At 41.7% G+C, this 107,873-nt stretch overlaps 10 protein-coding genes, 3 long non-coding RNA genes, 1 other non-coding gene and 1 pseudogene across 19 annotated transcripts; 10 read left to right on the top strand and 5 right to left on the bottom strand.

Annotated features, from left to right (window-relative positions):
- Nucleotides 1–5,563: 5,563 nt before the first annotated feature.
- On the top strand, nt 5,564–8,395 carry LOC137866101 (uncharacterized). The gene is made up of 4 exons (XR_011102094.1): nt 5,564–5,613; nt 6,675–6,831; nt 7,175–7,263; nt 7,525–8,395. It is a non-coding gene; the product is annotated as an uncharacterized lncRNA (long non-coding RNA).
- A 31,506-nt stretch (nt 8,396–39,901) lies between these two features.
- LOC137866189 (uncharacterized protein CXorf38 homolog) lies at nt 39,902–44,895 on the top strand. The gene is made up of 6 exons (XM_068701925.1): nt 39,902–40,156; nt 40,414–40,548; nt 41,606–41,728; nt 43,112–43,261; nt 43,385–43,579; nt 43,685–44,895. Exons 1-6 carry the CDS (start codon nt 39,950–39,952, stop codon nt 43,793–43,795), a joined length of 921 nt encoding a protein of 306 aa, XP_068558026.1. The 5' UTR covers nt 39,902–39,949; the 3' UTR covers nt 43,796–44,895.
- Nucleotides 44,896–45,505: 610 nt separating this feature from the next.
- Nucleotides 45,506–50,166, top strand: LOC137865951 (uncharacterized). Of its 2 annotated transcripts, none has more exons than XM_068701554.1 (4): nt 45,506–45,954; nt 48,350–48,502; nt 49,018–49,113; nt 49,656–50,166. In XM_068701554.1, exons 1-4 carry the CDS (start codon nt 45,751–45,753, stop codon nt 49,809–49,811), a joined length of 609 nt encoding a protein of 202 aa, XP_068557655.1. In that variant the 5' UTR covers nt 45,506–45,750; the 3' UTR covers nt 49,812–50,166. The 2 variants fall into 2 exon arrangements, 1 of the variants encoding a protein (XP_068557655.1); XR_011102088.1 differs by lacking the exon at nt 45,506–45,954 and adding an exon at nt 47,538–47,617.
- Nucleotides 50,167–56,169: 6,003 nt separating this feature from the next.
- LOC137866156 (uncharacterized) lies at nt 56,170–57,049 on the top strand. The gene is made up of 3 exons (XR_011102098.1): nt 56,170–56,232; nt 56,365–56,509; nt 56,676–57,049. It is a non-coding gene; the product is annotated as an uncharacterized lncRNA (long non-coding RNA).
- Nucleotides 57,050–58,314: 1,265 nt separating this feature from the next.
- LOC137866155 (uncharacterized) lies at nt 58,315–58,911 on the bottom strand. The gene is made up of 2 exons (XR_011102097.1): nt 58,827–58,911; nt 58,315–58,707 (listed from the first exon to the last, which is right to left on the bottom strand). It is a non-coding gene; the product is annotated as an uncharacterized lncRNA (long non-coding RNA).
- A 195-nt stretch (nt 58,912–59,106) lies between these two features.
- On the top strand, nt 59,107–64,647 carry LOC137866154 (caspase-8-like; annotated as a pseudogene).
- Nucleotides 64,648–65,234: 587 nt separating this feature from the next.
- LOC137892552 (caspase-8-like) lies at nt 65,235–68,199 on the bottom strand. Of its 3 annotated transcripts, XM_068737798.1 has the most exons (7): nt 68,133–68,149; nt 67,891–68,019; nt 67,183–67,529; nt 67,005–67,039; nt 66,613–66,721; nt 65,726–66,263; nt 65,235–65,566 (listed from the first exon to the last, which is right to left on the bottom strand). In XM_068737798.1, the coding sequence occupies exons 3-7, from the start codon at nt 67,520–67,522 to the stop codon at nt 65,395–65,397; spliced, it is 1,194 nt and encodes a 397-aa protein (XP_068593899.1). In that variant the 5' UTR covers nt 67,523–67,529; nt 67,891–68,019; nt 68,133–68,149; the 3' UTR covers nt 65,235–65,394. The 3 variants fall into 3 exon arrangements, with proteins under 3 accessions (XP_068593899.1, XP_068593897.1, XP_068593898.1); XM_068737796.1 differs by lacking the exon at nt 67,891–68,019 and having other exon boundaries at nt 68,133–68,199; XM_068737797.1 differs by having other exon boundaries at nt 67,891–68,193.
- Nucleotides 68,200–68,369: 170 nt separating this feature from the next.
- On the top strand, nt 68,370–68,441 carry trnae-cuc (transfer RNA glutamic acid (anticodon CUC)). The gene has a single exon. It is a non-coding gene; the product is annotated as a tRNA-Glu (tRNA).
- Nucleotides 68,442–69,153: 712 nt separating this feature from the next.
- On the top strand, nt 69,154–73,913 carry LOC137892553 (interleukin-13 receptor subunit alpha-1-like). Its single transcript, XM_068737799.1, has 10 exons — nt 69,154–69,219; nt 69,712–69,785; nt 70,102–70,154; nt 70,246–70,400; nt 70,550–70,725; nt 72,079–72,203; nt 72,353–72,497; nt 72,635–72,740; nt 73,304–73,385; nt 73,505–73,913. The coding sequence occupies exons 2-10, from the start codon at nt 69,719–69,721 to the stop codon at nt 73,589–73,591; spliced, it is 996 nt and encodes a 331-aa protein (XP_068593900.1). The 5' UTR covers nt 69,154–69,219; nt 69,712–69,718; the 3' UTR covers nt 73,592–73,913.
- A 1,540-nt stretch (nt 73,914–75,453) lies between these two features.
- On the bottom strand, nt 75,454–77,822 carry LOC137892554 (SH2 domain-containing protein 1A-like). Of its 2 annotated transcripts, none has more exons than XM_068737800.1 (4): nt 77,482–77,822; nt 75,969–76,029; nt 75,706–75,853; nt 75,454–75,539 (listed from the first exon to the last, which is right to left on the bottom strand). In XM_068737800.1, exons 1-4 carry the CDS (start codon nt 77,739–77,741, stop codon nt 75,517–75,519), a joined length of 492 nt encoding a protein of 163 aa, XP_068593901.1. In that variant the 5' UTR covers nt 77,742–77,822; the 3' UTR covers nt 75,454–75,516. The 2 variants fall into 2 exon arrangements, with proteins under 2 accessions (XP_068593901.1, XP_068593902.1); XM_068737801.1 differs by having other exon boundaries at nt 75,706–75,850; nt 77,482–77,817.
- Nucleotides 77,823–78,240: 418 nt separating this feature from the next.
- Nucleotides 78,241–81,219, top strand: catip (ciliogenesis associated TTC17 interacting protein). Of its 2 annotated transcripts, XM_068738218.1 has the most exons (9): nt 78,241–78,538; nt 78,787–78,972; nt 79,085–79,140; nt 79,292–79,378; nt 79,664–79,831; nt 79,922–80,046; nt 80,377–80,453; nt 80,585–80,652; nt 80,809–81,219. In XM_068738218.1, the coding sequence occupies exons 1-9, from the start codon at nt 78,421–78,423 to the stop codon at nt 80,995–80,997; spliced, it is 1,074 nt and encodes a 357-aa protein (XP_068594319.1). In that variant the 5' UTR covers nt 78,241–78,420; the 3' UTR covers nt 80,998–81,219. The 2 variants fall into 2 exon arrangements, with proteins under 2 accessions (XP_068594319.1, XP_068594320.1); XM_068738219.1 differs by lacking the exon at nt 79,292–79,378.
- Nucleotides 81,220–81,567: 348 nt separating this feature from the next.
- LOC137866036 (caspase-8-like) lies at nt 81,568–88,040 on the top strand. Its single transcript, XM_068701673.1, has 12 exons — nt 81,568–81,719; nt 82,487–82,643; nt 83,869–84,044; nt 84,164–84,269; nt 84,644–84,773; nt 84,859–84,911; nt 84,996–85,047; nt 85,235–85,299; nt 85,392–85,503; nt 85,690–85,817; nt 86,648–87,036; nt 87,564–88,040. The coding sequence occupies exons 2-12, from the start codon at nt 82,536–82,538 to the stop codon at nt 87,697–87,699; spliced, it is 1,455 nt and encodes a 484-aa protein (XP_068557774.1). The 5' UTR covers nt 81,568–81,719; nt 82,487–82,535; the 3' UTR covers nt 87,700–88,040.
- Nucleotides 88,041–88,429: 389 nt separating this feature from the next.
- On the top strand, nt 88,430–97,303 carry LOC137892630 (protein lifeguard 3-like). The gene is made up of 12 exons (XM_068737911.1): nt 88,430–88,670; nt 92,780–93,100; nt 93,436–93,503; nt 93,594–93,658; nt 93,744–93,797; nt 93,911–93,961; nt 94,048–94,087; nt 94,589–94,626; nt 94,719–94,806; nt 94,921–95,016; nt 95,104–95,157; nt 95,277–97,303. Exons 2-12 carry the CDS (start codon nt 92,785–92,787, stop codon nt 95,424–95,426), a joined length of 1,020 nt encoding a protein of 339 aa, XP_068594012.1. The 5' UTR covers nt 88,430–88,670; nt 92,780–92,784; the 3' UTR covers nt 95,427–97,303.
- Nucleotides 97,304–98,795: 1,492 nt separating this feature from the next.
- si:ch73-71c20.5 (DUF4748 domain-containing protein) lies at nt 98,796–101,317 on the bottom strand. The gene is made up of 3 exons (XM_068737912.1): nt 101,265–101,317; nt 100,758–101,028; nt 98,796–99,369 (listed from the first exon to the last, which is right to left on the bottom strand). The coding sequence occupies exons 1-3, from the start codon at nt 101,305–101,307 to the stop codon at nt 99,198–99,200; spliced, it is 486 nt and encodes a 161-aa protein (XP_068594013.1). The 5' UTR covers nt 101,308–101,317; the 3' UTR covers nt 98,796–99,197.
- A 116-nt stretch (nt 101,318–101,433) lies between these two features.
- mcm6 (minichromosome maintenance complex component 6) lies at nt 101,434–107,587 on the bottom strand. The gene is made up of 18 exons (XM_068701841.1): nt 107,395–107,587; nt 107,094–107,240; nt 106,791–106,901; nt 106,584–106,671; nt 105,999–106,160; nt 105,729–105,894; nt 105,447–105,595; nt 104,925–105,075; nt 104,671–104,812; nt 104,276–104,417; nt 104,069–104,176; nt 103,676–103,831; nt 103,318–103,446; nt 103,046–103,210; nt 102,618–102,753; nt 102,295–102,483; nt 102,051–102,190; nt 101,434–101,955 (listed from the first exon to the last, which is right to left on the bottom strand). The coding sequence occupies exons 1-18, from the start codon at nt 107,490–107,492 to the stop codon at nt 101,848–101,850; spliced, it is 2,487 nt and encodes an 828-aa protein (XP_068557942.1). The 5' UTR covers nt 107,493–107,587; the 3' UTR covers nt 101,434–101,847.
- Between the last annotated feature and the right edge of the window lie 286 nt (nt 107,588–107,873).

Genomic DNA, 107,873 nt, shown 5'->3' with positions numbered 1-107,873 from the left:
GAGGCAACACTTGCCTTGCAGTAGAAGCTAATATCAGTTGGCATGTTCTATAAAGAACCCATCTGCCACAGAAAGTCAAATAGGAGACACCTGAATGGACAACATCTAGTCAAGCAGCTTGCATAGTTAGACACAGTCAGGCCTGTCCTACACGATAAGGAGACATCATTCTGTGATTAATTAAGGACATCACAAAACTGTCAGCTCTTATTTATAAAAGAGTTTTATACTATTGGGTTATTAATAATTCTTTACCAGAGTGTTATAGATTAGTTGTGATCCATTGGAGTTGGGGAGGGTCTTTTTTTCTTTTGTCCCACAAAAACAAAATACGTTTTTTACTAACAACCTGACTGCTAATGTTGCATTTTGCCACATGCAGAAGACAGCAGACCTCTGGGGTTCATTCGTGTGTACTTTGGTGTTGCTCATTAGAAATTCTAATAAGACCTAAAGGTTTAAATTGAGGGACGCGATTAAAACAAGTCTTTGACATGTGGGAAGGTGCTGCAGTTTCTCATGTAACTCAAGAGGAGAGTTCAAAGAAAATATGAATAACTGGAGGGCAAATCTTTCTTTTATTTTTTTTACAAAGTGGAAGAAAACTTTCAGCCCCCCTCACCACGCCAATAATGTATGTATAGCTATATATGGTTGATACATCAGTTGTCCAGATCTGGACAAACATGAAATAATTAACAACTTATTGATGCATTATCAACCTTGCATTATTACCAACTATTGGATAAACACTAGCCAAAGGCTATTTTCACATCCTGGAAACCCTGCATGTGTTGCTATTAATGGTTTGGACTGATATATAAAGGATTAGTAAATAATTAATAAGCATCATTGATTATATGAAGATATAGGGTAACTGATGGATTTGTGTCAGCAGCACCGTGAGTCTGATCCCAAAGATCCCTCTTTCCATCTAAAGCGTTGTGAAGACAGAGAGCTTCTACTGAACCACAGTAATATAATGTGCACACTGCGGGGCTGTTTTTATTCCGCCGTGTGAGAACCGTGATGGTGTTTATTCTCATTTCAATGTGTTTAGAGTACACAGGACCCCTAATACCGCTCAGCATTCTCTCACACACACAGAAAGACAGAGCAATCAAAAGCAAATTACACTATACGTATGTTGAGTCTCGCCTCGTGGATTAACCCCCCCGCACGTGCATGTGCGCGTGCATCAGACAGACAGACTTTTTCTTTTTCTCTCCATACAATGTTTGACGGGCCTTTGCATCCTCACCGCCCCTCACAGTCATTTGTGAAGGACACACACACACACACACACACACACACACACACACACACACACACACACACACACACACACACACACACCTAAAAAAAAAAATCTTTCACGTGACCACCTTGTCGATCTCGCCCGTCTGCACGCGAGTTCAACAATAGCGGCATTAGAGAGAGTCTCCAAAATCCCCTCTATTCTTCACGGGACATATTAGCATTTTCTTTAACGTATATAAATATGTCTTTAGAGGATCCCCCACTCCCCGCCCTCCCTCTCCTCCTTTCTTTCTTTTCTTCTGCATTGTGGTCCCATTTGCTCTAGTGATCGCCGGGTATTCGGGGTCTGAAGCCGGTCGCCCGATCCCTGCCTCTCGGTGGGGCTTAACTCATTGAGATGGAAATAGGCGATTTGGTGTCTTTTGTCCATCAGATAAGCGGTGGAAGTAGAAAGTGGGGAGAGAGGGAGAGAGAGACTGAGGGTGAGAAAGGAGTATGTGTTCTTACGTGTGGTGTGGGGGGGTTAAGATAATCGATCAGGGCACTGACCCCCCCCCCTCCTCTCAGATAACCTTTGCTTAACTCGCGTGCCATCACAAGCACAAAGTCCTAATTGGTTCCCCGCACTAATTATCCAATTATCGGCTCTCCACCGGAGGACCGCACTCCAGGGCTCGTCTGTAATGACCTCATCCTCTGCACTATTGATGAAAATGATTAGGAATGAATGCGTCCATCAGCTCGAGAGTGCGACACTTGAGAAACTTGTGTCACGGCCCCAGCGTATAACGGTCTTCGGGCACTTCACTCATAGAGGGATTCGCAGCGCCCATTCAACCTGTATTATTGCTAAACTCTTATCGAAAATTGAACGCATGAAAGTGGCGTGCAGGTTAATTAGGCCACTTTGTGTGGCCCTTAAGTGCAAATTGAAGGTTGGAGGCTGTAGACCACGAGCCTGGCACTCGTGTTAAAGAATGGCCGACAATATGAATTGATTTTCAAAATAATGGATCAACTGATTAATTGTTAACCCTGTGGGGGGTGGGGGGGGGCTTTTTTTTTCCAAAGTGGAACAAAGCTTCCCTGAACATCTACATAGCTTTCATAAAGCCTTTTAAAGGAAACTTAACTTTTCTATTCTCACATCTGGGTTAAAATAAATATACAATTTACTTTCAGCAAAAAGGCCAGACATTTTCATGTGGTTTCTCCAGCGTGATAATTTGATGCTTTTACTCAACCTATTATGTCATAGTTAACTATATATCTTTGGGTTTTGCACTGTTGTTCCGAGATATTTGACGATATCCCCTTGCATGAGCATTTTTTCGCTATTGTATGACGAGACAAGTTGATAAATCATAATATAATGAAACAATAACACTGTTAAGTTGAATACAAAAAAACCTTCAGCCAAAAGAAAAGTAACAAAACGCACCAAACTGCTGTGTAAATATGCTCACTTTAAGGAAAACAACATAATTGATAACGCTATAATATGTGGACATGTCTAACTACTTTGCATTCTGATTGCGCCAACAGGGGACTGATAGTGAACATGTAATGGTGCAACAGGCGGTGAACTGCGGTGAGCCGGACCTGAATGGAGCAGCAGGCATGGACTGGCACCAGAACGCCAGCAGATTGATAACGTCCAGTTACATTAAACATGTATTCTCTTTTCTCCATCTCTTTTTCCTTTAGTTAACTTCTGCTCCGATCCATCACCTTCCAGCCCATCTGTCGCTGATTGCTGCAACACTTTGAATAAATTCCTGCCGACAAACAAAGCGGTTAACATCTCATGAATGCCGCTTTTTACACCCCGCACACAGATTGTGGGGAAACTTTAGGGCCAGCGGAGTAACCAGTGCAAAGAAATCTGTCCTGGGACACTCCCTCTTAGCTTCCACTTCATTACCGGTATTGTGCTCGGGAGCGCGCAATCTGTGCGGCCGTCTCCGCCCGGCCCCACCAGCTTTCTAATGAGTTTCCAATGATGATTTAGAAGCTCGCGGGCCCGTTTCCCTCCAAACTCCTCCCACCTCCCCTCTCATTCTTTCTTTCACTGCTTTTGAGTGTCATCCGCTTTTGTCTGTAGCTGTTTCCGTCACTGGCATTCTGGAGCGTGATTCAGGAGAGGTCAGAGGGAGCGCACATAAAGATTCACACATCAGGCCTGAATAAAGGAACGTTATATTGGGGAGTTATTCGTTACCAAGTTTGGCCCCATGCCTCAGTCTAGTGGGGGGGGGGGGGGAGTATGCCTTATTTCCTAATTTTGAAGACAAACAGGAGCTAAAAGTTAGTGCGTGAGGCAATGAAAGGCTGGGAGGGGGCTGCGCACACCTGATGGTTGCAGTGTGCCAGATTGTGCCATGCTTTGGATGAACAGATGGGGCTGGATGAGTTAAGAGAGGCATGGAGGGAGGGAATGGCAGACGTCTGCATATCACTCATGTGAAGTTATGTCTCCCCTTCTTCTCTCCCCTTGCGTGGTCCACGTGCATTAAAAAAGAGGAGGAAGAAAAGAATAGCTATGCAGCACGCAGATGAACTGCATTTGATGTGAGAGGTTGATGTAGCCGAAAGCAGGTTGGCAGCCATAATTGCCTGTGATTATACCTCAATCAATGGCCCATTGTCTGAGGCTCATATAGAGATCTATAGGGACACTTTTTACTGGCCAAATGGATCACTTAACAACCTTGTGATGAGAAATTAGTACCCTTGTAGACACAGCATGGCATAACACTCTGCGTCACTGCATGAGGGTGAATATTCAGCTGAATTGTGAGCATTGGATCGGTGGTTATAACTTCTCAACCGCTGCCCCAGACACAGATCAGCTATATTGGTTATTTGGAAAAAAAAGTGTGAGACACTGAAAGGTCAACTCAAAAAGTTGTGTTAATACTTCTTTTTTTTGTATCGTGCAGCATGGCTCCATGATAGATTGCCATGGAGTTTTGTAGAGTACAGAAATGTGTGGTCCCCATGAAGCCTGCCGATTTTAAGGTGCAATCTAACCAGAATTTTAGTTTAATCAAAAACATTTTCAAGAGAATGTGAAGAGGTTACAGTGTTGATGTAATGTAAAAGGCGTACATGTATTGTGTTACAAAGATTTCCAAAATTAGCTTGCTAAGCGACTAGCTTGTACTTTCTTGTAGCACCGCTTTAAGAGGCTATCGTGAGTCCCTGTAGCGCCAGTCTGCCCTCAGTCCAGAGAACGAAGAAGTAGAGCTGCACCGATGTGCGTTCTTGTTGTGCGTGAAAACAACTCGCACCCAGGCAGCAACCTCCAATCCTAAAGAGTGAAGCCAATGCGGAAGCATCCTAAAACTTGCATTCTTTCTACTGACAGGGGGCGACTCCTCTGGTTCCAAAAACAAGTCTGATTGTATAGAGGTCTATGAGAAAATACTTCGTACTTGATTTATTACCTCAGTAAACACATGAGTTTATAGTCTCAATCTCTACTTTCAAGTCTTGTTTAATACAGCATGATGTTCATTTACTAAATTATAGTCCCATTTAGAGTCAAATAGACCGTAAAGTGGAGTATGCTTTAGGACGGGCCTACTGTGAGTGACAGGTTGCTGCCTCTACCAGAGACGTATACCGTGTCTCTACGTCCATTTTCCGCATTCCAAATATGGTAACTTCCGTTCACTGGTTGCAAAAAGCCAAGATGGTGACAGCCAATTCGCCAAACTCAAGGCTTCAAAGCGGCAGTCTACAAACCAATGGGTGACGTCACGGTGACCACACCCACTTCTTATGTCATGTTCTCACCTTTGCCTTGTCCTCCCTGCCATTGTGAGGCTGCTTCGCAGAAAATAGAGCATTCAGCAGCTTCAGGATATGTACCCAGTTAGCTCGAATTCAGCCAGTGCAAACTTGTCCTGCTGTTAGTTGGCTTTTTTAAAATTTAAATAACTGATATATAGATAGTGTACGGACCCAGCAGTAGAGGTGAAATGTTGACCCCTATTTCTTTGGAGCAGTTGGCTACATATTACACACACTGAAAAAAATGATTCAGCCCCCTGTAAATGTTACATGTCTTAATCTAGTTTATTTCATCGATTTTAATGTGTAATTGAATCCTACGTATCTTTTTAAATTAATCTCAACATGTACTGCGCTCGTTTAAAATGAGTTAATTCCATTCAGTTAAAAGCAATGAGAAAAAAATATGTACGATTTAATTTCCGCACGCTTTCCTGTCTGCGCATGGGCAGACGTGCTAGAAATTCAAATTCTGAAGGCGGGGATTTATTTCGCTCTGGGGGATTTCCGTTAGAAGTTCCTGCACTGCCGTCTGTCCACAGGTCCACGTTTTCGGTAAGTAAGCAATTTATAACCATATGTGTGTTATATTTGTTCTAAAACAGAGTGTTATTTACACTTTAAAACAGTGTTTGATAAAAAAAAAATCATTTAGTTAACATTATCGATTGTGTGTTTGCTACTTTAGCTAACGTTACAACAGCTAACGTTAGCTTAGTTACTACTTTAGCTAACGTTACAACAGCTAGCTTAGTTATGTAGTAACATAATCTGAAGTGATAAGTATGTTAACATTAAGCTAACATAATATTGCTCTCAAGTGGGATTCTAGGTGAATTCGATTTTAGTAGCTTTTAGGCTGTTTTAGTAGCTTGTGGACTTCACTAACATGTAAATGTAATGGACTATTTAATGAGTTGTAGACTGGCCATGCTGATTGCCAACTGTATATTCCTGACTGGTTGCAAGTATGTTTTCAAATCTTTTCAGTATGGCAGAATTAGACAAAGCTAAATGTGAAATCAAGTTAGTAAATGGTGTTGAAGATGCTCTCAGAGTCAGACAGCAAGGGGTTATTGTTACCGTCGCTCATAATGTAACGTTAAACTGAACGGCAGCCCTGACATGGTAACGTTAACGTTATATTGCAGCAGCAAGCTGTCATTCAGTCAACACAATAACCGTGTTCAAATTGTGGGTGTCTATAATTAATGTTAAAGTTAAGGCTGAACCATTTACTGTTTCTGTTAGTATCTTTTCAATTTATGGTAGCAGCTAATTAGTTACTCTGCTTAATATGAGATACACTGTCCTACATTATAAGTTACATTAAAATAAACGATTTTGTTAGCTTTACTGTGGCTTTATGTAATCAGAGATCAGCATGTTCCTGAGGCCAACCGGTCACTAACCATGTTTAAATAACCACACAGCCTCCAGATCTAGTTCTGATTTTGCGCATTTACCTTAGATTAATAGGAATATGTTCGACTTGAACACACTGTACACCAATATCCATGCTATCAAAGACTGTCTTGGTTAATCAGGAGGTCAATTTGTGAATGTGTCTTTACACAGTGCTCTTTGTCTTCCGTTTTTTTTTTTGTGTAAAACAGATAAATGCCGAATTCCAGCGCATCACAATCCTAACTTACTTGAAACCACCTTCATGGTGCAGTTGGGCAGCCATTTACCCCATCGGACATCCGTTTTCCAGAAGAAGGGGGTGTTTCTGTCCAGAAACTAGCTAAACATCTGGCAGTCTTGCAAGAGGTAAATATGTGTACACAATGTTGTATACAAATATTCATATTCTCTGGAGCAACTTTATGAAATGTACATAGTAGAATAGAGTCTCAGTTTGAAGACCTCAAGAACAGCCTGGATTATTTAGATTTCGAATATAATTTAAAATAGTGCTATCTCTCTACACATGCAGACCTCTTTCATTTCAAGGCACAATTTAGTAACGTTCTTTAGTTAAAGAGAGCAGTCCATTAAGAGAATGTATAATGAAGTCAGTGTATTTTTTAAGGTCCGATAATTATTCTAGACATTTTTTGTAATTATTGATGTTTTGAGGGATATTTCAACAACTGTAATTCTTTTTATACAGGTGACAAGTGCTTTCAACCCTTAAAGGGCTGCCATCCTCTAGGCATCCCACTTGAGGAAGCTGAAGGGCATCTCATTCTGAAGTATATGGTAAGTCAATGTAACTGCATATGCCAGCCACATGTACTGTTTTGTATTAAAGAAAATGTTTTAAGATCCTAATATCACTAATAGTTACAACAAGTCATTGCGACAGCACAGAGAACTCAGTTCACATCTGTTGAATAGGTATAGAAAATGTCTGTGATTTTGAGTAACAAAACAATGCTGATTTAACCTCATACTCCACTGTGTCTGTATGTAATTAAATAACATAAACACATTTTTCTTTTTTCTCATATTCTCTTTCAGTGTACAGGACATCAAGGAGACAACATCCTAAAAGAGCTGAAGATATCCACCATGTGCATACATGTCATCAACAACGAGGGTGGAGAAGCTGGACGTTATGATGACATTGACATTAATGCTGGAGGAGTAATCATTCTGGACAACATTGGATCTGTAGCCCGAGCTCCTTACAATGAGGCCAGGAGTCACCTACGCACTGAACACATGAAGTCATTCAGAAAGTGCTCTTGCTTTCCCTCAAAGTACTTTGACCAAAGACCAAAATCAGTGCTGGACTGGTGGATTTCTTCAGCCGTTCATGTGAACCCTGTTTGCATTATTTCTGGTTTGGAGGTGAAGGAGAACATTTTCTATAATGTGAAATGCAGCTTAAGAAGATGTTGCAAGCTGAAAAACGTGTGTTGGACTGTTTTTATTAACACTAGTGTGAACCCTGGACATAGGGGCTTGTTTTTGTGAGACATTGGGTATTATATTCACTCAATGCATCCTTTTGATGTATGTGTTTGCTGTCATGCAGCTATGGTACTGGTGCATTGTTTTATTTTGTTAGCAATGGCACTGTTAAGTAAATGTCCTGCATTCAAAGTCTTACTTACTGTAAGTAAAAGTGTTGTCAGCAAGTATTCTCATCAAAATTTACTTCACAATCAAAAGTATTGTGCAGTAAATGCACAATAGAGCTTTAGTTTCTTTTCATCTGAAAAGAAACTAAAGCTTTCAGACAAATGTAGTTTAAAGTACAATATTTACCTCTGAGATGTATGGGAGGAGAAGTGGAAAGTAGCAGAACATAGAAATACTCATGCAAAGTTCTAGTACGTTGTATTTTTACACAAGTACAATACTTGAGTAAATGTACTGATTTACATTGCTGGTAATGAAGATAATAAAGTTGTAAAAAGTGAGTATTTTGTTTGCTTCGTTTGTGTAAACATGGAATTTATTGAAAGTTAAGATACTAGTAATAGCTAAAAATGTTTAATTAGATCAAACTTAATTTTAGTTTGTAGAAATTAAACCATTAAATTGATCTGAATCTACAAAAACAAAATAGGTAAATAGTAATTGAGGTTACATAATACATTTTAGTATACTGAACATGAACATAGTGAGTAAACTTTACTCAAAATAGTTGAGGTAAAATTATGAATATAAATTAAGTAAAGTCAACTTAAAATATATATCTGGATTTAGATACATTTATTTCGTGCAACCACTTACCTAAAAAAAATTAAGTAAATCCAACACAACATTTTTTTCAGTGCACTGCACCTTTAAGTGGTCCTCTGACTCTTGTTCTAGGGCCAACATGAGGTTAACGTTTCTGTTTTGTAGTGAAGTATCTCAACAAGTATTGGATGGATTGCCATGAAATTTGGTACTCACATTCATCTTGCCAAAATGATGAATCCTAATGAATTCGGTCATAACTGGATTTTTCAGGTTTCAGGTTGATATTTGTGGTTAAGATGGAAATGTCTCAACAAGTAACGGATTGATTGCAGTACAATTTGGGGAGGACATGCATGTCCCCCTCAGGATGAATTGTGATACATTTGGTGATCCCTTAACTTTTCATCCAGCACCATCGTCAAGTCAAAATTTGTATTTGACATTCATGACCAAAAAGCCAATGACGTCTCCAGCAGCTTCGACTATACTATGTAAAGTGGTAGCACATGGTAGCATGCTTATGTAAGCACTTGTCTCAAAGCACTGCTGTGTCTAAGTGCAGCTTCACAGAGCTGCTAGCGTGGCTGTAGACTCTTCGTATTGTTGGGTGATTACTGCAGATGTGTTTGGGAATTTGATTAAAGGTCCACTTACTAGATTTTTGGACTTTCTAGCACGTCTCCATCCAGCAAATTGAACTGTCTCAGGTGTCACATGGGAACCAAGTGTGGTCTAACATTAGTTGCATGTGAACAGCATGTTTTATGCTCACTCCCCTGAACAGCTTTAGTGACAGATCCTCCATTTTAAAAGGCTGTGACTGTTAGCTACAAGGCGCCGCTCTGCTCAAATGCCTTCTTCATACGGATCAGAGACATAAAAACGCTCACGATGAGATCAAAGATTTTCCTCTGCAGTCTAACAAAGGCATAAGTCGTGTTTGTGTTTACTGTGTGGGCTTATAGCATTTTATGTTTAATGACACATCTCATCACCGTAGACAAACTTTGCGAATGACTCCCACCACGAAGAAAACCCCTTTTTGAGGCTTATTAGCCGCTTTAACTTTAAGCAATAACCCACTAACCTACTTTATTAGACTCTGTGAGTCACACAAGACAATCACGGAGTGCATGAGCAGCCAAGGTGGAAATGCTTCTTAAACTTGCCTATGTGATGGGCTACAGAACTCCCACTCTCACTTACTTTGTAATTCCTCTCTTGTTATCTCCTCTCCCACTCCTCTTCCTCTCTTCCTCCACAACTTTTCATATTTCTCTCTTTATTTCTCCATGTTTTTTTTCGTGCTGTTTCATGACCCCGCGGTGCTATTTGGAGCATTAGCACGCGGGGCTGTATTAATGTGGCTAAAGAGGGATTGTACAGGTAACACAAGGCCAGCTGGCGCTGCGCTTCCCCTCTCACAGAGCATTAAAGCTTTCCCTGTTTATGAAGTCACCCTCCATAAACAGCACTATATAATTCTCTTTGAACCTTACAGCACACGCCTCATATATAAAGCAAAGCAAAATATGAGGGGACACCACGCTGCACCCACACACACAAACACACACACACATTTACAGGCTACACGCGCACACACACAGAAGGCAGGCTGCAGCGCACAGGGTTCACAACCGCTGCATTATGCGATCAGTGTGTCCCCTCTGCATGTGCCAGCGAGACTTTGAAGGGAAGGCATTGTTTTCCCCCTCGGGAGTAAACAGCCTCCGAAGAGAAATAGCTATATTTAACAAATAGTCTATATGCACCACAACGCCCCACGCCAATATATATATATATATATATATATATATATATATATATATATATATATATATATATATATATATATATATATGTGCACTATAGAGCTAATCAATATTTCAACAACCCAGCCTGGATTGTTCATGCAGGCCATGAGAGGGCTAATGAGGCGATGCTGCAAAGACAATGTGCTCACCTCTAAAAGACAAAATGATCTTTCAGATCTCCTGGATCATACCGGGATGAGATGAGACTGAAGTGAACCACTCGAGACCTCCCGCTGCATGACAGCTTATGAGTAGGCATATCTACCACAGATGTGGTTTCTTCTGATCCGGCGGTGTCAAAGTCCTCACGCCTCGTATGCCGTTTGTTGTCAGGGCGCTTTGAATTGCACTTTATGCGGGAAACGTGGCATGCGAATGAATGGCACCTGATGGGTTGACACCAAATTGAGAGTTTGGAGTCATGAGGCTTTTAAAAAATAATAGTTCAGTCAACCACAAACAGATGTTGAATGCATTATACTCGGGTATAGTGTGTTTGAGTTTGAATAGTTAGGCCTATGAAGACCAAACTCTCACATCGGTTTCGCCAAGAGACTGTACAAAAATGATTAGGGGTTCAGAAAAGGGGCGAGTGTCTTTTTTTGTTTTTCTAGTTCAAAATGTATGTTTCATTTCAGCCTTTGTTTGTAATCTATTCAACAATTACATAAGACAATCCTTTATTAGTCCTGCAGTGGGGACATTTACAGGATTCCAGCATAGTGGATAGTGCAAACAAGAGACATAGTAAAAACAAGTATTATAAATAAGTAAATAAGTAAACAAGTAAAAAAAAAGCTCAGTGGTGAGCAGGAGCTGCTGTAAAAGGCTGCCATGGTTACATCTAAAAGGCAACTTTTACTTGTATGTTGGACAACATTTTGTCACAGCGTCAGGGTTTTTCTTATTGTGATCAGACGTTCCATTAAAAAAGTGCTCCGCCAATTCAGCACTGCACTCCAAAACATTGTCAAACTCACGAGGAACGGAAGCAAAATCGATGTAGCAAAACTAGATATTGACTTATTCCACACATTCTCCTTCCTTGTAAAAAAAACATTGTCTTGACTGTTCTTTTGGAGATTTGGCTGTCGTCAAGCGGAGATGAGGATCGAGGTACAGAGGCCCGGTAGGCTCATTTCATTTCTTTCCACACCTCCACATTTTTTTATTTATTTAATTTTCAAACTTCTAGTCTTCAGCCCCAACCGACGCTGGCTTGAGGCAGTGTCAGTTGAAAACATTTATTTATCAGTTTTTACCCAGCTCCCTCTGGAGCCACAAAATACCTCATGCCAGGTTTTTCACTTGCTGTAGCACTCCCCATGACCTGCAAACAGTTGCCTCTTAAGATATTCATATTTCAATTGGAGTACAGGAATTAAAAAGTTCAAATTTAACACAGATATATTATTTTGACATTTCATGTTTCATGTTGGTTTTATGTCAAGAGGAGGGTTCCAAGCAAACATCAATAACCCTGGGGAGGGCCTTGCTTTTTACAAGGTTCAGCCCCCCCTCAACACTAAAATAATTTTTCTACATCCCCTAAATGTGATGTTGAATCTTTGATCCCAGATCTGCACTTCGCCCAGAAAGAACCCTTTGACTGTATTATGAAATGCTGAAATAAAAAAAGTGTTATGGTTACAGGACTATAAATTCATGTGATAAAGTTATGAAACGCTGTTATCATGCCACATTTTGGCTCTCCTTTGCCATCAAAGAGAAAACCACGCGCTGTGTAAACACAGAGATCCTTGCAGGCACACTAACACACGCACAGCAGGCAACACCCAATTATCTTTGCTCACAATAAATGAGGAATAGTCAAATTAGTATTGGGTCTGGGAAGTATCCTCGTAGATTAGAAAAATAAGAAGTGGAGGAAAACATCTTCACTCACAATTCCTCACAGACCCTCGACACAAAGCCAAATGTAGGCTATTTCATAAAACTACAACCCCGTGTCATCAAAGCTATCCCCGCGGAGGCGTTATTCTTGATCGCTCCTCCCGTCTAAGCGCCCTATTTCTCCACATCTTTGTTTGCAACACTTGTCTCACGTCACCGAAAGGAAAAAGCCCGTGTTCGATTCATCTTAACAGTTTGTGTGTCGCTGGGGAGAGAGGAAAAAAAAAAATGGGTGAAACTTTAAAAAATGCAGGCTTTGTTGCCAGAGAACAGAAGGCAGACAAAGTTTTATAGAGGCAGCCATGAAGTTCTGCCTCATTAGATAGAATAGCTGTTCTATATTCAGGGTCTCTGTGGGGCTAACAAACCCAATGAGTGGGCCAAACTCGGTTCGTTCCGCCAGAGCAAGGGCCCTTTTGTTTGTGTTTGGTGGGTGGGGCTGGCTGGGGTACAGGGGGCCAGGCGGGTCCTTCAAAACCTGGATCTCACCACAGCTGAGCACACCAGAGCATATGTAATGGACTACATAAGAAAGCCCAGTAGGATTTGAAGTTGGACAGCTTGTCCTTAAATGATCTAATCCAGTTAGTTACATCACTGCAGAGACCCAGATTGATATCTACCATGAAGTGAGGAGTACAGCAGGTGTATTAGTTGCCCACCAAGGAACTGCGACACTTCAGCTGGAGTTGGGGTTCAAAAACAATGACTGAATGACATCTTTGTCGGGTGTTGAGATTTCAAACAACTCACTACCAGCACAGTATTTCTCTCCATGATGATAATTCAAAAGATCCTTCTAGTTAATTTCAATTTGGGTCTTATTTCTGATGCCTTGGCTGTTTCTCTTTTGAATGAGTTCTTGCCTCTTAACGTTCAGTTGACTTGGTCAGCGCACTGTTCTCAAACTTGTGATCTTAAAGCTGCTACTTTTATATTAACAACGGATCACATGACTGTGTGTTGAGAGAGATGTCGCTAGAGACGAACCAACAGGGAATGATGCCCTGACTGAAGTTCCTCTCCTCTTTACTGATTATTTAAGCATCTTTCAGCTTATTGTTTCGGTTTTACGGCCTGCAGCTTTACTGTTTTGATTCCGTCTTACATCTCTCATTGGCTACTGTTGTAGCTTCTACCTGGATGTCTGTGGTTTAGAGTTTAGTTTCTCTCCTGTGTTTGTGTTTGCACTTACAAAAATGTACTGATCGCTTGAGCTGTGTTCAGGAACTACACATGCAAACCAAAACGCTCCCGCTGTTGCTGCTGCTTCACATGAAAAGCTTTCCACCGGCCAACCAGCACCGTGCTTTAATTGTGAAGAGGTAACAGCACATATATGGCCTACAATGAGTCTGCCACTAAGATAGCCGAGCTTCATCAGCGGTGCAATTCTTCAGTAAAAACAGGTCTTGTCAACATCATATGGGCAAATTCTTCGCTTTTCAGTCAGTGGATCAGTTTTAAATAATGCAGGGGGGAATAGTACAAACAGAAACAGTCCCAGTGAGCTGAATACGGCTGCAGGCGGCAGGCTCTGACTGTGGTTTGTGACCAGCACTCGTCCAAACACCTCATCAAGGTAAATAACCCTACCTATATTATGCGGTGCAGTTGGAAAACATTTGTGCCGTGTTCACTCGCTGCTCGGCTTGGGCTTTTGATTCTGAAAATGTGATCGATCAATGTGAGCCCCATCGTAGGGCTCTCGTTTGTGATGTACTTCAAAGGTCAGTGCCCTTTAAAGGCTCCATGATGCAGCAGGGTGAGCAGCACATCACTTAGAGTTATATTGCAAGAGACCGGCTTCCAAGTATGTTACATCCTCATATATATTATTACTCATGGTATCATCATCTGTACCCATAAGAGAGGCTCATATAAAGATATCTTGTCATGTGCATGTTCTTCAGATAAGTATTACTTATTTTGAATTGTTTGTATCAATTTAAAATATCAACTATATGGGTCATTGCTAGCATTCACAGATATATAACAATATAGAGAGATAGTGGGGCCAGTGTGTTTATTTTTCCACATGCACTTATATTTTTAAGGGTAGCTCTGATTCCAGAAGGCAGAGTCGCAGAATATTTAAAAAAATCCACCGCCTGAGTTTGAGGACACATCTCAGAGTTGTCCTCCTAAAAAAGATTAGAGGATTAGGAAACCATCTCGAAGTTGCAGTTTCATGTCTGTGTCCCAGATTCAGCTTGATATCCTTTGATTGCACAAAGAAAGCCTCTCTATAAAGGCTATGGTGCTCTGGGCCGAGATAATGGGGAGAGATTTGCACTGTGTCATTATTTTTCATCTCACTCTGTAGCAATCAGTTATTATAGGCGGTATTTCATTGATAACGAAATAGGCTTGTTCTCTATTCACGTCGACTCGCTCATTATGGGGGCTAATGATGCAAATGTTATACAGGCTATTAGAGGTGTTTAGCACGCTTGTGTCTGAAGACGTGGGTATTTGTTGGGCAGATGGACGCAGCTCCGGGGCTGCCCTCACCCCTGACCCCCCGCAGATGTCCCAAACCCAAGCGGAGCTCCGTCACGAAGCGGTGGAAAATCAGTAATACACCGGAACCGGCTTGTCAATACGCAGGACAATTAGGGCGCGCTGGAGCGCCAGCTCTGGCTGCGCAGCGGCGCTCGCTGCTGCGTGAAACGCGCAGCGATTACAGCGGGGATGAAAGAGGGAAAGAGGCCATGCGGTGCCTTTCTGTGGAGGCCTGTTTGACCGATGGCTCTCTGCTGAATAGGGCTCCGGTGGTCATACATAAATTAAGAGGTTAAGTGAGCCATCAGGAACAAATGTTTGCATTTATTAACTAAGGATAATAGCTTCCAGCAGTGGACCCACAGACTGGGTTTTCCCCTTTGGGTTGAATTCTGAAGCGAAATTACCATCAGTTTGGTATATCAGGCTTTAGGCTATGGGCAGTTTATATGTGGATCAATCAAGTCTAATTAATGCCGAAGGCCACTGACAGAAAATACAGTAATCCTTCTTTTCATGTCATATCAGAAGCCACCGGGAATAGCAGATTATTAAACCACAGTGTTCACAGGAATCATCCGCCTATGCAAACATGTTAAAAAACCAATAAGTGCGACTCCATTCAGCCATCAGAGACGGAAATGTTCACAAGGCTCGTTATACAGAACAAACATTCCCATTCACACGTGAGGATGGATCCCGCAGGAATGCATGAGGCAGGTGTAAATTTAAACTGTTAATGAGGCGCATCAAAAGGCATCAAAGGCGCGTCGTGCTGCGCCATTCTTCCGTTGGTCCGCGCTAGACAAAAGCCATCAGAGAGTTTCCCTCGCTAAACGGTGCCGAATGGGTCCGAGCAGCGGGAGATATATTGTAGCCGCAAACCCCCGCGGACTGCACCGGGCTAACCAGCCAAGTCTTATGAGTTCAGACTAACGAGACAGATGAAGCGCCTTCTATTGGCCGGAACACAATGCATGGTCCTCCGCATCTTCTGGACGAAAAAAAGGACGAAATAAACATCTCATGAGTTGCTTGAAAATTTTTTTTTATGATTTGCTGTTGTTCAATCTTAATTTCACTTTTACTTAAGGAAAATGTATTACAAGTAAGCTATAGTAGGCTACGTCGCTACATTTCCAGTGTTTACAGAGTAAAAACATATCTCGTATTAAAACGTCCTGATAAACTGTGAGAACGGAACAGAGAAAGGAGATGAATCAGCACCTGGAGCAGAGAAGAAGCTGCAGGTGTGTCTGCGGTTGCAGGGGTGCGGGGCTTCGTGTCCAGAGAGGCGACACTCACACAATGACTAACATGCTCCAGTGGTGACCTCCGTGTTTGCTGAGGAACCTTTACCTTAAATGAGGTGTGTTAAAAATGTCCGCTTAATAATTAAACGCGCGATAAAATCATTTTCGGCGTTAATTAATTAATGCTTTAACGCAAAAAAATAAATAAATACTGTGATATACTGTGAAACCGGTATAATCTTACAAAATACCGTGATACACATTTTTGGTCATACTGCCCAGCACAAATTATGAGGCTATATATTAGTCTATATCAGGGGTCGGCAACCCGCGGCTCCGGAGCCGCATGCGGCTCTTCAGCCCCTCTGTTGCGGCTCCCTGAGGCTACATCCATACTACTCCGTTTTCGTTTGGAAACGGAGTTTTCAAACGAAAACGATCTCCGTCCACACAGCATTTCAGCCATCGTTTCCGAAATGATCTCCGTCCACACCACACGCCTGGAAACGAATATCACGTGACTCTTCACCTACACTGGGCAAGCGCCGATGTAAACAGGAAGTAGATTGTCGTATTTTGTAACTAAGCAACCAGAGTAATAAAGTAGTCTTTAATGATCTAAGTACGTGTTTGATACTTAAGATCTTCTCTCAAATCTTCCTCTATAAACTCAAACAGATACAGTTCGTGGAAAGTTTAATAAGTTTTATTTTTCAGACTTAACGTTAGTCCCTCTCTCCGCTCACTGCTCTCTCTCTCTCTCTCTCTCTCTCTCTCTCTCTCTCTCTCTCTCTCTCTCTCTCTCTCTCACACACGCTGCTCACTGATCACTACAATAACAGCTGTTTCCTCCACAGACATGCAGACTTTAACTGGACAACAGCTGCTAGTAAAGACAACAAGGTCAGCAATGCCTGTAATCAGTTGTCCCTGTTAAATTAACCTGGTAGTACTTATGCGTTTCCGTCCGTCCACATGAATACACTACCCGGAGTTTTCAAAGTTATCCGACTTCGGGATTGTTTCTAAACTTCTCTGTTTACGATGCTCGAAAACGCAGGTGTAGTGTGGACGCTCAGTGTAAACGTAGCAAAACATATGCGTTTCCAAACGAAAACGGAGTAGTATGGATGTACTCTGAGTCTACAGCCACACTAATAAAAAAAAAGTTTTAACAAACAAAAACAATCTCCGTCCACGTGGCGTTTCAGCATCGTTTTTTTCGAGACGATCTCCGTCCAGACTACAACGCCTGAAAACGAATATCACGTGACTATTCACGTACACTGGGCACGCGGGTGGGGCCAGTGTAAACAGGAAGTAGATTGGTTGCTCAAAGCTGCTAACCTGACTTCAGATGGCTGCTCCATAGGTCGCTAATGCTGCAATAACAGCTGTTTCCTCCGCAGACATGCAGACTAACTGGACAGCTGCTAGTAAAGACAACAAGGTCAGCAACGCCTGTAATCAGTTGTCCATGTTAAATTAACCTGGTAGTTGATAGATAACCAAGGCTGTTGTTTGTAAATTTCCGGGTAAGGGTCACGTGATAGGGGTGTGACGAATCAGGGAAGTACACGTCGTCGACTGTTAAGAACCAATCAAGTAACGAACGCGGGTGACTACATCTACTGTGTCACTGAAAATAAAAAATGTTTTAATATTTTGTCAACTAAAATGTGACATCCTATTACGTCACTGTCAAGCGCCTTTCCCTGCAGGTGGCCAGTCATGATTTGCAGACCCCCGCTCTCGGTAAACTATCAATGGATAAATCAAAAAAAAGGAAAGTCATCGAGGAAAATAGAGAGTTTAATTCTGCGTGGACGTATTCATTTGCTTTCACTGCAAATGATGCCGGCTTACCTGTATGCTTGATATGTGCAAAAAATGTAATGTAGAAAGACACTTCCAGAACAAACACACCGCATTTGCTGAAAAGTATCACGCTAGAGATGAGCGAAAAAGAGCGATTTCTCAACTGCTGCAGCAAACTCTCCTCTTCATATGTTTGATATTGTTATAACAGGTAAAATTTGTGTATATATAATATAACTATATTTAAAACTTTATAAGCTGTAATATCAAATAGCTTTTGCGGCTCCAGACAAAATGTATTTGGTGGAAAATAGGGAAAAATGGCTCTTTGGATAGTAAAGGTTGCTGATCCATGGTCTATATCATCAGATAACCGTTGCTGATGCATTAATGTCCATCACTGTTGGAGACGCTCAAGGTGGAGCTAGCATGGCTCTGTCTTCAGGTAACAAAACCAGCACCTCTAAAGCTCAATAATGAAGACATTATTCTGCATTAACTTTGTTTTGTTTGTACAAAAACCTGAGGGGAAAATGGATAACTCACCGTTACAGGGGCTTATGTGCCGGGGTGTTTCATGGCTGGAACCAGTTACCAGGCAAGCAGTGGAGACTCCAGGAAGTTACTGTACCCAACCAAGAAATAGTCCAGCACATATCCCACATCTTTTTTCTACGGAATAAACTAGAACTTGTTAAGCAGTGAGCTGTTGACTATAGACAGGACAATGCCAGTTATTTCCCTCTGTTTCCAGTGTTTATGCTAAGCTAAGATAACAGTCCACATATAAGAGTGGTATCAATCTTTTCATCTAACTCTGTAAAAAGCACATAAGAATATTTCCCAAAATATCAAACTATTCTTTTATCTATTTCATCTACTGTATATTGTATTGATAACGTTGCATTCTATTTCAATATCTTTTGTTCGTCACATCTTGATTTGTATAATAACTAGTGGAGTAAAAAGTACAATATTTCTCTCTGAATGTTATGCGTGGAAGTGTCACAAAATGGAAAAATAGAAGTACAATACCCCAAGTACAGTAATAAATGTAGTGAGTAATTTCCCACGACTGATTCCAGCAGTTAAATCCATTTCAAAGAGGAAGGTCACCTAAATCTCAGAGTCACACTGGCCTTCCAGTCCAATCAATATTGTGTGAATATGAAAAGCTCTCTGCCAAATCCAGGAACTAAAGAAAGTGCTTTTGGTACAAACTGAGAGACCAGCATACCTCCTGAGGCCACTTCCTTGATAAAGCACATGGAGATACTAACTTGGCGGAACAATAGAATATCTTTTCATCTGAATGAAATTTACATCATCTATCACTTCTGAACCAGAAAATACACCGCTATCTGCAGAAAAACCCCTCTTTCATATTGCCAGACTGACCTTTTCCACTTTATTTTCAGTGTGAATTCACAAATGCATGGGAGCGGAAAACTTTTCTATCTTGTTTCTGGCTATGGAAACGAGCAGCGAGCGCTCACTAATACACGGCAAATTGTCCTAAGGCGTCGGAATAACATATTTGAATGATGAAATCCAGCACGATTCCCCGTGGCAGGCAAATTCCCTTAAATCCTTGCATCTCAGCAGGCACGTACTGTAGGGGTGGGTTTTGGGAAATTAGGTGTATGTGTGTGTGTGTGTGTGTGTGTGTGTGTGTGTCTCCCTGAGGGCTGATGGGAGGCCTGCGTGCGTGTGCACGCTTGCTGTAGGTGGTTACATGTGTGCGTGTCCTTTTTTTAAATAGAAGGCAGCTTATGCAAATGAGCTTGTGTGACCAAGTCGAGGGATGACGGCGGCGCCTCACGCAGAGTTTCAATGTGTAGCAGTGTTTTTTGCCCCGAGACTAACGAGGCACAGTGCGCCATCGGGGGGGCCGTGCAGCGGCGCTCAGCCATTAGACAAGTCAATGGGCCTTATGTGAGGCGACGCAGAGGGGCCCTGCTGAGCCCGAGGATGAGGTGCGGTGGGAGGAATTAGCAACAGTCAAGGCTGTGGCCCACTTCCAGCCTTTTGGAGACTTGATAGGTGACAACCAGAGTGTGTGGCGCGGCAGTCTGCTGTTTGTGTGGATTGTCAGGGGGAAAACAAACAAGGGAGGGCTGTCTCCTTCTCCCCTTCCTTCCCCGTCCTCTCCTGTCAGTCATTTCTCATCCGTAGGACAGCGCCTCCAAAGCGTGGCCTACTTTCCGGGCTCTCACGCAGAATGGAAATGAGCTCAACTTATTTCTTTGCGAACGTCTGTCTGATTTTAATTAACATCCCAGTCGTTGTGATAGAACAGCGCTCTGTCTATATCTTACAGCGACGAGATCCCACATCCGCCTTCTGTCTGTCTGTGTGTGTGTGTGTGTGTGTGTGTGTGTGTGTGTGTGTGTGTGTGTGTGAGAGAGAGGGAGTGACAGAGACAGTGAGCTGAAATCCATAATTTAACCGCATGCCCACAAGCTGCACACAGCTACACTGATTTCAACACGCTCCTCTCAGGTCTCACATGAGCAAGTTTTGCTGTGGGTGTTTTCTAACACACACACACACACACACACACACACACACACACACACACACTCACACTCACACTCACACACACACTAATGCTCACACTCAACCTGCTACTGTATTTTTAATTGTTGCTCATGTTCTCCCTCCCCCAAACATATAGCATCATAGAGTTTGCTGTTTTGCAGCGTGGCACTCTTCTCTTTCTCTCACTCAGTGTGTTTGTCATACGGCACACACAGTGTATTTATAGCATAGTCTGTACTGCATTTGTGTGTATTCATTTGGAAGTAATAACATTGACAACTGCTCGAGAGATGGAGGGGTTGAGAGAGGAAGAGGGACTCATTTTGAGCATGTATCCGCTAACGAGCTGTATTGTGCTCCGGGCGATGTGTGTGTGATAGCTTGCAGCCGCTGTGTGTGTGTGTGTGTGTGTGTGTGTGTGTATGTGTGTGTGTGCACACGCCTACTTATTGGCAGCTGAGGGATCTTAACATTCTCTCATTTTTTCTAAATTTGATGTGCTGCTCTCCCCTCTTCCTATTTTCTCTACTCTTGTTTCTTTTCCTCTTTTTCATCCCTGTCTTGTCTTCCTATGTCCTTTCCTCTCTTCCCGTTTCCTTCTCTCTTCTGTCTTCCTATCACCTTTCCTCACTTCCTATCTCCCACCCTCTCCTCTTACTCTATGTCAACTCTTATCCTTTCTTTTCTCTCCCTTCTCTCTCTCATCCTGTCTCTTCTTGACTCCTCTCTCTTCTCCTTCCTTCTCTTCTCCTCACCTCCTATGTCCCCTCATCTCATCTCCTTACCTCCAATGTCCCCTCATCTCATCTCCTTACCTCCAATGTCCCCTCATCTCATCTCCTTACCTCCAATGTCCCCTCATCTCATCTCCTCACCTCCTATCTCCCCTCCACTCGTTTCCTCTTATCTTATCTCCTCTCTCAACCCTTCTCTATTCTCTTTCCATCTCTTTTACTTTCCTTTCCTTGCCCTTCTCGCCTTTCTTCCTGTCTCTTCTTTTTTGCTACTCCCTTCTCCTCTCCTCAACAATGTCCCCTCTTCCCGTTTCCTTTCATACCTCCTCTCTCGTCCCTTCTCTATTCTTTTCCCATCTCCTCTCCTCTCTTTTTACCTCAACTTCTAGCTCCCCTACTCTTGTTTCCTCTGATCCTATCTCCTCTCTCTTCTGCTTTTTCCTCTCTTCCCATCTCCTCTCCTTTCCTCTCTCCTTTCTTCACCTCATATCTCTCCTCCTCACTTCTTATCTCCTCTCCTCCACAGTTTTCCAATCTCAGAAGTAGGTTTTGGGCTATTACAGCCCAAACTCTCACTCCGTGCCATTGTTTTGAGTGTAATGCATTATCCATCTCAATTCCACTTTGTTCACTCCACTTCACTTGTAGTAGCTGCAACTTACCAGCAACATACGCTCACACACACAAACGCACATCCACGCACACATGCAGGCACGCAGCTCTGCGATCCCATTAGCTTTAATATTTCAGCAGCGTCATAGCGTTCTTGCAGCCTTGTCACCGCCTGCTCCCCCGGGGACACAGATCCCAGATCAGCCCGGCGTGTCCTCCTCGCCCGCCAACATCCCCGCCAGGACGGGGAAAGCACTCAGCTGACCTCGAAGCTGTGCTTGCACTGTGGCCAGCATTCCCAGGAGTCGCTGTGTACCCCGGCACCCACCCGCCCCATCACACGCCCTCTCGTCTACCCCCCCCCCCCGGGCGAAAGAATGCAGAGGCAAGACCGTGGGAGGTGGAGAGGGAATGAAAATAAGATGAGCAGAGGCGAGAGAGAGAGATGCTGAGAGAGGTTGTGTGGGTGGGCTATGGGGTGCTGATTAGGCCCTTGGTTTGAAGTGCTCAGTGGCTTACCCTTGTGGACGGACACGCGCTCACACACACACACTCACACACTCGCATGTGAACACACGTTGCATCGCACTTTATAACTCATTCAGCATTACAAAGGCTTTAGAAGTATACGGTGAGGACAGTGTGCCGCGTTTAGGCATTCTGTTAGAAATTCTCTGCTCTGCTTTGAGGTGGAATATTTCCCTTTTGTTCTGAAATTCATGCCTGTGATCAATTGGATGGAGAGGTCTGCTGCGTGATAGAGCTCTGTGTGTGTGTGTGTGTGTGTGTGTGTGTGTGTGTGTTTCATCTGCCTGTCTGTGTCCGTCCATCTGTGTGTGAAGAAGAGAGGTGAATGTGACAAATTGGACAGAGCTCTCCCGGATGCCTAGCAGGACTGTGGCTGTGTGTTCACCTGAGGCATAAAGAAAACCTCATCATCTCTTTTGTACCGGGTCTGCACAATGCTCCGACTGTGCTCCTGTTCCTTTCGCCAAGGTCTGACCACTCGTTAGCTATGTGGCGGCTGTGAAACCGTGAGGACACACAAATCCAGACAGACACACACACACACAAACGGCATGAGCTATGTCCTGCAAGTTATAACTCATGCATGATCACTAAATGGAAACATTTGTTATCTCCACAACAATACAGCCGGAGGAGTTGAATCTTTTATGGCTCCCTTGCTGCCCCCCACCCCCCCACCCCTCCTCCCAAAAAAGCCCACACGCACTGACAAACACTATAAGACACACACACACACACACACACACACACACACACACACACACACACACATATGCCTGCCACACGTTGGAGCACACAGGTCATCCTCCTGTGAATAAAACCCAAGGAGGACGCATCGAGGCATAAACAACCACACAACACCTCCCTCCTCAAACCTTCATCAAACATTGAAACGGGGGCGAGCGTGTGCGGATCACCTGCTTGCACGCGCGCACACAGACACACATGGAGGGGGGCATTCGTGCCCCGATAAACATGCAGTTATGAAACATTAACACAAATATATCCCCATTGTCTTGCGATGAAATATTCAGGTTCTTGTTCAGACTGATTCACGCTCTCGGCGCTCATCCTCTATTCACATGGACTAAACATTCACTTTATGGCAGAAGCTTTGGGGGACCGTCTGCCAACTCCGTCTCGACTGATGTCTTACCTTGACTTCCCCAAGTTGCGTTATCTGCGGTTTAGTAAAAAAAGAAAAGAAAAATGGAAGCTTTGACCTACTTAAGAGAACCACAGAGATGTCCACTGTCAATTCATACATCCCAATGAGGGGCTTTATTCTGTTAACTACAAATGGCATAAACATTGCATGGCTGTGGACCAGTCACATGTGAAAATGAACAGTGCTGTTACACCGTGTCTTGAGCAAAACGTCGGCATGCTGACATGCTCACAAACACATCGCTCACTAAACACAAAGTACGACCTGATGGGAATGTCAATAGTTTTGCAGGTTTGGTCATACATGACAGCAGTGAACGAAGTGAAATTTAGACCTGATGATGGCGCAGTTTTCATTTTGTTAACGAAAACCGTCTTTGACCAAATATGTTTGTCAATGACCAACGAGACGGCACAGATCTCATTCTACACTAAACTGTGACTACATGCAGTAGTGTTGTTGAAAAAAGACAAGCGTAAAATGTAGCATCAAAATAAAATCTTTACCAAAACGTCTCTTTATTTTCATTAACAAAAAAGAGGAGACAGTATATTATAGACAGATTTTTCGTGTCCAGCGCGATATCAAGACTACACCAGCAGCACACAATGATTATAGTCAGGAGGACTTAAGTTAAAGTTAACAATGACAACAACCAAAAATAAAGTGATATTTTGGCTAGACTAGATTGAATGAAATGTTCAATATAATCTGAAGAGATGATTAAAATTACACCGTTTTTAATGGCTAAGATAAATCCAAAATGCCCAGACTTTAGAAAAGCAGGATGAAGATGACTAAATATGATAGAAACTAACCACCAAATTATATTAAATCTAAAAAAAATAGCTAACAAAATTAACACTGGTGCCACATGAAAAGTCGGGGCCACCAAAGTTATCACGATTTATCCTATGGGACACATGACTGTAAGAAAGTTCCATCCAATATTTCTTCAGACGTTTCTCTCAAAAGTCATTAGGATTCATCCTCCGGTGACTGAATATTTGTGAAACAGTTCATGGCAATCCGTCCAAGCTGTAGAGACATTTTAGTCTGGTGGAACCGCAAGCATGGACAAAAAGGTTCACTGTTGTTGTACTCACCTTTTGAATTCAAGAGTCGAACAGATTCACTTTATCCTTTCTGCAATGTCCAAGGCTGTTGTTTGTCCCAGGTTTTATTTTATAACAACATGAATGCTTTTTGTTAGCCCACACTCCCATTGTGGATTTACGTGCAACCTTGAAAGAGCCTCCATTGAAGATTTTCAAAATTGCCTGTAAAATAAGGGTGTCAAAGTGTTCTCTGTGGTAACGTACCTATTTCAGGCCGGTAAGCCTCTGCAAGCTGAATTCGGTCTGAAATGAAGGAGGTTCATCACCTCGGGGAGGTGGGAAAAATAATCTCAAATCTTACAGTAAACGTTTGGAAATGATCAGCAGGAACATAAAGTGCTGTACACACAATTTGTAGTAAGTCGACTTTATCCTTTATTGAGCTGAAAATGGAGAAACTTTTTGTTTTATTCAGGCAGGTAGTAGGGCTGCACCCTCTTAGTCGATTAGTCGACTGATTGATTGATTTTTTTCATACTGAATGACTTATTTCAAGAAACCCATAAACATATCTCTGGTAAAAACAAGATCTAAAGTGGTGCTTTGGTGTGATTATTTTTTCTTGTGGAGAAATTTAGTTTCACAGATCTGTCAATTAAGTAATTGATTAGTCGTCAAATTCATATGAGTGTAAGACAGGGATCAGCAACCTTTACTATCCAAAGAGCCATTTTTCCCTATTTTCCACCAAATACATTTTGTCTGGAGCCGCAAAAGCTATTTGATATTACAGCTTATAAAGTTTTAAATATAGTTATATTATATATACACAAATTATAGTTAGTTGTATTTATGAAAATAGACAAAAAAGACAATTCTTGATATTTTATTGCTATTTTACCTGTTATAACAATATCAAACTTATGAAGAGGAGAGTTTGCTGCAGCAGTTGAGAAATCGCTCTTTTTCGCTCATCTCTAGCGTGATACTTTTCAGCAAATGCGGTGTGTTTGTTCTGGAAGTGTCTTTCTATATTCAATCTTTTGCACATATCAAGCATACAGGTAAGCCGGCATTATTTTCAGTGAAAGCAAATGAATATGTCCACGCAGAATTAAACTCTCTATTTTCCTCGATGACTTTTCTTTTTTTGGATTTATCCATTGATAGTTTACCGAGAGCGGGGGTCTGCAAATCATGACTGGCCACCTGCAGGGAAAGGCGCTTGACAGTGACGTAATAGGATGTGATGCACATTTTAGTTGACAAAATATTAAAACATTTTTTTGATTTTCAGTGACACAGTAGATGTAGACACCCGCGTTTGTTACTTGATTGGTTCTTAGCAGTCGACGACGTGTACTTCCCTGATTCGTCACACCCCTATCACGTGACCCTTACCCGGAAATTTACAAACAACAGCCTTGGTTATCTATCAACTACCAGGTTAATTTAACATGGACAACTGATTACAGGCGTTGTTGACCTTGTTGTCTTTACTAGCAGCTGTCCAGTTAAAGTCTGCATGTCTGCGGAGGAAACAGCTGTTATTGTAGCGTTTAGCGTGCGGCGTGTCCAGCGGCGTTATCAGACCTACGGAGCGGCCATCTGAAGTCAGGTTAGCGGCTTTGAGCAACCAATCTACTTCCTGTTTACACTGGCCCCACCCGTGTGCCCAGTGTACGTGAATAGTCATGTGATATTCGTTTTCAGGCGTTGTAGTCTGGACTGAGATTGTCTCGAAAAAAAACGATGCTGAAACGTCGCGTGGACGGAGGTCGTTTTTGTTTGTTAAAACTTTTTTTTTTTATTAGTGTGGATGTAGATTCAGGGAGCCGCAACAGAGGGGCTGAAGGGTTGCCGACCCCTGGTGTAAGATGACTAAGAATTTCATGAGTCAAAGACAGCCCTAGTTTGTTGGTGGATGGTCAGACAGACGGACATGGTTTAGTCTACTGCTGCTAAGTCACATGATACTAGTATTCGTGTTGTAGTGAGACACAAAAGAACTACAAAGTAACACTGAAGGATAACTGGGCGGAGAATGGAGAGAGAGAGAGAGAGGTTGAGTGAGCCCTTGGAGACACACTCACAAACACCTACCCTCACACACACACACATACACACACACACACAACCTAAATCATCATTGGAAAATCATTAGAAATCTGGCAAAGTGGAGGGGCACAGATTGAGGGACAAACCCCCCATTCAAGCGCACACAAAGACAGGCCTGCACACACACACTAACACACTCACAGAGAGGCAGCCGGGTGGAAGGGAACAGGGGCGGTTCCAACGTTACACTGCTACACACACACACACACACACACACACACACACACAGCTCGAACCTCACAAACAACCCTCCATACTTCCCAACCCGTCCGCCCACCTCCGTCGACATTTATTGCTCCTTCTGTGTGAATGTCTTCCAGTTTCATTCACATGTCAGCCATTGTGTGTGTGAGTGTGTGTGTGTGTGTGTCTGTGCACGCATGAGTGTGTCTGCATCTATGGGTTTGTCGCTGTGAATGAGAGCTCCATTAGTGATTCATTTGTGTGTAGTTAACCATTGTGGAGGGAAGGCAACATTTTATTTGTCTGAACCCAACCCTGACCATATGGCAACACCTTCCTCTGCTCGCTCCTCTTCCTCCCCTCCGCGTTCCTCCCAGCTCTCCTCTTCCTCCTCCTGGTTCTCCCTCTGGACTTAACTCTTCTCTCTCTCCCTTCCTGTCCCTCACCCACACTTCATCTGTTTCGCCCCCCTCTCGTCTGCACTTTCTGCTAAGAAGTTGCCTCCCTGCCTTCTTCCTTCAGCTGACTTTTTGGAATGTGTGCACGTCAGCTCGTATGTGTGTGTGTGTGTGTGTGTGTGTGTGTGTGTGTGTGTGTTCTAGGTCGATGGGGACAGGCATCCTTGGCTGTCAGCTACTATCAGCCCTCACGTGTGCCAGTAATGTTGTGTATTGTCCGAACACATCACTAGAGGAGCATCTGAGACGTCCATTAAAGTTCAAAGCAATTTATCACTATCTCCCTCCTCCTCCTCCTCCTCCTCCTCCTCCTCCTCTCTACGTCTCCCATTATCCCTCACCCCCCTCCTCCATCTCCCTGTGCTGTCACTATCTCCTCTTTCTCTTCTCCTCCTCTTTCCAGTCTCACTCCTCTGTCTCCATCCATCACATCCATCCGCTCTCCCTGTTTTGCTTGAATTAAAATTCAAATAGGATTAATCGGTAGGACTTACATTTTTTTTAAGGGGAGGAGGGGATGGCTGAAGCAGGTTGTGCAAGGTGCAGAATGCAAATATAATTAAAAATGAAGATAAAAAAATATTGTGGAGACTCTCTGATATTTTGTCTTGTATGTGTCTGTCTCTCAGCCTCTGTCTGTCACACTTGCTAATGCACGATGCCCTTGACATCTTGAGTGTGATTTGTGACAAGCTGAAGCTCCTCGCAGGCTTTCAGCGTACATGTGTCCGAATGCACGCGTGCCCATTTCCCCGTGCGACAGGAGCCACCCCGGGTTACGTTAACTTTCGACGGCGAGTTGAAATATTAAACTGGCCTCAACGACTGGCAGCTCTCTAACACCCGTTCAACAGCCGTTCAACATGCATGCACAGGCTCAGTTTCGCAAACACACGCCCACACGTGTTCCAGCCTTGACAGTAAGTAGCTTTCCTCAGCATACACGGCCGTGTGGCTGCTTGAGTGCAAATTGTGTGTGTGTGCTTCTGTGTGTGTGCGTGTGTGTGTGTGTATGCTTGTGTGCGACACAAGGTTGGATTTGGACTTGTTTTTAATCAGTGGGATTTTGCAAATGGCCTCAGGCTTCTCCCAGGGACTAATTAGTGATGTGACTTCGGCATAATAAATAAACACACACACACACAAACACGCAAGCGGCAACGCAGCATCAAAACACTCACACATAAAACAGAAAAAGAACACAGAGGAGAGAGTTAGAGGAGAGTCAGGGTTTACAGATCAGATGAAGAAAGCGTACATTTACGAGGGAAGTAAACAAATGGCAGATTCTGCCTGATCCACGCTGTTTCTGTTCTGTCTCTCCCCTAATTTCTTCCCTTTCTCTCTTTGTCGCCTTTGCAGTGTGTTATTGTCGAGTTTCCACATTCCATATCTATCCCTCTGTCACACACACACACACACACACACACACACACACACACACACACACACACACACGTGCACACACACACACACACACACACACACATGGATTCAACTATTTAATGTGTTGACAGCCTGCGCCCAAGTGAGAGCAGAAGGTTGACGGCCTAAGAGAATTCCTCAGGCTTTTCCACACTGCACCTTAATGCGCACACACAAACACACACATACACACACATACACACACATTCTGGCTGTGTAAACCAGAGAGATTAGCAGCTCATTACCATACCACAGGGGGGGCTACACACAGGGGACTGTGTGTTTCTGTGTATGTGTGTGTGTGTGTGTGTGTGTGTGTGTGTGTGTGTGTGTGTGTGTGCCAGCGCACCTCAGAGCCTTGTCTTCTGGTCATAACAACAACTGTTCCATTATTTGTGTGTGTGTGTGTGTGTGTGTGTGTGTGTGTGTGAGTGTGTGTGCCAGAATGAAAGTGTCTTTAATCAGGAGGACAGAAAAACAGAGGCCACAGAGAATTACTGAATATGTTTTCAACGGCGAGACAATTATCAGATTAAACAAATTCACCTCGTTAAGCAGCTAATCCATCCGTCCAATCAGCAGGCAGGACGGAGGCAGCAACACCTGCTCCCCAGCGGTGACCTCAGACAGATGTGGAGATGATCCACTTTTGGAATGGCTGCTCAGATTCGAGGGAGAATTGTTTCATCCTTTTGAAGTCTGGTGTTTGGCATGAAAAAGTGGATTGCAACCCAGTTTAAAAGTCTACTTTCTCCCACAGTTTAATGCAGTAGGTTGACATTTTTGCCGCCGAAATGCAGCCACAGTTAGGGTCACTTGGGTATTTTGCCTCTTGTTGGGACTGTTTTCATTCAAGGTTTCCTAAACTGCATTTGTCGGGCCAGGGCAGGGTATTGAACCAGCAACCCTTTGACTATATGGCCACTGCTCTGACTTCTTAGCTGAAAGGGTCTAAACAAGGGTCTAAAGCCTACTCTGTGAGGCTGTACTTTGAGCTAAACATTACCATGCTCATGACGACAATGCTGACACGTAAAGCAAGTATTGGACAAATTGAAACGTTGACCTGATGATTGTGCTAAATGAAAAGTCAGAGGATCATCAATTCATCCTGAATATTAAAATTTGAATTGCAAGCCAGCAATACTTGTTGAGATTTTAATCTGGACCAAAGATGTGGACTGGCCAACAGACAGTGAGCATGGCTAAAAACGACTAACAGTTCAATCACTTCGCTTTGGTTGGTTCAACCCACCATGGACTCTATTTGCCTCGGTGGTTATACATATAGTTACTCATTTAGAACACGGTAGATGAGGTGGTTACCTATGAATTATTTCAGATTTAAAACGGTTTTAAATTAGATAGACTAAATTTATTCTGCAAATGAAAAGGAGGTTTTACCAAGCCACATGCCTGGGCTTGTGAAAGACATGTTAGCTCCCTGTTAGCTATAGCATGTGTGATGTAGAGGTGTTCAGTGACTATGGAACTGAATTGAAAAGTGTTTTGAATCAGAAAAACAATTTGTGACTTACACCTCTAATATGATATTCATCCGTTTTGACTGCCAAATTTAGCTGCAGATCGACCCACGCAAGCTAGCGTCATCATATAAGCTCAGCTGACCCAGTACAGTACAGTACAGCATAGTACAGCGCAGTACAGCATAGTACAGCATAGTACAGTACAGTACAGCATAGTACAGCACAGTACAGCATAGTACAGCACAGTACAGCATAGTACAGCATAGTACAGTACAGTACAGCATAGTACAGCACAGTACAGCATAGTACAGCACAGTACAGTACAGTACAGCATAGTACAGCACAGTACAGCATAGTACAGTACAGTACAGCATAGTACAGCACAGTACAGCATAGTACAGCACAGTACAGTACAGTACAGCATAGTACAGCACAGTACAGCACAGTATAGCACAGTACAGCACATTACAGCATAATACAGTACAGCACAGTAGAGCATAGTACAGCACAGTACAGCACATTACAGCACAGTACAGCACATTACAGCATAGTACAGTACAGCAAAGTAGAGCATAGTACAGCACAGTACAGCAAAGTAGAGCATAGTACAGCACAGTACAGCATAGTACAGCACAGTACAGCATAGTACAGCATAGTACAGCACATTACAGCATAGTACAGCACAGTACAGCATAGTACAGCACAGCATAGTACAGCACAGTACAGCATAGTACAGCATAGTACAGCACATTACAGCATAGTACAACACAGTACAGCATAGTACAGCATAGTACAGCACAGTACAGCATAGTACAGCATAGTACAGCATAGTACAGCACAGCATAGTACAGCACAGTACAGCATAGTACAGCATAGTACAGCACATTACAGCATAGTACAACACAGTACAGCATAGTACAGCATAGTACAGCACAGTACAGCATAGTACAGCACAGTACAGCATAGTACAGCACAGCATAGTACAGCACAGTACAGCATAGTACAGCATAGTACAGCACATTACAGCATAGTACAACACAGTACAGCATAGTACAGCATAGTACAACACAGTACAGCATAGTACAGCATAGTACAGCACAGTACAGCATAGTACAGCATAGTACAGCACAGTACAGCATAGTACAGATAGGTAGCTGTAACTACAAGTATGGTCCGCAGCATTATGATACGCTACTTCACATTTCCAAATCCTACATAGTCTGAAAACAACTCTCCTCCAACACTGACGTAAAGCCTGCGATGGATGCTTCATTGCCACAGAATGGTACATTGAAATTGTGCACACGTAAGTATGAAATCCTGTCAACCAAACAACCTTTACATTTCTTACTTATGCACAACATGACAGAATCTGATCAGCTGAAAATCATCTAGGGTCTTGTCTAAGACACTTCCTGCAGTCATTTACAGTTTTTTTCCTGTTTTCCTGTGCATTAGTAAGACATCACAGGCAGAGGACAAAACAGATTCTTGACTCATGTTTCTGGCTGCAGGAGACGGCAGGTAGTGTTCACAGCAACAGCAGACACATCCCGGGGCAAATCTATTTTAAAACTGACAGTCGCCGACTTTCTCCTTTTTAAGAAAGAAGGAAGTGCAACCCGAAGCCTTGATCGGGATAAAGGCCGAGATTTATTTAGACTGATAAAATGATCACAGTCATGGCAATGAAAGTGAGCAAGTAAAATATGTGAGTGTGTGTGCACGCGCTTCACTCACTCATACACACATGCACTCAAAACGCACGCACACCTCTTCACAATCAGAAATCAGCGCCTGGCTGCAGAGAGAAAAGAGAATTCATTAAACTCAGCCACCCACGCTGGGCCACAGAATAGACGGGGGTAGCGAGGGAAGGAAGGCTGGGAGGAGGATGACGGTGAGAGAAAAAGAGAGAGAGAGAGAGAGAGAGAGAGAGAGAGAGAGAGAGCGCAGGCAAATACGGTAAGAAAAGAGGGAGTGAGAGGGAGAAGACAAGGGAAAGGGAGAAAGAGAGAGGGGACGCAGTCCTCTTATCGGGGGCCCATCAAATGAAGTGGATAGGAGGTCAGTTGAACAGAAAAGCTCTTTTGGAGCAGTAAAGAGTAAAGGGAGAGTGAAGAAATAACAGAACACTGGATGAGAGAGGAGAGAACGACTTTGTGTGAGAGAGGTGTTAGATAAGAGTTAATCTGAGATCATGATAACGCACACAAAAGCAATGAAAACGGAATCAAATAGTCCTCGCGGACTATTTGATTCCGTGGATCGTCAAACTGTCTCTAGACACTCTTGTCGTCCCTGCTCGGTAGCCTATAGGCCGTCCCGACACCTTTCACCAAACCTGACCGACAGCCAATCAGATGATGTGCTCATGATCAGCATGGCCGTGACCCGAGGCCGACGTGTCAACCTTTTCCTTCTCTGTCCTCATCCCGGGCCTAATCCGCTCTGCGCTAATCTGGTTAACTAGAGCTGTTTCAGAAATGAACAAAACTCTAATCTAATTCCCATTTAGCACTAATTAAGAGATTTCTGACCTCGCATCCTATTATCATAATCATCAGGCTTTGGCAAACGGTCAAACAGACGCAAAAAAAAGAGACACCAGTGTACTGTTGGAGATTCTGTGTGTGACAATAGCGCTCACTCAGATAAGATGTAGAGATACACTGAAGGAAAAATTGAGAGGTTTCTCTATCTGCCAGAGACACACACACACACACACACACACACACACACACACGTTCCACCTTAAGCCTTTTACTGTCCAGAATGTCAGTAACCATCTCTAGCACCGCGGCCTGTCAAACAGAGTGAGAGAGAGAAAGTGTGAGTGTGTGTGTGTGTGTGTGTGTGTTAGTGTGAAGTGTGTATAGGTGAAGTGTGTATGTGTGTGTGTGTGTGTGTGTGTGTGTGTGTGTGTGTGAGAGAGAGAGAGAGAGAGAGAGAGAGCGACAGAAAGAGACAGAGACAGAATCTGAGGGACGGAGGGAGGGGTGTCCTTGAGAGAGGACAGAGGTGTTCAGCTGGATCTAATGTGACGGAGAAAACAACTGGAGCACACACACACCACTGTTGCATCAATAACATTCTTCTCTAGGAAGAAAGAAAAACATTTGCCGGGATGAATTCACATGAATCCAAAATCCGTCCGACTAAATCCGTTTGTCTCGTCCAACCCTCCACAGGCCAGCCTTTTTATATCGCCAGTAGAGGAATGGGGGCGAGAGCGGGGCCGAGCCCCGGCCTGGCTCTCTGCGATGGGCCTCGGCATCATTATCATCAGCAGCGGGCCCTCTCAGATGTGCCAGCACAAGATCAAAGGAAAGCCTCTCAATCTTCTCCCCTCACTGAGGCAGCACAGAGCTGCTCTATAACTGGCATCTTGGTCCTGCGATAATCCTCTCATTGATCTACTTCACAGAGTTCAGTCTGCGCCGGGGCTTCTGGGTAGAGGGTTAAAGATGCCGAGGAATGTCTGTCAGAGTTTGCAGCACTGGGTGCCAGATCTTATTAAGCCATGTGTTGGTCGAGTCCTCATTTTTTTTGCTTTCTCGCGACTTGTTTTCAAGGCGCTTTGCTTACATGAGGTAATGTTAATGTTTTATGAGGTCTGCTTGCATTTGGTTAGATTCCACCCAGATCATCATTTAGGCTTTTGTAAAGGATACAAAAATAGGTTATGTATTTAGCACAAGCAATTAAAAAGCATATCCGCTGCAACATGTAGGCATTGGATAGGGGGTGAAATTTATTCACCTTATTTTCTAGTTCCTTCCTTTCCTTTGAAGTCCAGGATGGGGGGGGGGGGGGGGGGGGGTTAGACTGGAAGGCAGAAGAAGAGGGTGGAGGGTGAGGATGAAGACGGGGAACAATAGACCAGTGAGCCATTACCTCAGCTCTGCCACTGGGCCTCCCTCTTCTCAACGTCTCCATCTACTGGTGGCTTGACTGGATGGTTCTGCTGGCTGGCACTGCTGAGTTGACAACATGAAAGTCTGTAGATGTAATGTCAGTTGTTTGGATTTTGTACAAATGTAAACAATCGAACAATTAATTATTGAGACTTAGCAAGTGCTGGTAGGTTAATACACCTTTAAGACAGAGCCAGGCTAGCCGTTTTCCCCCGTTTTCAGCCTTTATGCTAAGCTAAGCTAACCGGGTGCTGGCTGTAGCTTCATATCTATCCTACAGACATAGAGAGTGGTATTAATCTTTTCATCCAACTCTTGAAGAGAAAATGATAATTTCCCCAAGCCTTTTGTTGTGCTCAAAAGATACAGTATTAAATTTAGAGGTGAGGCCAGGACGCTACCGCTACACAAGCCAACGCGTGTGAGAAATAAAGCGATACGAAGGTTGAGCAAGGTTCAGGTTGTGGAGGCAAGTATTTTTGTCAACTAATAGTAATGTGATGTTTTTTTATTCACAGCCACCTGTGAATGTGTTTGTGTTGGATTAGACTAATCGCATGTGTTTTTTGCCTCACAAACACTCAGAGGCCGACTCAAACACACACACACCTACTCACACGCCTCCGTCTTAACCACACGATTTCTCCGAGCTTGGCAAAATGCATTGATAAGCAAGTGTATACAGACACACACACGTATACAGACACACACACACACACACACACACACACACACACACACACACACACACACTGCAGTGTGAAATTGGGTCAGCAGTGGAGAGTGGGCTTTAATGCCGAGCACATACGCTCTCTAAAAGTGATCTGCATATTCATGTGGGTGGCTATCAAAATGACACACGCACACGAGTACACGTGCACGGAAACATGCACGCACATGAATAAGTACATGCATGTACACATTGGCCTAAACTTATCCATCCCACACACGTGCCCACATAAACAGATACATGCAAATGCACAAACACACAGACAACAAAGCACAAAGAAAACCCTGAATCTCATGGATATTGCAACTGTCAAGGAGCCACAGGGGGCAGTTACATTCTACTCATTCTAATTCTGTGGCTAAAAATGAGCTTCTTCCTCTCCCGGCTGTACCATGTCAATCATTTTTCTCCCTCTCCTTTCACTTCTCTTCCTCCATTCCCCCTCATTCTCCCGCTGGCAAAAGGTCCGTGACCATCCTTTCAGAGCACGGCAAAGTCCGGCCGATGCCGGCAGCCCAGCAGAGCAGCTCTCATTACTTCACAACTTTTGAGTGAGCCGTAACATCGTCAAAACCCTTAGAAGCGCTCACACGTCTTCACAAAGAAATTAAAGCGCCCGAAACCGACAAAAAAAGAAAAAAAAAGTAACCAAGAATCATTCTTGCTGCTAAGTTTGGAAGACAGTTGGAGGAAGAAGCCGACTGAAATAAAGGTGTGAATGATGGGGTGGGGGGAATGGGAGGAAAAGGGGGGGAAGATGGAGAGAGATGGAGAGGTCTCCCCTTAAGGATACACTCGTCAAAACCCCCCTACTTTGCGTTTCTGACTTTTTCAGCGAGGAACAACAGTTTTCTCTGACAAAGCATTTTTCCTGCTTATTTGCAGACGGAGGGAGGAGACGGGGCTCAAGTTGGAACGTGAGAAACCGAAAGGATGTAACAAAGGATTCAGAGCCAGTAAGCAGATAGCTCTGAAGGCCGCTAGGGGCCGGGGGGGTCTTTTGAAGAGAGAGATGGAAGGAGAAAGAGAAGGGAGGAGACGGAGAGAATGAGACACAGAAAGACAGAGAGAGAGAGAGAGAGAGAGAGAGAGAGAGAGAGAGAGAGAGAGAGAGAGCGTGTGTGTGTGTGTGTGTGTGTGTGTGTGTGTGTGTGTCTCCTGTGTATGTGTTTGGGGACCCACACAGTGAGGCCTGAGCATGTGATTTATTTCAGAATACTAATGTCTCTTTGATCTCCTCTGCTTAAAAAAAAACACCCTGTTAGGATTGTGGGCTCACACGCGCACGCACGCACACAAATGCATATGTATCTACATACAAACGAGCACACGCCCGTACGTACCTGCAGCACACACACCCCCACATTAATATTGTTGTGTCACCTCGACTGCTGAGCAAGACTCATTTATGCACACACACTCCCTCGCTCAGTCACACTCACACTCTCACACTCTCACACACACATACTCCAGGGCATCTAATCTACTTTAACTATCGCCAAATCCATAGAGATCCAATTACAAAGATAGAGGGATATTTGTTTTTCTCTATGCATCCTAAAAGACTAATTAAATTTTCATGTAAAGATGAAATTTTTTGATACAACACAAACGTCTTTTCATTTTCATAATTGTAATGTAATATGTTTTAATTGGGGATCCTGTGACTGTTTCTGCCTACCTCAGCTGCCTTTCTAGGCCTATTATCCTGTACAACCATTACACCACACACACACACACACACACACACACACACAAATAACAGAATGGCGATGTATTTCACTTACCTTTCTTTCTTGTATCATTTCATCATAATTCCAAGTTGGGGTCATGGGTGCTAAAGCGTATCCCAGAATGCACCAGGCAGAAGGCAGTCAATCAAAGATTATTCAGACCTTAGTTTTTTTTTAGTCTTGTACAAGTCTGCCTTCCCTAAAAAAGAAGGAAAAAAAAGATGTGCATGTTTCTGATAGTGTTGCAGTAGGAGATTAGCAGAATTTAATCACAATCATAGCTATCCATCAGTATGTATTAAAAATACATAAGAACACACTACAAATCTACTGCAGGTCTCTTGACAATTGAAGAATATTGACAGTCCACAGCCATGCTAGCCTCTGTTAGGCCTGTACACAGCACAGCACGGCCTTGAGCTAACTGCTAACGTCAGCATGCTAACATGCTCGCGATGACAATGCTAACGTGCTGATGTTTTCGCAGGTATAATGTTCACCATGTTCAGCATCATAGTTCAGCGTGCTAGCATGCTAATATTTCCTATCCTGACCAGGTGATGGCGCTAGATGAAAAGTCAGAAGCTAGCCAAGTTACAATGATCCTAAGGGACACACGACTGTGTGTGCCAAATGGCATGGTAATCCGTTCATTGATTTCACTTAAAATTACAGATGTCGGTCTCATGTCAAAGTCATCCTCTGGTGATGGTGATGTCTGTGTACAAAATGTCACTGCTATCTATCCAATGTGTGTTGAGATATTTCAGTCAGGACCAAAGTGGTGTGCATATCGATAATGCCATCCCTAAGGTCATGCCACTAGGCTGGAAAAATCTGTGTTGCCGTATTCACCTTCTTTATCCAAGAAACGGTTAGATTTGCCTTATGTTTTTTGCATGGGGGGGTGCAGCTGTGTCGAAGTGTCTTTGAGCGAGGCACTGAACCCAAAGTTGCTCCCTGGCTGCTTTACAGCCGCCCACTGCCCCTAAAATACTTTGGAGGGGTTAAATCAGAGGTGAAATTATGTAGTATGGCAAAATTTATATATGTCAAATTTTAAGTTTAGTCTAACTGTCAAACAGGGTGACATTTCCCCCTTTTTTTGGTACCTTAAAGAAGATGCTTTAGTCCAACAGAGCGACATTACCATACCTAGCCACACTGCTAACGCGGCTAAAAAGTAATAGCTTGTAAAAAACTGCTCCTCTCACCCAGTACGCCTGCTCCCAGGCTTTTTTACACTGTTGCATGTCTTCACTTTGGTACATTGCATGAGTTGTTTGAGCATTTTGAAAATTACAGTAACGTTATGGTGTATTTTCAGGCGATCTGAGTTGTCTACTCCTATTTCAATCACTAATTTGCTACATGTCCCTAAAGTGAGCTTGGATAAACCCCAGCTTTTAACTGCTTTATTTATTTACACTATGTGTGTACATACAGAATATACTGTATGAGCACAATTGGTTGCTTGTTAAACTGTGTCTGTGTCTTCTTTGATTCATTCTTGTATAACTGCAATTCAATATAAACGGGCCGCTTCTCTGGAAAGAAGCTGAAGCTGAAGTCTGTCTTTAGATTCTGTGTAAGGGGTACACCTGGATACGGTTTTATCTCTCTCTCTCTCTCTCTCTCTCTCTCTCTCTCTCTCTCTCGCTCTCTCTCCCTCTCTCCCTCTCTCCCTCTCTCCCCCTTCCTTCCTTCCTGCTTTCTCCTGGGTCTGCCAGCAAGCGGTTCACAATGTTCTCCTCTATGGTGTTGTAGTCCTGGGCAAAATTCAGATTGGATTGTGGAATAAGGAGTTAGTTATATTTGTGAAACTGTAAATCTGGGATATTAATTAGCAGTTAGAGAGCCGCGGTTTGGAGTCTGTGCCGGCCCAGCCTGGTCTCTTTTTTTACTGCATGCTTTACTTTTAATGTACTGATGTTGGTTTTAATTTCTGTAATTTAAACATAGCCTACGCTTCGCTGCTTCTCAGGCCTTCTGCCATTAAGTTGAGGTGTTTTAGTGTGTATTTTCTTTCAACACTCTCTGTGTGTGTATGTGTGTGTGTGTGTGTGTGTGTGTGTGTGTGTGTGTGTGTACTGCTCAGGCTTTAAACCAGGATGTTGTATTCTAACCTCCCTCCTCCCCCCAAGCCCCTAGTCCCAGTTGATACATGGAGTCTGTTAGAAACTCCAGCTCTCCTCCCTGATGAACGCCTCCAGCGGCAGCCTCGGGGACATCAGTGCATGCAGCTGCCGGCCCGACTCTGCTGGGTTTTCATCCCTCCTCTTCACAGCAGAGGCAGCAGCTTGGTGATGCCACCTCTCATAAGGGGCCGCCCCGGGGTGGCACAATGCACGACTACACTGGGTGATGGAATCAGATATATGGTCTTTCATTAGACAAAAGTAAAGATGGTCTGACCTGCTTCGACCCCAGCAGCTAGAGGCCCTAAACTGAATATCAAGTATTACAGGCTTTACATAATTGAAATATTTATTTAAAGCAGCTTTGATACAGCCATAAACAGATCAAATGACTGCAGTTGTATGTAGTGAAGAACCCAGGGAATTATCACCAACTCCGTTGTCACCAATATCTCTAGAGAGCTTTTTAGCATCTATTTCCCTCACTGTTTTCTGTCCGTAACTTTGTGGTTTTGGCTCCCTCTCACCACACTCGTCAGCGTCGTGTGAACTGTTTTCAGCTCATAAGCTCTGAATCTCTGATAAACCCACAGCACAAGCTGCTGCTGAGCACCAGACAGCAGGAGTTGGTATGAGAGCAAGAACAGAGCTGCAAGGAGAGGGTTTTTTCCCAGGTCGTTTATACATCCTACTCCCAAGTGACACAAATAAATAAATAAGAGAACTCATATAACATTGTTGGACCCATAATGGACAGTTTTAAGAAAAACAAGATCATAAAGTAGCTGAACCGACTGTGCCGAAAAATCCCCCCTCTTTTACATGAAAAATATTAAATTCTTCATCATTATCTACCCCTCCACTACTTAATCAAGCTGTAGACTTCCTTTTTTTGGGGGTACTGTATGGAAGGCGCTCTGCTGCTTGGAGCTGCTCTCTGGTCAAACAAGACCAGCAGCAGCGCAACAGCCACATGGTAGCGTTTCCAAAGTAGACAGCGCCATCGTGCGGCCCTGCTGCAGATTGCACGGAAAGGGTGGAGCTATACGCGAGGAGTCGACCTGGACTTTTTCCTGCTTTGACATGCTTTGTTTACGTCGGGAAGTAAGGCCGACATGGTCCGCGAGGAGCTGGCGGTCCGTCTCAACGACAGGGAGTATAAAAACTGGCTGAAAGCCGGACGGTGTCTGCTCATACTGAAGGAGGGTCTGCACCCCTTCGTCAGCCACCACACGAGAGCTTTCCACGCAGATCTGCTCAATCAAAACACGCTGCTGCGGAAACCGTGCGAGACGTCTGGGTGCAAACCGAAAAGGAATCAGGTCGGTCTGGAAACTCAGTTTAATCCCGGGCCTGCTGATTTAATTAATGTTTCTGCGACACTTTTACGTGAAATACGGTATTGAGTCCCCTGTAGATAGGGGGCTTACACAAAGTTTACTGCGATGGTACTGTACACGTATGCTCACTGTAAGTTACAGTATGAGTTGTGAGCATATATGTGTGTGTGTGTGTGTGTGTGTGTGTGTGTGTGTGTGTGTGTGTGTGTGTGTGTGTGTGTGTGTGCGTGCGTGTATAGCTTTCCTCAGCATGCAGGGCTTGTGCAGGGTGGCAGACGGTGATCTTGAGACACCGCAGACAGCCAGATGCCACGGTGAACTGGGACAACTGTTTCCCTCCCAGCTGGAGGACAGACCACTGGGAACTGGCCAAGGTAGTCATCCCACCGGACCTTGAATCTGCTGTGACTGGCGTTTAAAATCATTAGCCTTTACTTGAGTGTGTTTGATACTGTAGAGTAGTTGTCATTAACAACGGAACACTTCATTTATTGATGTTGGTTTATGGGAAATGTGGTCCTAATTTTGACATACAGACATAAGAGTCTCCTGTGTTATTTGTAGTTGAGTAATATTTAGTAAGAGCTGCAACTCATGCATTTTCTCCCCCCTTTTAGTGATTCATCTGACAGTTGATTTCTATATTGTTTTGTCTATAAAATGTCAGAAAATAGAGGGGAGAACAAGCCTGTTAATATATCCACAGCCCGAGGTGAGCTATTTCGACTGACTGTTTAATCCGACCAGCAGTCCAGAACCCAAAGAGATTCAGTTCACTGTCGTATATGTCAAAGGAAAGCATTAAATCCTGACAACCGGACTCAGTTGATGTTAATGTGTTAGAAGTCGAAATAGCTAAAAGTAATGGATTAATGGTTGCAACATCCATCTTCTGCCACTCCAGGAGATTGTTAAAGGTGTTGAATACAATCCAGTTAAATGGTGGTGTCTCAGAGGCTGCTGGAGCTCACATTACATCATTTACATTAGATAAAATAAAGGTTGGGAACCACTAGTTTAGAGGAACTAAACCAAATATTAGTGTGACAGTTCTGAAAACATTACATTTGGTTAGAAATGTCACCTGAGGAACTTTCATTGATTTTGTTCAGTAGTTTTAACACATGGAATGATTTGTGATCTGTCGCATAACAGATGGACTGTCACTGTAGAAAGTCAGATACTTTATGTCGAGCTGAATTATTTTTAAAAAAAGTCCTCTTTCTGGTCTTCTGGGCTTTGTAACTTTTGACATTTCAAACTCTAAACAATTGATCAAGTAATAGAGGAAATAATAAGCAGACCAATCGTTAATGAATGTCTTTCTCTATTTTTGTTTTTGTGTGTCTCTCTCTCACCATCTGTCTTACTGTCTCTCCCTCTTTCTGTCTGTCTTACTGTCTCTTTCTCTCTCTGTCTGCCTCTCTGTAGGCCTTCATGCCACGGGGTCAGGGGAAAGTGAAGGTGGCAGAGCAATGCGATGCCTCTGCTCTGCTCAACCTAATCAACCACTGTGATTGTTTCCACTTTGTGGATCCAAAATGTGTGAGAGAGGTAAACGGTCATATTGTTTAAAATGGGAACGCTGTTTGATCCGTCATAGTCAAGTTGTTAAGTCAAGCCTTTGAAAAGGTGTGCAGCCTAGCTGCGTAACTGACACCCCCTCCCACCACTGGAAGATGGCTTGTTCAGTGACCTCTGACCTAGGTAACGGACGTTGTTGTGTGTGTGCAATAGGTGTAAGAGAACTGGAAGTACTCCAGGATGGGCCCGGTCTAAAGGGCCACCACTGGAGGAGGAACCCCGTGTGGTTGGGAACCCCGCTCGGTTATATAGAACACCCTCAATTTAGATGACAACCTGACCCCTATGTCTTCACTAAAAACACAACAGCTAATGTCTAAGCACTATAATCACAATGCCCCATCATGCATGATAAAAAGGCAGAGCATCAAGAACAATCCGAGCCAACCAAGTCAGTAAATCACAAAATACTGAACAACACCATTTTAACCTTCGCTCGTAACAGGTATGCCATTCAAATTTATGACCAATCATTTACTGCTGTCAGCCTATCCCAGGGGAAGAGCTGTCTTACCTTGAGACTACTAAGTCACCCTCAGAGATCAGCAAGACGGCACTTTGGTCGGAATGTACCAAATACAAACCAGTTTTATTTGTTTTTGCAATAAAAAGAAGATAAAAGGTTACAAAAATGGATAATGTAAAAATAAGTAAAAGAAAAGACAAAAACTTTAAATCGTAACTCATCGAAGGGAATGAAACTTAAATGAGGATTAAATTCAAATAAAAAGTCAATTACACTTCACGATAGCACTTCCTGTACGGATAAAGGAAACCTAGGAGTTTCCATTGTGTAAGTGTCAGCCTGATGCCCAAACCACAGAGCGTTGCTGCTGTGCTTTAGGGCCTCGCTTCTCGCCCCTCAGACAAAGTCAAGGTGTTAGGTAGCGTCAAAGTTCATCTGCATTACACAGCAGTACCACTGTTTCCCTCTGTTTCAAGTGTCTGTTTAATCTTCAATTTAATAAGTCAATTGATAATTGGTGAACCAATTATTTTAATAGAAGATTAGAGAGATCGGTTTTAGGTGTAGTGTGTCTCGGACATTTTTGGTGGATACCTCAACACATTATATACCAGGATGTCAGATGTATATAAAGCGTGGTTCTAATCTCCCGACAAGATATTCACACATTCATATATGTCTGTCTGCTCCCCCCGTCTGTCAACTATCTGCCTGTATCCTTGGTAATAACGCTGTTTTAATTACACTCATTAAATGTTGGGGAGTGAAACAACTTGCATAGTGTGCATATTGGATTTAGTTTCTTCTCATTGTTGTGCTTTTATTGTTGAATGCATATGACATTTTACATACACAACTTGAAAAAATTGACTTTTTTGCTCTTCCAGGTGATCCGTTTCAGGAATGAGTTGATGCATTCCTGTGAGTTGCGTGTGAAGGATGAATGGATGAGACACTACCAGACCAGTGTGAGAAAGCTTGTGCGGCACCTCGGCCACGTACCACAGATGGCAACAGCTGGAAAGCAGATCGAGGAGGTGTGTGTGTCCCCGTCCGTGTGTGTCCGTGTGTCCACTGCTTTGAGAGCTCTCAAGTCCAAGCTGCATCCGCGTTGTTTTGCATCACAGTTTTTCTTGCGCATGTGCGTTTCGTTTGTCCAGATGCTGAGCCTTGATCTGTCAATATGTGTCTCTGGCTTGGACCGAATGGATTCCGCTGCCCTGGATGGATTGGAGAGCGATTCTGTCCACCAATGGGAGACCAGCGCCGGCTTGATCAGCCAATGGGAGGCTGAGTTGCTACAAGAGAGGCTGCAGGAGTTACTGCATGCTGCTGACGATGATGCAAAGACACAGGTTCGAAGAACAGATATGTCCGTGTGCACTTGCGCACGTAGACATGATGCATATAAAGAAAGATGTCACATGACTTTGACCGGCTGTCTCTTCCTTCTTCTTTAGGACACGGAGCAGCTGAGGAGGCTGGGCGGTTTCCTGCAGGCCAACAGAGATCTGGGCGAGAGGTTTTCTGCAGAGCTCCAAGTCATCAACGCACTGGAGGCCAGAGAATAAGACGGAGGAAGAGGGTGAAAGGGAGAATGAGGAGCATGTTGTGCATTATGTTTTTATATTTACTACCTGAAATAGGTGGAGGTCAAACTTGAAGCAGATCAAGGGTTTTGTGACAGAATGTATGTGCATGTAAAAGATGTCATTGAAAAGGTAAATACATTTCAAAAAACACAAAACACTGACAAAACCCATTGACTTGTTCCTGATTGACCGGATGATCAATCTGGATTTCAAGTAACTATTATATACAAGAATAAAGTAGCATATGAAGGAAATACTCAAGTACCTCAAAATTTTAAATAATACTTGAGTGAATATACTTTGATTTCCCCACACTGTGTTCATGTAAACTAACAGTACAAGTATACACAGCAAGTGGCCTGCAGTCACAGTAAGATGATTTAAAAAAAGAATGTAAAGCTTACATGTGCATTAAATGTATTGTTTTGAGGAAGAAAGCTCAACCGTTGCTCAAAAGGAAAAGGATTGTAAGAATATATAATCTGGTCAACATAGTGAATCCAGTTAAACGGAAAGCAGGAATTCTAGAACAGTGAATCCCAGTGGTGGCTTGTGGAAAATGTTCTAGGTAGGGCTGTGCCACATCCAATCAATTTCAGCAAACATCCCAGTATGATTTAATGCAAAAAAAATTAAGGTATCAAATATGCATTACTAATTTGCAGTTAAATATTTAACATTTATTCCAACACAAAAAAGCAGTAAATAACACTTTGACAAACATGTCAGGACATCATATTTTTGTCACCCTCACAGGCAATTCAGTATAATAATAATAAATATATATCTATATATAGAAAATATAATATAATAGAACATGTTTATTTATTGAGATGCCCCTATGGACCTTGTTTGTTGGGGAAACCAATAGGGAGGTAAAGATCAGGAGAAGTAAACATGAAGTGTAATTAGGAATAATGGTGTTAAATTAAGCTATGATGAGTTTTCACTGTTAAAATATCATCTCACTTAAATGTTGATGCCTCCATGACCAGGTTAAGCAAATGAGACTGAGCACAACTATGTAGAAGAAAAGATGTTCACTTTTCGTAATATGAAGCTTGACAGAGTTCTCCATGTGCTACCTGGTGTTCTCATGTTTCCTTACTTCCTCATACCTCACTCCCGTAACTGTCCATGCTGGATCTGTCCCCGTTGTTTTAAAAAGCTAAATAAGTTATTAGCATGACTGCATCCAGCTAGCCAAACCTGTCTGGTGTACAGCTACTAGAGAAGCGTCACATGTACTACTTCCCTATCCCGCTTGTCTGCTGTCTCAGGCTGATCTGGGATCAGCTCTTTCACCTGTAGTTTCTCCGAAGTTCTCCTCTCAAACGGGTCTTGGAGGAATAGTGCTCGTGCTCGCGCTCGCCTGTAGAGACTATTCCTGACGGAGACGCGCAGTTTTGGGCAATACAGATTCTACCCCAAGCTGAATCTATTTGAGGACGCTGATTGGCTAAATTGTATGTCATTCATTCATATCTTTAATCAGCAATTGGCTAAACTCCTTCACAGACTCCTATGGGCAATTTCTGCAGCGCCCAGCTCTGTTGAGACACGCAGACAGGCGGAGAGGACGTGCAGGAAAAGCATATATTTTGCGCAGATATCATATTTTACACATATTACTGGGTGCATTCTATATTTCAAAAACACAAATATTTACAATTTGTATAATTTATTATTATAATTTATTTTAATTGTGTGTGGCTCAAGGGGGGGCGGCGCCCTAGCGCTCTCTATTGACCAGCCGCCACTGGATCCTCTGAAGACATTTGTGAACACAGGACATGACTTAATTAACTTTACATCATGAGCCGGGGCCTGCATTTAAACTTCCTGGTTGGCTGAGGCTTTCAGCAGCAGTCTGCTTCCTCTCATTACTTTACTGTAGCAACAGAGCAAATATATCTGCGTGGTGTTGCTCCGGCATGGAGCACTTTCGTGTGTTTGAGAAAGAACCAAACCAGAATTGGTTGAGAGGTGTTGTGGCGTTGTTTCGTCTTCAGAAGCCGCTGGAGCGTTTCATCGATGAGGAAATTGGGATTTTCCACCGAAAGCTGGTCGACGAATGCGGCGCCGATCTGTGTGAGAAGAATTGCAATTTGAATAACTGGAAACCACAACCGAACCAGGTACGAACATGAAGTACAACACCACCGTGCTTCATTGAAATGAAATAAATCAGCCATAGAGAAGTCATTATTACTCACTACAACACGAGTCTGATAGGTGAGCTAGTACAAGTGTATAAGTAAGGACAGCAGAGACGGTGTCAGGTAGAAAAGTTAGTATGTGACTACAGCCTTAACTTTGGGAGTTAAGTTATTTGGCATTATAATTACAATTACTATTGTTATTACGTTTCTACGTTACTGACAGTAAATCAAGAGCACGCTGACTTCTGCTGCGTAACACATCATCATATGATATCCTTATAGCCATTATTAAATGTACGTGTGTAAGGTATGTAAGGTGTGGACGGTAACATCCATTTGTCGAAAACGAAACCAGAAGTTAAAGGGAAAAAAAGTTTCACAATTTGTAAAAGTGCAGTAAAAGTGTAATATAACCTTTTATAAATTTGATTTTATAACCTGTCAAATATGGGGAAATTATTAATATCAAAATGTCATTTCAGCTGACTTTGCCTTTAATTATCTCAAAGATTGTACAGTAAAATGTCATGAAATTAGACATGGACATAGTAGAGGACCTCATGAACAACAATGCAGTAAAAGTGTAATATAACCTCTTATGGATTTGATTTTATAACATGTCAAATATGGGGAAATTATTAATATCAAAATGTCATTTCAGCTTACTTTGACTTCAATTATCTCAAAGATTGTACAGTAAAATCTCATGAAATTAGACATGGGCATAGTAGAGGACCTCATGAACAACAATGCAGTGAAAGCGTAATATAACCTCTTATGCATTTGATTTTATAACCTGTCAAATATGGGGATATTATGAATATCAAAATGTCATTTCAGCTGACTTTGCCCTCAATTATCTCAGAGATTGTACAGTAAAATCTCATGAAATTAGACATGGACATAGTAGAGGACCTCATGAACAACAATGCAGTAAAAGTGTAATATAACCTCCTATGGATTTGATGTTATAACCTGTCAAATATGGGGAAATTATGAATATGAATTCCATTTGAGCTAACTTTGCCTTTAATTATCTCAAAGATTGTACAGTAAAATGTCATGAAATTAGACATGGGCATAGTAGAGGACCTCATGAACAACAATGCAGTAAAAGCGTAATATAACCTCTTATGGATTTGATTTTATAACATGTCAAATATGGGGAAATTATTAATATCTAAATGTCATTTCAGCTGACTTTGCCTTTAATTTTCTCAAAGATTGTACAGTAAAATCTCATGACATTAGACATGGACATAGTAGAGGACCTCATGAACAACAATGCAGTGAAAGTGTAATATAACCTTTTATAGATTTGATTTTATAACCTGTCAAATATGGGGATATTATGAATATGAATTCCATTTAAGCTTCAATTTAAGATAGTACAGTAGTGTAACTTCAGATTTTATTATTGTTGGATTTCATTTAATGTACAAAATTAGGTTGTTTTTTAACAAATTGGGCAAATGATTGATTAAATATAGGTCTATTTCCGGTCTTTTAGGGCTATCAAAGCACCCGTACCGTAGTACCACTAATAGACAAGCATTACATTTCAAACGCCGGCTGACGTGACCGACTTTCCGCGGATGCCGGCTCACTTGACCGCAGTACATTACTGAATCACCCGAAAGTAAGTCTCATCGACTGTAGTTGTAACACGATGAAAAGATTACCATGTTTGTCTTTAGACACGTTAACCCCACATCATTTCAATGCCATTAATCGAATGCTAGCGAGTGGCGATCTGAGAGGGTGCTTTCCCAATATGCTAACGTGTCTCCTCGATTACCGTCAATTACCTATGACGTGTGTCTCAGCTGTCCGTCATTTTGTTAGGAGCATAACAGTGGGCATTTTACTTCACCTCTACTACATCGTGTTTTCTACAAAAATCCACCTGGTCTCAAGATTGAAATTATTAGATTTTTGCTGTCAAAGGTCACCATGATCTCACAAGAAACGTTCTTAGCCATAACTCAAGAATTCATATGCAAGTTATGACTGTTTCACACAAACGTCTAAGTCCTTGGGGACTTTGACATTGCTACACTTCTGTGTCTCATGAATCAATGCCAGCACTTCAAGAAGTTTGAGCTCCACGGATTGTGTGACGATGTAAATGCTTCGTTGTACACACACGTAGAGTACATAAAGTCAACCTTCACATAGAAACAAACATGTGTTTAATCAATATTTTATATTTATTTTGTTGTCTGACTATATAAACTGAAAGAATTGTGCCAGTTAGAATGACCAAGTTGTGGGTTTCGCTGCAGTAACAATGTAGCCACTTCTTTGAAACCCATCCCTACCTTTACTAACATCTATAAGGAGTTTGTCTTTTTTTGTCCACTGTGCGTAGGTTGCCAATGGCCGAAACAATATTATGCATGCAGCACGTTTCCAGTTGAAGCAAGAGGATTTGCTCGATTACTTAAATCGAACCAGAAAGCTTGGTGAGATGCTGGAAAAACATGTTCCTGAATTAAAAAGCCTGTCTAAAGACATCGATGAGGTGAGCGTTTGTCTAGTTTAATAGGAATATGCAAAAACAATTGATATGCTAATAGTGCTACTTTATCATGCTCTCAATTTCTTCACTTATTTTTGAAGTGGAAACGACAATTTGTGGTTTTTATCACCATATGAGACATTATTTAGATTCCCACTATGATTTTGAGGTATTTAATTTCCTCATCAGTGCAAAACGCAGCTGAGAATGGATACAGCATCAGTTTTGCCAGGTCATAAACGTTAAACACATAAAAGTGTTGGATTAATTAAAGAAATGACCTGATGATGACAATAGATGAAAAAGGTTCAAATTTCATAGCAATCCATCCAATAAATGTCAACCTCATGGTGGCGCTAGAAAAGCCATGGGAACCACCATGTCATACATCCTCTGGGGACCATGAATGTCTGTACAAATGTTCATGCCAACCCATCTAATAGTTTTCCAGACATTTTACTAAAAGACAAAAATTGTTCCTTTGGAATACGAAGGCTTATACTTTACTTTGTTTTCAGATTCAGAGTCTTGACTATAGACTGATCTTGCTTGACGACTTGGAGGCTCAGAAAATTCAGGCTCAAGATGAAAAAGAACTGGAGGACATACGTTTTGTAAGGCACACGAAACACACCTATATTAGGCTCATTTTTCTTTTTAACCGTGCTAATTCTGTTTATACAGTATGATTCAATTACATTTTAGGCAGCTGTTCAGTAAGTCAATAAAAAAAACTACAATATGCATCCTGTAAGATATGCAGGTTTATTCTACTCTGTTTAAGACAATACTCACATGCCCAGTACGTACTTTTAAAGAGTTTTCTGTTGCTTATTGTTCCTTTTATCCATACTGGCTGTGAAGCGATCCCCTCCTGTTAGATGGGGGATAAAATCTAGTTCTTGTTCTTCTTAAAAACAAATTCCAAACTGCTGCTTTTTAAGGCTTCAACAAGTGGCTATCATCTAAAGTTAGCATAAAATAGGCGCAGTGTGCACATTATTCTATGTGTGCATATCAGATACCAGGCATTTAGACTATGTATTTTGAATATACAGTTAAGTACTTTAAAGTGCTCTTCATTTGTAAACATGCCTATAAAATCACTTCTCTGTCTTTAATTCTAATTGTATGTGTGTGCATGGTTACATCTCAGGCTCCTGTGGAAGAGGCTCGTGGAGTTCATTGTCCTCAGGACAAGCTGATGGCGTTGATAATCAGTGGTCTGGTCGTGGGTTTAATGGCGTCTCTATCTGCAAAGCAATTACTTGACAAGTCAGTTAAGTTGAAAATGCAAGTTAACTCAACTTGAAGACTGTTGTAGGAGCTATTTATTTGATGTTAGTATTTTGTTATTTAATTCATAAGTAGTATTGTTTAATTATTCTAGATGTTTGCTTATTTAGGTTAGATTGTTTGATATATTAAGATTGTTTTTTCTCTTTAAGAGTCACTTGTTTAGTTATATTATTTTTTGTTGTTTAAGTGTACTTAGTTTTGGGATAGTTTGTTGTTTGTTCTTTGGGTAACATTGTGGACACCTGTGGTTATATATAGGAGTAGGTAGGTAGGACCAGCGTGGACCGGGGTGGGCCTTTAGTTTTTTACTAGCACAGGAGAGACAGCGTAAGACAGGAGCTTTCTTTGTTTTTTTGTTTGTTTGCTTGTTTTTTGTTTGGTTTACTTAAATAAATAAGAAAAATCGGAATCTTGTATGGACATTCAACTCTTTTCTGCCTGTGTAAAATACCAACCACGGTGCATCAGTGACCTTTGATTATTGTTTGTTTTATTTTAAATTATTCGACAAATGGCCACTACAACTGCCTTTGATTCAACTCAGAAATTAAAGTTCATGAAGTTGATTTAACTGCAATGTTCTAGTTGTGTCAACATTATTGAAGTTGTCAGAGTTAATTGAACTTTCCTTACCTAGTCAAACCAACACACATTTCTGCATTATTGTAGCTCACAGTTACCATGTGTATACAACTTCCCATTTTAAGTTAAGAGGATTTAAATTCCAAATTGGTTTCAATTTTCATATAAAAGTTAACTTGACTGATATTGCAAGTTTGAAAAAAATCACCCATAATTCTTACTTCTGATTTAAAAAAATAAAGAAAAGATATATAAGCTTGAACATTGTATTTCAGTACATCTCAAACATGCCGACACCCAAATAGCTGTGTTTAAAACAATGTTCCCACATACAAGTGGAGGCAATCTGACAGACCGACAGACAGAAGGTGGGGTTGTGGACAGACAGGGGAGGTTATACAGTGACAAATGTGAGATAATTACAAGAGGTCCATAAAATCAACCACAAAAATGTTTCACACTAATACACCTTAAACATGCCATAACATCAATACAGTTATGTTTTAACTCATTATATCAACATATAACATGTGTTGACAACTAGAAGTGTTGAGGTATGAGGGACAGGTGGGCAGTGGTTGTACTACGAGGCAAAATGTGAGATAATGAATATAGGTTCATAAAATCTCAATATGAACAAGAACATTGTACCTTGTAAACACTGAAAAGGGGAATGACTTAATCGCATACTTTCAGAAAGGCGGAATGAGAGAATAAAAGAAATTGGGAAAAGACAAAGACAGATAGAAATAAATAAAAACAATTCTAAAGATTTTTTTTCATTTTCGTTATGAAAGTTAGTGCATCACGAAATGTTTCACATGTTTAAACAACCAACCTATGGTTCAGAACAGTCTGTAAAGTTTTTTACTTTAAAATGTTTCAACCAAACTTGGCTTGCGTTGTTTATACCCAATATGTAAAATCCTGTTAAACCAACAGTGTTTGTGTGAACAACAAAGCTGGAGTCCCAAATAACAGCCTCCTCCTAGCAGGAGCTTGAGATGTGTCTTAATTTGTTTGTTTCTGAGCCCATTGATTCTTGCTGAGCATTGGTCCGGTTTAATGTTCATAATGACCCTCTGAAGGAAGTCAAAGGTGTACTTCATATTATGAGGCTACTGCAGGTTAAAACAGTAGATTGTTCCCATTAACATGGAAAAGCCTGTGGGGACATCTCTGAGCTTATGGAGGATGATCTTCTCCTCTGCTACCACAGCCACATTGAAGACTTCCAAAGGAAATGCATCATGAAGTTTGCCTTCCTGTCCAATCAACAGTCCAACCTGCATTCCTTTCATGATCACGTCAAGGGTTTCTCCATGAGCCTGAAGATGTATAAAGACATTCACATCTTAACCAACATCTCCAAATTTAAAACATAACTGCCACTCTAATTAATAGACTATAATGTATTAATTTTTTCCAGTAATTTGAAGACTGAACCTAACAATTTGATTTTCTTCTCTCGCTCTGTTTGGTGTGTTGTTTTAGAGTAGGGTTTGTGCACACGAGTGAGAGGATTTAAGGTTGTGGCATGGTGTTGTCATACCACAAGACAAATGCTCACACACCAGTGCTCATACTACTTATAATATCACCAGCTCTGCTGCAGTACAGCTACCATTGCAAGCTCAACCAATAGTAATACAGACAGGCAGAGCGCTGAAGGCACATCTGCCCAGCTAATGAATAAAAAATGTTAAGAAGAAAGTAGTACTAGTTCAATGTTTAAAGAGCCTTCATTATCCATAAAACAAAAACCATTGTCACATTACAACAATTAAGTGTAGTAAATGTGTAAATACAGTTTCTTACATCACACATCCGGATTATGTCGGTGGAATCCTCTGAAAGATAGCATGGAAGACCAAGCAGGGCAGCTGTTCTTCTGTTTTGGTTTGTGTCCTAGAAAAACAGACAAGAGTAGATAAATGTGATACCAAAGCTATAATCCTAATTTTAGTACACATGAACAAGAAACTTTTTTTCTACAAAGTACATACCTCCTTGTGCAGACACTGCAGAACACCGCTCAGACGCAATCTCCTGCTCGATGCAACAGCTGCTTTGTACAGCTCTAGAAGACTTTGCACCAAGACTTCCATTCCATCCAGGAATGACTCCAGCAGGTCTTTAATGACAATCCTACTGAACTCGGCACTTAGCTGAAACAGACAGATGACAAAATGCAGAGAAATATGTATGAGTGAGGGAAAATAAGAGCAGCATTGAACTGTAAGGAAAGAAAATCCCAAATATGATTGTAAGAGAGTACACGATTTCTGACTACATGAATGCTCAAGTAAGAAAATACAGGATTTCTATTCTATACTCAGTTGGCAAAGCATTACCTGTCTTTCACTAAACAATGCAGGCCATCTGTCCATGACTCCAGAGATGAGTGGCTCATCACCAATGAGTTCTCTTCTTTGTTGTGAGAATGCAGCAATTATCAATTCATCCAGGAGCTGTGAACCTGGATCTTTCTTCTGCACTTCTAGAAGCATGGTCTCGCAATCCTTCTCTGATTTACCAGCAGTTTGTCCCTCAAGTGATTCTGGCAAGAAATAGATCTCTCCCCTTTTTGACCTCTTGAATGGCTTGCTGTTTCCCTCTCCTCTTTTTCTTTTATTTACAAGAATTCGGGTCATCCAGCTGCCATCATCTGCTGACCAGACCCTGGCTCCCTGACACAAGGATGCTTTGCAACCAGAGCTTTGGTTACACTTTCACTGTCTATCTTTACTTGGATAGGCAGTGATTCACCTCCGATGATGTTTATAATGCTGGATTCTTTTTCCTTGTCCATTAGAGGGGAATGCCCAAAATGTACATTTCCACGTCATGAACTGGACAGTCTTGATGATATCTGTAAACAGAAAAAATTAAATTAATTGCATGTTTAGTAAAAATGTGTGGTACATAAAATAGAACTCAAATATAATATATTTATTTAACTTGAATATAACATATTTTTTGCCTTTTTGCTTAAATTATCAATATTTAAAATTTCAAAATACTTGAAACAAAAACAGGAATGAAGTGATTTTAAAGCAAACATCCTGTAGATCAGAAAAAAAGGATAAACCAACTTATACATCTAATTTTAAAATACACTTATTCAGTTTATTGGATTAGCTAAAACGTGTGCAGTATAAGGCAACAGCCCTGCAAGAGTTTCAACCTTGATGATGGTTAAAATATTCAGTTTTAGCTTTATTTTGTTATAAGTGAGACAGTAGATTGTGATGTAGAAATGTATTACATTTACTGTAGAGTATGAGAAACACCTCTCATAACAATCCAAGTCAACAGCGCAAGTCTCAAGAATGAGTAAAGTCTCTGAAACCCTCCAACCTGTCAAAGATTGGTGCTGGTGCTGGCGCTTGCCTGTAGAGACTTCTCAGGACGAGAATGCGCAGTTTGGGGCCCCGAGCTGAATCTATTTGAGGACGCTGATTGGCTAAATTGTATGTCACTCATTTATATCTTTAATCAGCAATTGGCTAAACTGCTTCATAGACCCGCCTCTGTTGGGCCAAATTCGTTTGGCCCCTCTACCTGCGCGTTCTGAGACGTGTCGTGCACACAGGCGGAGAGAACGAGCAGGAAAAGCATATATTTTGTGCAAATATCATATTTTACACATATTACTGGGTACATTCCATAGTTCAAAAACACAAATAATAACAATATGTATAATTTATTATTATGATTATTATTTTTTTTTTTTTTTGTGTGGTTCAAGGTGGGACCAGGCCCTCTATTGGCCAGCCGCCACTGGTGCGAATATTTATTTAGATACATTATCATGTGCAGACAAGATGGGAAAAGTGCTGATGTCGGGGCTCTTACACAATATCTCGTGAAAGATTTTTTTCCAAACTGTGAAGTACTTGTATTTCCAGTGATTTAAACAAAACGTTCAAATAAAAATGTGGGATAAGTATACGCGTTTAAATAGATTGTATTATAGTTTTACCTCTTACTTTTGTTCTGCTGTATTTGTATTCATATATATTTATGTATCACTATATACTATAAATATATAGTGATACAATCTTTTTTATTTGGGAGAAGAGAATGAGGAGTATTATGAGCCACACCCTGCTGATCTGACACAAAGTCTATTTTCTGTCTCAATGCGTTTGAAGGCATTGCATTCCACTTTTAGAGGAAGCTTGTGTTGCTGTTGATAAAACTCTACTACAGTAAAACTCAATTTACAGCAGCAAGAGTAAAAATACAAAACACGAATAATAAAACCAGATGAAACAGAAATAACTAGAATCCAAATCTACAGTATGTTCACTCTGTATAAACCTAAAGGCATGCACAGTATATACTGATAGTATAGTGAAGGAAGTACTTTAATGTAGTAAAAGTATATCTCACAATGAAAAAAAGGCTGTTAATAGTAAAAGTCCTGCATTCAAATTATAATGCTAATATTTGGTATTAGCAGCTAAATGTATTTACAGTACCAAAAGTACTCCTCATGCAAAATTGGTCTGTTTAAAGTGTTCCAGCACTATTAATATGTGTATTGTATTCCTAATTCATGCAGCATCTGAATGTTAATTTAATCTATAACAATGCATATTTTATAAATGATTATGTGTTTTATGTGAAAAGTGTACATTACTGTAGCTGTCAGATGAATGGAGTGAATAAATAGTGTAATATTTCCCTCTGAAATGTAATGGTGCAAAAGTGTAAAGTAGAATCAAATGGAAATACTGAGAAAATGGACTTAGTGTCACGGAGGGAACTCTTGATGAGGACTCGGACGCAGGTGTTAAGGTTCAACTGACGATCTTTTATTTTCAACAAAAAGGCTCAGGAAAATCCCTGGAAACAAAACCTCGTTTAGCGAGGCTGGAAAACAAACTTACTAAGCAGAACTAAAAACTCCGATTTAACTCAAAGAGTAGTAAAGTAAAAACGGCAAAAGCCAAACCAAAAATCACTTCGCAAGGAAGGTATAATGCTACAAATAAAAAAGCTCTGATTCTACTCAAAGAGCTGGATGATCAAAATGGCAAAATGCAAAACAAGGTCGCTCTTACAGAGGAAACTAGAAACAAGAAACGAGAAACAAGAACGGGATAGACAATACTCAGGCTTGGACTTGCTGATATCATGAGGCGGGTGTGCAAGGCAAAAGGATATGACACACTGGCACAGGACACGGGGAGACGCAGACTATAAGTACACACGAGGGAAGTGGGGGAGCAGGTGGAGACAATCAGGAATCAGGGAAGACAATCAGACTGGTGACACATGAGGAAGGGCAAGGAACCTGAAACGAGAGGAGAGTTAATTTCCAAAATAAAACAGGAAGTCACAAAACAAACGTGGAGACAGGACAAAAACCCAACTTGACATACAGGTGTGACACTTAGTTACATTTCACCACATGCATGTACCTCGGACAATACACATATTAAACTATGCTCCAATAAGTCTTTCCTATTGACAAACGGGTTATTTCTTTGTCTCACAATCCGAGCAGGCCAGACTTTGAAACATATTTACATAAATAATCCATATTCATAATTTTTAAAGATAATATGAAGAAATAGCTTCTGAAAAACGCAAAAATATAAAGATTGGAAATTGTACAGAAGTTCCAAATTATTATATAATGTAACTTCACTCCAGTGTGTCAAACACAAAAGTGAAATCAGTCATCCTCTTCCCATTTCAACATTACATTTAATCATCACATTGCAACATGCGAGTGCACAGATTTTACAATCATTCAGAACTCCGTCGTGTTTTGCAGGAAAGCGCCGTTTGTGCACACCTACAGGCTTGTACACTCCACGAACGGCTGGTGTCTTCAAGTGGGTGAACATCGCACATGTCCGCACTCACACACACACACACACACACACACACACACACACACACACACACACACACACACACACACACACACACAAGGCTGTTTGTCATGGTTTGTGTGTGATCAGCAGGACCCAGGAGTCCGACCGCAGAGTTTTGGGACTCTGGAAACACTGATAGAGAATTACAGAAGGGGTGCAGCCTCTGATGTCGGTGTAGCTCCCCTCACGGAACCGCTGGACAAAACACAGCTACAATACAGCAGCTTTGGACAAGGTATGGCACGCACACTTATCCAAATCTGGTCCATGCAAACCAGGCACAAAGACGCAGAGATACTGTGACTTCAGTGTGTGTTTTTTTCTCTTTGTGGTGCATCAAGGAGTTCCTTTTCAGTCGGTCTCGTTCAATCCTAACACATCCTCAATGGTGTCCTTCACAGATTGTTTCTACATGGAAATGTGAATCAGCAGCAGCTCGGTCTATTGAGGTCATGTCTTCAGCCTGGCAGACCGACCCCATTAATCAGGTGGACTAACAAGATGGCAGAAAGCAGCATCTTGTGGAACAACAAGGGTCTGTTTGCTGTCCATCGTATCTTCTCAAATGTATTTATTTTTTTGTGGCTCTTTAGTATCAGTAAAAAAAAGTACTCAAGAGTACTTGAAAGTCATTTTTTTGTTTCCTAATGAGTGTGGGAACATAGTTTTTTGTATAAAAAACACAATCTGATGCTGTGGTATTGTGAAGTTTCGTGTCATAAGAAAGATATTTTAACATAGTCGTGGTCATGTGTCACCATGTTTTTTTTTCTGTTTTTTAATCTGCTTGGGGAAGTCTTGAGTACAGTGATCTATTTGATCTGTGCGGTTTGTCAACATATTTGATCTTATCTTAACCCGAAGCCACTGTAGCAGAACAGAGGAACCTGTGCAGAACAATACAGGAAATGTAGCGTTGCAGGAAAGGCAGGTCATAAAATCTATGGTGGGCACCTCATCATGCGGCTTCATTCATTCATTCATTGTTGCAATGCAAGGTTCTTCTCAGTCATCTGCGATATCCAACCTACGTGTACCTGCTTCACCAGTGTTACAGTCAATCTACCCAACTGAAACACAGTGTTTTCTCCAAAGTTCCTCCCTGACAGTTCCTCTTAAACGCTGCGCACTGTGAATATAAAGTACTTTGTTGTACATGTCACATTTATCACATTTTGACACACACTTCACTTATTGCAAACTTGAATCTGAACTTGCATATTTTCAGTCTTAAGTATCTGCAAGGTATTCCAGTCAACATTTACTATGCCAATGACTTCAACAACTTTGAAGCCTGTCTGTGGCCTTATAGGAATTACCATTTGACTTGAACCTACAATGATGTGGTTACTGTCAGAGAGCTGCAACAAGCTGAGTCAGTCTGAGTTCACTGCTGCTGTCAAAAAGTTCCTTTTTGCTTTGACAGCTGCAGTGTTTCTGTTCATTTTTGCCCCCATGTTTTATTTTCTGTATCTGCTGCCACAATCATGTCAGGTTTTTCTTAGCATGTCAATCCTTTACGTTGTGAATTGATGTCATCTGTGCTTGGAATCTCCTGTCTGTGTTTGAAAGTCAGCTCTGAAACCAGACTTGATTTGCTCTGATTAGCTCCGAGTTGGCTTTATGAAACAACGTGAACCAGGTTCAGTTTGTTTGTTAGGCCCAATCATTCATTCTCTGAACTGACGAGGTGATCTCTGCGGCCATGTACTAACTAAGAAGAGGGCTAAGCTAAGCTAAGCTAGCCTCTGTGCTTTAGCTTTAACAGATATGAGAGTGGTATCAATCCTCTTATCTGTCGGTCTTCCAAAAAGAGAATAAGTGTTTTTCCCAAAATGTCAAACTTTAATTGGTTAATAACTCCACATTTTGTTTAATGGTGGTTTGATGCTCTTTTTAAAAAAAACTTCTAACAATGGTATACTCACGCTTTTGTATTTGTGAAATTGTTACATGTTTGTCTCAATGTTTTTCCTTTTTGCCGTTATTTTATAAATTGCATAAATAAAGGTTGACTAAAATAATTCACTTTAAATGAGCTTTTGATATTTCAGTATATCACTCAACTTTATTTCACATCCCAAAAGGTATACACATTTAGTAGAAGCACTATAGATCTACGTTTCAAAACCAGCTAACCAGCAAGTTCAGGCAAAACTAATGTATTTTTTCAAAACTTGTCACTGGACATGTTCCCCTTTTTTAAATTAATAACAAAACAAAAAATCCACAGCACGATGACAATGCACACTTATACTTATTGCTAAATAGACTGGCCTGGCGCCGCATGGCAGTAAGATGTTCCTTCTTTTTCAAACTTTTTAATGTGTCCTTCCCACATTGCTTTTATAACATCTTTTCAGGCTTTTGCTCCATATCCTCCACCTTTGTGATCTCCTCCACAGGCTCGGCTGGCGGAGCAGAGTGGAAGAGCTGGAGACAACACAACACAAAAACCAAAATGTTGGCACCATTTGGCCACACGTGTGTTTGTGGTTGAGTGCTGAAGTGTGTGGTGTCAGTGGGTGTGTACAGTATGGGTGTGTACTTACATTGAACGTGTCACTTTTTTCCAGGAAACCTTTGTACTTTGGCGGGGGGCGGGGAATCGGAGGAAACAGAACCTTAGACACCCTGAAAAACGTGTTACTCGTCGACAACGGCTCAAGTGCTCCTTTTCCACGAAGCGGTAAGCAAGTTTCACAATCACCACCCTCCATTGTCTGTAGCTGCATCGTATGCTAGCCTACTTACTCAGTGAATTGGTTGCACATGTTGCATAAAACCCAAGCGTTTGAAAGGTATAATAGAATAGCCTGTTTTAAATTCAGATACAAGCTTTGTATGGATATATAACTACCGAGTTTTGATAACCAAAGCAGCTTCCCACAGTTATTACGGCCACGAGGACAAGGAATTTCCCAGATACAACCGAAAGTGCAGGAAACAACATCCTGACTGTAAGTGACCAAATCTTAAAGTTATTACCTTTGTATTGTTGGAGCTGGGCTGTAGTTTCGAAGTACAGCAGTCAACTTGCGGTACTTTGAATGCCGTAATCGTAGAAAAGGAATATATCGTTAATTCCAAGCTACTTGGCTACATTATAAAGCCAACTCATTGAACTCACTTATTACAGAGTAACGCTTGCTGCTGCGTTTGGTAAGTTGTCAGAAATGAATCTCACTCATGAGTGAAGTACACAATGATTCATTGTAATGTATAAGTGCCGTATATGTTACAAAAACATCTCAGTTGTCACAGATTGACTGTATTTCCTGGTGTACTTTACTGTTTCTTCTTTTTGTCTCTATTTCTCAGATTCAACATGTCAGCCAAAGAAACGGTGAGACGTAATAAGACAGCCATTGTGGCGACTTTGAGTGGAGACCGCATGCTAATCCTCAACAAAGTTTATGAGAATGACCTGATAACTCAGCGTGAGTACAACAACCTTAACAGCATCGAAAAGGAAGATGGAGAGGGCCACGTCGTTAGGCTCGTGGACAAGCTCATGAACAAAGGTGAGGACAGCTGCAAAGCCTTCCTGAACCTCCTGCAAACTGATGCGGAAATTATAGAGACTTACCCTGAACTGAAGAGCATGCAGTTGAATGACACCTGCAGTTTAACCAAGCCTGTCCAAGCTTGTTCAGCTGATGACAGTGGTACGTATGATTTATAATGGTATAATAGTTCTGGTATTGAAATGACTCCTATTCAGCCTAAAGTGTGTTTCACGTTCACAAAGTGGACTTCTTAAGGCTGCTATGTTTGGAGGTGTAATTCTGTTCCCCTCTGATTTCCTCAGATGATCTGCCTCCTGAGAGCAAGAGACCAAAGGAGGTGAGGTATTAACATTGAAATAGCACACTGTGCTGGCGTCAGTGTTTTTAGTTATTCTTTGTTAGAGAGACACATGAAATGCTTATGATCCTGTGACTGTAGCCTTAACTTTGGGAGTTAGTATGGACGGTAACATCCAATTCTGGCGTTGAAAACAAAACCAGAAGTGAAACCAAAAGCAAAATAGACACACGGACGTTTCTGAATCACCCGAAAGGCCATCGTAACCATCGACTGTAGTTGTAACAGTTAAAAAATGTTTGAAATGTCATCAAAAACCACATATTTTCAATGCCAGGAATCGAATGCTAGCGAGTGGTGATCTGAGGGTGCTTTACAATATGTAGTCCATCAAAAACAGTATTATTGTGCCCTTAAGAGAACTGTGTCCTTACTCGGGGCACACAAAGCTTGAATGAACCAAACTCCCAATCTTAACACAACTGTAGCCAGGTACTCTTAATCAGACAGTTTAAAGAGGTTTCTGTTGCTTATTGTTCCTTTTATCCATACTGGCTGTTAAGCGATCCCCTCGTGTTAGATGGGGGATAAAATCTAGTTCTTGTTCTTCTTAAAAACAAATTCCAAACTGCCGCTTTATAAGGCTTCAACAAGTGGCTATCATCTAAAGTTAGCATAAAATAGGCGCAGTGTGCACATTATTCTATGTGTGCATATCAGATACCAGGCATTTAGACTATGTATTTTGAATATACAGTTAAGTACTTTTAAAGTGCTCTTCATTTGTAAACATGCCTATAAAATCACTTCTCTGTCTTTAGCTCTAATTGTATGTGTGTGCATGGTTACATCTCAGGCTCAAAGGCTCGTGGAGTTCATTGTCCTCAGGACAAGATGGTGTCACCACCATGGCTGCCGTTGATAGTAGTCGGTGGTGTGGCCGGGGCTTTTTTATGGGTGTATTCTCTATCTGGAAACCCAAATCCATAATAGCCCTCTAACTATGTAATATAGGGTCTTATGTACATAATAGTGAGCATCTAAATACTATTAGAAATTAGTTTCAGTCTGATTTTGAAATGTTGTCATGTACGTTTTTGTAAACTTTCCTGATATTGGGTTTGCGCATGCTCGAACATTTGTTAAGTAGTAAAGTAATGCAATTAATTCCACAAACCAATAATAAAAAATGTTTTAATAAATATAAATTTATATATATATTTCAAATCAGAGTATCTCATGTCAGCATGGATTACCAGGTGTGTGTATAAATGTGTGTTTGTATACAGTTAGTACTATAACGAGCCAGTTTAAAGAAAACTAACTCTGTTTTGTTCCTACAGAGGGTCACCAACCCCTCTATTGATGTGTCGATATCTGAAAGTCAGTCCCCCTGTAAGTCCCTCTGTTTCTCTGTATGACTCACTGACTTCCCATTCATTTTGATCACACACACATTGATCACACACACATTGAATAATTTCCGTTACGGATTAGCCTTCCACCCCCCCTCACTGCTGTAGATATTCCCCCTTGTGCTATTGTTTTTAATGATGCATAGACCTCTGCTTTTGTTCTTCAGATGGAGAAATGAGTGTTTGCTCTGATGCAGAACCAAATACAGAGTCCTCCTCTCATCCTGATCATGTAACCATTCACTCAAACACAAATAACTTTCATTCATTTATTATAAAAATAATGTTTATGATTTGTCTATGTGGCTGTGCTTGTGCCCCTTAGACGGACTACTACGCTATGATTCATAATCCACGTGGTTTGTGTGTGGTCATCAATAATGAGGACTTCCTGAGATCAGTGCTGGGAAAACGAAAAGGGACTCAAGAGGATGTGGGTATGTCTCCCTGTTATTGATCAACCATGTGATCTGGTTTGTTTATGTACTGTTTATCTATGAGTTACCGAGCAGCATTCGAGGTTGAGGATGTTGAGTACTTATCACACATGACACGATGATATAAAAACAATCAATTTGTCTCCCTTTTATGTGACACAGAGGCTCTGAGGACAGTGTTCAGCCGCCTTGGCTTTACTGTGTTGGTACACAACAACTTGACTGCAGAAGCCATGCGACAAGAACTATAGAAACTGGGCTCACGGAATTTTTTGAATGAAGATGCGTTGGTGAGCAGTGTCACTCACCTTCAGGGCTGTAATATTAGTGACCACTGCATATACTTTATTTCTATTCATTTTGTTTTCGGGTTGTCCAACTGTCTGTCCATCTGTACGTACGTCTGTCTGATCCATCCTCATGATTGCGATATCCCAGGAACGCCTCGAGGAAATTTATTCCAATTTGGCGCAAACATCCACACTCAATGATTAACTGATTAGATTCCTGTGGTCAAAATTCACATAAAACACATAAAAAAAACTGAAATTCAAACAAAGAATTGTTTCTTTTACATTTGAATATCAATTGTCCACTGTTGGCTAGCCGACGTTCCCTCCGATGCAGCGACACAAAATGGTATTTCAAAACAAACATTGTGATAGTTATAGAATATATTTGTATGAGATTTGTGGTGGAAAATATTCCTATACCCGCTTTGCGTGAGTCTTTTCATGCTGAAATACATAATACCAAAAACCAGTTTGTCTTTTAAGTATTTATTCTCTACGCAGAGAAAGTTCAATCATCACAGCAGAATGCGTTCAGTCTCAGTGAGGAAGAACCAAGAAAAAAGTGAACAAGCTTTCTTTATACAGAATGAGCAAAGGTGGGGGCCGATGGCCAACGTTACAGACGTTTCGGTCTTAGACTTTTGGTCTCAGACTGATGGGAATAACAAGTGAAAACAAACAGCCAGCAACCAAAACAAGCAGCCCAAAGGCCTCGGCATGGAACATTGTCATACAACACAGTTAGTTATCTATGTGAACAGAGAGGGAGAATCCTTCTTCTGCACAACAGAGAGACGGTGAAGTTCAACAAAGTTCAGAGCAAAATTACTTATGCATGAATACAATATACTGAGTAGAAATATATACTACGTAAAAAATTGCCATTACAGATTGCAGGCTGTTGAGAGACGTTAAACACATAGACTGAACGTAGGATGTTGTGACAGTAATTTGTGTGTACAGGAAACTATTCAGGGTTTCAGTCAGCAGCACTGTCACCACTGCTAGCTACACTAGCGAGGAAGCTCATCTTCCCATAATCAGCGAGAAAAGATTTTAGCCACGATGCAAAAGAACTTAAATTGATGAATCGTTTTCAATTGGTTGACCGATCAACACACTTTTTCGCCGCTTGTCTCTGGGTCAGGTTGTAAGTAAGTAAGTAAAGAAAAAATCTACAAATGTAGAGCTATATTGTCCTTTATGATTTTCCCTCATGCTTTGGTTGGTATGATCGGGAAATTAGTATTTCACATGTATACGAAAGTCTCAAACTTAACTCTGAGAAGCCTGCTATAGCTTCATGTTTACAGAACGTACGTGTGAGTGGTATCGATCTCCTCTTCTAACTTTCAGCAAGAAAGGGATTAATACAAAATCCTCTCATGTTTAGCTCTTGATCTTGGCTTTCGCTTCTGCTTCTGATCTTAGGTGGTGTGCGTGCTCTCCTATGGAGCAAAGGGATGTGTCTTGGGGACCGATGAGCAGCAGGTATACTTAGAAGAACTGACCCGGCCCTTCACCAGCAGCGGAGCACCCACCTTGACAGGGAAGCCCAAACTGTTCTTCATCCAAGCGTGTCAGGTAGGCGGCTACCAGAGAGGAGTCGTGCCGTGTCCTCTGATGCCAAGACAGGAGGAGGCCGACTTTAGTCCTATGCACAGTGGAATGGGGTCTTGGGATACCAACTTCCTGCTGGGCATGGCCACCGTGCCAGAGTGCAATACGTTTCGAAATGTTCTCACAGGCTCCTTCTACATCCAGGAGCTGTGCACGCAGCTGAGGAGGTCAGCGGAGAGGTGAGAGAAAAATCTTCCCTTTTTTCATGAAAAAAGAAAACATAAAATGTTCCTCTTTTTCCCAGATTAGGGACCATAATTCTGTCACTATTTCTGTTGGTGTGCTTTTGGTGTTTAGATAAATCTGTTGTGCTGCTGATGTCATATGTCATGATGTTGTATTCAAATATATACCCACGATTTGAGCAATGTTTATTATTGTGTGTTTCCTCTGTTCTCTCTGCAGCTCGGAGAAGGATGATATACTCAGTGTGCTGACACGTGTGAACAGGGAGGTCAGCAATAAAGGGTTGGAGGTCAGCAATAAATGGTTTCTTAGCCACAAACAAATTCCACAGCCCAAGTACACCCTCACCAAGAAGCTCGTTCTTAAATATGTGTGAGCTGACCGGGACCAAGTGCAAAGCTGAGAATGTGCCAGATTCACAGAGACCTGGTTTACTGTGTGTATGACTGTGGTCGAGTAATTAAAATATAGTGCAATTACTTTATCATAGTGTTGGGCTCATCTCAGTATTATTATAATGATCATGTAAACTTGAAAATGAAAATGTAATTCCATAATGGCATTCATTTCCACATATGTATGTGTTATTTGATTAAAAATGAGAAATGTGATTTTCACATACGTGTTTAGTCGTTCTATGACCGTATGTAAATGGAAAAGCCTATCTTAAGAGTTATTTAACTCACAATTCAAATTAAAATGTGTTTTTCTAACCGTTTGAATATGAAAACAGCGTTTGACATTTCATTTTCAAAGACCTACAGGGGTAGTTGGGACGTTTTGAAGGAGGATTGAATGAGGTAATTATCCATAGTCAGTGTATTAAAGCCTTATTATAATTTTGTGTTGAATATACACTCTTTTCTTTTTCATCATTATGAACTCACATGGAACGGTAAGCAGGGTAATCTCTGTAAACAGATTAGATAGATAGGTACTAATGCTGTTCTGGTTTGACACTTTCAGATACTGTACTTAATGTGCATAGATAAGTCTAGGAGTCAGTAAAAATGCTTTTCTATATTTGTATTTTATGTGTTAGATATGCACATGCCACCAGTACTCTGCATTCAGGGTTTATGTTTGTAAAACATTCTGGTGAAACTCCATGAAGCTCATGTTAACTCAACCTCATTAAAACATGGACCCACCAATGATTATCATACTTTGAGCAACAAAAAAACAACAACAACACAAATCTGTGAAAATATAAAAGTAAATGGTTTAATGTGATAAAAATACAAGATTTTGATTGATACAAGATTGAGTACATTTTAAGAAAGCCCTCCCCCAGAGTAAATTATAGGTCCTTAATTAAGACATCGAGCATAATGAGTTTGCGTGAATTTTGGCGACGAAGCTTCAGTTGCGATGTGGAGACAACACGAGTCTCTTCCTCAGGGTGACCCTAAATTCAGGCATCTGCTTTACTAACTTATATTTCACGTAACCCCCTTCCTTCTGTTCCATGTAATCCTCTTTCTGGCCCACTTCATAGTTCACGTCGCGGAGGATGGTGAGAATGTCTTCACTCCTAAAACGATATACAAACATATTATTATCCATATCAGGGCACATAGTTATTAAGTCAAGTGTACAGTATACACTTGACCTAATCGATTACATCATCAGATCTACAACATAGTGTGGATACTTCACTAACTATTTATTCATTTTCGAGTTTCACATTTACCTCTGACAGCCCTCCTTTAGCTGCTGACACACAGATTGGATGAACCAGCTCCCATCTGTGGGGTGTCTGTATGATTCATGATCTTCAACAGAGCTAACGGCAACCAGAAAATCAGCATCCTCAGGGATGGATGGCGAGTGAGAATTATCAGCTTCTAATGACACTCGACGCTGTGTCTGCCCTCCCTGACAGGCCTGGATCAGGAACACTTTGGGCTTGCCGGCGAGGGTCGGCTGAGCGGTCGGCTTGAATGTTCCAGTTATTTGTTTGATGGAAAGGGGCTGCTCGTCAACACCTATGACTTCACCCTTCCGTCCGTGACTGAGAATACAGCAGATGAAGGCATCGCCATGTCGAGGAGCCTCTTGAAGAGGAGTGAATCCGCTGCCAGACCACTCCGCAACATTGAACTCCTGCAGCTGAGAGAGGTCGCTCTGAGAAGCAAAGCATTTCAGCACTCGCTCCATCTGGTCCTTGGTTTGGTCTTTACACATCAGCACTCTGAAGCTCAGCCAGCTGAACACCTCTGCCAAACTTACTGCAGGGAAATTTCATAAAAAAGAAAAAAAACAGTGAAGCTTCAACCACCAACAAACAGGACAATTGTGTAAATCTGTCCACTCTGTAATTAAATTAAATTAAATGTATTTTGTATCGCCCAAAATCACAAATTTGCCTCAGAGGGCTATACAATCTGTACACATGCGACATCCTGTGTACATTTTGTAAAAAGTAAATAAGTTTAATGAAATCTTAAGTAAAGAGGTAAAAATGAAACACCAAAGTACGGTTTACATTTTGTACTACCTTGTCATTTGCAGGTGCCTTCATCATTTCAAGTGTTTATTGCAAAAAGAAACGTTATTTGTAGTAGAAATGTAACATACCAGCATCTATGTTGGTTCCCTTTCTCTTTTTGTTCTTCGTTCTAGCCTCGAAATTCTCGTTGTTTATGATCACACAGAGGCCGGTGGGAATGCTGTTCAACTCATATGGCTTGTCATGAAAACAGTGGAGCCAGACACACAAACACAGGATGAAGAAACTAACTGGGGTGGATCATGTTTTCCATTTCAATATTTTATGCTCAAAGACTTTTACTAAAGAGGTACCTTTGCTTTTCTTTACTAGTTTTAAATTGATGATGTATGACAACATTACGGAGCTAATATTCTATATGTTAAAACAGGATCATAAGCATTTCATGTGTCTTTCTAACAAAGAATAACTAAAAACACTGACGCCAGCACAGTGTGCTATTTCAATGTTAATACCTCACCTCCTTTGGTCTCTTGCTCTCAGGAGGCAGATCATCTGAGGAAATCAGAGGGGAACAGAATTACACCTCCAAACATAGCAGCCTTAAGACGTCCACTTTGTGAACGTGAAACACACTTTAGGCTGAATAGGAGTCATTTCAATACCAGAACTATTATACCATTATAAATCATACGTACCACTGTCATCAGCTGAACAAGCTTGGACAGGCTTGGTTAAACTGCAGGTGTCATTCAACTGCATGCTCTTCAGTTCAGGGTAAGTCTCTATAATTTCCGCATCAGTTTGCAGGAGGTTCAGGAAGGCTTTGCAGCTGTCCTCACCTTTGTTCATGAGCTTGTCCACGAGCCTAACGACGTGGCCCTCTACATCTTCCTTGTTGATGCTGTTAAGGTTGTTGTACTCACGCTGAGTTATCAGGTTATTCTCATAAACTTTGTTGAGGATTAGCATGCGGTCTCCACTCAAAGTCGCCAGAATAACTGTCTTATTACGTCTCACCGTTTCTTTGGCTGACATGTTGAATCTGAGAAATAGAGACAAAAAGAAGAAACAGTAAAGTACACCAGGAAATACAGTCAATCTGTGACAACTGAGATGTTTTTGTAACATATACGGCACTTATACATTACAATGAATCATTGTGTACTTCACTCATGAGTGAGATTCATTTCTGACAACTTACCAAACGCAGCAGCAAGCGTTACTCTGTAATAAGTGAGTTCAATGAGTTGGCTTTATAATGTAGCCAAGTAGCTTGGAATTAACGATATATTCCTTTTCTACGATTACGGCATTCAAAGTACCGCAAGTTGACTGCTGTACTTCGAAACTACAGCCCAGCTCCAACAATACAAAGGTAATAACTTTAAGATTTGGTCACTTACAGTCAGGAAGTTGTTTCCTGCACTTTCGGTTGTATCTGGGAAATTCCTTGTCCTCGTGGCCGTAATAACTGTGGCAAGCTGCTTTCGTTATCAAAACTCGGTAGTTATATATCCGTACAAAGCTTGTATCTGAATTTAAAACAGGCTATTCAATTAAGCGTTTCAAACACTCGGGTTTTATGCACCATGTGCAACCAATTCACCGAGTAAGTAGGCTAGCATACGATGTGAAGCTTGCTTACCGCTTCTTGGAAAAGGAGCACTGAGTAGTAACGACTCGCAGTAGGTTCTTGATTGGGCTCATTTCTGCCCTTGTGGAAGGATCAGGGAACACAGTTCTGCTCGTGGTGTTAGCCTACCATTGGCCACAGGGTGCAACAATGAGTCTTACTTAGACAACAGGTTGGTTTAATCAAAAACACAACAACTACGCTGAGGTTTTCTATATATGCAAATGTGTATCTCGAAGTTAACAACTCTCCCTGGTGGTCTAGTGGTTAGGATTCGGCGCTCTCACCGCCGCGGCCCGGGTTCGATTCCCGGTCAGGGAACTAAGTTTTGGTCTCGTTGTGCTAACAAGAACTTAATTGTTATTGATCATTATGTTAAAAATAATAGTTGGTCACCTTTTATGGAAAGCATCACTGGAATTGTTTTTCATTTTGTTGTAATTTATGTTTTCAGTTGTTATCGGGTAGCAACGTAGTGCTGGTAGTGGTCATGTGTTAACCTAATGTTAAATGTATATTTACAAGAAGAATTATAAAAAAATATATTAATTGTTTAAACATTTCCAATTTTATTTAAAAAGTCAATGATTCTGCAGCTTTTTAAGAAAATTACCAGTTTTATTAAACGTTTTGAAAAAAGTTACTGATTTGGTAATGTTTTACAAAGTATCCAATTTTAGTAGCCAGAGTAATAAATACAAATATTTTTAAAACTTCTCAATTTTACTCAAAAAGTCAATGATTCTGCAGCTTTTTAAAAGTTACTAGTTTTATTGAAAAACATACTGATTTGGTTACTCTTTTTTTCTTTTTTTTCAAGTTACCAATTTTATTAAAAAAGTTATTGACTGAGTCTTTGTACTTAGTTTTTGGTGTATATTATTTACCATCAAGACATGTAACCAGAAGTATATGGTGTTTGAAATCTTTTGCGGCATATGAATGAGACAATATAATAAAGAAACAGGAAGAAACCCATCGTTTCCTGAAGCACTGAACATTATGTGACGTCATGCTTCATCTTTCCCCAGAAATGCGTTATTGTCTTCAGTCACTGAGAGCACTGACAGGCAGCGACAGAGTGGAAGGACAGTAGCAGGTAACAGCTTCTTAGTAATGCTTTTCACAATAATGGTACTGTAATTTATACTGTTAGAGGATTTTGTGTTAGATTGTATTCAAAAGAAAGCTTATACCTAGTCATGGGTTTGACCATTCCTCATTTTTGAGAGTAGTATAGCTGAGCGTGTAAACAAAACAAAGCACAGATGCACTTTTTTTCTTCTCTTTTTTTTCCTGTAGAAAACGTAGAGGGTTTCTTAGGCAGTGGAAATGTGTATGTTGTTAAAACCCACAATTGAAGAGAACCATGAGGAGAATCAAGATTCATACACAGAAAGCTGTTTGTATTTGATTATTTCCCATTGAGATGTCCTACGAGATGTTGGTCACTAAATTTAAGCATTTAAAAAGGGGAAGTGTGAACTGTCAGGAAATTACTTGGTTAGAACTGATACAACAGCTTCTCTCTGCTCAGTGGTACGGGTTTATGTCGGTGTATCTGTCTTTGAGTGTGTGTAAAACCCCTTAGGTTCGCTATGAAGCTGCTTCCTGTCCGTCCAATACTTTGGTCCTGTTTGCTGGTTTTGTGGGCCTCAGAAAGTGGTGGGTACTTCATGGATATTTAAGTTAAAACATGTCCCAAAGATCTTCTTTAGCACACCATGTTTGATTCGACAAACATTTTTGGATATCTTGCTTTTATCAGGGTGGTGTTGCAATTTCAGCTTTCCTTGTACTCAGTCTTCAATGAAATCCTCCATCACCCCGATTAAGAGAAAAACACCCCAAAATGTTGATGAATCAAGCAAAGTGTACTGCAGGTGTACGTGTTTTGAATTTGAATGCCAATCCAAGGCTTTTAATTGAGTTTCCCCTCATGCTTTAACTCTAGATAATATATGTCCTCTTTTAATAACAGAGTCGGAGTCCAACACTCCAGATGTCTGTCAGGATGAAAAGGACCCGGGCAACGTGAGAATCAAAATGTTCTTTTAACTTCCACACAGATGCATGTGTGTTTCATTTCTAGATTCTGTTCTTTATGCCTGTGAAACTGTTTCAGATCCATACACAGAGTCCTCCGGGGCAGGTACATTGTGTCGAGGAGGCTAAGGTGGACGACAACTTTCGCTGCCTCTATTACCCAACAAATGAACTCAACTGCTCGTGGTCATTCCACACTTTAGAGAAGGATGCTCAACTCTTTGTCCATATCAGGTTTTCATTATTTTCTTAAGTTAAACATTACCCATATGGCATAGCTTTGATGAGCATGTTTGAATGTTAATGTATATTTACAAAACAGGCATGTTAAAAATGTATAAATGGTTTTGAGTGTGTATCTCTTTCTCTGTCTATTCACTCAGTATCTGTGATGACGATAGAGCGTTTCACGATCTGTACCTTTCGTCTGAGGAGAGAGTCGGATCAAGGTCTTTGACTCTGCACCAGCATGAGTGGTCGTACGTAATCCTCCACTTCAACATAACCCTGCGCGGCAATTGGACAGTCTACACCTCGGGATACGAGATAGACATGCTAGGTAATACTCCAAGACAAACCGTCATTGAGTTGTTGAGTAGCCGCAAACTACAGATGGTATTCAATGGCATCCACTGTTTGAATAATGCATAGGTAGGCCTTTATTTAGAGAGGAACATTAGAAACACCCCCTCCCTTTGAGACTCCAGGATCCCCAAATATGCAACCACAGCTACCAAGTACCACCCCAATACCTAAAACAATCAATGCAACTAAGGATCACATTCAAATACACACTGGTTATAAAGAAGCTGATGCTAACTGGGCCAAGCACTGTATCTCACAGGGCAGTGGTCTTTAATCACTGCTTTGGTTTGTAAAAATATACAATTAATAGACATTACATCACATTAAGTAAGCAGGTTAAGTAGGTCGTATAGACATGCACAGATTCACATAATGTGAATCTGTGCATGTCTATACAACCTGCATGCAGTCTCATGTCTTGACCCTCGAGGACACCCCCTCAGCAACCCTGGTACCTGGGAAGCAAAGCCATCTGTGGTCACGCATGCTGGATAAACCTTTGCCTGGGTCTGCTTCCCTTCGCAGACATCAACAGTAGAAGGTATTGAGCTTCTTAAAGGCTGGCATCTGGTCTTAACCCTTCTTACTACAGAGCAAAAAAATGCTTTTGTTGCGCAAATTCCAACCCAACCCTAAGTCCAGTCAGAACGGGAGCTATCTTAGACACTTACCCACTCACCCCGAGGGAAGCTACAGCAGAACCACTGGGCCTTTAATGTGGCCAACATTTCATCTTTATTCCACTTCTGAGGAAGCTCAACACTGTAATGCTCAGCCACTTTCAATAGCTGATCGTTGTTTCTAGCAAAAGTGATAAAGCAAAGTCTTCAATTGAAGCTGTTTCACCACCTAGGCGCACGCCACAGATACCAATACCGATTACCGAATACCAAAAAGGGAGGCCACACACAGATGTATCCTTCAAAAAGTTATGTATTTAACTCAAATTGACAAACATATAAAATAACTGGTGGTGTGCGTAAGTAAGAGAGACATCAGTCAAGTTAGAGATGTGTGGATGAGGGACAACATGGTTTAGCAAACCAAACCAAGGAAGAACGCTGAGGTGGATGCAGCAGGCCCTACTGAGAGAGAGTGAGACTCCCATGAAGGACAGTCCTTTATGTCTTTTTAAAAGCCCAGCCCAGATGTGCAGGTACAAGCAGATGAACCTCCCAGCTCCATACTCCCTGTATCTGCAGAACAAGGAGCAGAGCAGACAAACAGGCAGGCAGAGAGGGAGGGGTTGTGGAGACTCCACAACAGATCCGCCAACTGAATTCTTATTACTTATTTTGACTAATTCTTTTGATTGTGTGTGCCACAGAGGTCATGCCTCCACCCCAAAATATCTCTGCATCAGTCAGAGATGGAGGCCTGTTGGTGACATGGGGTCTGCCCCAAAATCGAGATGAATCGTGCTTTGAATACCAGCTGGACATGGGCGACCAGGTATGTGTATGGATATGGATGTTGATTATTGATAAACAACACATGCAGTGCCCTTTATTGCATTATCTTCTGGTGCACATAAACAAGAACAATCTAAACGAGGTGAACCTGCTGAGTGTTTCTGGCGAATCTTTATCTTTCAAAAACAGGAAATACCCAAACACTTGACCGCCGCGCTGTCTTACACAGAGCCCAATGCAGACCCCACCTGCACCTACAGAGTGAGGATGAGGACGAGGAAGACGCACGCATGCCAAGTCTCTTCCCATTGGAGTGACTGGAGCCACACCATCAGTGAGTGCTGTTTGGTTAAGTCATGTCGGCCACTCTTTTCACCAAAGGCTGGGGACTTTTTGTCATCTCCATCCATCAGTTGATTATCAGTCTGAATCCACTATGTCATATTTCTCTGTGTGTCGGTCTGTTTTCAGCGGTGGAACCGTCAGTTTACAAACTCAGCACTCTGGTGATCGTCTCGATTTCACTTGGGATACCCATGATCCTCCTGGCTGTGCTGCTGCTGCTGCGCCATCAGAGGTACAGGTGTCTGTCTCTACATAAACGACTAAGCTGTTGACTGATGTGTGACTCATGCACACAGTCACACACGCGCATAGATTTTTACATGCAACACAGCTCCTCACAGATTTCTCTTCACACACGCTTTATTTGCTAAGCTGTCTCTGATGCCACGGACTCCGTCCTCCCTTTCAAATGTGAAACAGTGTCAGACGACAGACAAAAGTGACCCAGATGTCAACAGAATGGGTGAAGTTAAGTGAGAAAACACAGAAAGGAGAAGTAAGAGGCTTTTTTGTCTGAAAAGTCAATGCAAAACATCCACCCTAGACTTCCTTAAGGTTTATAGAGAAACACCCCCGCACAATTCTAAAACAGACAAACAGGGGAAAAACACGAGAAGAAAGAAAATGCAAAAGACAATAAAGGAAGCATGTGCTTCATTTTTTTCCTTTCTGTGGCAGTTTCACTTTATTTGGTCAACTATTTGTTTTAAAACAAAATACATATTATTTTAACCATCGCAAATGGCAGCTGAATGAGTTTGAAATGTTTGTACAAATTTTGTGTGTGTTTTTCAGGGTGTCTAAGGTTCTGTTTCCTCCGATTCCCCGCCCCCCGCCAAAGTACAAAGGTTTCCTGGAAAAAAGTGACACGTTCAATGTAAGTACACACCCATACTGTACACACCCACTGACACCACACACTTCAGCACTCAACCACAAACACACGTGTGGCCAAATGGTGCCAACATTTTGGTTTTTGTGTTGTGTTGTCTCCAGCTCTTCCACTCTGCTCCGCCAGCCGAGCCTGTGGAGGAGATCACAAAGGTGGAGGATATGGAGCAAAAGCCTGAAAAGATGTTATAAAAGCAATGTGGGAAGGACACATTAAAAAGTTTGAAAAAGAAGGAACATCTTACTGCCATGCGGCGCCAGGCCAGTCTATTTAGCAATAAGTATAAGTGTGCATCGTCATCGTGCTGTGGATTTTTTGTTTTGTTATTAATTTAAAAAAGGGGAACATGTCCAGTGACAAGTTTTGAAGAAATACATTAGTTTTGCCTGAACTTGCTGGTTAGCTGGTTTTGAAACGTAGATCTATAGTGCTTCTACTAAATGTGTATACCTTTTGGGATGTGAAATAAAGTTGAGTGATATACTGAAATATCAAATGCTCATTTAAAGTGAATTATTTTAGTCAACCTTTATTTATGCAATTTATAAAATAACGGCAAAAAGGAAAAACATTGAGACAAACATGTAACAATTTCACAAATACAAAAGCGTGAGTATACCATTGTTAGAAGTTTTTTTTAAAAAGAGCATCAAACCACCATTAAACAAAATGTGGAGTTATTAACCAATTAAAGTTTGACATTTTGGGAAAAACACTTATTCTCTTTTTGGAAGACCGACAGATAAGAGGATTGATACCACTCTCATATCTGTTAAAGCTAAAGCACAGAGGCTAGCTTAGCTTAGCTTAGCCCTCTTCTTAGTTAGTACATGGCCGCAGAGATCACCTCGTCAGTTCAGAGAATAAATGATTGGGCCTAACAAACAAACTGAACCTGGTTCACGTTGTTTCATAAAGCCAACTCGGAGCTAATCAGAGCAAATCAAGTCTGGTTTCAGAGCTGACTTTCAAACACAGACAGGAGATTCCAAGCACAGATGACATCAATTCACAACGTAAAGGATTGACATGCTAAGAAAAACCTGACATGATTGTGGCAGCAGATGCAGAAAATAAAACATGGGGGCAAAAATGAACAGAAACACTGCAGCTGTCAAAGCAAAAAGGAACTTTTTGACAGCAGCAGTGAACTCAGACTGACTCAGCTTGTTGCAGCTCTCTGACAGTAACCACATCATTGTAGGTTCAAGTCAAATGGTAATTCCTATAAGGCCACAGACAGGCTTCAAAGTTGTTGAAGTCATTGGCATAGTAAATGTTGACTGGAATACCTTGCAGATACTTAAGACTGAAAATATGTAAGTTCAGATTCAAGTTTGCAATAAGTGAAGTGTGTGTCAAAATGTGATAAATGTGACATGTACAACAAAGTACTTTATATTCACAGTGCGCAGCGTTTAAGAGGAACTGTCAGGGAGGAACTTTGGAGAAAACACTGTGTTTCAGTTGGGTAGATTGACTGTAACACTGGTGAAGCAGGTACACGTAGGTTGGATATCGCAGATGACTGAGAAGAACCTTGCATTGCAACAATGAATGAATGAATGAAGCCGCATGATGAGGTGCCCACCATAGATTTTATGACCTGCCTTTCCTGCAACGCTACATTTCCTGTATTGTTCTGCACAGGTTCCTCTGTTCTGCTACAGTGGCTTCGGGTTAAGATAAGATCAAATATGTTGACAAACCGCACAGATCAAATAGATCACTGTACTCAAGACTTCCCCAAGCAGATTAAAAAACAGAAAAAAAAAAACATGGTGACACATGACCACAACTATGTTAAAATATCTTTCTTATGACACGAAACTTCACAATACCACAGCATCAGATTGTGTTTTTTATACAAAAAACTATGTTCCCACACTCATTAGGAAACAAAAAAATGACTTTCAAGTACTCTTGAGTACTTTTTTTTTACTGATACTAAAGAGCCACAAAAAAATAAATACATTTGAGAAGATACGATGGACAGCAAACAGACCCTTGTTGTTCCACAAGATGCTGCTTTCTGCCATCTTGTTAGTCCACCTGATTAATGGGGTCGGTCTGCCAGGCTGAAGACATGACCTCAATAGACCGAGCTGCTGCTGATTCACATTTCCATGTAGAAACAATCTGTGAAGGACACCATTGAGGATGTGTTAGGATTGAACGAGACCGACTGAAAAGGAACTCCTTGATGCACCACAAAGAGAAAAAAACACACACTGAAGTCACAGTATCTCTGCGTCTTTGTGCCTGGTTTGCATGGACCAGATTTGGATAAGTGTGCGTGCCATACCTTGTCCAAAGCTGCTGTATTGTAGCTGTGTTTTGTCCAGCGGTTCCGTGAGGGGAGCTACACCGACATCAGAGGCTGCACCCCTTCTGTAATTCTCTATCAGTGTTTCCAGAGTCCCAAAACTCTGCGGTCGGACTCCTGGGTCCTGCTGATCACACACAAACCATGACAAACAGCCTTGTGTGTGTGTGTGTGTGTGTGTGTGTGTGTGTGTGTGTGTGTGTGTGTGTGTGTGAGTGCAGACATGTGCGATGTTCACCCACTTGAAGACACCAGCCGTTCGTGGAGTGTACAAGCCTGTAGGTGTGCACAAACGGCGCTTTCCTGCAAAACACGACGGAGTTCTGAATGATTGTAAAATCTGTGCACTCGCATGTTACAATGTGATGATTAAATGTAATGTTGAAATGGGAAGAGGATGACTGATTTCACTTTTGTGTTCGACACACTGGAGTGAAGTTACATTATATAATAATTTGGAACTTCTGTACAATTTCCAATCTTTATATTTTTGCGTTTTTCAGAAGCTATTTCTTCATATTATCTTTAAAAATGATGAATATGGATTATTTATGTAAATATGTTTCAAAGTCTGGCCTGCTCGGATTGTGAGACAAAGAAATAACCCGTTTGTCAATAGGAAAGACTTATTGGAGCATAGTTTAATATGTGTATTGTCCGAGGTACATGCATGTGGTGAAATGTAACTAAGTCCATTTTCTCAGTATTTCCATTTGATTCTACTTTACACTTTTGCACCATTACATTTCAGAGGGAAATATTACACTATTTATTCACTCCATTCATCTGACAGCTACAGTAATGTACACTTTTCACATAAAACACATGATCATTTATAAAATATGCATTGTTATAGATTAAATTAACATTCAGATGCTGCATGAATTAGGAATACAATACACATATTAATAGTGCTGGAACACTTTAAACAGACCAATTTTGCATGAGGAGTACTTTTGGTACTGTAAATACATTTAGCTGCTAATACCAAATATTAGCATTATATTTTGAATGCAGGACCTTTACTATTAACAGCCTTTTTTCATTTTGAGATATACTTTTACTACATTAAAGTACTTCCTTCACTATACTGTCAGTATATACTGTGCATGCCTTTAGGTTTATACAGAGTGAACATACTGTAGATTTGGATTCTAGTTATTTCTGTTTCATCTGGTTTTATTATTCGTGTTTTGTATTTTTACTCTTGCTGCTGTAAATTGAGTTTTACTGTAGTAGAGTTTTATCAACAGCAACACAAGCTTCCTCTAAAAGTGGAATGCAATGCCTTCAAACGCATTGAGACAGAAAATAGACTTTGTGTCAGATCAGCAGGGTGTGGCTCATAATACTCCTCATTCTCTTCTCCCAAATAAAGATTATAACTATATATTTATAGTATATAGTATACATAAATATATATATATATATATATATATATATATATATATATATTGTATATGAATACAAATACAGCAGAACAAAAGTAAGAGATAAAACTATAATACAATTTATTTAAACGCGTATACTTATCCCGCATTTTTATTTGAATGTTTTGTTTAAATCACTGGAAATACAAGTACTTCACAGTTTGGAAAAAAATCTTTCACGAAATATTGTGTAAGAGCCCCGACATCAGCACTTTTCCCATCTTGTCTGCACATGATAATGTATCTAAATAAATATTCGCACTAACAAAGGTGCGACATAACCGAAAGGGAATTCGTCGCTTCTGGTCGCGCTCTCCCAGCTCACCTCACACACAGACAGTAGGCCCCCCGCACGGTCTCGCTGTCTCTCAACAGGAAGCTGCCGTCATGTCCAAATCTCTCCAGCAGCCTCTCCGTGGCCTCGCTTCCGATTCTCCCGTAGTAAATAGACCGGACCAGCATCCCCTCCCTCTCCATGTTGTTGTCTCCCCGCGCGTGCTTCAAGAGCGCGATGCTGCTGCAGATGAGTGTGTGAAAGGACGTGAGACAGGAAAAGCTCTTCTGGTTTTCACACTTTTCTGTCATGCAGTTGCACCTGCAATGGCCTGATATATTGTTAGTTGGACTACAGCAGAAGCTTTATTACACCACCAGGATGTCGTGCAGACAAACACAGCCAACCCACACTAACATGCATGCATTCATCTGTGGTTTGCTTTGGCGCTGACACCAGAGCTTTTATTCAAAGACAAAACTTTTTTTTTTTTTTAGAGCAAATACTTATTCAGACTTTACTCCTTTTACAAGATAAAGCTAACAATAAATCAAGCAGAATACAACATCATTTAATGGTTATAAGTATATGATAATGTAAAAAAAAAAGCTGTTTATTGCCATTCTTTCGAAGTTTTCTGTTATTAATCTTAACAATAGCTAAAACACATGGAGTATTTTAAAGCGGATTCAACTAACATGACCAACGTATAGGATTGGTCTGAGTGCACTTGCTTTTGGTGCAAGTTCGGTTGCGCACATACATCCGTCTGTACGGTACTAAAGCGTCGTTGCCACGACAACTCACATTTGTTCGTCCTCACTTCCGTATTGGAAAGAAGGCTGCAGATAGATCTAACATAAAAAAGCTGCGTGTCATAAAAACTCCAAAACAATCCGTTAACAATCTTTCGCAACAAAAAATAAAAAATAGTGTAGTAAAGCTGTTATTACCCGAAGTATCTGCAATCGAACAAAGGCAGCGGTAACGATGGAAGCCCCGCTGGAAGACGAGACACCTGGCGGAGCCTTGGCCGGGATTGAGGGACTCGACCTCGGAGTGGAGTTGAACGCATCTGACGAAGCGCTCACGTTCATGTCCAGCGTTGGTGAGTTGCCAGTATAACGTTAACTCTGCAGGCTTGGAGCGTCGGTAGGAGACAGAAACGGCGTAAAGGCTTCGCCTGTTAGCACCACCTGGTTTTGGCACATCTCGAGTTGCCTCAGACTGTCTTTTGACAATTAGGCCATTTCATTGGAGCAGTGTGCAAAAAAATACAATGGAAAAAATGCTCATGAGAAAATTTGAACCTGTCCGTTTTGGCTCAAACTTAAATCCCCCCCTCCTTTCTCTCAGAGCCTGCAGAGCTGCTGAAGTGTGTGTTTCCAGACTCTCTAGTGACTGTGTCAGAGGGCGGCCGAGACCTGGGGAAGTTCAGTGTGACGGTGGAGTTTGCCCGAAGAGTCCAGCAGCCCTGTATGCTCCTGCATGCTCAGAGCCAGGGAGCCATCGATGACTCCCCCTGTGGAACCACAGTGACAAGTGAGGGGAGGAAAGGGGCTGTAAAGGCAGGTTTGCTCCCATAGTGTTGTCTATTTACAGATGTGTCACGTATGCCCTTTTTCTTCGTGTCCTTCATCCTTGTCCGTTAAAGCCTACCTAACCACAGAGCTGGAGGTGCTGGAGGAAGATTACCACGAGTATGTCAAGGTGAGTCATCGCAAACTTCCCACACTGTCTCATTTTAACACGCAGGGAAGTGAAAACGTTGTACCGGGGCACTTGACTGCCTTTCGTTCTTATGCCACGTCTGTCTGATTTTGTTTTGTTTTCATTTGAACACATTGAATCCCCTTTTCAGCTTGAGGGTCACAGTTTGGACAGGAGGTGTCACATGGTGCAGCATGACGGGCAGATGCTGATCAATAAAGTTATCACTGTGGGAGAGGTGAGAGAAGGAACTCTAGAGTGGGCTAGGCATCAACTGTAAAAACAGCATCTATCAGCCCCAGGCCCTCTACACATGTTGATGTGACATATATGCTAATATGATGACCTTTGCATGGTTAAAAACCTGACATCTTGCTGAGCAAGCAAAGTACCTCTACCGTTTTGTGAAATCTGGATTCAAATGTCTTTTTTTAGACAAACATTTATCATTGGAGATGTCAACAAAACTTGCTGTTGTGAAATTACTGTAAGTGCTAATTCTTTTTTGTGTGTGGGTATACAGGAGACGATAATGGAGAGCGTTTCTTACCCCATGTCCGACCTAAACGGCCTCGTTACCGAGGGATCCAACTTGCTGCTCATGCGCCTGCTCGCTCTCAGGAAGGAGGTGCCCGAGCACATGACCTTTATCTCCTTTGACCAGGGATTACACATCATCCACACCACTTTTGTAAGTAATCATGTCAACGAGACAGACCTCTTGGTCATTCGGTGTCTTGTTTGAATAGTGAACTCTGATCACCTGTTTCTCTGTGGCCAGAGCGAGCTGGGTCTGAAGCAGCTGCAGGTTGGGGATGAGACTGTGGAGGTTTTTGGGGTGGAGAGGATCGTTGACTCTGTGGAGGACAGCCCCACTACCTGGCAGTGCTACTTCCTGGCTGATGGGTAAGCTCAATGACTAGACATCCTCGGGTTCCTAAACTTGTTAGACAGTCTAACAATGTGGATCACTGTGTGTGCAGCTCCTTTAGAGACCGTACCTGTTTCATTTCATGGCATTTCTATGCTTGTGTTTGTCTTGTTTGTTTGTTTTTCATGTGTGTGTGTGTGTGTGTGTGTGTGTGTGTGTGTGTGTATGTTCATGGCATACTGTTAAAAATACACCTGCATCCTTTGACAAGTGCATGCATTTGTGACTTTAACACATTGTAAATCTATTCTTTATCAATAAACAAATAAATAAAAAGTTAATTTGAGTTGATGTTCTCTGAGCAGGCACATGGCCAGCAGGGTGCAGGTGGGATCACCGGTCACCATGAGGCTTCTGCAGCTGCATTCACAGCTAGAAAAAGGTAACCACTGTCTCACACACACACACACACACACACACACACACACACACACACACACACACACACACACACACACACACACATATACACGTTTTAATGAAACGTAGTCAATCATATTGTCTGTGTGTTAGGTTTTGAGAAGATCCCTCTGGTTTGGGAAGAAGACATGCAGATGCGCTCCAAGTTTTTGGACAGAAAGGTAACCAATAATGTTCTCATATTATAAAGAGATTTATTCAGACTGTCTGAAGAATATGTTGCCTCCTTATCCAATATGTATCCCATCATCATCTCACCCCATAAATCCTTCAAACAGAACAGAATGTGAATGTGTGTTTATGTCTCGTTGGGGTAGGAGGAGCTGAAGGCGGACCATGCCTCGTACCTGAGACAGCATCCAGAGATCCGTGCCCTCATATCTGACTTCCTGCAGTTTTTGCTGTTGAGAAAACCAAATGACGTGTTCCAGTTTGCCAGAGAGTACTTCCTCCCTTTTGAGTCCCGCCGTCCTCCAGAACCAAGCCTGAAAGCCCCCTCACCCTGAAAGCACACCACATAGTTTACATGCTGAAAACAGCCTTTTACAGCTTCATTTATCCTTTCAACTTGAGATTGAATTTTAAAATTGCATTTGGTTACATAAGTAACACTTGACTGGTAGTAGCCTATACAAGGAAACGTGGTGGGGAGGAGCAGTAACTTTAAAACCACCTGAGCTTTGTGATCTTGTTAAAAATAACTTTTGTGATCTGAATAAAGTGGTTTGTTTCAAACAGTGTTTGTAGTTTAGTTTCAGTACTTTTAACTACTGGTCAAAGTAGTTAAGGCATGTCTGGGCAATGGTTTGAGACGCGTCAAATCCGGAAACAGCTGTCCGTCTTCAAAATAAAAGTGTAAAATTCAAAAGAAAGAAAAAGTTACGCAATGAAAAGGGTGTTACAGCCTTCACCAAATAGATTAAACTAGACCTGTTGCTCAGTTTTGTAGACTGGCAATGAATCCCTTCACGGAGGCTCATCTGAAGTTTATTGACCATAAACATAGCTTTTCTTTTGAAGGTTTTAAGCGGAAGCGACCATTATATTAAAAAGTGACACCTTGTCCCTTTGAAAGTGAAACCAGCAAAGGGCGGCGTACGAACAACACAAGAAAAGAACTGTTAGTGTTACTGCCAATACTTTATTTGTGTTTCGCTGCCAAAAAGTATATTTGTGACTGAACTACAGAAGACGTTTCTTTTCGCTTTTTGGACGTAAACTGGTAGCGGTAAGTTTCAACGTCGTAAATGTTCTCACCTGTGAGGAATGAAGTTTACGTTAGCGAGCTAACTTACTGTAAGTTAGAGTCTATCGAGTAACCCAAAGGTCTGGCTGTTGACTGTAATTGAATGTTAACGTTAATAGAATTTGATTGTAACATTGTTGTTGTTGCGTCATCCGGGTGTTACAATTTTTAAAACTTAAAATTGTCATTTTGTGAAGTAAAACAAACGTCAGGACTGCTGTTGTTCTCTGTCACGTTACATCCTGTGAGTTCACTCAGTGATAAAAAAACAAAACACTATTATGACCTGTCCTGTAGCATTACTATAATAAACGAATGGTAATAATTGTACATGATATTTAAACAATACGAGATAACTAAGTGGTTTTCCAAAGGCAAATGTCATCAAAACAAGAACAAGGAAGTGAACAGTAAAAGTTAAAAATCAATAACAAAATAAGGAAAACAAGATTAATAATATACCACAAACACGAATGTTAACCATCTGAAATACATTTTAGTCTTATACATAGCCAGACTGCGTAGACTTTGAGATTAAAGTGCTTTAATGAGTACTTCTACAATATGTCTACAGAGATCTTTCTGATGTGTTTATTGTCTGTGGCATAAATCAGTATTTCTAAAATATTCAGCCACAACTCATGTTGTGTTTATCTTCTCTTGCTTTAGCTTCCCCAACAGATGCCCACTTTTCCTTTGTACCTGTGCCTGTCTCTGATGTTTCTGTCTCTCTGATATATAACCCGTAGAGCGCAGTGAGCTGAGCACCGGGCCTGTGCTGGAGGGAGCGGCTCTGTGATGGATCGGCTGAAGCTGTCTCGCATAGATGAGGAGCTGGAGTCCTCTGAGGTGGCATCTCTCTGCTTCTTGTGTCGAGATGTTGTCAACAGGAAACGTCTGGAGGGAGTGAGTACTTACACCATGTTGTGTTATCTTTGCTCCTGTCTCAACCCCATGTCTGATGAAAAGAAAATGACTCATTGATCAGTAACTATGGACAGTTTTTGTTGAGTTTTTTTTTTTATTTCTTTAAGTCAGTGTGTTATTGAGCAGATATTCTACATACAGCAAAATAAGTGTTTTATGGTTTTATGTTGTTGTTTAAACAATATTAATAAAATATTCACATTACAAGCAATTGCGTCCCAAATCCGATTATTTATTTTGCTCTCATGTGACACAGATCTGATTTTCTTCAGAGTATGGTGGACACAGAAATCTGCCCCCCCCCCCCCCCCCCCAATAGATCTGGGCTACTTTCACATGTCCATCACTGCCTAATCAACCTCTGTGAGAAAAGTCGTATCGGAATTCAGTGTGTTATTCCAAGTCATACTTTACTGTGCAGGTCACTCACCATACAGTGTCGAAGTGGTACTTTGAAACTACAGAAGAAGAAGAAACTCTCTCTTCACAGAACTTATTAATGCGTCATTGGTTATCACACTGATAATGTTTGTTACCTGAGGAAAAAAAGCCTTTTTTCTATATTACTGAATTAAGCTATCTAAATTCTTCCTCATGTTTCACTCCGATTTAATAAATCAGCAGTTATGTGAATGTGTACACGGTGTTGTTAAGGTAGATGAGCATTATCATCATCACATCATGTTCACTGAATGAGTTGGTGTCTGTTTATGAGTGGTAATAAATCATAAATTATCTTTCAGAGGGAGTAGATGTTCGCTGGTAATCTTGGCTCCGTTAAATTTATCAAAATGTTAAAAGAGGTTTTTCTCGGACGGTAGGAAACGGTTTTGGGTATCAGGTCCGATACTGTGCTCATGTACTCATACTCGTAATACAACTCCAATACAACTGCACCCGATACCACTACGGCAGCGTGACGTTAACCTCTCGTCAGTTAAGCCTAACAAGCTGCCCTTGGCTTTGGTAATAATCCAGATAGATGGATATGGCTCTCTTCAAACATTAATATGAAAGCTTAGGCAGAAAGATCGGACTTGGGGGGAAAATCAGAATTGAACACTAAGTCCTGTAATGTGAATGTAGCCTTATGGACAAAATTTCTCTGCCACCGCTAATATTCTCAGCTGTTGCATGTTGTTCCCTTTTTAAAGTTTGTCTTCTCAAAAGTTTGTTTGTGTGTTTCCTGGTTGTTCTCATACAGATCACGGATGCAAAAAAGCTGTTCTTGAGACTGGAAGAAAAAGGTCTGCTGGAGAACGACTTGTTCCTTTATCACCTCCTCCAAACTATCAGCCGAACAGATCTCCTCAACCTCCTGGAGACAGACAGCAGGCGACCGGAAGAAACCGACGCAAATCCCATGCTGTCAGAATACAGGTACATGTAAAGGCAGAAATACATTTACTGTACGCCAGGATTACAATACAGCGTTATTCCCAGTTGTAGTCTCTTGTCTGTTGTTTCTCTCCTTTCCAGGCTTCTGCTCTTTCTTTCAGGGTGATGCTGTACAAGGTGTATGAGGACATGACTCAGGAAAATCTTGATAAGATGAAGTTTCTTTTGAGCGACCAGCTGGGCAGACGACAAACTGAGACATGCAATGTGAGAACACGCACACTTTTCCGCACCCACAGCTTATATAAGAAATGATGACATGTAGAGTTCACTTTCCTCTGAGTAAAAAATCCAATATATAGTTAATAATAAAATGTTAAATTCCCTCCACTGTAATCAGTGTACTAAGGTATCGTTTTTTTTCTGTCAACAGTTCCAACCAAAATTCATTAATAACACTACCTGGAAATTGTTGAATGTTGTATTTATATATTGACAAATAGGAACTGGGTTATAGTTTTCATCACATAAGCAAGTATGACTTCCGTACCATAACAAGTACAGTATAAGCCGCTCATGATGTAGATGTAGTTGTGATGCAGCTGCAAAGCCTTACACACAGTCTCCTCTGTTGATTACAGACGGCACTGGATGTGTTTGCTGAAATGGAAAAGAAAGATTTACTGTCGAATACAAAACTTCAAGAGTTGCATACAGTGTTGCTGCAACTGGATCAACAACTGGCATTGATGATACGGCACTACATGGAAAGTATGAGATGCACTTACACACAAGCATGTACACATTTAAATATTGCATAACTTTGAAACTCATGAAATGATTGTTGTCTTTTTAGGGCTAACACAGCCGCCTCAAATCAGAGTATCTCATGTCAGCATGGATTACCAGGTGTGTGTATAAATGTGTGTTTGTATACAGTTAGTACTATAACGAGCCAGTTTAAAGAAAACTAACTCTGTTTTGTTCCTACAGAGGGTCACCAACCCCTCTATTGATGTGTCGATATCTGAAAGTCAGTCCCCCTGTAAGTCCCTCTGTTTCTCTGTATGACTCACTGACTTCCCATTCATTTTGATCACACACACATTGATCACACACACATTGAATAATTTCTATTACGGATTAGCCTTCCACCCCCCCTCACTGCTGTAGATATTCCCCCTTGTGCTATTGTTTTTAATGATGCATAGACCTCTGCTTTTGTTCTTCAGATGGAGAAATGAGTGTTTGCTCTGATGCAGAACCAAATACAGAGTCCTCCTCTCATCCTGATCATGTAACCATTCACTCAAACACAAATAACTTTCATTCATTTATTACAAAATTATGTTTATGATTTGTCTATGTGGCTGTGCTTGTGCCCCTTAGACGGACTACTATGCTCTGATTCATAAACCACGTGGTTTGTGTGTGGTCATCAATAATGAGGACTTCCTGGGATCAGTGCTGGGAAAACGAAAAGGGACTCAGGAGGATGTGGGTATGTCTCCCTGTTATTGATCAACCATGTGATCTGGTTTGTTTATGTACTGTTTATCTATGAGTTACCGAGCAGCATTCAAGGTTGAGGATCCTCAAAGTTGATGCTTATCACACATGATTTGATGATAATATAAGATAAGATGATATAAAAACAATCAATTTGTCTCCCTTTTATGTGACACAGAGGCTCTGAGGACAGTGTTCAGCCGCCTTGGCTTTACTGTGTTGGTACACAACAACTTGACTGCAGAAGCCATGCGACAAGAACTACAGAAACTGGGCTCACGGAATTTTTTGGATGAAGATGCGTTGGTGAGCAGTGTCACACACCTTCAGGGCTGTAATATCAGTGACAACACTTTATTTTTGGCTCTTTAAAGGAATAGTTTGACAGTAGGTTGACATTTGGGGAATACTTTTTTTTGTCATTTTTGAATGATTGATCAATACCACTCTCATGTTTGAACGGAAAATGTGAAGCGACAGCCAGCAGCAAGAAACAGTCCGGCACATAAAACCAGAACTCGTCAATTTTACACTGTTCTTGGAGAGATTAAACAATTGAGGTATAACATATTAATTAGTGGGCTTAAGAAGTCCTTTGGACAGGACCAAGATAGCCGTTTCCCCATTTCCAAGCTTTATGCTAACATAAGCTAACGATCTAGCTGCTGGCTATACAGTGTTTCTGCAAGTCTTGAAAACGCCTCAAAAACATTGATATTAAATTTTTCCAAAAAAGGGCTGGGAAAGTAATATAAGAGGTATTAAATAGCATTTTATGTGGTATAAAAAAGATCTTTAAAAAGTCTAAAAATTAGCTTTGTGAACCCTTTTATAGTTTCATGCTTATAGAGCAGACGTGAGAGTGGTATAGATCTTTTCTTATAACTTTCTGGAAGTAAGGGAATGAGCATATTTCCCAAAAATGTTGAACTATTACCTTGAAACAGTATTTACAATAGTCTTGTCAAAGTGTAGTTAACCTACAAGTTTCTGTGACTGATTGTGATTACTTGAATACAAAACAATCTAATGTTTAACTTAACAACATTATTATTAAAGTGTCATTGGGAATTGTTATCTAAAATCCAAGTTACATTGAAACGTAGCACAATAACACAAAACATGTCTGATCTCAGGTGGTGTGCGTGCTCTCCCATGGAGAACTGGAATGTGTCTTTGGGTCCGATGAGCAGAAGGTGTTCATAAAAGAACTGACCCGGCCCTTCACCAGCTGCGGGGCACCCACCTTGGCAGGGAAGCCCAAACTGTTCTTCATCCAAGCGTGTCAGGGAAGCGGCTACCAGAGAGGAGCCGTGCCGTGCCCCCCGATGCCAAAACAGGAGCAGGTGGTCAGGGAGAGTCTGGAGGAAGACGCTGGTCCTGTGAACGGCGAGACTGTTCCTTGGGAGGCCGACTTCCTGCTGGGTATGGCCACCGTGCCAGAGTGCAAGTCGTTTCGAAATGTTTTCACAGGCTCCATCTACATCCAGCAGCTGTGCTCACAGCTGATGAGGTCAGCAGAAAGGTGAGAGACCCTCCAGAGTTTAAGATGATGCTTGTTGAGCCTTTTGTCCAGCTACAGTTTAGGCAAATGTTTGGCCAACAAAAGTCATTATTTAAAACCAGGCTGGACCCCAGATTTGCCACAGACTCTTTCATGAAGAATGAGCACTTATGCTTGCTTGTGCTGTGGGTGACATCTTCATGTTTATAAGTACAGCATTCCCAAAGTATTAAAAAAAGAGTCCTCATTCAGAGTTAAAAAGTAGGGCTCATATACAGGTCAACAGTGTTTACAGTAGGCCTAAATGTCTGACGTGATCCATAACCTTTTGGAACACCATTAATGCAATCAGCTTTTGATAGAGAAAATTCCTCTTTTCCCAGATTAGGGACCATAATTCTGTCGCTGTTTCTGTTGGTGTGCTTTTGGCGTTTTCAGATAAATCTGCTGTGCTGCTGATGTCATATGTCTTGATGTTTTATTAAAACATATCCACAATTTGAGCAATGTTTACGATTTGTAACAAGATTCCTCTGTTTTCTGTGCAGCTCGGAGAAGGATGATATACTCACTGTGCTGACACGTGTGAACAGGGAGGTCGGCAAAGGAGATTATTTAAACTTCAAACAAATGCCACAGCCCAAGTACACCCTCACCAAGAAGCTCGTTCTTAAATATGTGTGAGCTGACCGGAACCAAGTGCAAAGCTGAGAATGTGCCAAATTTTGCTGAGACCTGACTGGTTTGCTGTGTGTATGGATGTGGTCTTGTCTGGTCTTTTTAATCTCACTGAACAGCACACCTGGTTTGATGAATTTGAATGTCTGTGTATGTATTTTGAGAATTGTATGTCTCTTAATCAAAAAGCATCGTGGCATATAAAATGTTGCCGAAGCCACTCAGAGAAAATGTCCTTTTTGAATTGTTTACGATTATTCCCATATGATTTAGGTTAGCAACAATGTGTTATTTGAGAAAAGTGTCATTTTAAGAGAAAATTAACATAAATCTGCCCTTGATATACACGTTATTTGTATTGGTGTTTTATGAAGTCAGAAATCTTTAAAAAAAATGAAAGTTGCAAAATGCAGAAACACATTATCCACATTATAACATCTTTATTGCAAAAAGTAGTAATGTGTGAAGGTGAAGATGAATGCAGGAGAATACAAACTACATTTGCACTTTAAAAATGAAGAAAGATGTATGATTTAACTGAACTACAGTCAAGTATTTAAGTTCTGGTACTTAGTATTTTGTTGTAATGCACCTTTATTCAGTAACATGAGAGGCGCCTGTTAATATAGAAATGAGTCAGCTAAACCCGTCAGGCCTTGTTGCATACGCAGGCCTTGTTGCGCGCGCTCACACACACGCGCCTGTGTGACAGATTCCTCTGAACTCCACCCTGCTCAATACTGTTCCAGCCAGGAAATGTTCTTCACTGCTGCTCCACACACAGCAGAAGGACAGACCAGATAACAGACAGACAGGCCGCTGAGCAACTCCACACTAGCCCGTTGACAGGATCTGTTCAGTGTTTTGGTGTAAACAGAGAGGGCGTGGCCGACACCAGAAGACCTTTTGGTTTACTCACTTTACCGCTGGGCACCGTTGCGACCAGACTGTTTTCTTTCACTGGCGTCTCTTTTTCGGTAAGTAGAGCCAATTTCATGTTAATGTTGTCGTGTTTTCATATCGGCTCAACGACCCCAAAACACATTGTTCATTTAATTTCGTGTGTTGCTGGTGGTGTCACGTTAACCTCGTATTTTCTGATAGCTGTGTGTATGTGTGTATGTGTGTGTGTGTGTGTGTGTGTGTGTGTGTGTGTGTGTGTGTGTGTGTTAGCTCTGTGTGTCCAGCAGGCTAGCCTCACCTGAAAGGGCTTCTTGTGAGCTGAGGTTAGGTCCTCAGGTTCCGCGTGCTCTGGACACGCAGCAGTGTCAGTCAAGTAAACTTCCAATGTTAAAGTTTAATTTAGCCACAGTTAAACGGATGGATGCCACAGACTGCGGTCTGTATTTAAACTTATGAAACGGGGAACTGATGGTCCACAGTTTACGTTTGCCTTTTACGAATGTGGAAACTACAAACATGTCGTTTGCTTTTTCACAAATGTGTTTACAGCATTGCCTTCAAAGTGAGAGATCACAACTAATGTCGGTGTGAGCCAGCATTTGTACTCAGTGGGGCCACCACAGATGTACTGTAACCATTACACTAATACCAATATCTTGCTTGGTCCACTTATGGCAACTTTTTTACATAATATTATAAAGTAGATTAAGTAAGACTAGCTACTGTAAAAAATAACTAAGGATTTAAGGAAATCATCCATATTGTTTGAAGTAGATCAAGCCAAATTAATATTTTACAATGATTTGAATCATATTTCTGAAAGTGTTTTTAAGATGAATTTTTTTTAACTTTTGCTACAGTACTAACTCCTGAAGTGGTCCATCCAAACACCAATTATGTTTTAACAGGCTAGACTGGATCCTGTTAAAGTGTTATTTACTGATAAAGTTGGGCCTTTAGTGGAACTAGAAATAAATGCTAAATGTATTGTCTTTTGAATAAATGCAGATTAACTTCAATAAACTAGATATTTCCGTGTAAAGTAAAGACGCAAACTTTTTTTTTTTTTTTTCTTTTCAGTGTTCAAACACTGATTTCTGTAAACAAGTTAATTCCACCTTCAGGTGTAAATGACCGGTCTCAAGTCCCTGTGCAGGGATGGGAATATTCATAGACACAAACTGTTGATGTCACACTTTATGTTCCTATTATAGGTCTGGGAAACAAAAGATTATTTTTTTGTATTGATTATTCTGACCGAGGCCAGTACAGGAAGATTGATTGCATTAAAGTAGTCACTAGTATGAAATCAATGTTGAGTGGAGCTTTGTCAAACCGGTTCCTTCTCTTATTGTCCTGTAAGGTATGATAAGATCGTCATGTTGTCCCAAATGACAGGCTTGGCATGACTTGTGTTGCTGCCAGTGATGTCACTGATGTGCATAGAGGGATTATGGTTTGTTCAGCTACATGGATGTAAACAAAATGGAGACAGTGCAAAGGGTGCAACAGTGACTCAGAAACATGAGGATGACTTGGTGATTATGGTGATGATGAAATACGATAATCAAATGTGGGAACTCGACATCAGCCGTCAGCTTGAACTCATTTCTCACTACAACTGGTTCGGTTTCTAGAAGCGAACACTCTTCCAGAAGAGTTACGCCCTTCTATTCAAACACCTTTAGCCCTCCCGTCTGCTTAACAGAGTCTCATTGACCAAGCAAGGGATCAGCTCTGTGCTTTCTTCTGTGACTGCCGATACTCTGAAGCACTTTTTCCGTTCAGTGTTTTCTGCCCTGTTGCTTGGTGCTCTGGATGTGATGTAATGGCAGCATGGGGTGTTAGCCAGCTCTTGAATTCCTTTACTGTGCGTATTCCCCTAAAAAGCCCCAGTGAACAACTAAGTGAGCAAAAAAAAAAAGGAACCTCCTTAGAAACACAGGTCTGTCTTTTTAATATGTTAGCTTAGTTATTGTGATAGTGGAGCGAGTCAGAGACCATCTGCTATATGTATGAAACCATTTTGGGAGAAATGTGTTTAAGATCTAAATGATTCACGTTCTAAAAGTGGTTTCATTTTGTTGCTAAAACAAAGTATCTCGCTAAAGTACCACAACTTTGTTAATACTCAATGTAGGGAAGTGTGTGTGTGTGTGTGTGTGTGTGTGTGTGTGTGTGTGTGTGTGTGTGTGTGTGTGTGTGTGGGGTTTATTATTAGAAATTTCCCTCAGAGTCTGTCGTGGTTTTTGGGAACCACATTGCTGAGCAGAACCATATGTTCACTTTAACCTGATAAAACCCTATGGTGGATGAAGTACTGTATGTAATGGCAGCGCTAAATTAAACTAGATCAAATATATCTTTGGTATTTCTGAACTGCAATTTGTTATTACTTAAACCTGCATCAATTTATCTTTTTTTGGTCACTTGGGGACACCGCAACAAGCTGTAAACACAACAATGTTATCACCTAACGAAGTTGATACGGCTAACGTGTTAGCAAACAGTTGCATATTTACACAATGAGACAATCAAAACCTGTTGTGGCCACATAACCAAAACAATGAGCTGAAAGATGCTAAAATGCTCTACAGAGCTGAGGGGAACTGCAGAGTCCGGTGATATTGATGATAGCCATGGCCGGAGGCAATACATTCACAGGCTTTCCATCCCTCTGTCCCATTCTCACGCAGATGAAATATATCAATATTCACCTGATGGGAATTTCCTTTTGAATTTGGCACAAACATCCACTTGCACTCCAGGATGAACTGATTCAAATTTAGTGGTCAGAGATCATGTGTGTGGCCATAACTCAAGTAATTCAAATGCTAATCATGACAATTATGCACAAATGTCTAAGGGGATAAAATGCCTGGTTGATAGAGGCATAAGAGCAGTAACTCTAGTTTATTGCATACTATACCATCACTTCTTTATGACATGGTATTCTATGAATCAGAATCAGAACCGTTTATTTGCCAGAGTATGTTGCACATACAAGGAATTTGACATGGTGGATGGTAAACAATCAACACAGTGCGAAAAATATAAACATGTTCAAATATACTATAAAATATAGATGCACAGACAAACAGAACAGTATTTTAAACAAGTGTAATAAAAGTGTCACGTGTATTTAAATATGAAGGGATGTGCAGGGGAGTGACCGGTAGGAAAGTGTCCTGGGGATGTCAGAGTCAGTGGGGGTCCTGGGCTTTATTGATGAACCAACTGCCGATGGGGAAAAAACTGTTCATGTGGCGTGAGGTCTTGGTCCCGATGGACCGCAGCCTCCTGCCAGATGGAAGGGGCATGAACAGTTTTTGTCCAGGGTGAGAGGGGTCGGCTACAATCTTTCTTGCTCGCTTCAGGGTCCTTGAAGCGAACAAGTCTTGGAGGGATTGCAGCCAATCACCCTCTCAGCAGAGCGAATGATGGTGGTCTGGGGCTGGTTGATGGAGCCATGGGGTCAGGACTGTCCCATTGTCTTTCAAAGCGACACTAGAAATCGTTCAGCTTGTTTGCCAGGCGGAGGTCGTTCATGGAGTGGGGGGCTTTAGGCTTTAGTTGGTTATCTGTCTGAGGCCTCTCCAGACAGAAGCAGAGTCACTTGCTGAGAGCTGGTGTTGCAGTTTCTCAGAGTACAGTTGTTTAGCGTCTCTCACTGCCTTGCTAAACCTGTATTTTGACTCTTTATACATGTCCACTCAAAGACATACTTTGACTTTTTAAGACATACAATAACTTCTTATGATTTTGTTATGACGTTATATGGCAGCTGTAAGATGGCTTTATTATGAAATACTAAACTCTGACTTTTTTGATGACCTATTTTATGTCATAGTATACTATGACTTTTTTTTTTTTTTTTTTACATGTCATCTAGTTATGATATTTTGGACAGACGATTCAAACCATAACTTTACTGGATGGCATATAACTGTGAGGTGGTAATTCTTGTTTCATCAATTGCTAACATGAAAATATTGATAAGAGAAGAGTTTATGGCCCATGTTGGGGATACTGATGTACAGTATCTGTGATAAGCTGAAATTGGCGGATGATATTGGGCATGGCAATGTGTTTGTCCTTGTTGTTTGTTCCTTACTATTCACTCACCCTGTTGTCTGCTTTTGTACAAAGTGAAACGGGCCTGAACTGTGTTTCCTCCTCACAGGTGAAATGTCCAGGTCAGACTACCCGCCAGTGTATGATGACTCCCGGGGCCCGCTGTATGCACCTCAGGGTGGCAATTACCCACCACCCCCTGCGTACGGCTTCCCTGGGTTTGGGGGTCCCCCGCCAGGCCAGCCCTCCGCTCCCTACCCCACCGGTCCAAACGCCCCGCTGTATCCAGGCCAGCCCGGTGGCTATCCTCCTCCCGGCCCGTACCAAGGACAGCCTCACCATGGTGGGCCCCCAGGAGCCGGCTACCCCAGTCCCCCTCCCATGCCCCCTATCATGCCGCCTACCATTCCATCAGACATCCTGAGCTCTGGTAAGACGCATATCAGTTTGTGTCTTCTAATGTTAAATACAATACTTTTTGGACCAATTAGAAAAAGTTAAACATTTTGGAAAAATATGCTTATTCACCTCTTCGTCCCGAGTGAGATGAGAAGATTTTCAGTCACGTCTGTGAGAGTGATATCAATCTTTTCATTGAACTCTCTGCAAGAACGGGAATACGAGTATTTCCCAAAATGTGGAACCAACGCTTAAATCTTTGATGTCACGATGCCTCGTATCTCGACTCTTAATTGGTGAGAGATGGCACGTTTCCTGTAGCTCTTCGTGGCCGGTGCTCACATTTCTGTTCTGCTGATGACACAGGTGATGAGTTTGCGGCGAGCGGCAGCAATTGGGACAGTCTGAGCATTCGGCACGCCTTCATAAGAAAGGTAAAACGCACCCGTCACCCAAACCATAATGGATTGGCCCCCGTTTGTGTCTGTCATGCCGTTACATCTTTTGGATGCGTGTGTTTTCAGGTGTACTTGATTTTGGCGTCTCAGCTCCTCGTCACCACATCCATTGTGGCCGTATTCACATTCGTGTGAGTACACAGAGTGTTTTGTGTGCCTGTTTGTATTGGTGTTGGAGTGTGTCTATGCTGTTCATTATGCCTGTGTTTCTTACAGCCAACCTGTCAGATCTTTCGTACGGAGAAACCAAGCTATCTACTGGGCGTCATAGTAAGTCTCCCTCCGAGGTGACGTCAGTGCCTTTTTCACAGTGGTGTTTTCTAGGAATCAAAGAGGGAAGTTTGTGAATATTCATTTATTCATCTCTGCATTTTGTTGTTTAGTGCCGTGTACTTCATCACCCACCTTGTGCTGGTCTGCTGCAAGGGCCCCCGGTGAGTGCTCAGTTTTATAAAGAATATCAGTAACCAGAATATTCATAAGACTGCATTCAAAATTCTAATCCCGCTCTCTTTTTTAGGAGGAAGTTCCCATGGAACGTCCTTCTGCTGTCCATCTTTGTAAGTCAGATGACTTGTACTTAACTTGCGAATCAGGAAATAGAGAAACATAATTACTGTCAGTTTTCTGGACTTGGATCAAGTGTATTCTGTAGCTCTCTCAGTGAGCTTTTCCATCAGCCTACGCTCATGTTATCTCAACGCTGGAGGTTTGACTTTTATACTAGATGTGAGCAGTGAGTCACCGCACTTGGCTGCGTTTGCATAATGCATTTGATATGTTGTTTCTGTGTCAGTGTTTTATCAGCTCTGTGCACAAAGTATTACTTCACGGAGCATAGACTGTTGTTCTTAGCACAGGAAAGTATGTTAATATTGCAGTAATATATCATGTATCTTCTTTTCTGTGTATTCTTGGTACAGCCCTTTTTATAGCTTATAATCAGAGATGTTGTTGATGATGTAGGTGTCAGTTACAGGATTTTTCTTCATCAAATTAGGTGATGTCTGTATTTTTTTTTTTTTTTTGTGGAAAATGACTTTTACATTTGTGTTTTACAGACCCTGGCTTTGTCCTACATGACTGGATCCATTTCCAGGTAAACCTAACGTGAACTGTCCACGTGGCAGTATATACAAACATTCAGTCACCGTCCCTCAGAATTAACTGCGTGCTGCTCTTTGCTTTTAGTTACTACGACACAAAAGCAGTGTTTCTCGCTCTGGGGATCACTGCCGTCGTTTGCATCTGCGTCACCGTCTTCTGCTTCCAGACAAAGGTAGGGGTGTGCACGTGCGGTGTGCACGTGCGAGTGCTTATCAGCCTCAAATGGGGAGTGCACGAGTGCCGTTACGCCTATATTAACTCGGCTGTGTGCGGTTTGTCTTTCCAGGTGGACTTCACCAAGTACAAGGGCCTTTTCTGTGTCCTTGGGATCGTAGTATTTGTGACTGGCATCATTTCAACGATTGTGCTGTCATTCAAATATGTGAGTTAAAGCTGATGTGAACAAAAACACACTCGTAACGCACCTTTTTTGAGTTTCCATCATTGTAATGAATGTTTGTTGTTGCAGATGCTGTGGCTTCACATGCTTTACGCAGCTATAGGGGCCATTGCTTTCACCATGGTGAGTGTTGACAAGCGGTTTTGTACTGTGTAGTTTATTTTTTACCGTTGCCCTTCTGGTATCTCTCTCTCTTTCACTCACTCCAGCGTTACTCTGAATGTTTCTTGCTTGTCTCATAGTTCCTGGCGTACCACACACAGCTGCTGTTGGGGAACAGGAAGCACTCCATCAGTCCAGAGGAGTACGTGTTCGCAGCGCTCTCCCTCTACGTCGACATCGTCCAGATCTTCCTCTTCCTGCTGCAAATTATCGGCGCTTCGACCAAATAATTGGACCCGGCAGTTACACCACCAATTTGGGTCAACAGGGCGCAGACGAGCGTCTGCTAAAACCATTCCGTGCTCTTTTTTTTATTTTTTATTTTTTATATATATATACCTTCTGTTTTGTTTTCAGTCAAATCAGAAAACATTCATAATGCACTCCGGTGAAAATGTTTAAGGGCTGAATTTGAAATTTTGTCACAGGTTACTGCACTTTTCAGTGGTTTGAAAAGAATATTAATACTACAATATAAATACAGCAGATGCATATAGACACTAACATGCTAGCTGCAATATTTATTCACTCTTGCTGGACTTAAGTTAAGACAAACCGTTTATCAACGTGTTTCTCTGCATGTAGATGTATATACTATTATACATGAACTGGGGTGCGACTGTATAAATGTTGAGAAAATAGGCAAACAGACTCAAATCAAACTCCAATTTGCCAACTCAGCGATCCACAAATTTGGTTTGTCTGAAGGTAGACAATCTGCCGACCAGCACTTCTAAAGCTCTCTCTGTCACATGTTATATAAGTATACAAACGTCATTTTTAGGACCCAACGGCCATTGGAAGAGTATCCTGTTGTTTTTATAGAGATTATTATTATTTTTCTGCTCCGCAGTCGTATTCTTGGTGAGCTTTGGGATGCACAAAAACTCACGAAAATTGTCACTCACTTCAGAACTGGCAAAAATCGCAAAGTCCTGCAGTGGTTGGGCTCGGGCGTTGGCCAGAGGACTCCATAGAGCAAACGCAGGCAGGGGTTGCATGATGTATAATAATTGAGAATTCACACCGTCTAACTCGTGCATACAGTGTTTGAAGTGCACAGCCCCGTACACCCGAAGTGTACCAGGGTCGAGGGCCTGTTCATCGCCACTCAGGTTTTTGTACATTTAGTGTACAAAGTGTTAATTAATGAGCTTTACAGGTGCCGGTACAGGCAGGTGTTGTTACCTTTGGACAGAACCAGACTAATAGTTTCCCCCTCTTTCTGCTTGCTGTAGCTTCATATTAAGCGTACAGACATGTGAGTGGTATCGATCGCCTTATCTAACTGTCAGCGTGGAAGTGAATCCGAATATTTCTCAAAATATTGAACTATTCCTTTTAATTGTATGCATGTTAGAAGGCAAAACAAGCTTTAATGTTAAACACCTATAGAGGTAATCTCTGCGAGCATGCACACAGCAGCATCGAAATGCTAAGAAAAGTGTTAATGTGTTTAAAAAGTGATGTTACATGATGATCCTCACCACACACATGGATACTCAAATCTACACTTGGTATTGTCAGTATTGATACATTGGTGACACCTGAAATACAGCTCAGTACACCTAGTGGCAGCTTCATATTAACAAGCCTTTGCTGGTGGTTTAATACATGTTGCTATATTGTAGCCATATATGTTCTACATCACTACAGTGCCTTCAAAATGACAATGTTTCTGAGATTAGATTTTTTTCACTTTCAGAACTACAGGGTTGTACCCCACAGGCTTTTATAGCATTGTTACATATCGAGTCTGTTTGTATATTTCATGTTGCAGGTCAGATACGGAGGGTTTTTTCATACAGGACAACACTATCAATGCCAGAGTGTTACATTATTGGAGCATTCCTGAAAATTCAGTGAGTTCCAGCTAGTGAGGCATTGTCCAAAAGCTCCGAAATGATCAACCCAGCTGGTCCTCTGCACATGTTCATGTTCATCACAAGTATAGACTCATGTCACGTACAACACTTGACTCAAAACAACTGAGGCAGACGTTTTGAATGTGCAGCACAGCTGGTGAGCTGTTTGTAAATATACATATCTATGATGAGGATTTTTTTTTTTGCCTTTTCATGTCAAATAAACTGTATTTGTGAGTTTTCATGTGGTTTATATGCATTTGTACCAGTAATGATTCTTGATTCTTAAAATATACATTTATTATATTTAGAGAACTAGAAATATGTGATCGTTCTCCACATGTAATGGTCAACTTTAACAGGATATTCCATATTTGATCATGAGCAAGAAGAAATCTGTTGTGATTAAATTTAGGCTCAGTCTCCAACACGTTCCTGCATCTGCCTCAAGAAGAAATAGTCCGAAGAGGTTTTGGATGTTTGTAACTCAAGCTCACGATATTAAGATCCTCTGCATGATGGTGGTTCCTTCACATTCTCCCTCATTTGATCTGCTTATCTTCTTTCAGTTCTGTCTACTTGTCTCTTGGCCATGAGGAAGCCATTATTATTATATCAATAATTTTACTTTGTGGGAAACACATTGAGTATCCATTATTGATGCTGTGTGTAGAGAAAGTGTATATGCTAAATATTGTAATACAAAGGGAGCAAATTGAGTGAGAAGTATTTCATTGTCAGAAATTTGTATGACTTTTTTCGACATGACTACATTTTTTGACACACTATGCCTTTTTTAAATGTAATATACAGTACTATTGTTATATTCTATAGTACTATATTATCACTCTTTCACTTTTTCATACGTACTATACTTTTTCTTTTTTTACGACGTATGAAACCTATCATTCTTTCGACATGCTATGCTGTTACTTTTTGATAACTTTTCTACTGACTATACTAGGATTTTTCTGTGACTTCTTTCAAACATGCTACATAGTATGACTTAGATTACTATTTGTTTTAGTTTTTTAACATACCATACTATGACTTTAACATACTATACTATAACTTTTTAGAATTTGTGGATGTTTGGTTTGTCATATTTTTCTTGTGTTGAAAATTGCTACAACTGCATTTCGTTGTGCATCCCTGTGTTGCATTATGACACTAAATGATCCTTGAAACCTTACTTTTTGATGACTTTTTCAATATACTATAGCTTTTTTTTTAAAATACTATGACTTTTTAAATATTTTATACTAAGACTTTTTTTCATCATATTTTTGACATGTTTTTTTTAAATTCAACATACTATACTATGACTTTTTGACATTTGGATGCCATAAAAAAGGCATTTTTATGACACCAAGATATTTTTTATATATTAAATTTTCAGGTAGTATGACTTTTCTAAGAATTTTATGGCATTTTATGCTATGACATTCTCACGAATAACTTTTTTATACATACTATGACTTTTTATAACATGACATACTATGCCATGAATTGTCATTACAATTGAATGGCATGCTAAACTGAGTCCTTTATGTCATAATATACTATGATACTTTTGACTACTTTATGGCATTCTATACTATGACTCCTATTCATCACAAGTATAGACTCATGTTACAACACTTGACTCAAACACTTGACTCAAAACAACAAAGGCAGACATTTTAGATGTGCAGCACAGATGGTGAGCGGTTTGTAAATATACATAACAATGAGGACATTTTGGTTGCCTTTTAATATAATTTTTTTTTTTTATATTAGTTTCAATGTGGTTCGTATGCATTTGTACCAGTGATGATTATTGTTTACGTATTCACAAATTTATAAATATACATTTATTTCCTTTATCATATTTATAGAACATCAGCATTAAGGCTAATAAATATGTGAGCGTTCTCCATGTAATGGTCAACTTTAACAGGATACTCCATCTTTGTTCATGAGCAAGAAGAAATCTGTTGTGATTAAAGGCTCAGTCTCAAACACGTTCCTGCATCTGCCTCAAGAAGAAATAGTCCAAAGAGGTTTTGGATGTTTTAAACTCATAAAGTTGACATCTCTTAAAGTTGACATCTAATCATCTTTGGGCTTCAGTTCAGTGGAGACATTCATCTTTCATCATCGGTCCAGTTTGACGTCCTCTGCACCGTGGTGGTAGCGACTCCCTGCGTATTCTCCCTCATTCGACCGATTCATCCTCTGTCGAACCTTCAGCTGCTTGAGCCGGTTCTTGTCCACCTCTCTCTTGGCCAGGAGGAAGCCAATGATGCCTGTGGGGAGGCCGATCATCCTGCAGGAGGGAGAGTGATTATTATAATGATTATTTTACTTATTGGGCAACCCAAAGTATGGAAAGCCAATTCTAACAGATTTCAACCTACAGTGTTCATGTTTTCTCTTTATTAAAGTCACACAGTTTTCCCTTTACAGGAGTACACAATGTTACTTTGAACATTTACAGTTAATATATTGTTAGAGTACAACAAGCTAAAGCGTCCAATACAACAGTCTTGCAATAAATCCTACACTCATGAAAGAGGAGCTAATCAAGTTTACGATCATTTTTGAGGTTGTGCCTTGTGCTGCTGTTGAATTAAACTGAGAGGTTATTCTAATATTTGACCACTATCTTTACACGAATGAGTGTAGACATTATACTTTAGATCATATTATCTTCATGATGGTCAGATTTTTGTTTTACCCTGGTGTACCCAATAAGCTAGAGCCCGTCAACTGCTGTATTTCTACATGACTTCTGGTGCAAGAACACAAACACTTGAGCTGATTTTCTGTCAGACTGTTACACTATTAGTCGTCACGTTCAGCATAACAGTTGTCACTGCAGACAACGGCAGTCAGTAAATAATCTGAATGGTAAAACTGAATCATTTGGTAGATCTGACACACAGGCTGTTGTTGATGAGATACACCAGCAGCTCACTGCTTTAGGACCAGGAGTTACCTTAAGGCTGTAAACAACACTAATGGTATTATTAATTAGGAATATAAAGCAATATATAATGTGTTATTCAGAAAAGAAAACTGTTTCAATGCAACTACTCCAACTACAGCAATGGTAGCAGTAACTTGGTAGCAGTACTCATATTGCAGCATTTGTATAAGGGTAAATGGTCTCATGGTGTTTAGTACAAACATTATTTACCAAAATGTTGTCTCATGTATAACAACTACAATGTAGAGCCTTATGTGAAGCAGAATTTAACTAAGACTCTAAAAGGTAAATATGTGCTCAGCCACATTCAGGTACATTTAGATTTCAGCTGATAATGAAGTCCATTTCCTACCTTATCGCTCATTTTATGAGGATTTATGGGAGATATTTTTTTGTAAAATCTCTCTCATGTCTGATGACGTGAGTTGTGTTTAAAGAAGGGATCATTTTTGTGGCAGATTATATGTAGAGATGCATTGTTATGTTATGAGTAAGAAATCATGTCGTTGTCTGGCAATAGTTTTATCCTTACAACTTGAATCAACATCACACAATATATTACTAAAATTAATACAATAAATAATTACTTCTACTAGTGTTGCTGCCAACTACTAAATCTGCAAAGACTGATGTTACTGCGGATGCTTCTGCTTCATTTTAGGATACATTTAGGTTATTTCGTGAGACACTAAGGTTGTACACAAGAATGAAGAGAAGAGACTCACCAGGCGTAGCCGATCACAATCATGGGGTTCTTTGCCTTTTTCTGGGGGATGTATTCAGGACCCTCTTCCTCCTCCTCTTCTTCCTCCTCTTCGGCTCTCCTGTCCTCTGTGTCGGTGCCGGATGTGCCGTGTGTCTGGGTGCTCCTCTGTGGTTCTATCCTAGAGCTGCACAGGGCGGCAGCAGCGGGGACGTGTAGCCGCGAATGTTGATACACTGCCGGGGTTCGGCACCTCTGCGTAAGGAGCCACCGGCCCGGAACAAGGTGTAAACCTAAAAGAAGAAAAAGATATGACTTCTGTCACCTCTGCGGCGAGGTTAATGTGAGGGTTCACTCGGGTTACATAGGTGCATTTTCCTTGTTTATGCACTGTTGTAAAAACAATCATTAAAATAACGTCACATGACGTTATTTACACGAATGACTCGGCCACGAGGTCGCTTGGATGTTTAGCATCTTGCGGCTTACTTGTTACAGGACGTCTAATGTTAATACTTTTGTATTTTACCTTTAAGTGCTGTCCTGACTGCTGTCACGTAGGACGCCGCCATGTTTGTTGAGTAGGTTTATCGGGCATGCGCAGTGGCGTTTCAACGATCTCTGACTGCTGCCACCTAGTGGACGAAAGTAGCGCTCCTTTGAAACGCAGCAGGAAAACAGCGCCAAGTGGGTTTTGTGTTCATGTCAACATTTTATTTATCAAACATTTAACATTTCGATTCACTTCATGTCATCATTTTACAAAAAGACATACAATACAACTTAAAACCATGGAGGTGCGTCAGCCTCAATGTATGCCTGGAATATACAGTTAAGTGTACACAAATCAGGGCATTGACAGAGCCAAACAGACTGAAGTCAGCAAACAACTGGAGGAAGAGAGAGCAGCGTATTTACAAAAGTCAGGTTGACAGAGTAACAGATTTCTTTTTTTTAATCTTAAAGAGCCCTAGAATCTTCTGTACAGTACAAAACAAGTCAAATAGCATCTCAAACATTATGTATGCATTACACATGAGCATTCAAAAACAACTTGAACATCAGCTTCACTGTTGAGGTTTAATGTCAACAATCGTAGAAGCCCGAGGAGGTTAATCCTCCAGCATGTAGTTGGGGTTGACGACCAGAACATCTTCTTCTGTGCTCGCGGACTCCGAGCCCTTCAGCCCCGCCTGAGACAGCTCGATGAGGATGTGATCCTATGGGAGCAGACACACGTGGTCAAGTCATGCTGGCTAAAAATGACTGCTGGTTTACAAATCAGCGGTTGTACTTTTGGAGCGGGTGGACTCACATAGTGCACCAGCCTGTGGAGGACCTTCTCTATCAGACCCTTCTTGCTGACGAGCTCCTCCTCGGAGTCGATCTCTGACTCAATCTCCTTCAGGTACCAGTTGACCACTGCGCTTTTCTTCAGCTCCTCCTCTTCCTCAGCTGCAACGCAGACAGTGATTTTAAGACTGATTAATAAAAAGAAAGGACAAAACAAGTATGGGGAACATTTCTTTTCAGCAGATATGAACAGAGGCGTATCGCACCTTCCTCGGCCCGGCGCAAATGCAGGACCAGCAGGTTGGAGATGCGTCTGTACTCGGGGAAGGACAGGCGAAGAGCCGGCTTGGGCTGGCCGCCAGACTCCGCATGGCCGTTGACGTGTCCGTTAATTCCATTGGCGTCCCCGTTAACACCATCCACATGGCCGTTCACTCCGTTAGGGACGGCGCTTCCTGCAAAGGTGAAGTTTGCATTAGATAAAACCCGGATCTTATTTCAGTCAAGGTACAAACTACAGGTCTAAAATAGATATGTCATGTCTGCATGTGCATTTATACGGCATGTGTGTGTGTGCGCGCGCGCGTACCTTCCTCCTGCTGCTGCTGCTCCTCCTCGTCGTTCTCCAGGTCGTCGTCCTGCTCCAGATTGATGTCGGGCGTCTCCACTCTGATGATAGATTTGTTCAGAAGACGGAAGGCTTCCTTCACATGTTTGGGCTGCACCTGAAGACAAAGAGAAAACGCAACGGTCACCATACTGTAACACGTAATATGCATGCGAGTAGTTACAATACGAAACATTATTTCACAGTAAATTAAAACTATAACTTTGCCTTTTCAAAGAAAAGTGTTGGGGTTGTTAAATAATCATATTAGGAGCTTATTACATTATGAGGTTTGATCACATTTTAAAAGCAATAATTTCTGCAAAACTGCCACTTGTCCAGTATCAGTGTGTCAAACTTTTATTGCATTACCATCTGTGAACAGAAGAGCATTTTTGGTCGGTGCCCACCTCGTCACAGCAGTGCATGCGCGCCATGCCCTCCGAGAGGCGGATCATGCTCTCCAGCTGTCGCACCGTGATTCTCCAGGCGGATTTGGACACGCCTCCGGAGCTGTCGCGCTGGCGGAGGCGCTTGTACTGCTCGACAATGAACTCCTCGGATTCGCTGGAGATCTAGAGCCGTACGGGTAGGATATGAAACGGTTAATACGGCTCACACATTGTTAACCTGATGTGAACACACACACGCACAATCTGTGCAGGTGAACACACACACACACCTTAGGTTTGAACTGCCTTGCGAAGAGCAGGTATCTGCGGATCTCGTCCAGCGAGTACAGTCTGTCCACAGATTCATCCCCGCGGCAGTGCAGGTCCACGATGCGTCTGGCGATGGCGTAGTCCGTCACCTGAGAAACACACGGACGAACGTGCAGCATTAGATCAGCTCAAGTCAGATAAAATGTTCATAATGCCTGCATCAGATCAGAGGATACCAGAACTAAAGGATCCAAATAAGAATACAACAAGTGAGAGGTAAGCATAATGCAGACACATTCAAGTTGAAGTGAAAATGCGAGTCTATTTGACAATCAGTGCAGGAACAAAATGCACGGACTACGCTGAATACACGCGTACCTCATTACAGTCGTCCACCAGGATGAAGAAGAGGTCGAAGCGACTCATGATGGGGGCGCTCAGATTGACATTCTGCTTCAGGCTCTTGCCGCGGTCGTAGCGCCCTCCGACGGGGTTGGCGGCAGCCAGGATGGAGGTGCGAGCATTCAGGGTGGCCTGGAGGAGACGGAGGAGAAGTCTGGTTATTCTTACTGCGGAGACGACTGAACGTCTTCCTTTTGATTTTGGCTTCTTGAAGTTGGAAACGGTTTAGTTCGTTTGGATTCGCATGTCAAGCTAATTCGTTGGTTTTCATTTTGGCCAAAAACAGTGTAAAAGTCCAGCAGACCAAAACGTAACGATCTTTAGGAGACACACCTGTGAAGGTATTATTTAAACATTCGACTGCATTACCTTGACTCCGGCCTTGGTGATGCTGATGGTCTGCTGTTCCATGGCTTCATGGATGGCCACCTGGTCCTTGATGTCCATCTTGTCAAACTCATCAATGCAGCACACGCCCTGGAGAACCCCCCCCCCCCAAAAAAACACCGTCATTAACGCCACTGAACACACACTTCACGTCTTTCTCCGGCCGCCCTGAGACGCTCAAACACTCACGTTGTCGGCCAGCATCAGAGCTCCGGCCTCGATGACGAACTCGTTAGACTCCTCGTCTCGGACCACAGCTGCCGTCAGACCTGCGGCGGTGCTGGCCTTGCCGCTAGTGTATACCGCTCTGGGACTGAACTCCTCCACGTGCCTGCGCGCGCGCGCACACACACACACACACACACACACACACACACACACACACACACACACACACACACACACACACACACACACACACACACACACACACACACACACACACACACACACACACACACACACACAAATTACCATTCGGACTGACGGATCTGTGCACAGACTCAATACGGTCAGTCCTGCATTTGACAGATCACAATGTCCCAGTGGTTAGTGGTATTTTGGCGTAATGTTGCGTCACATACTTGAGGAACTGGCTCTTGGCGGTACTGGGGTCTCCGACGATGCAGACGTTGACGTCTCCTCTCAGCGAGGTTCCCTCCATGGTCGTTTTGGGAACGCCTCCAAACAGCATCAGCAGGACGCCGCGCTTCACCTCGTCATTGCCTGAAAAGCACGAACCCCAACTTGCATTTAACTACAGATCCACAGCTGTCATACCTTTCAACAAGGCTTTCCTGGATACGGAAAAACGTTCAACAGTGAGTGGAGCACTGACCGTGGATGGTGGGGAAGAGGCTGGTGCACAGGTTGTGGTACAAGTTCTTGTCTTGGCTCATCTCAAACACTTTCTCCCACTCCTTCTCGGTCATCTGGCTCTTGATGCTTTCCGCCGTCTGCTCCTCGTCCCGCAGCTCCTTCCCACCAAACTGCAACAAGAAAAAAACACGCGTTTAAAGAGCTTGTTTGGAGCTCTAGTTGCTTGTCTGAGGGAGGACAAAGCTGTAGGTGTGATTGCTATGGTAATGCATTGGTTGTTATCTTGTGTGAGTCTCGTGTGAGTCTTGTGTGAGGGGGTGACCGTGGCTAAGTGGAGAGTGCAGGGCCGCCTTTCAATCAGAGGGTCGGCGGTTCAATCCCCGGCTCCTGCTCTACTAGTCTAGTCAATGTGTCCTTGAGCAAGACACTTAACCCCAAAATTGCTCCCGTAGCTGCGTCTACGGTGTGTAGATAGATACTGAATTGTAAGTCGCTTTGGATAAAAGCGTCTGCTAAATGACTGTAATGTAATGTCTCTTACTCTGGGGTTGGTCGGAGCCACGTTGCAGGCCAGGAAGGCCAGTCTGTAGGAAAGCTCTCTGACCCCCAGAGCCTTCAGTCCTCTCAAACCCTCAGCCTCAAAGCCCTGAGGACCTCCAGCTACACGGGTGCTGGTCTCTGCTCGCACACCTGGAGACGGGATGCCCATACAGACAGTCGTCATTTTTTAAAAACTAATATGATATGTTAATGGCCTTTGTCGCTTTCAGACTATGTCAATATCTGTGACTTGAAGGCTGAAAGTGTGTGTTCAGAATCATACCGGGAGTGCTGAGCTGAGAGACGTCCGGCACGACAATGAGGGTCCCGGTGAAGTCACAACGGTCGCCGGCCTGAGCCATCTCCACGGCCTCAGCCCTCAGGACGATCTCTAGGGAGCGCGGGATCGAACCACGAGGCAGCTCCGCCTGAGTCTCCTGGATACGCACCTAAAAAAACAGAGTTAAGACTCAATCAGAAACCTCACGTTGTCATCAACCCATTTACGTTAGTACGGATACACACACACACACACATCCTTGCTCATAGTTACCTTCTGGAAGTCGATGAACTTGGATTTGTGTGTGTCGAGGTGGAAGCGGGAGCGGTTGTTGCAGACAGGGTTTCTGCAGATGGTTGGTGGCGAGTACTTGAACTGCTGGGGGACATCTTTGATCATCGCCTGGCAGTCCATGCACAGGAAGGTGCCGCTCACCTGAAAAATCATAAAAAAAACAATGCAGTAAGGTACGAGCTCAACATTGTTATATTTCACATCACAGCTACAATTTGTTTTGGTTTTTTTTTTCCATTGTGTAGAAAAGTGAGTACAAAACAAGTGCAGACAAATACATAAATACAACAGAGACAAAAACAAAGGGGACATAAGAAGTATAAACATTGGAAAATAACATCGGTATAGACTGAGCAGTATAAAAATGAGAGACGGAGGTCCAGCAAAGTGTATATAAGTGGACGTACACACATTTAGATAAGAAAAAAAAACAATTTATTTTCTAAGTATGGAGCACCTCTGGGTGCTACCACACACACACACACACACACACACACACACACACACACACACACACACACCACTAATTATCTCATTGCCTGTGTTGACTGCAGGACATCTTACCAGCTCTGGATGTACTGGATGTGTCCTCACCACCTGACCACTGATCCTCACCAGGGTGCCAATGCGCATGGATGACAGCTCACGGATCCTAAAGTGCACACAGCATAAGCGTTGATTGCTTTGCGAATTCAACATAATCTATTTCTGCAGAGGCAACAAATCCACCTGAAATGGACAGAAAAAACCTGAGGTAGCTTTGTGTCTTACTTGTGTCTGGTGGGCAGCTCCTCGAGGGCTACGTAGAACTCTTTGTTGACAGGAACATTCCCATGATCCCGAGCAAAATTGCGCACTGCCCGACAGAGGAAGGGGTAGACTCTGAAAAACAGAACGCTCCATGTTAATCCACACAGCTACCTCTCCGTGGCTGCAAATGCACCCGTTTTGTCGTTGAATCCACCGGTATCTCGTGTGTGAGTTTGCAGATGAGAACACAGCCTCGTGATCAAACTGAGGCTGCGGGGCAACAGTCGTGTTTGAGAGCTGGGGTCGGTGTGTGTGGGGGGGTACCTGTAGTACTCCTCCTGGATGGTGGTAGCCAGCTCCTGGTTGAAGCCCTCCAGGTCTGTGAAGCTCACCAGCAGGGTGTTCCTCTCGGGCCGGATCAGCTCCTCGGCCTCCCGGACATACTTCACCTCCCCGTCCCCGGTCTGGAACCTGCACACGGATACAGGCAGCGGGATATAATACAATATAACATAATGATCAACACTTCATTATAACCTCCATAATTACGCATAAATAATATTAAAAAAAATGATGCATTCGCGGCCGACAACAATACGATGAAGCCTGCCGCTGACGGACTTACTCCTCTAAGAAAGCCTGGAATAACTTCTGGCATTTTTCCGCCAACTCGTCTTTCACCATCTCCCCGGCATGCTCTGCGGTGGCTGTGGCAACATCCATGCTGAAACACCGTCAAACTGGAGTAAAAAGATTCAGAAACGGGTTCAAAACACAGCGCAGTACTGCTCCACTCCGGACAGACACACACACACAAAGAGCACGCTGCGGGAACAGAGCTGCAGTTTCGCGCGAAAAGAGAGACACGTGATCTTTGGCGCGCCACTTTGGGCCAATCGGCGAAGCTTTGCAAATGCTCCAATTCTGGTAGCCAATCAGGAGTGAAGATGTTAACCGACACAGCGTCTTTGTGCCGGTGCCCGCGACACGCTTCCGTTTTCAAGCCAATAAAGTTCAAGGCAAAACAAAATCTCTCTTCGTTTTTTCTTTTGAAGAGAGACGCAAAGCAAGACAGGCAATACGGAAGTGAGAAACTGTCAAAAA

The sequence above is a fragment of the Cebidichthys violaceus genome, unplaced genomic scaffold, assembly GCF_023349555.1.
Source record: "Cebidichthys violaceus isolate CVI_PGR_0920_01 unplaced genomic scaffold, fCebVio1.0.p SCAF_8, whole genome shotgun sequence".
Taxonomy (NCBI): domain Eukaryota; kingdom Metazoa; phylum Chordata; class Actinopteri; order Perciformes; family Stichaeidae; genus Cebidichthys; species Cebidichthys violaceus.
This window is presented reverse-complemented; position numbering and strand designations above follow the sequence as displayed.

Bases quoted from the DNA above. Each gene is read 5' to 3' on its own strand.
- LOC137866189 (XM_068701925.1), top strand. From the start codon at position 39,950: ATGGTCCGCGAGGAGCTGGCGGTCCGTCTCAACGACAGGGAGTATAAA. The intron at 40,157-40,413 runs GTCGGTCTGGAA...GTGCGTGTATAG, and splicing joins GCAAACCGAAAAGGAATCAG to CTTTCCTCAGCATGCAGGGC. The intron at 43,580-43,684 runs GTTCGAAGAACA...CTTCTTCTTTAG, and splicing joins ACGATGATGCAAAGACACAG to GACACGGAGCAGCTGAGGAG.
- LOC137865951 (XM_068701554.1), top strand. From the start codon at position 45,751: ATGGAGCACTTTCGTGTGTTTGAGAAAGAACCAAACCAGAATTGGTTG. The intron at 45,955-48,349 runs GTACGAACATGA...CACTGTGCGTAG, and splicing joins GGAAACCACAACCGAACCAG to GTTGCCAATGGCCGAAACAA. The intron at 48,503-49,017 runs GTGAGCGTTTGT...CTTTGTTTTCAG, and splicing joins TGTCTAAAGACATCGATGAG to ATTCAGAGTCTTGACTATAG.
- LOC137892552 (XM_068737796.1), bottom strand. From the start codon at position 68,194: ATGAGCCCAATCAAGAACCTACTGCGAGTCGTTACTACTCAGTGCTCC. The intron at 67,040-67,182 runs GTACGTATGATT...TGATTTCCTCAG, and splicing joins TTGTTCAGCTGATGACAGTG to ATGATCTGCCTCCTGAGAGC. The intron at 66,264-66,612 runs GTATGTTACATT...ATTTCCCTGCAG, and splicing joins GGGAACCAACATAGATGCTG to TAAGTTTGGCAGAGGTGTTC.
- LOC137892553 (XM_068737799.1), top strand. From the start codon at position 69,719: ATGAAGCTGCTTCCTGTCCGTCCAATACTTTGGTCCTGTTTGCTGGTT. The intron at 69,786-70,101 runs GTGGGTACTTCA...TTTTAATAACAG, and splicing joins TTTGTGGGCCTCAGAAAGTG to AGTCGGAGTCCAACACTCCA. The intron at 70,401-70,549 runs GTTTTCATTATT...CTATTCACTCAG, and splicing joins CAACTCTTTGTCCATATCAG to TATCTGTGATGACGATAGAG.
- LOC137892554 (XM_068737800.1), bottom strand. From the start codon at position 77,741: ATGACAGAAAAGTGTGAAAACCAGAAGAGCTTTTCCTGTCTCACGTCC. The intron at 76,030-77,481 runs GTGAGCTGGGAG...CGTGTTTTGCAG, and splicing joins GCCTACTGTCTGTGTGTGAG to GAAAGCGCCGTTTGTGCACA. The intron at 75,854-75,968 runs GTGGGTGAACAT...GTGTGTGATCAG, and splicing joins CGAACGGCTGGTGTCTTCAA to CAGGACCCAGGAGTCCGACC.
- catip (XM_068738218.1), top strand. From the start codon at position 78,421: ATGGAAGCCCCGCTGGAAGACGAGACACCTGGCGGAGCCTTGGCCGGG. The intron at 79,379-79,663 runs GTGAGAGAAGGA...GTGGGTATACAG, and splicing joins AAGTTATCACTGTGGGAGAG to GAGACGATAATGGAGAGCGT. The intron at 80,653-80,808 runs GTAACCAATAAT...TCGTTGGGGTAG, and splicing joins CCAAGTTTTTGGACAGAAAG to GAGGAGCTGAAGGCGGACCA.
- LOC137866036 (XM_068701673.1), top strand. From the start codon at position 82,536: ATGGATCGGCTGAAGCTGTCTCGCATAGATGAGGAGCTGGAGTCCTCT. The intron at 84,912-84,995 runs GTGTGTGTATAA...TTGTTCCTACAG, and splicing joins ATGTCAGCATGGATTACCAG to AGGGTCACCAACCCCTCTAT. The intron at 85,300-85,391 runs GTAACCATTCAC...TGTGCCCCTTAG, and splicing joins CCTCCTCTCATCCTGATCAT to ACGGACTACTATGCTCTGAT.
- LOC137892630 (XM_068737911.1), top strand. From the start codon at position 92,785: ATGTCCAGGTCAGACTACCCGCCAGTGTATGATGACTCCCGGGGCCCG. The intron at 93,101-93,435 runs GTAAGACGCATA...CTGATGACACAG, and splicing joins ATCAGACATCCTGAGCTCTG to GTGATGAGTTTGCGGCGAGC. The intron at 94,088-94,588 runs GTAAGTCAGATG...TGTGTTTTACAG, and splicing joins TCCTTCTGCTGTCCATCTTT to ACCCTGGCTTTGTCCTACAT.
- si:ch73-71c20.5 (XM_068737912.1), bottom strand. From the start codon at position 101,307: ATGGCGGCGTCCTACGTGACAGCAGTCAGGACAGCACTTAAAG. The intron at 101,029-101,264 runs GTAAAATACAAA...TTCTTCTTTTAG, and splicing joins AGTCAGGACAGCACTTAAAG to GTTTACACCTTGTTCCGGGC. The intron at 99,370-100,757 runs GTGAGTCTCTTC...TCCCTCCTGCAG, and splicing joins ATTGTGATCGGCTACGCCTG to GATGATCGGCCTCCCCACAG.
- mcm6 (XM_068701841.1), bottom strand. From the start codon at position 107,492: ATGGATGTTGCCACAGCCACCGCAGAGCATGCCGGGGAGATGGTGAAA. The intron at 104,813-104,924 runs GTCAGTGCTCCA...CGTGCTTTTCAG, and splicing joins CCTCTTCCCCACCATCCACG to GCAATGACGAGGTGAAGCGC. The intron at 103,447-103,675 runs GTACGCGTGTAT...TGTGTTTCTCAG, and splicing joins TGGTGGACGACTGTAATGAG to GTGACGGACTACGCCATCGC.